This window comes from Oryctolagus cuniculus, chromosome 16 (genome assembly GCF_964237555.1).
Source record: "Oryctolagus cuniculus chromosome 16, mOryCun1.1, whole genome shotgun sequence".
NCBI classification, from domain to species: domain Eukaryota; kingdom Metazoa; phylum Chordata; class Mammalia; order Lagomorpha; family Leporidae; genus Oryctolagus; species Oryctolagus cuniculus.
This window is the reverse complement of record NC_091447.1, coordinates 8,645,540-8,789,718: the sequence shown is the minus strand read 5'-3', so window position 1 is coordinate 8,789,718 and position 144,179 is coordinate 8,645,540. Positions and strand designations below refer to the sequence as shown.

The window sequence follows — 144,179 nt, the reverse complement described above, 5'->3', positions numbered from 1 at the left end:
AAGTGCACCCTAGAGAGGGCTGAGCAAAGCACAGCGGACCCAGAAGGGAACACGCCCACCCACAACCACTGTTTCCTGGCACCCTCCGCAAGCAAAGGCTGACATACAACCGGTAAAGGGATGATATTTTATGCATCCAGATCACTTTCACAGAACAACATAAAGTGAGACTAGAGTTATCAATATGTGGATAACAGCCAACATAAGCTAGTGATAGCACAAAAGGTAGAGGGTGCTGTGGGGAGCAGCCCGGACTGGACTGAGTTACTGGAATTAAGACTTATTCTATGCATCTGCTCTCCCACAATATGGCGCTGGGAGAGAAGTAAACAGCTTCCGCACAGCTGCCTCCAGTTCAACCAATAAACTGTAGGACTTGCTCCTGATTGGAGAGCAGCGTACTCGGCGTGTGGGCAGCCGAGTTGGGATTGGCGGAGGAGGACTATAAAGGAGGAGAGAGACGGCATGCACGAGGAACATCTAAGGGGAACATCTAGCTGAAGGAACACCTGTGCAGCCCCCGAGAAGAGCCGGCCGGCAGTGTGCCGCTCCCCTGCGGAAGTGGGGAATGTGGCCAGGGGGAACTGCCCTTCCACGGAGGTGGAAGGGACAGTAGCCAACCCGGGAAGAACCAGCAGCAAACCCGGGGAGGGCCGAGCAGACGAAAGAACAGCGCAGGGTCCTGTGTCGTTCCTCCACGAAGAGGGGGAGTGACATAATGGTGCCGTGACTCGGATATGAAGCCTAGGCAGGGCTTAGTGTCGTTCCTCCACGAAGAGGGGGAGTGACATAATGGTGCCGTGACTCGGATAGGAAACCCAGGACGGATAGGAAACCTAGGACGGATAGGAAACTTAGGACGGATAGCAAACTTAGGAGGGAAGAAACGGGAAGAACTGGGAAAATACCGGAGAGAGAGACTAGCAAACAGCCTAGGGAAAAGCCGGACGAAAAAGGTGCCGGAAGAAGTTATTGAAAGCCTAGGCATAGACTCAGATACGGACTACGGGGGGAAGCTGGGAGAAATCTCTAAGGTCGAAAGCGAAAGTGAAAGCTAGAACAAACAGACTCGGATACGGACTGTGGGGAGAGGCCAGGAGAAATGAGGGAGGAATATTGTTGGAGGAAAGCTTGGGGAAACATACCGGGTAGAGAAAAATGTTAGGGAAATTGAAGCCGCGGGGGGCAGGCCGAGGCAGAAACGAAAGCCACTTTGGGGTTCTCAAGTTAGCCCGGGAATAGGGGGCGAAAAGTTGAAACCAGAAGCTGAAACGTAAGCCAGATTGGGATCCGTCTGATTAGCCCGGGGAGCAAAGGACGGGAAGCCAAACCATGGGGCGGAGACGTAAGCTGGGTTGAATTCGCCAGGCTAGCCCGGGGAACTTGGATTGAATGCTAGTGGTGGAGACGCAAGCTACGCTGCATGACTCGCGGAAGCCGCCGGTGCAGAGAGAGCACGGGGCGTGAATAGATAGGGAACGCGGGGCTGGCGCGAGGCCGTGGTTCAGACGCGAAAGGGCTAGTGAGAGACCGCGGAGTGTGCGCGCAAAGCCGAGCCGCGCAGAGCCGAGAAGCCGTGCAGATGAGAGAGGCGCGGGCTGAAGCGGCTCAGAGCCGGAAAGCCGCCGAGAAGCAGCCTTGGGGCGGGCGCCGGAAAGCCGCAGGGATAAGAGAAACAGAAGTTTAGAAGTAAAATGAGAGAAATAGGAATGCCCGGAGATAGAGAAATAGAGAAATAGAAAGGCCTCCCCTCAACATGGCAATGAGAAAGCTTGGATTTGGTCTGCCCGATTAGTGAGGCGATGAGCACCTGCGGCGGCTAGCAGCTTATGCGCCGCAGGTCACCGAAGACAGGCACGAATTAACATCAGAAAGGCCTCCCCACAATACAGCAATTAGGAGGCTTGGATTCGGTCTGCCTGATTAAGGCGGTAAGCACCAGCAAGCAGCTCGACCAGAGTATGAGCTGCAGGTCACCGAAGATAGGCACGAACCAACACTAATAAGTCTCCCCCACAATACAGCAATGAGAAAGCTTGGATTCGGTCTGCCTGATTAAGGCGGTAAGCGCCAGCAGGCGGCTCGACCAAAGTATGAGCCGCAGGTCACCGAACACAGGCACGCATCAGCGCCTAAAAACCTCCTCACAACATGGCGAAGAGAGGACCCGGATTCGGTTTGCCTGATTGATAGGACTTGTAAGAACCTGTGGCAACTCTAGCAAGTAGAGCAGAGTGTGTGCCGCAGGACACTGAAGACAGGCACGTATCAACGCCAAAAAATAAAAAGAAAGGGGGATCTGTGGGGAGCAGCCCGGACTGGACTGAGTTACTGGAATTAAGACTTATTCTATGCATCTGCTCTCCCACAATATGGCGCTGGGAGAGAAGTAAACAGCTTCCGCACAGCTGCCTCCAGTTCAACCAATTAACTGTAGGACTTGCTCCTGATTGGAGGAGAGCAGCGTACTCGGCGTGTGGGCAGCCGAGTTGGGATTGGCGGAGGAGGACTATAAAGGAGGAGAGAGACGGCATGCACGAGGAACATCTAAGGGGAACATCTAGCTGAAGGAACACCTGTGCAGCCCCCGAGAAGAGCCGGCCGGCGGTGTGCCGCTCCCCTGCGGAAGTGGGGAATGTGGCCAGGGGGAACTGCCCTTCCACGGAGGTGGAAGGGACAGTAGCCAACCCGGGAAGAACCAGCAGCAAACCCGGGGAGGGCCGAGCAGACGAAAGAACAGCGCAGGGTCCTGTGTCGTTCCTCCACGAAGAGGGGGAGCGACAGGGTGCGTAAAGACAGTTTACACGTGGTAAGATTATATTCCGGGCAGTGGTAATGCCGTTAGCTTTTACAGTAGCTTCTAATGAGTCGAGGATGCATATGGTAATTTGTAGGAAAACCACTTAAATAATCTTGAAATTCTGTGGCTGAAGAAATAGAAGAAAGTGAAGTAATGAAATAAACTTAACTACAGAAAAAGGTAACCATAAAGGACAGAAACAGATAAGAAAAAAGTGAGGATAAATTGAAAATAATCCTATGAAAGAGTTTTTCCCCCTCCATTGTGTAGACAAGAAAGGACTGCGTTGGGGCTGTTGCTGTGCCTGCAGTTTACTGGCATCCCATATGGGTACCGGTTCAAGTCCCTGCTGCTCCACTTCCGATCCAGCTCTCTGCTATGGCCTGGGAAAGCAGTAGAAGATGGCCCAAGTCCTTGGGCCCCTGCACCTGTCTGGGAGACCTGGAAGAAGCTCCTGGCTCCTGGCTCCTGGCTTCAGATCAGCACAGTGCTGGCCGTTGTGGCCATCTGGGGAGTGAACCAGCAGATGGAAGACCTCTCTCTCTCTCTGCCTCTCCTTCTCTCTCTGTATAACTCTTCCTTTCAAACAAATAAATATATCTTAAAAAAAAAAAAAAAGAAAGTACTGTGCAGGAGTTCTCGTACATAGCTTGTTTGAAATGGCTTGGAGTTCAATTTCAAGCTTCTGGAAATGCAGCCTGAGTCAGGTCATCCTACAAAGCACTGTGGACGCACTTGCATTGCCCCAAATTCCTAGGGGGAAACCTCCACCCCTAATGTGACTGCATTTGGAGACAGGATTTTTTGGATGTAATTAAGGTTAAGTGAAGTCATAGTGGTTTCTTTGTAATATATTATTTTCTCCTATTGCTTTAAAACTTAACATAAAACCTGATGTATCAGTCGTCTGTTTAACACTGGAAGATAAGAAATCACCTATAATTTTGTCACCTCAGCACATCTATCTGACTTTGAAAATTGATTTCTGGGAATTTTTTAGAGGCAAGTACAGCACAATCATATCACGCATCATCTTATTTATGATTTTTCCACATATCATAAAATTCACATATACAAATTTCCATTAAGTTGTCTGTCTGAAACTTGTTCATTCTTCCGTTGTTGAACATTATGTATTTCCTATTGGCTGAGTGAGTGTATGTGTATTTGTGATTGTAGTAATTAAATGTGATGTGTGTATAGGTTCTATTACTATTATTTCTTAGTGTAAATTTCCAGGAATAAAATCAATAAGAGACCAATATTATCATTAAAACAAATCTCATTTCATGATGGAGTATTCTATAACGCTTTCTACTGACAAGCCCTGGAGTTTTTACTGGTGAAACATTTTAATATTGTATTAATATTTTACTTAATTCTACATATACAAAATGTTTTATTTAATTAAGTTTATATAAAATATGTCATTCCCAAAGGTAATTAATATAGAAATCATTTAGATACTTTATATTCTTTGTTTGTACTAAGCCTTGGAAATCCAGCATATATTTCACACTTCCAATACATATTGATTTGTGCAAGCCACATTTTAAATATTCAAATAACCACAAGTAGGTCGTAGCTTCTCTATTGGATAATATAATCCTAGATGTAATCTACCTACCTTTTGAAATAATTACCTGTTTGCTCCATCACCTATTAAATCACATGCGGAGGACAAGCTGACACAACACGTCCTGTGATGTCTCATCCTCTTATTTTCTCCATTCCAACCAGGTGAACCAGCAGGTGCAATGTTGGCCTGCCTTTATCTGCTTTATTGGATCAGGTTTATTTCCTGACACGTATTTTCTTTCAGTTTTCAGGAAGGTTTAAATCTCATGGCATCTTACCAGCATGTCCATTCCTTCCAAGTCTATGGAATAGCTACAAGGAATGATGTCATGGAACAGCTAGGGAACATTTCCCTTTGGAGATCAGGTGTCTTGTGAATAGAATCTTCAGAAAGAACAAACTTGGCTTTATAAAGGAAATTAACTTTCAAACAGAATCAGATCATTCTCAGGCCCTCAGCAATGGACAGAAACCAGCTAGGATCTTCAGATCAATTCTGAGCCTCGCTACAATCCAGTGTGCATCTTCGTTTCTCAGCGCTAAGAAATTCAAACTATTAGGGGAAAACCAGTCTTTGAAGTTTAAGTCATTACCATTGATCTTTCAGACATTTATCTGCTATACAAACAGCTTTTCAACTCCATGGAAATTCCCTATCAAACGAACACATTACCTGGTAGGAGGGATTTTAAAACAAATGATCACTACCCTCTCTTCATATTTGTGTGCGATACTTCTATAGAAAATCTATGATTTATCTTCTGCAAGTTTAAATGCAGGTTCAGATGTAGTTCAGGCAAATCAAATTATGTAAACAAGTTACAAAATAATTGGATTTCCTCCTGTCCTCTCCATGATATACGCTTATCCAAACGAGACCAGCCCAAGGTTGAAGAGGGTAAACTAATCAAGTTAGAAAAAACTTTCTAGTTACATTCCAGATAAACTGTGGCCTGAATTCTGACTCCATCTATGATAACAATACAGCTGTATAGCAGAGTCAAACCGATGAAGATTTACTTGCATTTGTCTTGTCACAGAAACAGATGGAAGTTTCGAAGAGCAAGTAAAACAAGGTAGTGTAGCACAGAAATGGCTATAAAAACAACGCACCAAGTGTGAGAGTGCAAAATAGAGTCAGGATAAAGGATAGGAGAGTGATCCATTCACCCAGCGCCCTTGGCACTAAGAAAATTAGGCTACGCATTTGCCCTTTACTTTTTAACAGCTGATTAGAGAGGGAAACCTGCTCACTTTCAGAATTTAGGACTCTTAAGAAAGAAACCAAATTACTTAGAATAATTCCAAGATATTCAGTGGAAAGGCTAGAAAAGTTATGGTTTCCCCACTGTTCACAAATTGGGTAGTGTACAACATAAGGAATAACTGTATCACCTATGTAACATGCACAGTGGAAAAATATTTTGAGTTCTGAACACAGGTGTATATTTGTTAAAAGAATTTAAAAAGACAGTGATGAAAAATAATTTTAATACAGTAAAAATTCATAAGTCTGTTGACTGTAATTTGATTATATTCACCATCTCTGTCTTTACAGGCTTTTTTCCCAGCTTTATATTTTGCTTCTTATTTTTTGAGATAACATTTTTAATTCACATTATCATCAAAGGCCTAATGGTCCACTTAATAAAGACAAATAAAAACGTTCAGCAGGAAGTAGGCAAGGACCATAAGCAGTAATCAAATGAAAAGATGGTCAGCTTCACTCATAGAAAGTAAATCGCTGTAGAGCATATTACAGGCTCACAGTCCAAACCACCAACGGAAGTTTTATTTTTTTGGTGACCTGACCAGCTATTTTGGCATAGACATGTAAAATGTGATTGTGTGTGCAGGTAAAAAAAAAAAAAAAAACCTAGGTGAACTCAAGCAGACAGACTTCAGTTCTGGCTCAGCCACAAACAAAATCTTCTTCAGTGGAAAGGGGCTCGGAGTTTTCTGGTTCCAGCTTTGTCATCTGTAAAATAATGTGGGCTGATTTCTAAGGTTCCTTCCAGCTCATAATTTCTAAGCTTCTAAGAAACAAATCACGTGATTTACTGCAAAGTTGAGAGGCAATAACAAGAATAAATCACCTTTCACTATCACCGTCTGCAAAGTCATTTTGAAACAAAATGGGGAAAAGTGTCGTCTCAAGACTACAACAGAAACTGTCCCCGGAGCTCGCTGGGTAAAACGTGGATGCATTTCAGGCTCCTCTGTACCTGTGATGCACACAGAGTTGTACCCCCCTCAGTAACCAGGATGAATAGGTGTTACTGGCATCAACAGACAAATAGCCAGGAACTTTCATGTTGCATGTGGGGGTTTCCACCTCTTCAGCTTCAACTTTGGCTCATCAGGGTTTGGGACAGAACGTGAAATAGATTTTCTATGAAAAAAATCAGCTAGTATTTTCCAAGAACAAACCGTGTAAAGTACATTAGGGTAGGAAATATCAGTAAACACACGTGAGGCAAAAGAGAAACTCCAAGATCACATGTTTCTCTCACTTCTTTCGCTTGTCACGGGTAGGACAATTTAAAAATTACTCACTAGATTCCTCCTTTAGCTTAGCGCTATGTTTTTTTTTTTTAATTTTTATAAATAGTGATTATTTTGAAATATTACAGTTAGTGCTAAATGAAAAAATCCAATCGTTTCATTTGCATTTTTATTGACAAGGCTAAAACCTATGAAAGTAAATTGAGTAGCATTAGCCTGAGTCTCTTGAATTTTCAGTCCTACCAAATATACTTTGGGTTATTACACAAATATTATTATTATTGATACTGTGCTATTACACAGTAACTATTTGAGAACTCCTTGCTTAATTGGCTCAATATATGAAAGAGGAGCAACATTTTACCTTACATATGAGAGTACCTCAAAAAGTTTGTGGGAAACTGAATTAGATGTTTTTTTTGGGGGGGGGCAAAGGATTTCTGAAATCCATGCATAAGAGGGATCTTCAAAATGTTCATGGAAAGTGTATATTATGAAAAAAATGGCACCTGTATTTCAAAAAAACTTGCACCAAAATAAATTTTTTGATTCCATTTTGTCATTAGCATTTTGACATACCCTCATATAAAAATCAGTTGTTTTTTTTTTTTTTCCGCAGCTATGGAAGCTAGTGTTCCTAAAATTGAGGTAATTCACAGCTAAACACTCCAGAAAGAAACAAGCTGGGTGACACTCCCACTAGGAGATCCTCTGTTTCCTGCAGACATGGCAGAACACATATTCCCAATACCTAACATATTGCTGGCTGTTCCAACCCATTTCATGCTTCATGGACAACATTTTAGTTCCTAGAACCTGAAGACAGAGAAGTAGGAAGCATCTGGCTCTGGGTGAGATTAAAACACTCCCATTAGTCTAGATATTCACTCTAGCACACGGCTGGTTGATATTCCACTTCTCGGCCCAAAGCCACACTCCTTGTTTCCTGTATCCTAACCTTCTCTCCTTAAGCCTGATGTATGCCTTTGGTTGAACAGACAGCCTACTCCCTCAGCATTGGCCATCAGTTTGGCTTCCAGGATCTTGCCATGTTGTCTCACTGCACAACGTGCTGCCCAAAGCTATGCCTATGGAGTACCTACTGGAAGAGTAAGAAACTGGAATTTTCCCAGTAAATAGGGCAATTAACCATTTTTATATGCATCTGGTCATAGTTAGCCACCCACAAAAGAAATCTGAAAAAGCTCAGCCAAAGCATTCCAGGAGACTGGTTGACTACAACGTAGGGGTGGGGATTTGGATGAGAAAGGAAATAATGAATAGAAGAAAATGTAGACTGAAAAGTCTGATGTCACCAGACACAGAGTGTTTCTACCCTGAGAAGACTTAACAGTACCTTTCAAGATGGCCTTTGGCTTAAAAACATGGCCTCAATGGTGTCAAGTTACCCAACTGCTCTGAGCCTTGGTTTTCTGGTTTATAAAAATGGGAAGCAAAATACCTTTTTCATAGGCTGGATGGCATGTACTTAAAAGTCATATATGTAAAGCATAGAACTTAGCTAAATACATGTTAAGCTATTGTTCTGCACCTGCAAGATATAACCACCATTCTAAGAAAGTTAAACTCTCCCTCCCCTTTTTTCCTATACATTTCCTACTCTGTTGGTATATGATTTCTTAATTAAAATCAGATCAATTGCATATTATAAGCATGGACATCTTACTATTCACCTAATGTTGTTAAAGTGAGCTTTCATTTTCTTCTGATCAAAAACTATAGTAAATAATTTATATGGAGGGTTATGGTATAAACCCTTCATTTATTTTGTCAAAGATTTGTTTATTTATTTGAAAGGCAGAGTTACAAAGACAGAGATCAATCTTCCATCCACTGGTTCATTTCCTATTTTGCTACAATGGCCAGGGTTGGGCCAGGCTGAAGCCAGGAGCCTGGAACTCTGTCCTAGTCTCCCATGTGCAAGGCAGAGGCTTAAGTGCTTGGAGCATCTTCACACTGCTTTCCCAGGCACATCAGTAGGAACGGAAGTGGAGCAGCCAGGACCCAAGTGGGGCTCGTGTGGAATGCCAGCAATACAGGCATTACCTTGGTGCAGGCGGTCCCAACCTTCTATTTTTCACAATGACTCATGGTCTATATAAACAAGGAAGAAAGATGCAGGAGAGAGGCACTGCATGTGAATTGCTCTTGAGAGTAAGATCACAATTATTTACCCATGCTCAAAATTCACTGTCTGGTTTCCAGGGAGGAATAGGCACCTAAATCGAGAAACAGGATCTCAGTTCTGAGACACAGATAACACAGGACTGGTGCAGACAACTCTGAGTGCAAACTTACACCCCACGCACTTGAATTTAGGAAAATCATTTGGTTTTCCTGAGTTTCTGTTTCCTCTTTGTAAAAATGAAGGTGATGATTATTCCCATGAGGTTGACCAAGTATTGAAAGGAGACTGCCAGGTACACACTGGGCAAAATAGCTCTCCTTTCAAAATAAGCAATTTGTGAAAGTAAACTGTGAAAACCAAAACAGGTAAACCAAGATCCTCCGCATGATAGAAATGTATAGAGATTTCTGTCTGGATTGTCATCTATTCCGTACAAATCAGTAAGCTTTGCTGTTTTATGACTGGTTTCTTTGAACTTTGCTGGGACTTGATTTTATGGCCTGCTATCTACAGACAGCTTTGTTTGCTTGGTCGATCAGTTACTAGGAGAGGTTGATGCCTCCACACCATGGTGGTTTGTCAGTTATTTCAAGTGGTTTGTCAGTTACTTCAAGTGATTTTGTCAACACTTGCTTTGTATGTGTGGATGTCTTGTTTAGCATTCATATGTCTTCCTGGATAAATGATACCTATTCCTATGAAAAGAGCTACCTCACCTCTAATAACTCCAGTTTCCTTAAAGAGTATTTTTTCTTGATTTATATAATTTTACCCTGATTATAACCATTTGTTTTTCTCCTATATAATACATACTTAGTACCCCTTTTGTTGTCTTTTCACTTCCAATCCTTCTTTACCTGTAGGTTTTAGGAGTCTCCAGTAAACATCATAACATTTAAAAGTTTCTATTATTTAGGTATGTATTTGAAAGGCAGAGAGAGGAGAGGAAAGGAGAGAGATATGTTCTATCTTCTGATTCACTCCCCAAATGCCTACAACAGCCAGGGCTGGGCCAGGCAGAAGCCAGGAGCTTCATCTGAGTCTCCTTACGGGTGGCAGGAACATTGGTGGGAAGTGGGATCAGCGGCAGGGCAGGAACTTGACCCCAGGCCTTCTGATACAGAATGTGAGTGTTCCAAGCAGTGACTTTGCCAGCTGCACTACAACATCCTTCTCTAGGTTTCTAAAACTAGTATGACATCAAATATGAGCTTAACTCATTAGTTTATACTGTCATTATATTTATATGCATTTTTAGACTGTCCATTTCCCATTTTTTCTAGGTTTATTTTTTATTTCCTTTGGGGTTCTGTTGGATTAAGGATGCTTTTTCTTTAAATATATTGGAAACCATAAAGTCATTTTTAATGATTACTGTAAAATTTTCACAACATTTTTATTGAGATATAAGCACATCCCATAAAAATTAGCTGCTTAGGGATCAGCCCTGTGGCATAGCAGGTAAGGTCGCTGCCTGCAGTGCCAGCATCCCTTATGGGTACCGATTTGAGTCCTGGCTGCTCCACTTCCGATTCAGGTCTCTGCTATGGCCTGGGAAAGCAGTGGAAGATGGCCCAAGTCCTTGGGCCCCCACACCCAAACGGGAGACCCAGAGGAAGCTCCTGGCTCCTGGCTTCAGATCAGCGCAGCTCTGGGCATTGTGGCCATCTGGGGAGTGAACCAGTGGATGAAGACCTCTCTCTCTCTCTCTGCCTCTCCTTCTCTGTGTAACTCTTTCAAATAAGTAAATAAATTTTTTTAAAAATTAGCCGCGTAAAGTGTGCAATCCAATGACCTTTAGCATCACTGCAAAGTTGTGCAATCATCACAACTATCTAACTCTAGCATACTTCCATCACCCTCAAAAGAAGCTGTGTACTCATTAGCAGTCACACCCACAATTCTGGGTGTCTTTCATTTATTTATGTCTTTTTAAATTTCTTTCAACAAAATTGGGATTTTAAAATGTTTTATTGTATTTGAAAATCAGGGTGTGTTTGTGTGTAGGAGACAGAGAGAGAAAGAGAGGGAGGGAGGGAGGAAGGGGAGGGAGAGAGAGTCTTCTATCAACTGGCTCACTGCCCAAATGCCTGCAATGGCCAGGGCTGCACCAGGCTGAAGCTGGGAGTCAAGAATTTAATCCAGTTCTCCCACGTGGGTGGGAGGGACCCAAATACTTGAGCCTTTACCTACTGCCTCCTAGAGTTTGCATTAGCAGGAAGCTGGAATCAGGAGTGGAGCCAGTGCTCAAACCCAGGCACTCTGATATGGGATATGGGCATCCTTAGTGGCAGATTAACTACTGTGCCATATGCATACCTCTCAACAATATTTTCAGTTTATAAGTCTCACATTCCTTTTGTTAAATTTAATCATAGATCTTTTGTTCTTTTGCATTTTATTGGTAGTTGGATTATTTTTATTTTATTAACTTCCTTTTATAACTAGTATACATAAATTCAGCTGAGGGTTATATTTACCTTGCACCCTACAAACTTTCTGGACTGGATAACAATTTCCTTAGAGTCACTTTATTTCCTTTGTTAGGATGGTTTCTATACAAGGTCATGTTATCTGTGCAGAGGTGGCCTAAATTTCCCCTTTCCTATCTATGTGTATAAAGCTGCTTTTCTGTGCCTAAGTGCCTACAGTGAAACAGTACAGTGGTGGACAGAAGTGGAGGGCGTGGCCATCCTCATCTAATCTTAGGGAGAAAACTTTTTTTAATTTTTTTTTTCTTTTTAACTTTTATTTAATAAATATAAATTTCCAAAGTACAGCTTTTGGATTACAATGGCATCCCCCCCCTCATAACTTCCCTCCCACTCGCACCCCTCCCATCTCCAACTCCCTCTCCCATTCCATTCACATCAAGATTCATTTTCAATTATCTTTATATAAAGAAGATCAATTTAGCATAAATTAAGTAAAGATTTCATCAGTTTGCACCCACACCAAAACACAAAGTGTAAAATACTGTTTGAGCACTAGTTATGGCATTAATTCACATTGAACCACACATTAAGGACAGAGATCCTACATGGGGAGTAAGTGCACAGTGACTCCTATTGTTGACTTAACAAATTGACACTCTTGTTTATGGCATCAGTAATCACCCTAGGCTCTTGTCATGAGTTGCCAAGGCTATGGAAGCCTTTTGAGTTTGCCGACTCCGATCTTATTTAGACAAGGTCATAGTCAAAATGGAAGTTCTCTCCTCCCTTCAGAGAAAGGTATCTCTTTCTTTGATGACCTGTTCTTTCCACTGGGATCTCACTCACAGAGATCTTTCATTTAGGTGGTTTTGTTTTGTTTTTTTGTTTGTTTGTTTGTTTTTTTCCAGAGTGTCTTGGCTTTCCATACCTAAATTCTCTCAGGGGCTCTTCAGCCAGATCCAAATGCCTTAAGGGCTAATTTGGGAAAAAACTCTCTTTGGCCACTAAGTATTTTTTTAAAAAATGTTTAATTTATTTATTTGACAGGTAGAGTTACAGATGGTGAAAGAGAGAGACAGAGAGAAAGGTCTTCATTCCGTTGGTTCACCCCCCAAATGGCCGCTACGGCTGGAATACCGATCCGAAGCCAGGAGCCAGGTGCTTCTTCCTGGTCTCCCATGCAGGTGCAGGGGCACAAATATTTGGGCCATCCTCCACTGCCTTCCTGGGCCACAGCAGAGAGCTGGACTGGGAGAGGAGTAACCGGGACTAGAACCAGCGCCCATATGGGATGCCAGCACTGCAGGCAGAGGATTAACCTAGTGTGCCACAGCGTCGGCCCTGAGCACTAAGTATTAAGCGAGCTATGCTTTTTTAAGATTCGGGAAGTTCCCTTCTCTTTTTGGTGTCTTTTATGCTTGTATCTTGAAAGACTGTTTCATTTCTCAAATGCTTTTCTAGTAGCTATTGAAATAATCATGATTTTTAAAATATTACTTGTCTACTGATACATTCTATTGCATTTATCTTGGGGTATTAAAGCAAATATGAGTTCCTGGAATAAGTATTTCTTAGTTTTTACGTACAAATCCTTTTTTTTTTTTTTTTTTTTTTTTTGTATATGCTGCTAGATTTAGTTTGAAAGTATTTTGATCAGGATTTTGCATCTATATTTTAGGAGATACTGATTTGTCATTTTCTCCTCTCGAGATGTCTTGGTTTTATTTAGGGTAATATTGGTAGAAAATATGTCTTCTCCTCTTCTCCTATCTTTTGGAAGAGCTTGTGAGAGATTCACAGTAATACTTCTTCTAAAATTTGGTAAAAGTTACCTGTCAAGCCATTTAGGCCTGGGTTTTCCTTTGTGGACGAGTATTAAATTGCTACCTCAATCTCTTTACCTAGTAAGCACAGCCAGAATACCTCTTGCATTATAGTCAGCAGTCTGTGTCTTTCAAGACATGTGTCTATCTCATGTTTGTTTTGTCATTGGCTAGCAGACAATTTTCCCAAGAATTCTCTTATAATCCTTTTTAAAAAGATTTCTGAGGGGGTCATGAGACCCCTTTTTTCCTTTCTGATTTTAGTCACTGAACCTCTGAAATTGGGTCAGCTCTTAAAACCAGTGGGAAACATGGTAGTTGACTCATCCTCAAGGCATCTGAATCCAGGCCCAAAAGTATGTGTGGTCTCTTAGGCTGATATTAGGCAATTTTAAAGATAATGGAAGTAAACATGGCAGAATATTTTAACAAGGTTCTCTAATCACATGCCATCTGCTGATTTCATTTCATTTTTTACATTTTATTGAGAAGATAGTAGAGTTTCTAGACATAGCCTCTCTCTTCCTACTCTTCCTGCTTTCTTATTATTAACATGCATTAATGTAGCACGTTTGTTGCAACTGACGAATCAGTATTGATGCATTATTAAACCAAACTCCTTAGTTCACGGTACTACATATGTATAGTATAGTACTATAGATTTAGACTAATTCAAAACGTTGTGTTATCTACAAATATGACATCATACGAAACAGGCAAAATACTCTAACCATCTCCTGGGCTGCACATTTTCCTCTCCCTCCCTCAACTTCTGGAAAACACTGATCATTTTCTGTCTCTACAGTTTTGCCTTCCTTACAATGTCCATGTATTTGAAGTGATACACAATACATAGCCTTTTCAAACTGGCTTCTTTTACTTAGCAACATGCACCTGTGGCTCCTCTATGTCTTCCTATAAGATCTCTAAATACTAGTTGTCTTACTCCATTTTGTGCTGCTTTAGTGAAATAGTGCAGAGTGGGTGGCTTAGAAAGAGCAGAAATGTACTTCTTCATAGTCCCAGAGGCTGAGAAGCCCACAGCTGAGGGCAGCATCTGGCCCGAGTCATCCCATGGCAGAAGCTGGAAGGCCAAGAGAGGGCGAGAGAAAGGCCAGGAGGTACAACTCGACCTTGTCTGAGGATCCTGCTTCCCACACAGAAGCATGACTCCACCCAAGAGGCAGAGCCCTTGTGGCCTGATCACCTCTTAAAGGTGCTTCCTGTTAATGTTAGAAGCAAATTTCAACATGAGTTTCATTGGAGACAAGCATTCAAACCACGGCAACGTTCCATTATAGGAACACAAATTATTAATTTACCTATTGATTGACATTTCAGTTGCTTCGAATTCAGGGAAATTATGAACAGAGCTACTATAATTATTCACATGCAGGTAGTTTTTGAGTAGATGTAATTTTCAACTCATTTGAGTAAAAACCTAGGAAGGTGATTGCTGCATCACGTGGTAAGAAATTGCCAATCTGTCTTTCAAAGTGACCATGCCATTTAGCATGTGTGCTAGTAATGGGAGCTAGAGTCCCTGTGGCTCCACATCTTTCACAGAATTTGGTGCTACCAGGTTTGGGAATCTTAGCCATTCTAATAGGTGCACCATCTATCTTACCTTTTTTTAAAAATTTATTTGACAGACAGACAGTGAGAGAGACAGAGAGAAAGATCTTCCTTCCATTGGTTCACCCCCCAAATGGCCGCTACAGCCAAAGCTATGCTGAGCTGAAGCCAGGAGCCAGGTGCTTCCTTCTGTTCTCCCATGCAGGTGCAAGGGCCCAAGGACTTGGGCCATCCTTCACTGCCTTCCCGGGCCACAGCAGAGAGCTGGACTGGAAGAGGAGCAACCAGGACTAGAACCCAGCGCCCATATGGGATGCCGGTGCCATAGGCGGAGGATTAACCAAGTGAGCCACGGCATCTGCTCTGTATCTTACCATTTTAATCTGCAACTGCGTAATAACAGAATATTGAACATCTTTTCTTAAATTTATTTTGACATTGTATATCTCCTTTATTTTTAATTTTTATTTATTTTTTTAAATTTTTTGACAGGCAGAGTGGACAGTGAGAGAGACAGAGAGAAAGGTCTTCCTTTGCCATTGGTTCACCCTCCAATAGCCGCCGTGCCAGCGCGCTGCAGCCGGCACACCGCGCTGATCTGAAGGCAGGAGCCAGGTGCTTCTCCTGGTCTCCCATGGGGTGCAGGGCCCAAGTACTTGGGCCATCCTTCACTGCACTCCCTGGCCACAGCAGAGAGCTGGCATGGAAGAGGGGCAACCGGGACAGAATCCGGCGCCCCGACCGGGACTAGAACCTGGTGTGCCGGCGCCGCAAGGTGGAGGATTAGCCTAGTGAGCCGTGGCACCGGCCTGTATATCTTCTTTTGTGATATGTCTGCTTAAATCTTTTCCATATTTTTAAATTTAGTTAAATTCATTAGGGTTGATTTTAAGAGCTCTTCATATATATCTATGTATAAATAATATATAAAATATATACACATATACATATATGTATACATACATACACTATATATACATATATATGTATACATGCAATATATATACTTATATGTTTATATACATATATGTGTGTATGCATATATATATATATACATATATGTGTGTGTGTATATATATGATGCCTATAAAGGAGCCTGCACTGTGGCATAGTGGGGAAAGCTACCACCAGCATTCCGTAGGACATGCCTAAGCTGACTTGCCCTAAATGGTGGAGTTAGAAATGTGCCAGGGGATTCCAATACAATCCCATCAAGGTTGCATGTACCAATGCCATCTCACTAGTCCAAGTGATCAATTTCAGGTCACAACAGATCATAATCATAGGTCTAAGAGTCAAAGGGATCACATAAACAAGACTAGTGTCTGCTAATACTAATTGATAGAATAAAAAAGGGAGAGAATGATCCAACATGGGAAGAGGGATACACAGCAGACTCATAAAATGGCAGATGTCCTAAACAGCACTCTGGCCTCAGAATCAGCCCTTAAGGCATTCAGATATGGCTGAAGAGCCCATGAGAGTATTTTAGGCATGGAAAGCCAAGACACTCTGGAGGGGGGGGGAACCTAAATGAAAGATCTCTGTGAGTGAGATCCCAGTGGAAAGAACGGGTCATCAAAGAAGGTGGTACCTTTCTCTGAAGGGAGGAGAGAACTTCCACTTTGACTATGGCCTTGTCTAAATAAGATCAAAGTCAGCGAGCTCAGGGGGTTTCCATGGTTTTGGTAACTCATGACTAGAGCCTGGGGAGATTGCTGACACCTTAAACAAGAGTGTCAATTTGTTAAGTCAACAACAGGAGTCACTGTGCACTTACTCCTCATGTAGGATCTCTGCCCTTAATGTGTGGTTCAATGTGAATTAATGCTATGACTAGTGCTCAAACAGTATTTTGCACTTTGTGTTCTGTGTGGGGGCCAACTGATGAAATCTTTACTTAATATATACTAAATTGATCTTCTGTATATAAAGATAATTGAAAATGAATCTTGATGTGAATGGAATGGGAGAGGGAGTGGGAGATGGGAGGGTTGTGGGTGGGAGGGAAGTTATGGGGGGGAGAAGCCATTGTAATCCATAAACTGTACTTTGGAAATTTATATTTACTAAATAAATGTTAAAAAAAAGAGTTCTTCATATATATTTATAAATAATATATAAATATATATACACATATACATATATGTATATAAATGTACACTATATATACATATGTGTGTGTGTGTGTATATATATATATATATATATATAGGATGCCTATAAAGGAGCCTGCACTGTGGCATAGTGGGTAAAGCTGCCACCAGCATTCCATGTGCCAGTCTGTGTCCCAGTTGCTCCATTTCCAATCCAGTGCCCTGCTTATAGCCTAGGAAAAAGCAGTGGAAGCTGACCCAAGTGCTTGAGCCTCTGCTCCCCACATGAGAGACCTGGAAGAAACTCCTGCCTCCTGGGTTTAGCTTGGACCAGCCCAGCTGTTGTGGCCATCTAGGGAGTGGACCGATGGATCAAAGATCTCTTTCTCTCTCTGTGACTTACAAAAAATAAAAAAAAAATTGTTAATAATAAATACATTGCTCCATAATCTGTTCCAATGACAATTGGATCCCTTTGTCAGGATGGTCTATGAGGCCAGCTTTTGACGCTTACTGCTAAGTTAGGAGTGTTCATCCTGGCTTTCTCCCTGGTTTCCTCTGAAATAGGAAGGAGTTCCACCCATCTACCATGTCATCTGTTCCTGCTATGGAGCTGCCAGCATCTGTGTAACATTAACCACTAGTATCTCTATGGGGCTGGATCTTGCCCTAAGGACTGGCATTTCCCATGATTTTGCAAAGAGAGTTCCCCTAGGAAAAGGTCCACACCTCCTAGGAAGAAGCTCTGCACAGTTCTTGAGTTGGGTGCAAGGACAGTGGCAGCTTCTCTCCTCTAGTGGGTCCCAGGGATGGGCCAGCAGCCCCTGATCTTCTCTGCTAGCTTCTGTGTTGGAATCTCTGCCCTTACGATTGAGCTGAGGCAGGAATGACTGGGGCTTCGTATTCTCAGGCTGCCACGGCAGGGCAACGTTTCTGCCTTGTGAGTGATGAATGGCCGTGTTGATGAACAGGCCAGACCTGTTGGCCGTGTTTGGCTGGAATAAATTTCTATAACTCAGAAATTTAGGACTTCTGAGGACAGAACGGTGATATAATCTAGTGGCCTTTCTCATGGGATACCATTGCCCCATGTTAGGAGGGCAATGGATGGAGTCCTGTCTCCCCAGTTATACCATCCAGAGTAGAGCTCCCAACACATTGAACTGGAGGTGGGCTGGGGGCTCAAAAGCTACAGACTCTTGGCTTGAGACTGAGACCAACATTTCTTTCAACAGATGTTTCTCCACTTGGTGCATGCACTGGGGAAAATGTATTGATACTTTAAGTGATCACTTCACTGGTGTGTGTGTATGTGTGTGTGTGTGTGTCTTTTTTTTTTATATTTGAGGTTGAGTGCTAATGGATCCAGCATAAGAATATTTCAGTTATAAACTACTAAGCTTCAACCTAACTCAGTTTTTCCCTCCTACAGGTCTATAAACCTGCTTACTGAACTATACTTCCTGGTCAAATTCTAGACACTTACTCAAATCACTTTTACTGCTTACACCTTAATATGCCACTCTGGGTTTCATTATGTGAAATAATTCACAAGGTAACAGCTAAAGCTGTACTTTTGTATGTTTTTCATGCCTATCCCGTGTCTTCTCTAAGTATCGCTAAAATAGATAAAGCCAGAAATAAAGTCTTTGTCACCTAATGAAAACTATAACTGACCAAAAAAAAAGTGAAATGAAAGAGTGACTAATTGCTTTGTTTCACTTCCATCCTGTGGTTTCAATTTCAGGACAGAAGAGACCCTGGTTGGCAGCTTGAGGAGAGGAATAAAGGAGGAGAGTAGACAACGTGAGGAGGCAACTTGGGATGGGATCTTGGCACGAGTAAGAGCACTACTCTAAGGTGGAAAGAACTTCTACAGGATTTCCACGTGTGGATGACCCATTTTTGGTGCTCCCGAACTGATCCATCAGCACATTTATTAATCTATAAGAAGTGAGATAGGTGAAGGGGGAAATGGGCAGTTGAACATCCATCCATGGACATAAAATTTTTCAACTAATGCAACATAAGTTCAGGAGATCTATACAATGATGTCTATATTGTTACAATATCATACTGTCCATTAAAATTGTTTCAAGAGGATATATTTCATGTCAAGTGTTCTAACCACAATAAAAAAATTTTTTTATTAAAGTGAAAGGTTTGGGCAGGTATTTGGCATAGTGGTTAAGATGCCACTCAGGATGTCTGCATCCAATTTCAAGAGTCTGGTTCGAGTCCTGGCTCCACTTCCAATTCAAGCTTCCTGCTATGGTGTGCCCTGGGAGACAGTGGTGATAGCTCAAATATTTGGATCCCTGCCACCCTTATGGTAGACCAGGATTGGCTTTAGCCTGGCCCAGCCCTGGCTGTTGTAGGTATTTGGGCAGTAAACTAGTAGATAGGAGATCTGTTTGTCACTGTCTCTCTGCCTTTTTTTTTTTTTAAGATTTATTTATTTTGAAAGTGTTAGAGAGAAAGAGGAAGAGATAGGGATGGAAGAAGACAGGGAAGGGGAAGGTGAGGGAGATCTTCCATCCACTGGTTTACTCCCCAGGTGGCTGTAATGGCCAATGCCTGGCCAGGCTGAAACCCAGACCCGGGAGTTTCTTCCAGGTCTTCCAATGTGTGTGGCAGGGCCCAAGCATTTGGGCCATCTTTTGCTGTTTTAGGTCATCAGCAGAGAGCTGGATCAGAAGTGGAGCAGCTGGCACATGAAGTGATGCAGATATGGGATGCCGAGATCACAGGCAGTGGCTTTACCCACCATGCCACAACGCTGGCCCCATCTCTCCCTGCCTTTCAAGTAAATAAAATCAATTTTTTAAAAAGTGAAATGATGAATCAGAGTTTGGGGCCTGAGGAAATGTACTTGTAATCCTTGGTGATGAAAATGTTGGAGAGCTCATTTGAGAGACATTATTAAAAGAGCTATAGGACAACAGTGAAGATACGAGTCATCTGTGTGGTGCTCATTCATATGCAATATCACTTAGTGCAGTAAATGAGGCACCTCAGAAGTGGGAAGAGACAAAGCAGGAAGTGCCAGAGACTAGACCCCTGAGCCAAAGCAGCTCTGGGGAGCTGGCGATAACAACCCAAGGGAACCAGAGGAGAACTGATGGAGCGGAGATGATGGAGCTCCCAAATGCTCAAGCTCAGGAGCACTGGAGAACATGGAGGAGCTGCACAAAGCAAGTTCAAAGACTTTCCTCCCCTACCGCCCCTCCAGGGATAGCTTGAAGTTGAGTAAAGTTGATGATACTTGGAGTTAGTGCTTTTGTCCAAAAACCTCGTGCACCTCTTCTGGTTCCCCCTATGGCCTATTTCTGAAGAATCCACATCCCTGCAGACTACCAGGGAATTTACTGCTGCTCTTGCCCAACTCTCAGAGTTGGCTTGAGTCAGATGTCAAATGCGGGGCCTGGCTGCTCCTCATTTCCCACACGCTGGGCTCATCCTTCTACTTCCTGCAGAGCCAGGCAGTGCAACACACAAGTGCAGAAACTTAACCCTCTAGGGGGCAAATGTTGACTGAAGGGAGGTGGGAGCCTGAAGGGGCCAGGCAGATGCGTTGTCCTTTCTTTGTCCCTTTGGTGGCTTCTCTGATTTATGGCTTCTTTTTGGAATCTGCAATTAATTCCTGTATATAAGAATATACCCACTGGACGTCCTACCACGTCTTTTTTGTAACTGATGGAGAAGGGTGGGTGATGCTATAACCCTTTCTAACACTTTTCTACCCTCTCACTGCTCCAAGCCAGTGCTTATACAACAAAGGGTAAATACCATGTGTCTTGCCTCAGGCTTTGCCTTCTAAAGGTTCTAGGTTAAGAACATGAAGTTTTAGCAAATGAGGTATCATGATAAATGAGGATAGAATGTGCCTGTATATTGACTCTATTGAACAGTAATCCACTGAGGAAGATAGAAACACTGGACAGACATGGATCAGATGATGGCGTATGGATTACCACAGAGCATCAGCAGAGTAAGCAATGTGACATGGAAATATCATTGAGTACTTGGAGGAAAGACTGAAAAAGCTGTGACCTCAGGGACCCTGAGCTCCAGGGGTCTTCCAGAAGAAAGGGCTATCCTGGTTTCCAGTTACAATAATTACGTGACAAAAAAAAAAATCCAAAAGAATAACACACACAATTCACACACATGAGGTACCTTAAGGAAGGAAAATGCATAATATGAAGACTGCACACAGATCTAAAATATCCTTCCAGTAAAACAAAACTTATTTTCTTCAAAAAGATTTACTCACGTATTTAAGTATCTGTTTAAATATCTATCTATCCATCCATCTACTTATTTAAAGGCTGAGCAATAGAGAGGGATCTACCATTTACTGATTCCCTCCCCAGATGGCTGCTTAACAGTCAAGGCTGGGCCAAGCCAGAACCAGGAACTCCATCCAGGCCTCTCAAAATGGGTAGTAGAGTCCCAAGTACTCAGGCCATTATCCACTGCCTTCCCCGATGCATGATCAAGAAGTCAGATTGGAAACAGAGCAGCTGGGACTCAAACCAGCACTAGAATCTTGGATACCAGCATGGTAAACAGTGCTTAGCCCACTGCACCACACATATCTGGCACCTAAGCCTCTCCTTTCATTTCCCATGAACATTCTGAAATGTCCTCATACCAATGTCTTCAAGAAACTCCAATGCCTGGCAAGTTTGTTACTAGGCTTCTGATTGAATTCATTATTTTCCCAATCACAAACTCTTCCGTGTGCTTAGGATAGATAGGTAAAAACATATCTCTGAAACCCTGCTTGCTTTCTAACCAAAGGAAGCAGAAAATAAACAATGGACATGATAACTACGGAAATTGCCTCTGTTAAAGGTTGGGAGGAGACAGCGGAGGGATGGAGGTTTGCAATGGTAAACAAGATGGTCAGGATGGGCCTTGCTGGTGAAAGACTTGGGAAAATGGCGGAGCCGGCCACGTGGGATGGAAATTCTGGGAGAAAAGCACAGCTAACTCAGAGGCTGGGAGCAGAAGCAGCGTTTGGGGGAAGCAGCAAGGAGGCTAAAGAGGCCGGATGAGAACGGGTGATGAGGAAAGTGGGAAGGTGAGCCCTGGAGTGGGGCTGGATGCCATTAGCATTTGGAGTGAAGAAGAGCCATGGAATGACTTCTGCTTTATCAGCATGAATGTGAGTATGGCTCTCAAGAACCACTGCAGGAGCCACATGGACAGGAAGGGGACCCTGGCAGAGGGCAATGGTAGTGACCCAGTTAATGGACGGTGCTGGTCCGGTCCAGGTGTTGGCAGCCAGAGACTCACGTCTGAGCTTGTGGCCAGGCAAAGCAACAGGATGATCGGATCGACTGAAAGTAGGGTGATGGAGAAACTGAGTGAAGAAATGACTCCACGACTTGTGGCTTGAACAAGTGGGAAGATGGAGCTGTCCTCAGAGAAGGTGGGTAAGACCATGGCCGGAACCGATTTCAGAGTACAGAGAATTGGAACATTTGGGGCTGGGTATGAGCCTCGGACATTTCGGAAAAAATGGGGGGGGGGGTGTTACACCTGAATAGAACAGAGGACAGCGAACCTTTTCTATACGTGCCAGATAGTAAATACCTTAGGTTTTGTGTGCCAGATGGCCTCCGTCACAAACACTTTGTGAGGTATAGTCACAGACGATATGCAAAAGATTGGGCATGGCTGGTTGTGTTCCGATAAAGCCTTATTTACAGAAACAGAGTGGTTAAATTTGGCCCTGTGGGCTACATTTGCTAACCCCTGGTCTGGAGTTTGAGGTGGGGGGGGGGGGTCTGGGTTGAAGTGCATTTGAGAGGTATCAGTACATAAGTATTTCTAAAGACTTAGCGATTTGACATGAGAAGTAAGCATTCCCCATTTGATGCTTGTGTTTTTCTCTTGGCTATAACCAGTAATTGTACACGTCACAGATCGGAATGCCTGGGTTTGAATCCTGGCTCCATTTCTGCTTTCAGCTTCCTGCCAATGCAGGCCATGGGAGGCAGCAGGCAGTAACTCAAGTACTTGGGTTGCTGTAACCCACGTGGGCTCCTGGCTTCAATCTGGCACAGCCCCAGTCATTGTGGACATGTAGGGAATGAACCACTTCATGGAAGATCTCCATTTCTGGCTCTTTCTTGGTCCCTCAGCATTTCAAATACATTTAAAAATTAAAAAAAAAAAAAAAACTCTTCAAATCACATTCAAAATAAAAATGGGAAATGTCATAGATACCATGAAAGAAAATGAAATTTGCATCCAAAAGAGAGAAATTGTCACCCATGAGATAAATCATCCAAGGTAATTGTGAATTCATAGCCAGAGGTACTTTAGAAATAAACAAGTTAAAAATAAGTTTGAGGGCAAAGAATGACGTAGTACAAATGACAAAGGAGGATTCAGTTACAAAACGGATGAATCAACAGGATGTTTAATGATCTGATAATGTAGAATGGGTTCTTTCCTAATTCTTCTTAGTTTAGCAAAGAGACAGACACCACTGGGGGGCGGGGGGGGGGGTACAACAGAAAAGGCTTGTAGACAGGAAAATCATCAAACCTCAGTAACCAGTATTAAAATGACATAGAAACACAGGCCTTAGGAAAGCTGAGGTGCCTCTTCCTGGCTTGGGTTTCCAGCCACAACAGGGGAAGGGACCCTTTCAACAGAAGTCTGTTGTCTCAGAGCAGCCGGGGAGCCTGCGGTCTTCGAAGCAGAGTTTCTCAACCTTTTCTCTTCTTTTTGTTCTTCATTATTGTACACCCCACCCACACCCAAGCCCAAGAAGTAATTTTAGACCTTGTCTTCCTCATCCTAAGTTGCTCTGAAATGTTTATATCCTCATTTGGTGCACCTTGATATCTATGAGGACATGCATTGTGTGGAAGGCTATGGCCATTTCAGTACCTAAAATTTGGCTCCCTGTCACAGGCTCCCTGTCACAAGCAATACTTCCTCCCCGGGCATGACTGCTTTATGGAACTGACCATTTCAAATCCCATCTATATCCTGCAAGACCTTTTCTGAAGTCTTGGGTGCTGGGGGTGGGTGGTAGACAGAGGAGTATAGCTAGGAAAACAAAAGGTCGCTTTCTCTGGCTTTGGCTATACTTGCTTCTACCTCCCACCCCCACCGTGAGACACAGAAACATACGTGAGACGTCTGTGAAAAAGGTCATGGAAAATCTGTATTATGAAAAAAAGAAACTGCATAAGTTTAAAATTCTTTGCATCAAAATAATTTTTAATTCCTTTTTTTCCCACAAACTTAAAAAATCTCCTCACAGAAAAAAAAAGGTAAGAAAACAGAACCTAAGTATCCCAATTTTTATGAAAAAATCATAAAACTATTAGGTGAAAATGGATACCTAAAATGAAAATTTCAGAAGAAATAGTCTCATAAAAACTGATGGAATTAATGTCACATCTAAGGATCAGACTAAATGTTACTTTCCAAGTCCTAAAGCTTAATCGTCTACCAAAATCCTTTAGCAGACAAGATCAAGGGAAAAGAGATTATTCTCAATCTGTTTTGATGAGATAGTCTGACTGTCATAGCATTTCAATTTCCAGGTCTCAAGCCAATCTTGATGTGGGACTTGGAGATATAAAGACCATTGCAAGAAATTTCTGGAAAAACAAAGCCTTTGATCTCTCCATCTGACTTAACGATTATCTTGACTTGAGGAGGCATTCTGTCTGCGGAGAAGATAATGCGTTTGAAAGCGATAATATTAAGGCAACCTCTCAAGTTCCTCTTCATCACAGTCCTTCTCCCTCTGTCCACACTGTGTTGGTGGTGGCAGAGGTTGGGTGGGGAGCAGAGGTGGAGACAAGTGAGCAAAGGCGATGCCCCGGGGCTGAGGCTGGGACCATGACTCACAGGACCTGTGCAAATGCCCTGAGCGAATTCCGAGAAGGAGAGATGAGTAATGTTCTCATCGTGTTTCCATAAAAATAAGTCACTACTATCACTGTGGTAAATTCTGATTATTTGACTTCACTCCCCATCGATGTCCTGTGGCCGAGTGAAATGTGTGCATGTGTGTTTGCTGATATTTAGTGTCACTGGATGAGACAGCTTTATGTGGAAAAGTTCGTTTTTAGTGAAAATTAAAAATGCTCCAGCCTCAGAGATCTTTATCCCAAATTACTCAGGAATATCTCTGAGAGTCAGTTCCAAAGAATGACTTTCAGTCCAAAAGGACAGAGATTGTAAGATGATAACAATTGGCCAGCGCAGCGGCTCACTAGGCTAATCCTCCGCCTGCGGCGCCAGTACCCTGGGTTCTAGACCCGGTTGGGGCACCGGATTCTGTCCGGGTTGCTCCTCTTCCAGTCCAGCTCTCTGCTGTGGCCCGGGAGTGCAGTGGAGGATGGCCCAAGTGCTTGGGCTCCTGCACCAGCATGGGAGACCAGGAAGAGGCTCTTGGCTCCTGGCTTCAGATTGGTGCAGCACTGACCTTAGCGGTCACTTGGGGATTGAACCAATGGAAGGAAGATCTTTCTCTCTGTCTATAACTCTATATTTAATTTGACAAATTAAATTAAAATTAAAAAATTAAATTAAAATTTTAATTAAAATTAAAAAAAAAAAACAATTTCAGTGATCATAAGGAGGCTGGGGGAAGTTGGCAAGGATGGAAATTGAGGGAGATTTTCCTAAGCGGCTGGTTTCTTGCTATCTATCACCTGTACTTGTAGTTTGTGACTTTGGAACTCTGGTACAACTCTGCGTGCATCTGAATGTTGCTCCATGTTACTGAGGGAGTGAAGAGCTGATCCCAGTGGTCAGTCGCAGCTTTAATCTCAGCTCTGTGACTTCAAGGCCAATGCTTAGCCAGCTTTAAATTTCAGGGGAGGCAGATGTTGGATGCTACATTTCCATCAGTTTGTCTTACTCCTCCATTCAACTATTGTTCATCTGTCAACATATTTCTACTCCCTGTAAGCTAGAACCCAAGTAATTCCTTGCCTTTGACAAAGGAGCTGCTTCCCAACCTGGCCCCAGTCTAACTTTAATGGAGACTCTCCACTGAACCCTGCACCCTGCCCAGTGCCGACACATTCGAGTGTGTGTGGGATGCTGATAGCGCAGCCTGCTGGGAGCCAGTTATTAGTCTTGTCTGGGCAACTGGAAGGATTTCCCTGTAAGAGAAAGGTTTGTCATTTAGAGAAACGGTCCCAAATATCTCAGTTGTAAGGGTAGCCTGGTGTCAGTCTGTTCACAGCCTGCAGTTGCTGTGAGCATTAGAAAAAAGGAAGCGGAGAGTGGTAGCAGGTCTGAAGCGTGAGGGCACAAGGAGGCAAGGCACTGGTTCCACTGGGCCAAAGCATGAACCTCCTGGGGCTGATACATCAAGTATTGAAATAAATAAATGATGAAGAAATGAATGAGTGAACAAAGTCCAGGAAATATACTCATAAAATAGGTCCCATAAATGTGTCCTCCAGTGCTAGTGACTGTTTTTTATCTTCTTCCATAACATCCAGTAGTATTTTGCCATCTTATAAACAAATGTCATTGTAAACTAAAAACCTGTATCCATGTTTTAAACAACGAGTGGCTTTTCTGTTCTCTCTGAAGACACAAATACTTGGATTAGTTCCATATACAGTATTTTGGTACTGCCCCACAAAGTTAGCATGAAAGTTCCACTCAGCAGAAATAGCCAGTTTTTCTTGTTTTCGACAGGATTGACCTTTCATCTTTCTCACAGTCCATCAAGGTATTTACTTGGAGCATTGTCTACACGATGAAGATCAGAATGTTTCCAAACTGCAAAAACAAACAAACAAACAAACAAAAACATCAACACACACACACACACACACACAGGCCAACTTGACTGAAGCTAGAAAGTTCCTAACACACTTTTTTCCAGTGTTTAGAGAGAATTTTAAATTCCCGTTCAGTCTCCCTGCTCCTACCCATCAGCCTGTTTTTATCATGGTTAGGAAGGGGTCTTAGTTCAGTTATAGAACTAGAACATTACTATTCAACCTAACCACACAGTTATACTCAATCTGTCTTCCAGAATTCCAGAAGGTTCTGAGTACATGTCTAAACAACTTATTAAATACATAATAATGAAAACGATTGGCTGGCACCGTGGCTCATTAGGCTAATCCTCTGCCTGCGGCGCTGGTACCCCGGGTTCTAGTCCTGGTTGGGGCACCGGGTTCTGTCCAGGTTGCTTCTCTTCCAGGCCAGCTCTCTGCTGTCGCCTGGGAAGGTAGTGGAGGATGGCCCAAGTGCTTGGGCCCTGTACCCACATGGGAGACCAGGAGAAAGCATCTGGCTCCTGGCTTCGGATCGGTGCAGCACGCTGGCCGTGGCAGCCATTTGGGGGGGTGAACCAACGGAAGGAAGACCTTTCTCTCTGTCTCTCTCTCTGTCTAACTCTGCCTGTCAAAAAACCCAATTTTTATATTATTATGCAAGGTGTATAATTCAGTGAAGACAGCATTCATAAGTATCTACATACTAGCTACTATGGCATCTACATTTGCATTTGACTATATATCTTTCAATATCCACTTGTAAGAGAAAACGTGTGGTATTTGTCTTCCTGTGTCTGGCTTATTTCACTCAGCATACTGATTTCCAGTTCTACCCATTTGGTTTCAAACGTCAGGATTTCATTCCTTTTTTATGTCTGAGTAATATTCCCTTGTGTATATAGACCGCATTTTCTTTATCTGTTCATCCAGTGACACACACCTTGGTTGATTCTTTGTCTCTGTTATTGTAAGTAGTGCTGCAGTATGTTAGGGAGTACAGTTAACTCTTTCATATGATGACTTCATTTCCTGTGCATAAGATTTCAGAAATGGCACAGGAAGTGAATGAAAAAATGTTCAATATTGCCAGTCATCAGGGAAATGCAAATAAAAACCACAATGAGGTATCGTCTTGCTGCCAAGAAGACAAAAAAAAAAAATTGCAAATGCTGGCCAGGCTGTCAAAATGAGAAAAATTCTAATACATTTTTGTTGGAAATGCCAATCGATATAGTCATTATGGAAAACGACATGAAGGTTACTAAAAAAAAAAAAAATCAAAATACATTATTATTATGATTAAACTACTTACTGAACACAGACAATAGTTTATTGTATCTTGGATGATAAACATGGTAAATCCAGTTGTCTCAAAAATCATTGATATGTGTTCTTTTCACAAATAGAATATACTTTTCATTATAATTTGCAAGAGTCTGAGAATATAACATCAACAGTGTAACCCATTTCAAAGGAAAAAGTAGTTCATTATGAAACGTTTTTGCATCAAAAATTATTCTTAAATGGAATTTGCAGTGGCAATTGAATCATCTTAAAATGGTATGATGCATGGTTTTAAAACTGCCCAGTTTCCTATGGATGGCCATATAAGATGAAGTAATTACTTCTAATTACTAGGAGTGGACAATGCCAGTCAATGAGGATTTTAAGCGTAAATTATACTTATGATCATCATCAGTTTTATGTTTCTATATAGTATAATGGAAATAGGTACTATTATTTTTAAAAATCCCACATGGTTATGATTAAAATTAGGAGCTATGTTTGCTATGATATGAGAATGACTCAGCAGCCCTCACATAATAGCTACTTTATGTCACTGGCTTCACTGTTTCCAATAAATAGATATTTACAGTGTAACTAAAATGCACTTATCCCATTAAAGTAGGCAAATATTTCTGCAGTGGAATACTGTTATTTTTATAATCCTAGCAAAAGTCAAATAAAAGCAATAGTATCTACTTCAGGTCACCAAATACTAATGTTTGCATCCTGCTTTCAGGAAAGAAGGAATTGTATTACTTTTTTTTTTTTTTTTCGACAGGCAGAGTGGACAGTGAGAGAGAAAGACAGAGAGAAAGGTCTTTGCCGTTGGTTCACCCTCCAATGGCTTCTCCTGGTCTCCCATGGGGTGCAGGGCCCAAGTACTTGGGCCATCCTCCACTGCACTCCCTGGCCACAGCAGAGAGCTGGCCTGGAAGAGGGGCAACTGCGACAGAATCCAGTGTGCTGGCGCCACAAGGTGGAGGATTAGCCTATTGAGCCACGGCGCCAGCCGGAATTGTATTACTTTAACTACAAAACAAACACCTGCCCAAGTCCCTTCTGAACTGTTCACTTAGACACTACCCTGTACATAACCTTTTGGAAATTAAAACACCAGTCAGTCAAAGTCAAATGGAATCTAGTTCTCTGCCAAGGGACAGGGCTCAAGAGTCAAACATATTGAAAAAACACCAGATGGATATTAGCTCAAAACAGCACCATGTTCTTTTGGTTGGCCCCTTGTCTTTTGAAAAGAAGAGATTAATTCCGTAGCTGTTGAACTATAGGCATTCTCATGGCTTCAAAAATGCTCCATTTTTAATATTCTTAAATGATGTACATAAAATAATTATCTTCCAGAATGCATCGCACACCTCAGCAGGTTTGTATCAGCATGCAGAATGGTTTCCATTCAATGGAGGAGTGTTTATGAAGATCATACAGTCAGTTAATTCCCAGCTACATTTCTTAGTAGTGAATCAAGTGTACCCTGTGGTACCAACATTGTCCTTGAGTCCCTCTTCTCAGAAATCTACTTGTCCGTGGGCAACTTCTCCAAGGTTAAGGCAGGGAACACAGTAGCAGAAATGGATGTTGCCCTCAAGAGACCCAACAGGTCTTCCCCAGGACTGTTCTCGAATGAAAAGACCCTCTCTCCACTGTTGCCCAGTCCTAGCAGGACACAGCAGAGGACGCCTCTCTGGAAACAGGATGTGCAGACACTCCACGGATGCCTAAGTAGCTTTAACGTTTTGTCTCATCTTTGCTTCCACCTGTGGTGGAAAGTCTCAGAGCCTTCCTAAAATAACATTCCGTAGTCTTTAAAAACCTTGGCACTTTGCACATGGCTGATGCTAGTTTTCCCGAGGTTATTCAAACTACTGTCCTATAAACATTCACCAAAAGTCACCCATTTTTTTGGCTTCATTTATGTATGCACTTGTTTGCTTCTTCTCAGAGCTCGCTCCTGCTACCAGTGACGACTCAGGAAATAACCCTGCCTCTGAAGGATATAGCCTCAACTCCCAGCTCCTCCTGCCACCTCCTTCAGCGGCCCCTTGAGGCTTTTGAGACAGGAGGAGGATGAGAAGCCTGGATTAGACCAAGTCTCTGAATTGAGTCCCAAAGTGTTGGCTCAAACCACAAACCGTGCAGGTTGAGCCGGGGCTCAAGAAGCAGTTCTGCCAATGAGCACCGGAGAGCCTAAGGGTGATTTATTATTTTGATGCTTCAGTTAAGTGAGCCCCAGAACTGAAAGACAATCACCTAAAAAGGTGCAGGGTTGACAGCCAGGGTGCTAGGCTGACCTCACTGATACACCGGCGGCCATTTCTTCTGCCACACTCAAGACCAGGCTCTTGCCATTCGCCCTTACACACTGACACAGATTTCTACATGCAAAGAATTGCCCCGGGGAACACTGAAAATAAAGATTCCTGGGACCCCTCTCCAACTTGTTCACTTAATTACACCCTCAAATATTGGACCTAAGCATTGGGTTTTTATTTGGCCCCACACCCATTTCTCACTCACACTCATGTCTGAAATCCAGGCTTTGTCAGATAATTGAAACAACCTCTCAATTCCCATAATGGTTTTGTTCTTAAAAAATAATTTATTGGGGACTGTGCTGTGGTATAGCAGGTTAAACCACTGCATGTAATGCTGGCATCCCGTATGGGTGCAGTTTGAGTCCTGTGGATCCAGATAAAATTTTAACTCAGGGCTCTCTCCTAACCTTCCCAAAAATCTACACTGGATTCATGTTTCATGTTTCTTAAATATTGCTATCGAAGCTAGCAATTTTGTAGCCTCGCTCACTGTGTCCTTCTTGTTAAAACTCTTACCAAGCTTTCAAATTTAACCCAAATGCTGCCTCCTCCTTAAAGCTTAGACTGGTTCCCCTAGTCAAATACAGTTTCTCTGCTAGAATTTCTCAAGCTTTTTATATTTGTTTCATGACAGTGATTTTGGCTTGCTTTGTTTTTAATTTGTAAGGCAGAGAGAGTGCACACACAAGACAACACTCCCATCTGCTGCTTCCCTCCCCAAATGCTTGGAATGGCCAGGACTGAAGCTGGGACTGGAGAATGGAGTCCAGATCTCCCATGTGGCTGGCAGGAACCCACTGCCTCCCAGGGTATGCATAGCAGGAATTGCAGGCAAGAGTTGAGTTGGGTATCAAACTCAGGTACTCTCTGATACAGGGTGCAGGTGGCTCCATCACTGTGCTAACCAGCTGCCCCAGTGAGATCATATTTTGCCTCAGGCAATAGCTACATTTGTTATTCTCCCTCCAGATTGTAAAATCCTTGAGGTAAAAAAAAAGTCTTACCGTAGTTGCTATTCAATGTGCGCACCGGAAGTGTAGAACACTTGGTGCTCTCTGAACCTTTGATCTCAGTATAGCATCTTCATGTCCTGCTGGGATCAGGAACTAAGGAGTGGGGCTGGTGTTGTGGCTCAGTGAGTGATGCTACCACCTGTGATGCTGGCATCCTACGTGGGCAGTGGTTGGAGTCCTGGCCGCTCCACTTCCAATCCAGCTCCCTGGTGATGCACCTTGGAAAGCAGCTGAAGACGCAATACCCACGTGGGAGGCCCAGATGTAGTTTCAGGCTCCTGGCTTTGGCCTGGCCCAACACTGGCTATTGCAGTTATTTGGGGAGTGAGCCAGTTGATGGAAGATCTCTCTCCCCCTCCCTTTAACTCTGCCTTGCAAGTGAATAAATCAATCTTAAAAAAAAAAAAAAAACTAAAGAAGTGTTTGTTCTATATGTCAGGTAAGATATAGTGAGTGTGAAGTATTGAAGGATTTCCTCTTATTTCCACTGCATCAGCCATCACATAATCAGGTATGTTGTCAGAGATTATCAGAAAAAAAGTAGGAAGGCAGACAAACTTAAACATCAGAAGGGATACTCAATTATAGATTTCTGGTGAAACTTTTTCACATATGAGGGGACTTCAAAAAGTTCACATATTTTAATTCATTTCTTCCAGGAGTTTTTGCAAGTAAAATTACAATGCTTAAGAACCCTTGGTATAAAGATTTGGGAAAAGGTGAGGGGTAATGGGATTAAAGGGTTAATTTTTTTTCATGTATCTTTAGACACTGTTCACACATGCTTCTCTGTGCAGTTGCAGATGTTTATTCTTAAAGCAAAATCTACACTTTTTTTTCCTAATGAATTTAGATTAAACCCTGTTTGGTACAGATGTTGAGTGAAGGCACCTGAGGAGTACATTTTGCCAGGACTTGAACCGGTGACCATATGGGATACCAGCACCGCAGACCAGGGCTTTAACCTGTACTGTCACACCACTGGCCCCCAGTAGTACCTTTTCAGTGTGGAAGGAAGTAAAGTAGGCAGGACAGATTTGTGACCCAATATAGAAGAAAACTGACCAGAAATTACAGACAAGAAAGAAGAGACTTACGTGAAGAGCAGTAAGATATAAATCAGTTAGAGGAACCCATCTGCACAAACCAGCGTTTATGGATTTTTATTTTTCACTGTTATTTAAATATTACTCATAAGATTATTTCTGAGAATAACTGCGTTTTTGACCCTTACATTTTCCTTTTTGCCCTATAATCTTAATAAATCTGAAATACTAATCATGAGATGAAATTTGAAGAACTGAAAGCCTCAAGGGTTGTTTTATGAAAGAGATTAAGTGGAGAGACATTTGAAAAACAAGCAATGCATGGAGCAGGTGGTTAGCCTGGCTGTTAAGACACCAGTTAACATATCCATATCACACATTATAGTCCCTGGGCTTGATGCCCAGTCTACTTACAGGGGGAACCTAAGTAGCAACAAGCACTCCTAACACCCAGATCTTAGCCTCCAATAAAAGATAACCAGAAATAAAAAGCGAGTGATTCTTGGACAGGGTCAGGAACAATACCAGCTAAGCTTGGAACACCATGTCATGGCAAAAAGAAGTGTAAAGGGCTGGCGCTGTGGCACAGTGGGTTAATGCCCTGGCCTGAGGCATTGGCATCCCATATGGGCGCAAGTTCGAGACCCGGCTGCTCCACTTCTGATCCAGTTCTCTGCTATGGCCTGGGAAAGCAGTAGAAGATGGCCCAAGTCCTTGGGCCCCTGCACCCATGTGGGAGACCTGGAAGAAGCTCCTGGCTCCTGGCTTTGGATCAGTATAGCTCCAGTTGTTGTGGCCAATTGGGGAGTGAAGCATCAGATGGAAGACCTCTCCCCCCCCCCCCACCCTGCCTCTCCTCTCTCTGTAATTCTGACTTTCAAATAATAAATAAATCTTTAAAAACAAGTGTTGCGGGTGGGAGGGACGTTATGGGGGCGGGGGGAAGCCATTGTAATCCATAAGCTGTACTTTGGAAATTTATATTCATTAAATAAAAGTTAAAAAAATAAAAAATAAAAACAAGTGTAAGACAAAAAAAATGCACTGATGATGGATTGTCAAAGAGACACAAAGACTAATAGAAAGGATATCCAATGTCCAAAGCTAGAACAATCTGAACAAAACAAAGAAGTACTGGATTACAATCCAAAGGAGAGCAAAATACCCATCAGTCCACACGACTATGAATGGTTGAATAAATAAATGGAGAAGAGACAAAGTCCTCACGTAGAACAATTCCAAACGACAACTGTAGACAGTCCAGAGTACAGGAGGCAGAACAGAACTCCTCACACTGTACACGTGTGGGGGCATACCAACTCCTTCCAAGAGTAGAGCATAGGAGAGAAAATGGGCAGCATTGCCATGGAGAAAAGGGACAACATTGCCTCCGTCAGGTGACCAAGGGTGCCTCAAGCAGTGATAAGGCCTGCTGACAGCACACATTCTTTTGATATGAAAAGAAATAAACCTTCCATCCAAAAGCCCAGAACGCCATTCTGATCATGAAATAGATACCAGACCTGCACACTGGACTCAGTGTACCCCCACATCTATCAGGATTCTCTCTGTCCCCCTCCACCTGCCCCGCCCAATCTGGACCCTTTCGCAATTCTGCACACCAGAGACCCCACTGTAACACTGAACGAAAACCACCAGGGATAGTGGGAGAGAGAGACAGACGACTCACAGCCCTGGTTCTAAACACTGACAGGTCCTGGCTGCCCCAGCTCACAGGCATCTCCCCAGTGAGGCAGGGGAGTGGGGGGTACCTAAATTGCCTGATGCCGAGAATGGGAGCTGGAGCAGAGAGCATGAGTTTCCTTCTTGAGGTGCGTGGCTTTCACCCTGTGATTGACTGGGGAGGGGGAGGTCAAAGGGTCTCCTGTTTTCTGTTGGGTGCCACACTGAGCAGTTTTGGTAGGATCAATCTGTGAAAACCCCAGCCAGAGACCAAAACCAAGCAAGTGAATCGCAGGCTGGAAGGGAGCTTAGAGGGGAACCTTCTCCTTTCTTGGCTCTGGTTCAGAGAATGTGGCCCAAGGGAACTGGCTCAGCAAGTGTCCTAACTTTGGTTTATGTTGTTCTCTTGGAGGTGGGGAGGATACATTCATTTTCCATTCCTATTGCTGTCTCTAGACTCTTCTAGTGGCTGCCCTTATTTAAATTTTATTTAAGATATAGGAATTTAAGATATACAAATTTAAGATATACAAATTTTATTTAAGATGTACAAATTTAAGATCAAGGAACACGGTGATACTTCCCACTCTGCCCCACCTTCCTTCTACACCCCCTATTCCCATTCTTAAGGTTTTACAAAGATTGATTTTCAGTTTACTTTATACTCATAAGATTAACCCTACACTAAGTAAAGAATTCAACAAGGGACTGGCGCTGTGGCACAGTGGGTTAACGCCCTGGCCTGAAGCACCAGCATCCCATATGGGCACAAGTTCGAGACCCAGCTGCTCCTCTTCCAATCCAGCTCTCTGTTATGGCCTGGGAAAGCAGTAGAAGATGGCCCAAGTCCTTGAGCCCCTGCACCCATGTGGGAGACCTGGAAGAAGCTCCTAGCTTCTGGCTTCAGATCGGCACAGCTACGGCTGTTGTGGCCAATTGGAGAATGAACCATCAGATGGAAGACTTCTCTCTCTCTCTCTGCCTCTTCTCTGTGTGTAACTCTGACTCTCAAATAAATAAATAAATCTTTTTAAAAAAGTTCAAAAAGTGTGAAAATAAAACACTGTTCTTGAACAGTAGAGGCAAGAGCTGTAAACAGTCATGGAATCTCAAACTGTCAATTTCACTCCAATACATAAAGCTGCCTTTTGCCAGCTGCGAAGCCAGCAGCAGCAGCAGCAGGTTGAGCCCTTCCCGTGCTGCCTTCCTTCTGATTCGACAGAAAACACCTTCCTTTAAAGGATACCTCTGATTGGATTGCCCCCACCTGAAGAATCCTGGCTGCTCCTCCTCTCAGGGTCCTTAGATTTCGTTTCATTTTGCCATGTCAATCAGAGCCTGGGCGTCTTTGGAGGCCACTATGTTGCTTCACACACTGTGGAATGTCTAATTACTCCCTACTTATGACCTCCCAGAGACGTCTCAGACACAAGGACTGCAGAATCCCACACATCTTGCACCAAATGTGCTTTTGCTTGGTTGGGGGCTTCATTGCCATTCCACAAACTAACAAGTGAGGTTTTTCCAGAATCCCTTGCACATGTATAAATCATGTGGCTTTATAAATACATCATCTGGAATCATAAATGTTTCTCCAATCATTCCCTGTCCCCCTTCCTGTGCGCCCACTCTCTACCCTGACAGGGTTTCCGTTTTCCTCAAAAAGAAAATGTTTCTTGAATAACGGTGTCTGGCATTTGCTAGCTAGTAGAGCTAACCTGAATAAGGCACCCGTGTTGTCTGCCCCAGTGAGATTCCTGGTATGGTATGGAAAATACACATCAAAGAATCATGTATGATAAATGCCCTGGATGGTATGCTCTTGAAATTTCTTATCACACATCCCTGATTTCATTTCAAGCATTGAGGTTCAAAATTTGAATTTTCCAAGGACTATGAAGCCAGATAGTTAAACCAATTAACAGTGAGCCTGTGTGTGTGTTGCTTTTTCTTGATACTATAAAAGTGGATTCTGATAAGGATGAAAAACGGCTGCTGAATGACATGCTAAATATGGTAACCTACCTGCAATAAAATCGGGCAAAAATGGCTTGTACTACCTATTTTTATCAGCTGTTGTCTAAATGGAGTGGAATAGCAGGTGTTAAGGCTACACGATAGGTTGCATGAATCCAAATGCCTGGGATGGGATCTGCATGTTTTCGTCTTAAATTAGCCATGCCCATTTAGCATCAGCAAATTATGAAACAAATTCCAACTCACCATTTCTCCATCCCTGAAGTGTCCCAGTTTCCAAAGACCCCACGTTCTCTGGCTGATGGCTTCCTTCCGTCTGTGTGGAATCCTCAAGTTGCTTCTATCTGACCCAACTCTCTCACATCAGGGCCTGGAAGCTTCTCTGCTTTCAGACTCGGCTGATTGGATTGGTCACACCTGGATAACACAGTCACAGGTTTGGGGGATGAGGAGTTGGGTGATTTGGGTGAAAGAGGCCATTATTCACCCTACCAGGTCCACATTATATCTGGAGAGACTTCTCTTTTTTATTTTTTATTTTTTTGACAGGCAGAGTTAGACAGTGAGAGAGAGAGCAACATGGAGAAAGGTCTTCCTTCCTTCTGTTGGTTCACTCCCCAAATGGCCGCTACTGCCGGTGTGTTGCGGCCGGCACACTGCGCCGATCTGAAGCCAGGAGCCAGGTGCTTCCTCCTGGTCTCCCATGCGGGTGCAGGGCCCAAGCACTTGGGCCATCCTCCACTGCACTCCCGGGCCTCAGCAGAGAGCTGGCCTGGAAGAGGAGCAACCGGGACAGAATCCGGCGCCCCAACTGGGACTAGAACCGGGGGTGCTGGCACCGCAGGCGGAGGATTAGCCCAGTGAGCTGCGGTGCTGGCTGAGACTTCTCTTTTTTAAAGTTAAGTAATTAATTAATTTTTATTAGAAAGGCAGATCCAGAGAGAGAAATTCATCACTAGTTCATTTCCAAAATGCCTGCTACAGTTGGGACTGGGCTAGCCAAAGTCGGGATCCAGAAACTCCACCCAGGCCTCCCATGTGGGTGGCAGGGAGCCAAGTACTTCAGCCATCACCTGTCGCCTCTCAGGGTGTGCATCAGCAGAAAGTTTGATCAGAAGTGGAGGTGGGACTCAAATCCAGGCTTTTCAACATGGGATGCAGGCATTCCAAGTGGTAGCCTAACCCTCTGCACCACAACACCTGCCTCTGGAAAGCCTTTCTTAGCTTCCAGACATAAGCCACTATGTTGATCATAGTACACTCCTCTTACCCAGGTGAAAACAAGAGTGGAGACAAAACTTTCAGGAGATGCAGCAGAGAGACCAGTCACAGCTCATCAAATGGGGCCTTCAACTCAAAGGAAGCATTTGTGCCTGCCAGCATTCCACCTGGTTCTGATTCACTTCGATATAAATGCCAGCAGCTTAATAGTTGGTTCTTATTGGTGTTTCATATGCCTATCAGAACTTAGAATATTTGATCTAGTAAGTTATCAAATGTGTGCAGTGTGTTAGGTATTATTGAGACAATGGTTTGTGTTGGGAAGAGGCCAATCTAATTTGGACAATTGATCATCCTTGTATTTATGCAGTGCTACCATCAGCACAGAATCAAGCCTGAAGAATTTTACACCAAGTCCACAATCCTTAAATTTTTAACAAAATTTCTCTTTACATGGGTTCTATCAGCTTTTAAATGTCCAAGACTCATTTGCTTGTATTCTATTTATGATAAATGGTGGTAGATTGAAGCATAGGGAATCGAGAACTTGAGATGCTGACATTTTTCACGATAGGATCGAGTAGGATAAAGCAAGTGTACAAGAAATGAAGGCAGGTGCACAAAGACCTGCTTTGTTCTTTATTCTTTCTGACCAGAAGGAACTCGTGACACATGAAATGGAAGATGCCATAAATCAAAGCTATGGAGATGATGGCAAGGCAACAAAGTAATGCAACTGCACACAACACTCCTTGCTCTGCCGACTCCCAGCCCTCCCCACGTGACTTGCTGCTTTCATCACGCATGCCTGCTCAGAGAGAAACAGACCCAGTCCAGCTGGGCATTCGTGGAAAGACCATTATATCCTTAACGTGGACTTTCCTGCTCCGTGTTCAGGAGATCAGTGAAGGGTGCGTTGGCTAGTTTCTGTTGGAAGTGTTGTGCAGCCAGCACAAAGGGTATGTTACTATCCTTCCTGCAACCCTTAACCACAAAAGCAAATTAAATTTGTATCAAGAGGTATTAGAGCAAAGATGTGTTTTCTAAATGATGAAATGCTCTGAAATAATATGATCATGTTCCAAATGTGATTACACGGAGCCCGTAATCTGACATTTTGCCACATAAAGATCTCCACTGAGAAACATAAAAGGATAGGTAAATGAATTCCACTGCCATGCCAGTCCCATTTGGTTATACATCTCCCTGTGTCATGTAAAGTGCATTTGGAGAGAGAGATACATTACTCTTGTCTATTAAAGATACCAGAAATCCCCACCCCCAAACTTTGCTTCAAGCTCAGAAGACTTTTCTGGGGCTGACTATATATATATATATATATATATATATATATATATAGACAGGCAGAGTTAGACAGTGAGAGAGAGAGAGACAGAGAGAAAGTCTTCCTTCCGTTGGTTCACTCCCCAAATGGCCACCACGGCCGGCGTGCTGCGCCCATCCGAAGCCAGGAGCCAGATGCTTCCTCTTGGTCTCCCATGCGGGTGCAGGGCCCAAGGACCTGGGCCATCCTCCACTGCACTCCCGGGCCGCAGCAGAGAGCTGGACTGGAAGAGGGGCAACTGGGACAGAACTGGCGCCCCAACCGGGACTAGGACCCAGGGTACCAGTGCTGCAGGCAGAGGATTAGCCCAGTGAGCTGCAGCGCCAGCCCTGGGGCTGACTGTATTAACAGGCTGGTTCTAGTGGATTTTCACACATTCATGCAGGAATCTGGGCATGAGATCAGCTGTGATGGAACAGCAGCAACAACAGCGTATCAGACATTGGGCCACAGGTTAACAGGACATAGCTCATGTTACAACTCACCAGGGCAAAACTTGTCACTTCAGCATCTCAGCAGGCGTTCTCCTTGACTCTCTGTTTATGTCTGTGATACTTACATAAGCAGTGCAATAAACAGGAATGCGTCCTTCTCTGTCTCCCTTAGCCCAACCCTTCAGGTGGCAGACAGCTAACACTGGATAAGGCAGCACATTGGAAAGCAAAATAATTAAGATCTCAAGAGAAGAAAATCAATTGGGCAGAGCTGGGTAGAAGCTAGAGTATGAGAGAAAAAGATCATGGGCAGTTTATCTATTACAAACTTATCTATCACAAACCTTCCATGGAATGCTGATCCAGTTGGCCTCTCTATTGCTAACTCTGGGCGTGCATCTGTTTTAATGTTTCTGGCAGCCATTCAGCATCTACAGGTTGGTGTTATATCCCAAAACACTCATTTGTTCACAACCTGGAATAATAACTTTTTACTGTTAATTTTTTTTTCTATTTGTTTTTGTGACGTTTAGTCTTTTTCCTAGACTAGATATCTTGGACCGCTATTTTACTTTAAAGCCAAGCATTTACCAGACTGTCAATTTCTTCTAGATGTTGCTCATATTCTCTTAGGCTAGGCCCATGCTGGGTACTTAAAAATTTCTCTAAGGCACTTGAAATAGTGCCTAAACTGGGAAAGACTCATTTTTTTAAATAACACATTTAAAACCATGAAATAAAATTGTAAAAATTGTAAAAGAACTGGAACCATGCAGAGGTAGTTGGAAAGTAAAAGCAAAAACCATTAGTATCAATCGCACGGAAGGTGTTTGAAGATGCCAGTGTGCATGTATGTGAGGGCCCCTGTCTTAGGTAGAAAGTCCCCAAGAGCTGTTTCTTTGTTTTCAATGATCTACGCTCCTCTGAAGACTTTAAAAATGCTGATTGTTGGGGTCAGCACTGTGGCATAGCGGGTAAAGCCGCTGTCTGCAGTGTCAGCATTCCATATGGGCACCGGTTCGAGTCCCAACTGCTCCACTTCTGATCCTTCTCTCTGCTATAGCCTGGGAAAGCAGTAGAGGATGGCCCAAGTCCATGGACCCCTGCAGCCACATGGGAGACCTGTAAGAAGCTCCTGGCTCCTGGCTTCAGATTGGTGCAGTTCCAGCCGTTGCGGCCAGTTGGGGAGTGAGCCAACGGATGGAAGACCTCTCTCTCTCTCTCTCTCTGTCTCTCTGCCTCTCTGCCTCTCCTTCTCTCTCTGTGTAACTCTGCCTTTCAAACAAATAAATCTTTTAAAAAATGCCAATTTTTAAAATGAAGTCCCTTTGGGGGATCTATATTCTATGTTCATCTCAGTCCCTACTGTTTTCTTTTTTAAGATTTGTTTATTTATTTGAAAGTCAGAGTTACACACAGAGAGAGGAGAGGCGGGGGGCAGGGGGGAGGTCTTCCATTGGATGGCTCACTCTCCAATTGGCTGCAATGGCCAGAGCTGCGTTGATCTGAAGCCAGGACCCAAGAGATTCCTCTGGGTATCCCACATGGGCTCAGTGGCCCAAAGAGCTGAGCCATCCTCTACTGCTTTCCCAGGCCATAGCAGAGAGCTGGATCAGAGGAGGAGCAGCCGGGACTTGAACCAGCACCCATATGGGATGCCAGCTCTGCAGGAGGCAGCTTTACCATAGCTACATGGCTACACCATAGCCCCAGACCCAACCCTACTGTTTTATGACTTGCATCCCTCTACGGGCAGGCTTCCTGGCCAGGAAATCAGCAGGGTGGGGAAAACTCTGTCATTCCCTCCCTGGCCACCGTCCTCATTGGCACATCTTCCATTTTCCCTCTTCTGAAAAACTGACATCCACCCAGATGCCTTGGGTTTTGCTGAAAATTATTTATTTGTTTGTTATTTTTTGTTAATGAAGAGTGACAGAGAGAAAGGGAGAGACAGAGAAAAATCTTCATCCTCTAGTTCATTCCCTAAATGCCCGTAGCATCTGGGGTTTGGCCAGGCCAAAGGCAGGAGCCAGAAATTCTATCCAGGTCTCCCACGTTGGGGACAGGAACCCATGTACTTGGACCATCATCTCTGGCCTTCCAAAGCACATTGACAGAAAGTTGGGTGGTAAGCAGAGGAGCCAGGACTTGAACTGATACTCCAAAAGGGATGCAGCCATCATACGCTGTGACTGAAGCCACTATGCCACAACACTTGTCCTGAGATGACTTGACTTTTATTCAAAGAAGAGTGAACAAGTAAATTTGTCCCTTGAGAACAGAATGAGTGAAAACAGCATGTGTGGAAAACTATCTTCAAAATGCAAAGAAAATTTCCATTTCCATTTTGCAGTGTGAGCTGAGTGCACCTGAAGGCAGAGAGATGGCCACATTGCTTTCTTGACATTCCTTCCTCTTGACTGGTCGTATACAACTACTGCTGTTGTTGGCCATGTTCAGTATCAGATGCTATACTGAGTCCTGAAACAATCCGTAAGAAAGAAGATTTTCCCAAGAATAAAGCCAACAATTCTGCTCCCCCATAGCACATGGGCCCATTTCCACCCTGGAAAAAGCGTGCATAGTCCACCATGAAGATGAACACGTGTTACCTTGCAGAGGGAGGGGGAGGGGAAGAAAGCCTATGATGGAGACAATTGCTGACCAGGGAGCACTTCCCCCAGCCCATGAGGGGACAGAACCGGAAAAGAGAAGCTGAAAAAGGAGGTGGCTGAACGGATTTGCCATTCAATATCTGGTTTCATCTATTTTCCATACTCTGCTGCTCATCCAGTGATCTATTTTATTTCCTCTCCAAGAGTAATGAAAATGTCATGTCCAATAACACCAGACAAGAAACAGTGCTTTCACACTTTTCCGAGGCACGCTACTGCTGAGTCTTTCAAGACCACTCTAGCTGTACTCTGTTGGGGGGGAAGAAAGGCCGGTTCTCTAATTCTCCTCCCTTGATATAGAAAAACACCTTCAGCCCAAACTGTTCCTTGGTGACCAATAGAAGACAGCCAATAAGTTTCCTGCAATACCTGGCATTGCCTTCTTGTACCTCCTGTTATCAGCAAATAAGTTCATATCTTCTGGGATGCTGAGACATGTGGACTCCACTCAGTGTGATCACCACACTGCCACCATCCCACACCTACACACATCTCATAATCTGGGGATTATTCGCTTTCATCGGCATCCCTGCTGATAGTGACATTGACGCCAGGCTTGCATCCACAGCCTACATATGGAAAGATCTTCCCCATAAAGAGCCACTACCATAGAATTCTCTGATGCTTGAAATTAAAGGTTGGGTATCAAGGGAACACGAACCACTCAACTCAAGTCAACCTAACCTTCAATTCCTTTTGGTCTGGTCTTCTAACTCTTCTATTTCCTTATAACTGGTGACCTGTCTGCATTTGACCCTGAATTATGACTGAACTTCCACCCCACCAAATTGCTTTCCTTCCTCTGGTTTGCTGGGCAGTTAACACATTTGATGTCTGATAAAATTATGTCCCCTTCCTCTTCAGCATTGCCAACTTCTGCTTGTGCTTGAGACCTCATGATATGCTTCTACGATTGGATCAGACTTGTGGGCTTGGTTAAGTCTTCATTAAGCAATATTCAAGGCTATTATCAACGAATAATGAAATTTTGAATGACTATCATTTTTGGGAGCTGTTAGGCCTGGTGATACTGTAGTGACTAATTCCTCTACTCAGAGAGCTTGGAATACGGCAGGGGAGTCTACACACACAATCAAGGGTACAGCAAGACTGGCTAGTCATGAGCCAACTGGTGCAGCCCAGAGTTTTCATTCAATAACATTCACAGAAAACGCATCAGCAGAGTCTGAATCTATTAGAAAGGGTGTCACACCGTGGGTTGACCCTAAGAGGGAAAATGAAGAAAGGGCAGGATTTGGATAGGTAAAAGGAAGAATGAAACTGAACATTCCAGGCATCATGAATATTATAAGTAAAGGTAGAGAGGTGGGGATGGTGAGGTTGAGTTCTCAGAACCTCAAGATAAGCAAGTGTATCTCACACTGGGGCTGGAGCAGAGGGGAACCTGCAGAACAGCTACATGGGACGTCTGCCTCTTGGTAAGTTTCAGTCTGCAGAAAACAGAAGGTTACTGTAGGCTAGTGACCAGACACATTGCTTAGGGTAATAGAAACCTTTATGACAACCAAACCCCCTAATCTCAGTGGCTTGACATAACATACATTTATTCTCTGCTTATATAAAGTCCAAATGAAATGGTTCGGATTGGACACAGTGGAGCCAAGTTTAATTAAATAAATGACATCATAGCTCAGCTATAGCTTTCTGTCAGCATACATTTATTATAATCTCACTTGGCAAACATCTTCTAAGCACCTACAATATCTGGGGCACTGTTCTTAACTGATGCTGGAGATGCTGACTTAGGCAAAAGACACAGTCTATGCCTTTGAGGATCTCCTGCCTGGTGGGGAAGCCAGACGAGAAGAATGGAGTATTACTTCATCTGCTATGGAGCAGAAAGGCAAGAAGATTGTGGACCCAGAAAGCTCAAAGTAGAACCTTTTAATGGGCATTTACTTGACTGTCCGATAGGAGCAGTTGCTCAACTAAGTTCTTAGAAGAAGCATGACAAGAGCAGGCACTAGGGCTGTCAGTTAAGACCCCAGTTAACATGTCACATCTCACATCAGAGTCCTAGGCTGATACCCAGCTCCAGCTCAAGACTCCAGCTTCCTGCTAATGCTGCCTCTGGGAGGCAGACGTGATGGCTCAAGGAACTAATGTGATTTTGCCTTTCTACTTGGGGGACCTAGATTGCATTATCAGTGCCCAGGTTTGGCCTGGCCCAGCCCAGGCTATTGTGTGTATTTGGGGACTGAGCGAGCAGATGGAAGCTCTCTTTCTCTCTCTGTCTCTCTCTCTCTCTCTCCTATTTCTTTTTCTCAAATAATTTATAAATGAAAGAGGCTGTACTCCTTAATTCACAAACAAAAATAAACAGTGTAAGTCCCCCGAGTTCAGTGAAAAACCACCTGACTTTAGGTCAATTGATTCTTATCACACAGAGACACCTGCTCTTCATAAACAGCTGATTGTTTGCCTTTGCTGTTCAAGCTCAGGTGCTGACTTTTCTGTGTTTTCTTGTGGCATTATGAGAACCTGCATATCCTGCTTTGGGGACCCACTCCTGGATACAACTTCTTCAGTTATAACACCAGCATAAGAGAAATGGGGACAGGGAGAAACTAGGACCTTCTCTGCCCGAGACCAGGTATCTCTCAAATACTCACCTGTCTCTCAGACTCACCTGGCCTTTTGACTGGTCCTTGCACATTGGTTTAGAACATTTCTTCCACTTCTGGTTGGAAAGCATATACTTCTCTTATTCTGATTGAAATTATATTTCTCCTCGGGCCATTTCTCTTTGGCATATTTTGGCACTATCATACTATTTTTACAGATGTACAAGTAGAAATATGGGTTTAGGGTATAGGCTTTGGTGCCAGGCCAACCACGTCCATATCTTGCATAATTCTTTTGTAAGTTTTTTATTTGTTTATTTGCTTAAAAGGCAGAGAGGGAGAGATACAGAGATGGAGAAATCCCTTCTGTTGGTTCACTCCCCCACACACCTGCATCAGCTGACACTGGGCCATCCTGAGCTCAGTCAGCAGCCAGGAACTCCATCTGGGTCTCCCACGTGGGTGGCAGGGACCCAACTACTTAAACCATCATCTGCTACCTCCTAGGGTGTTTATTAGCAGGAAGCTGGAATCAGAAGCCGAGCCAAGACTTGGAAGTCAGACACTCTGATATGGGATGCTAATGTCTGGAGTGGTGTTTAACTTTTACACCAAATACCTGCCCTTTCATAATACTCCTGTTGGCCATGTGGGCAAGATAATGAACTTCTCTGCTTCCATTTTGTAAGGTAGCAATAAAAATAGGACTTACTTCCTTTGATGGAGGGAGCCCAAAACCTCTTTGTTCACTGTGTCTCAGTGATTCTTTTCACTGTGGCCCTAGGAGAAAACAAACACCTAATAGTTCTCTATTAAACACGCCCAAACAACTTAACTATGTATGTCCTAACAACGTACAATGGAAAATATAACACACATAAATTAAAAGAGAAAATGGCAGTTTGAGGTTATTCTTGAACACTATTGCTTACCAATGAGGTGTGTGTACCTGCTGGGCCTCGACACGTCTTCCAGCTTTCCAGTTATTGGGGCCACTCTGGTTTTCTTCTCATAGTGGCTATTCCATCCCAGTAACCACGACCAACAAAGCCCTGTAAAGGCAGAACAGAGTCACAGGGTATATTATGTGATCTAAGGTTGGAACTGTGAGGCAGCTTGAGCTAGAAGTTCCAGTGGCATCCAACAGAAGTTGAGCATCATAGTTCCAGTGGCGTCCAACAGAAGTTGAGCATCATGAGATTTTTCCCTTGACCTCTTCAGTTTTCCACAGAGCTCCCTGAGTTTGCTGTCACAAGCGCACAGTTTAGACTCACAGTTAATTTATACAAAGCACTTAGAATCAAGTTTACTGGGTACTGGCATTCAAAATGTCAGATACTGTGGGGAGCAACTGGGAGCAACCCGGACTGGACTAAGTTACTGGAATTAAGACTTATTCTATGCATCTGCTCTCCCACAATATGGTGCTGGGAGAGCAGAAAACAGCTTCTACGCAGCTGCCTCTTGCCAACTTGAGTGATGACCTCCAGGAGCTGATCCTGCTCCTGATTGGAGGAGAGCAGCGTACTCGGCGTGTGGGGAGCTGAGTTGGGATTGGCGGAGGAGGACTATAAAAGAGGAGAGAGACGGCATGCACCAGGAACATCTAAGGGGAACATCTATCTGAAGGAACACCTGTGCAGCCCCCAAGAGAGCCAGCCGGCGGTGTGCTGCTCCCCTGCAGAAGTGGGGAAAGTGGCCAGGGGGAACCGCCCTTCCACGGAGGTGGAAGGGTCAGTAGCCAACCCGGGAAGAACCAGCAGCAAACCCGGGGAGGGCCGAGCAGACGAAAGAACAGCGCAGGGTCCTGTGTCGTTCCTCCACGAAGAGGGGGAGCGACATAATGGTGCCGTGACTCGGATATGAAGCCTAGGCAGGGCTTAGTGTCGTTCCTCCATGAAGAGGGGGAGCGACAAGATACCAGGGGTCTTCAACAGTTCACAGAAAATGTGTTATTTAAAAACTATGCACGTCCACACAGCAGACTCATAGAATGACAATTGCTTTAAATAACACTCTGACCTCAGAATCAGCCCTTAAGGCTTCTTGGTCTGGCCGCAAAGCCCATGAGGCCATTTCAGGCATGGAAAGCCTAGACATTGTGGCAAAAAATGTTCTACATGAAGGATCTCTGTGAGTGAGACAAAAGCAGAAAAAAGTGGCCATCAAAGAAGTTTGTACTTTTCTCTAAAGGGAGGAGAGAGCTTCTAATTTGCTTATGGCTTTGTCCAAATACTGATGGAGTTTGTGGACTCAAAAGATTTCCATAGCCTAGGTAGCTCATGTCAAGAGCCTTGGGTGGTCACTGACATCATACATAAGAGTGTTAATTTTTAACAACAGGAGTCACTGTGCACTTACTCCCCACGCAGGACCTCTGTCCTCAATGAGTTGTATTATGAAAGTTAACTGTAAAACTTGTTCTCAAACAGCTTTGTGTGTGTGTATATGTGTGTGTGCAAATTGTTGAAATCTTTACTTAGTATGGAGTTGGTGTACAAAGTTACAAAGTTATGGAGTTGGTGTACAAAGTTAGTTGAAAATGAATCTTAATGGAGAATGGAACTGGCAACAGGAAAGGAAGGAGGAGGAAGCCTGGGAGTGTGGGTGGGGAAGTGGGTATGGTGGGAAGAATCACTATATTCCTAAAGTTGTACTTATGAAATTTGTATTCCTTAAATAATAAATTTAAAAAAAACTATGCATGGGTTTTAAAAAAATTTTGCACCAAAAAAGCCTTATCTTTTAATTCATTTTTCCATAACATTTTGTATTACCCTCATATTTGCTTGCTTTATCTCTGATACAGACAAAGACCCACAGAGATAATTTTTTACTTATTTCTAATTTTTTGGTATTTATATTTATTTATTTGAAAGGCAGAGTGACACAGAATGAGGGAGAGACAGAAAGACCTTCCACCTACTGATTAATTCCTCTTGTCTCCAATACTCAGGGCTTGGCCAGATCAAGGCCAGGGGCAAAGAACTCCACCCAGGTCTCCCACACAGGTGGCAGGAATCCAGGTACTTGGGCCATGGTCTGCTGCCTGCTGGATGCATTAGCAGGAAGCTGAATAAGAAGCAGAGGCTGGACTCAATCCCAGGCAAACCAAACAGCAGTTTAAGCTGCTGTGCCAAGTGCCCATCTGGAAGTTTTAGCACAAATATCTTCCTATTAGCAGACTGAGTTTCTAGAAGGTCAAACTTGTCACAAACTGATAGTAGGAAGTAGCAAAAATAGAATTTTCATTTCTGGATCCAAAGATTCTATCACCCCTTTGCAATATACCCTACTTTCTCCTTTTGGTTGAAGACTTAACTTGTTCTGATCTGCTTTAAATTTTTTTTTTCCTTTTTTTGATAGGCAGAGCTAGACAGTGAGAGAGACAGAGAGAAAGGTCTTCCTTCCGTTGGTTCAACGGAAATGGCCGCTATGGCCGGGGTGCTGTACCAATCCAAAGCCAGAAGCCAGGTGCTTCTTCCTGGTCTCCCATGTGGGTGCAGTGCCCAAGCCCTGCCTTCCCAGGCCACAGCAGAGAGCTGGACTGGAAGAGAAGCAACCAGGACAGAATCTGGCGCCCCAAGCAGGACTAGAACCCCGGGGTACCAGCGCCAAAGGCGGAGGATTAGCCTAGTGAGCCTGTTTTTACACATGAATGGTAAGATAGGCATTTTTCTATTAGCTGACACATCTGTGTTTAAGTGTCTCCATCAATGAAGTTTTCTATGTTATATCCATGAACATTTCAAGCTGAAAAGCATAGAAGATAATATATAATTGCTACCAAAACTTTATGGTTGTTTACATTTTGCTGTATTTGTTTTGAATAATACATATATATAAACCTCTGCTTGAACTTGTCAGCCGTCCCTTCTTGCCTTTCTCTCTCTCTCTCTCTCTCTCTCTCTCTCGGAGCTGGGGTCATGACTATACATGTTTGTTCTTTGATTCCACACATACACACTTGGTGTTGGCCAACCACGCAAACCCTGGGAGGCCAAGATGGATAATGTTTACGTTTTCTTCTCAGTATTGTGTGCCCAGTGCCTGAACCTGATAGACAGTCTACAGAGTTTCTGAACAATTACGCAACAATAGAACAGTTGGGGCCAACGCTGTGTGCAAGGGGTTAAAGCCCTGGTCTGAGGTGCCAGCATCCCATATGGGCACCAGTTCGAGTCCCGGCTGCTCCTCCAATACAGTTCTCTGCTATGGCCTGGGAAAACAGTAGAAGATGGCCCAAGTCCTTGGGTCCCTGCACCCACTTGGGAGACCCAGAAGAAGCTCCTGATTCCTGGCTTCGGATCGGTGCCGCTCTGGCCATTGCGGCCATCGGGGGAGTGAACCAGCAGATGGAAGACCTCTCTCTCTCACTACCTCTCTCTATAACTCTATCTTTCAAATAAATAAAATAAATCTTTAAAAAAATAATAGAACAGTTGTTCATAATTATAAAGGTACACATGTGTTGCCATACTATGTCTTCTCTGACAATTTATAGAATTTTTTTGCCACCTTAAGTTTATCAGATTCATCCTATTATCATGTAGAGATGGAGTTCACTCATCTTAAATGCTGCATAATTTGCCCTTGTATAAATAAGCAACATATTGTCTACCTGTCCCCCCAAGGACATCTAGATTTTGCTCTACTGATCCATGAAACACTGATGTGCTAATTACAATGATATTGAGATATTTCCTCATATTTGTTAGGCTGATAAACTTTCTTATTATGATCAGTGTTAAGTGAGGATACTCCAAAAAGTTCCTGAAAAATGAATATTATAAAAAGACTCTGCATGGATTTCAGTATTTTTGGCACCAAAATAAATTTGTTGTTTAACCCCATTTTCTACGTACTCTCTGTAGTGCTCTTGTACATTGCTGGTGGGAGCTTGGCAGTGATTAGGGAAGGGTAAGCGGCTCAGACCCTGTGATGGAACAGCATCACTCCCAGGTGTAGCTTGACAAGGACAAGAAACCCGAGCATGTGCAACCTCAACACTTTGGGCAACAGAAATGTTCAACTCCTTTATTTACACACAACAAAGTTACCTTACATCTTGGTCAAAAAAAAAAAAAAAAACTATTTTATTACAGTCATGGACTTTGTGAGTCAGTGATTCAGAAAGCAAACAATGGGGACAATTGTCGCTAGCCCAAGACTTCTGAAGGACTTGAAGGCTGGGCGTGGGAGGCCTCTGGAAGCATCTCCATGCCCACGTCTGAGAGTTGGTGCTAGCCCTGAGCAGGAATCTCAGCCGATGATGGGAAAAACTACAAGTGACCTGAGCTTCCCCCAGCTTGGTGACCTCAAGCCACTGTGGCAGCTCAGAGCCCCCACAATAGAGAATCCAAAGGGAGCCACATGGAAACCACTCCCGATTTTCGATCTGCTCTCAGAAATCACATGTCATTTTTTCCATCACAGGCACAGGTCAATCCTGATGAAAGGGAAGAAACTTTGACACATCTCTCAGGGGAGGAGAATCAAAAACACAGCATGGGAAACACTGCAGCCAGCTTTGGAAAGAGAAAGTAGCCATTGTAGGGGGGTTGGCGGGGTGGGCGGGGGCATGCAGAGAGGTCTCCCACATATTTCCTGTCTTCCTGTTCACTTCCTCTCTTTTCATCATTTCCATTATATTCTCTGAAACTGTATGAATTTGGATGTCTGTATAAATTCTACATTCTGTATGTATTTGATGCATATGAGACACATGTACTCGGCACACTTGGCTATATCTGTATTTACAACTGTCTCCTTAACTCATACAAAGTTTTACTAAAATGTGTCCATGCATAAAATACCATTTTCATTGGCCTTTGCCATCACACACCATTTTGCCAAACGTGTTTCCTTAAATGTCTTTGTTCTTGAATGATAAACAAGTCAAGCAAGCACATACTTGCACAGCTCCTGCAGGCCTTAACTTGTTCTGCTATACAGAGTTCTCTTTCATGTTGTGGCCCCCTTACTTTTCTGCCAGGTTCTTCTCTTGTTAGAAAAGCCTAGAAAAAATGATTGTTTGTTTCACCATGTTTTGCTACTCTTTGGTAGAAACCATTATCTCATGACTCATGCTTTCTACTTTCCTTGTGCATGATAAATACACTGCTTGCCTGCCTGAGTTACTCAGTATGTTCTGGATAATCTCACCATTTTCTTTCACAGGCTCTCTTACACAGAAATTGTATTTTGGCACACTGCCTTCGGAACTCAGTCGTTAGGTTCTCGATCTAAGATGTTGCACTAGAATCTTTAAGCGTCAGCTCAGGAAGCCCTGGTTTTTCTACAGTAAAGTTGCTTTTCATGAGGGGTTTTCCCAAGTGCTGGGCTCTATTTCAAGGGCCTTTGATAACCTTGGGGATTTTCCCACTTCCTGAGTGGCCCTGACATTCAGAGGTTAGAATTTTACATGAGCGGCCGGCGCCGTGGCTCAATAGTCTAATCCTCTGCCTGCGGTGCCGGTACCCCAGGTTCTAGTCCCGGTTGGGGCACGGGATTCTGTCCCAGTTGTTCCTCTTCCAGTCCAGCTCTCTGCTGTGGCCCGGGAGAGCAGTGGAGGATGGCCCAAGTGCTTGGGCCCTGCACCCCATGGGAGACCAGGAGGAAGCACCTGGCTCCTGGCTTCGAATTGGTACAGTGCTGCGTAGCAGCCAATAGGGGGGGTGAACCAACGGAAGGAAGACCTTTCTCTCTGTCTCCCTCTCTCTCACTGTCTAACTCTGCCTGTCAAAAAAATAAATAAAACATAAAAAAATGTTTGCAAGAATTTTACATGAAGTATGGAATTCAAAGTAGCCTGTCTTTGTGCCCCTACCTCCTCTAGGAACTTCAGGACTTGGTTTGATATTACATTTACAAAATATTTTTAGCCTAATTCATGGTCCCTCTCTTCTCACCTCTCCAATTTCCTGAACCTGTTCTGCCATATTTGCACACGGAAGTTCATCTCCATAATCCTATTTTATGCTTTTCTTAAGGATACACACACTGTCAAAATTTTTTTTGGGGTGGGGGATAGTAAGTACATAAGGAGGAAAGAAGAAAGGTAATGAGCGAAGGAAGGAAGGAAGTGGTAAAAGTGTTTAAATCAAAGATGAGTTGGGTGATCTCAGCCGAGTCAGTCGAGCGCCTCCTGCACAAACTCCCAGACGTCCCCAACCCTCCGTGCCCCTTCATGCCTCTCCACCCCTAGACAAGCAGGTTCTCATGTCTGGAAAGACCTTCCCCTTTCTTCTGATAAAAATCTTCCTCCAAGCGCAAATGTTATTTTCTCTGTGTCAAATCATGGTTCCTGTTTCGAGTATGAAGGTTTTCTCATGGCATACTGAGTTGCTATTTACATGTCTGTCTTGTCTGCCTCTCCCACTAAGTTTCTCAGAGACTGGGCCCAGGTTTTACTCATTTCTGTAACCCAAGCGCCAGACAAATATTTGTACAATGAATGACTGAACGCATGACCTCGAATAATTTACTTGGCTTCTCTGTGCTGTCTGCCTTGTGCAAGGGGACTGATCAGAGTCCCTAACTTAAAGGATGACCTTGAGAATTCAATGAAGAAAACCGGAGAGCAGGAGGCTTGTCACAGTTCATGTTCAGGCAATGTCAATTTCTTGTTGTTGGGTGTATTTTTGCTTTACATCACCAAAATCCTGTCGTCCAAACGGATGCCTTATTGTGTGAGTTTTTCATTCAAAGGCATTTGTCAGGAGATCTAAATAGCAATAGTAAGCACATAGATTTGTTCACCACCACGATGCGATGTCTTGCTGCAGCTTCTCTTTCTATAACAGAAAAGTCGGTTTGCCAAATGACGTCGTAAAGTGCCTACAGGGAAGAAAGATTCAGCATTGGTGCCATGGGCCCACGTCATAAATCCAAGCTCTGCTTGACTCTGGAGTATCTTTCATTTTCTCAGCCCCTGTTTGATCGACAAATGATCATACACAGTCCAGGACTTAAATTTTCTTACGTGACAAACAGGAATAGGCGATTTTTTTTTCTGACATAAGACAGAAGCAGATTTTAGCAATCAGATTTGAACAAAGAAAGTATAATAATGAATATTATGTTGTTTTTCTAAGAGGTGTGTGCAGATAAATATTAAATGACACATAACACAGTATTATCCATTCAGAATTGTTTATATTATCTTAGCAGTAAAGAGATACTAAAGCAAAGTTTTATGTTCTGTGACTATGTCCAATCCTATCTTTCTTTTTTGGTACAGTACTGTTCACCAAGTACACAGTACAAAGGTATTTTTTTAAAGTTTATTTGGGGGGGGGGATATGAGGAAATGTACTTTACTACCTATTTGTATAACTCCTAGCATCAGTTATCAGATTTCCCCAAATGAAAACCCATTGAAAACATGCTTCTGGCCGGCGCCATGGCTCACTAGGCTAATCCTCCACCTGCAGCACTGGCACCCCGGGTTCTAGTCCCGGTTGGGACGCCGGATTCTGTCCCGGTTGCCCCTCTTCCAGTACAGCTCTCTGCTGTGGCCCGGGAGTGCAGTGGAGGATGGCCCAAGTGCTTGGGCCCTGCACCCCATGGGAGACCAGGAGAAGCACCTGGCTCCTGCCTTTAGATCAGCGCGGTGCGCTGGCTGTAGCAGCCATTAGGGGGGTGAACTAACGGAAAGGAAGACCTTTCTCTCTGTCTCTCTCTCTCTCTCACTGTCTAACTCTGCCTGTAAAAAAAAAAAAAAAAAAAAAGAAAAGAAAAGAAAAGATGCTTCTGAGCAACTTCATCCAAGCAAGCAGGAGAAAAGATGCATGGGGTTGGAGAGGTTTGGCTTTCCAAGGCCATGCAACAAATTTGATCACTGAATTCTTAAGTTGCATCAAATATTTCACTTACATTAACAACTGTGATGGATTAACCAACTGTGGCTTATAATTACTGCAATAGCTCAGTAGTTTGGGGCCAAACCATTATATTCCAACACAGAAATTGCTTAACATGCCAGAGACAGAAGAACAATGGGCATGGGCCAAATGTTAAAGGGGTTGAAACAAAAATTTTAGGGTGAAATGTCCTAATTTGATGTCTTTGCAGAAACTCTTCATTAGGGAGATTACACTTTTTTTATAAAAAAGTCCTTTTTTTTGGAAAGACTGATTGATTTGTTTGAAAGTCAAAAAGAAAGAATAAAAGAGAGAGAGAGAGAGATCATCTATTTTTTCATTTCCCAAATGGCCTCAACGGCCAGGGCTGGGCCAGGCTGAAGCCAGAAGCCCAGAGTTCCATCTGGGTCTCCCACGTGGGTGGCAGGGGCCCAAGCACCTGGGCCATCCTCCACTGTTTTCTCAGACACATTAGATGGGAGCTGGATCGGAAGTGGAGCAGCCGGACTCAAACCGGATGCTCCGATACGGGATGCCAGCAGGTGGTATAGCAGGTGACAGCTTAGCTCTCCTCACCACAACGCCAGCCCCAGGAAGTTGTTTTTATTAGTGAGGATAGGTAAGTACAGTTGAAATTGTAAGAGGAGACTTCACAAAGCATACAGAAAGCGGAAGTAAAACATGTTTATTTTTGTGCAAAAAATGAAATTCAGGCGACATAATTATAATATGCATTTTCCATGAGCTTTTGGAAGACCCTCATATGAACAATATCTGAAACTCAACGACTTAACTATAAAGAAAAGGTTATTTCTTATTTTTTTCATTTATGCAACATCCGCTGGGGGCCTGGGAAACTCCAGAAACACAGTCCTCTGTGCGCCACAGGGTGTTTGGCGCTGTGGGTCCCACTACCTGCCCACAGGGCCTCCTCTGTTCTTGCTGTAGCAGGTGCATAGAACACAATAGCATCCACACATGCAGTCAACACCCTCAACCCAGAGATGACACCGGCAATTAGGCGCCTCCCTCCATAAACCCTTCCACCTGCAGCTCACTGGCTGTTTTCACTTGCATGGAAAGATGAGACAGCTACACATCACCGGGAAGAAGTATGTGTCATGGGATTCTGCAGAGACCCGAACACAGTGTTTTCCCCCTAATAGTCACTGCCTATTGAATTAATTCCTGGTTCAACTCGCCAGATCATTTAGCTTTCATACGAGCTTTCCATGTGTGGGCCAGTGGTCATAGGGGTGCCACTAGTGGAGTTTGGATATGTGTGGGCGCCTGAGAACATGGGTGACACAGACAAAGCAATAGTACCTTTCCAAGAGAGGTTGAGAGACGAAGGAAGAGGGTCCCGCCCTACAAGAAGCAGAGAGTTGGGAAGACGGTAGAGTTCAATAGCAGAGCCTCACTCTGGGGGAAGTGTAAGCAGTGTTTGGGTAATATGATGAGCATCGGATGAAAGAGTTGCTCTACTATCAGTTCTTAGAAGCATGGAGGTCCATTTCACTCTGCATTGGGGTGCTCCTTTACAAACAAAATCATGGCAATGCAAGAAACTCTCTCCCAAGAGCTGATTCTGAACAAAGCTTGTCACCCTGAAAGCTGCAGAATCCGCGACAGGAGTGATTAGCACCTTGCAATAAGTGCTGCTGTTCAGGGAGGTGGTCCTTGGAGCCAGGCAATGGTGTTAGAAGCTGGAGAGGACTGGGATCAATTTGGAAATGACAGCGCCCAGCAAAAGCAGAATCAGTAGCCCAGAAGATGGGGACAGTGATCCAAGAGTGTGACACAGAGTGGGATTGAAGCAGATGAGTGGAAAAAACACACGGTGACAACGGAGTGATTGAGCTCACCGGGCATATTTTTGGAAGTTTCTTGCTCAGATCTGTCTTAGCAGGCAGGGGTCCCCTTCCCAGACACTGCTGGGCATGACAGCTGCTCACGATTCACAGCAGGGCCCTCTTTAGAGAATCTCTTGCAACCAGAGGGGGTTCTCTTGCCCAGGAGATTGGCACCCCCTCCTGGAGACAACCTGAACTCAATAGCTGCCTGGCCTGGGGTATAAATCTGCACTTAATCAACCTGTAGGCCACAGGACATACAATTAGTATATGTCAGTAAACTTTCTTTATAAATGGCATACGAAGGGGCAGATGTTTAGCACAGCAGTTAAGACACCGCTCAGGGCACCTGCATACCATATCAGAGTACTGGTTTGAGTTCTGGCTACTCTGCTTCTGATCCAGCTTCCTCTTATTGTGCACCTCAGGAAGCAGCTGGCGATGGCTCAAGTATATGAGTGCCTGCCACCCGTGGGGGAGACCCCAGTAGAATGCCTACCTCCTGCTTTTGACCTGCACTGGCCCTGGGTATTGTGGACATTTGAGGAGAAAGCCAGCAGATAGAAGATCACAGTCTGTCCACACATTTATTTATATGAATTCATCATGATGCACTTGCCTCCAGGCAGGCCCAACCCTGGTCACTGCTCTCAGGCCCACCCCTCCTGTGGGGCTGGGCTGAAGCCACCTTATAATGGAGACCACTGTCCTTGCTTAGTTTCCATCTCCGGCATGATCCTCTTCTTTCCTGTGAACCTGAACAGTCTCTGTTTCCAGAGAGCTCAGCAGAAACAGTGAAACAGCATGAGAAGTTTCCATGGAGCACAGAGAGTAAGGCCATGAGCTTCTTCCAGGGGACAGCACGTGCGCTAAGATCCGTAGCACGAGCGGACGCTTCCCCTCCCCCAAGACCTGGCTCAGCTCAAGCAGCTGCGCTCTCCCCGCAGCAGCTGGTAGACCAGCTCCAGAGCCACCAGACTTCCTGGAATCCCTCCCCGCCACGCCATCACCCACAGTGACACGCTCTGAATTTCAGTGCTACTCATTGTGTCTGGATTTGGCGACTTTTCCTTCAATACTCTGACAACTTCAACGTCTCCATGACTTTTCTAAATAATTCATTCTTCTAAGAATAGGCATGTCGTGTGTCAGACAGAGGGCTAAAAATTAGGTTTCCAGAGATAAGCAAGACATGGCCCTAGCTTCCGGGAGTGCGGTAGAAAGATGATTTATGCAGGCGCCACCCAGCTCAAGACATGAAGCCGCTCAGCTGTCTCCATTGTTCTCTCTGTCCTCAGATGCAACCAGTACCGTGTTTGGTGTTTATCATCCATCCTTTGCTTCTGGTACACGTGCTATACATAAATATAATCAATCTACAGGTGGGTGCTTGAAATAGCACTCAAGACTCCACATCCCTGTGTGTGAGTCGTGGCTCTGCCTCTGATTCCAGCTTCCTTCTTAGGTAGACCCTGGAAGGCAGTGGTGATGGCTCAAGTACTTGGGTCCCTGTCACCCACATGAGAGATCTGGGTTGAGTTCCTGGCTCCCAGGCATTTGGGGAGCAAACAGAATATCTGCCACTCTCTCCCTCTATCAAATAAAATAACTTAAAAATTTAAATATATATGCTGATAATCAGTTTACTATATTCTTCTGCTCTTTGCTCACTTTAATATCACATTTGTAAAATTTACCCCTAATATGAAGCTTAAATGTGTTCACTTCCACTGCTGTCTAGTGTATATAGACATAGATTATAGATATAGATGTAGATAAAGATGTATATGCATAGTCAGATCCAACTGGTTTAGCTGACTTGTGGCAAAGTGATATAGTCCGTGGGGAAAAGAGAGTCATGTCCAGAAAAGATTTTCAATATAGGTGCTGGATTATTTGGATATCCATATGAAAGAATATGTCTATACAGGCAAAATACTCCATACTCTATACAATAATCAGTTGTGCGTGTATTATAGACCTAATGTGAAATACAAAACACCAAAATTTTCATGAGGGAACATAGGAGAAAATCTTCATGATCTTGAAATAGGACAGTACTTTAATAGAATACAGAAAGACTAAAGAAAAGGAAGAGAAATGATACATTTGGCTGTGCTAAAATGGATGATTTCTATTACTCAAAAGATACTATTCATAAGCTGAAAATGTATGCTACATATGGTTATAAAACTACCTTAATAGCTGCATTCTCAAGAAAATATATGAGGCAAATTAGAACAATTCCTAAAAATCAATAAACCAATACAATGGAAGATACACAAAAGACTTTTAAAAAGGCAATTCACAAAAAGAAACTTTGCAAATGATTTTTAAATATACAAAAAGGTGCTCAAGTAGATGTCAGGCAAATACAAATCAAAACTGAAAAAACAGTGTACTATACATTTTCCAATATGAGAGGTTTTTTTTTTTTTAAAAAAAAGATAGGCAAAGCCCAAAGTTGGCAAGATATGAACCAGATGGAAATCTCACCGCTTAGCAGAAATGACTGAAGTTATTAAAGTCACATATCCAATAATCTTGCAATTCGTTTCTTGGACTTGTACCTAACAGAAAGGCACATGTGTTCACCAAAAGACAAAGACAGTGTTCACGGCTACACTACTTACAATAGCTCCAAACTAGAAATACACAAATGCCTGTAAAAGTGGAAGGAATATAGAAATTACGGCATGCTGATAGATTACCTAATGTCCATAAGTGCAAGATTAACTATAGCAGTAACATGGGTGGATCTCACACACATGTTGAAGTGAAAGAACCAGGCAGGAAACAGCACTGGCCGTTTGATTCCACTTACATAAATATTAAGAATTCAGAATAATGATTATCCTTTGGGGTTATGGTTGAAAGCCGGGAAAGGAACTTCTGGTTGCAGATAATAGTGTATTTCCTCATCTGGTTACTAACTCCACACAGATGTTGTCATTTTGTGGGGGGAGAAAAGCTGTGCACATATGATTTATGCGCTTTCCTGTAAGGATGCTACATTTCATTAATGAGCTAACTTGAAAATATTGCTCAAGGATGAGTCAAGTGATTCTATAGGCTTATGCTCACACTTCACAGCTGAATATTTCTTATGGAAAATCGTGGGAAAATCTCAACTTTCAATGAGGAAATAGAACAATTCCTGCCAATAGCATTCTTTTTGGTCAAGGATATCACAGTAAAATTAAAATGCTGACTCACACGTGGGAATCTAATATAACTGGACGATAGCAGACTGAAGTTCAAGAGTATTGTTTGCTATCTGAGGGTCTCAGTGTTGGTTTTGGTTTACCATTTTCCCCGTGGAAACTGGTATGGGCACGTTCATGTGCTGGAACTTACTTGCCTGCTACTATGACTTACAATGATCAGATTCCTTTATAGAGCTCCTTCTACCAACACAGCTCTCCCAAGAGTCTTGCGATTCTGCACTGCTCTTAGAATTTATATACATAAGCTTTGTACCTTCCATTAATGTTATTGGCATACCCACTATCTGAAGCTACATATGGGAAGCTTATAAGTAAAACTCGTTCTACTTTAATCTAATAAAGATGCTTTGGGGAAATATTTTCTTCATGAAAAGGAGCCATCAGAGAGTGTATTAGTTACACCTGAGAAGGAGTGAGTCTTTTGAAACTGACTCAACCTTTTGATAGAGAGAAAGTATCACATCACGGAGGGTAGGTTATGGTGGGGGCACTCCCCCCACAGTCTAGGGAAGGATCTAGTCTGATTTTATTTCAGGCATACTGCCATTAAGTATAGGTGATTCTGAACTGGCAAGAGTGTTCTCTACAAATATGAAAAATTTTTCCACCATGTCATTATTCACCCTCAAGTAAAATCCACATTGGGGTTTTCCATATCTTCTTTACAAAGGAAATAAATTCCAGTATAAAATTTATAAAACATTTCAATGTTTTATCAAAAAGTTTCCAATATTGCAATAGCTCGTTTCTCCATCTTTTGGGTCAGAATGGTTAGTGGAAGCCACCAAATATGTTTGTTATTATTATAGGTTCAAATAACTGTAAATCTTTCATGAGTAATTCTGAAATTGTCATGAAACACTTCCCTGGCTGTTGTAGATTTGACACTTTTTATTAAAGATAAAGTAGGGTTTCTGCCATACTTCAGACAATGCAGAAAAGAACAAGTGATCTGTTTTGCATCTATTTATTGTAATATCCAAGGGCATTGTTTTCGTCTCTGCAATGATAGAGCACTAATGTAATACACAGTTCATTAACTTTAAAGGAACTGCCCAACCATGGGAATCAATTTACCCCTTTTATATTTAGGCACAACATTTGTGGAGTTTTGTAAGTCCAGGAGTTGGGTGTACAGCCTCCTCCGCACAGAGGTGAAAAGGAGAAAACCAAGGCGTCCTTCCACCCTGGGAGGCAGCTGCACCAAGAAGCCAGGGCAGTGGATTGAACAGGAGGTCATGGGAGGGGCAAAGGTCAAGTTCACTGGGGGCCAGGGGACAGTATCTGCCTCCAGGCAGTTTCTTTACTCAGGGTGTTCCCAGGGTAACTCAGAGTCTGCAAAATCTGCAAGAGGAGTCCCATGTGGCACTTAGGGCATCCTCCTGGTGGACAAGCACTCATCCTCCCCACCCTCCCAACAGTGACCTCATAGTGTGGCCCTGCAGCCTCCATCCATGAGGTCTGGAGCAGATTAATTCACAGGTGTTACGCACTTCAGTCACCACCTCCGTGACTCCCATGGGAGACTGCATTGTGCGATGGCTCATTTTAGGTGTCCACTCACCTAGATTAAGGAATACCACAAACCTGGAAGGACCCAGATTTGGTTGTGTCTGTGAGGCTGTGTCCATAGGAGATAAGCGTGGAAGTTTGAGTGAAGCAGGTGGGAAGGCCCAGCCTCCAAGTGAGCAGCACCATCAATTGGCTGGGGATCCAGAGAGACTGAACAGCAGAGGAGATTGGGCCTCTCGCTCGGACAGCTGGGACATGGGCAACAGCTGCCAGCCTTCGGACCCCAGACCTTAACAGTAGCAGCCCTCTAAAGGTGATCAGACTTCTGCCCTTCACCCAACAGTGACACCCTTGGCTTCTGAGCTCCTTGGACTTGGGCTGAACCATGCCACTGGCATCTCAGGGTCTCCAGCCTGCAGATGACCCATCCTTGGACTTCTCAAATGCCAAGATCACATGAGCCAATTCCTCAATTCATACACCTGTACACATATCCCACCCATTCTCTCTATACCCTAATGCACACTGTGACTCAAACATATTCCAAAGCCACAAGAGCTCTTCTTTCTTGCATTACAATTCAGGGCAACAGAGGGTATGGTATTATACTTTTCCTTAAACACCTTTCATCTAAGGTAACATCAAAGAGACCCTTTGATCTTAACCAAAGAGGAATTAAAGGAGCTGAACTTAGTTTAGGATATTGTACAGTCACAGTATTTTTCCTTATGAGAAATAATAGTTACTACTAAAGGGGGCAGAAGATAAAGAATCACTCATACATATTAAAATATGTAGATACATAATTTCCATTCAGTGATGACTTTTTGACCTACAAAATGCTCTACAGATAATATCTCATTTTTCTCTCTTTAGGAATTATCTAGCCTTATAGTTGAAAACTAAAGTGCAAGAGGTTATGTACTTTCCATACTGACAACGATAGCAAACAGCAGATCTGGAATTGGAACTGAGTTCTATTTGGCTCTAAAAACCACATGCTCTTCCTAAATCGTGACTGTATCACCCTCTAAGACAGGATTTCTCGTCCAGAGATCAGCATAGTGCTAGTAGCAGAGACAGCACAGGCTGTCTCTTACAATGCAGACTTCTGGGCTGGAAATTTGGCGTAGCATTTAAGCCACCACTTGGTATGGCCCCGTTCCATATCCATATCTGTATTGAGCACCTAGGTTCAAGTCCCAGCTCTGCCCTCCATTCCAGCTTTCTGCTAACACACACCTTGGAAGTAGCAGATGATGGCTCAAGGAACTGAATCCTGGCCACTTATGTGGGAGATGTAGAGGGAGTCCCAGGCTCCTGGCTTCAGCCTGGCTCAGCACTGGCTGTTTCACGCATTTGGGGAGTGAACCAGCAAATGAGAGACCTCTTTTTCTCCTCTCTCTCTTTCTCTCTCTCTCTCTGCCTTTCTAAATACATTTTAAAAACACATATTTGTGGTCATCATGCCAGACTGACTATAATTTTAGTAAGTAGCTCAACTGCTTCTTACCCCAAGCTAATATTTGAGATTATCATCCTAGGCTAAACACATTTCCTGTACAGCTGTTCAATGCAATTAAACTTTTAGCACTGTATTTATAAAGAAAATTATATACATTTTGGGGGCATCATGTGATAGCCCAATACAAGTATTCATTGTGTAATGTCTAATTAGGTGGACACATCTCTCTCTTCAAATGCTTATCACTTCTTTAAGGTGAAAACACTGAAAGTCTATCTTATGACTTTTTTCACTAGGTTAGAAAAATATCCAGTACCTTGTCTATAGTTGCTCTACTGTGCAATAGGACACCTACTCCTAGCTGCCATAACTTAGCAGCATTTTAATATGCTTCACCCATCCCTGCCTGCCCTTGCTACTCTCCCCAGCCTCTGGTAACCACCGTTCGACTCTGAACATCTGCGAGATCCACTTTTTTGGATTTCACATAGGAGTGACATCATTTGTCTCTTCTGCCTTTAACTGATTTCACTCAACACAATGACCTCCAGTTCTATCCATGTTGCTGTAAGTCACAAGACTTCGTCCATTTTTGTGGCTGAACAGTATTGTGTTGAGTATATGCACTGCATTTTCTTTATCCATTCATCAGTGGGTGGGTTCTTAGGTTGTTTTCATTTCTTGGGTATTGTGAACAGTGCTGCACTAAACACAAACAACATACTGATTTCATTTCCCTTGGTTACAAACCCAGTATTAGGATAGCTGAATCATAAAAATAGTATTTTCAGTTATTTGAGGAAACTTCACTACTTTAAGGCATTAATAGGTACTACTCTGGGGACAAAATCCATTAGGATCTGCCCAATCTTGTGTTTTATCAGCCTAGCACTGAGTACTATGGCACGGTCCTAAGGATTCTTGCTTTCCGCCCACATTATGAAGACAGGTACTAGAGTCCCTTGGCCATTTGGGCAGGCACTAAACTGAGTCACACTGGGTCTCGCAGTCACCGCAGTGCACACCAGGCCCACCCAGGGTTGGTGGTGATACATCCTGGGGTAAGAGCATCCCACTCAAGACATAGTTCCCTGCTTGATGCTGGGTTAGGTTTACAGGCTCAGTCTGTGATCAGCAGCCTAGAGGTAGGGGTATGCAGGTTCTTTCGCATGCTGGGTCTTAGCTCTGAGCTTCAGGGCCCAAGCTCACTTTCCTACTCTATTTCTCAGCAGCTGGAGTCTTGTCCCACTGTCTACCAGATGTTGGAGTAGTGAAAGTAGAGGTGGTCTCTCTTGGCCATCTGGTTAAGGACGATCTAACAATGCAGTCTTTAGGTGCTAACCTGGGAGGTCCTTTCTCTCTGTCTTGCCCACTCTCTGTGACTCTACCTCTCAAATAAATAAATAAATCTTTTTTAAAAAATAAAAATAAAATCAAAGTGGGCAACCTAAGGAACACAGAGCACCTTCTTGAATATGTTTCTGTTATATTTGGAATAGACTTGACTTCTTTTATAAGGATTTTATTTACTATTTGAGAAGTAGAGTTACAGACAGAGGGAGGAAGGGAGAGAGAGATCTTCCACCCACTGCTTCACTCCCCAAATGGCCACAATGGCTGGAGCTGGGCTGATCCAAAACCAGGAGCCAGGAACTTCCCCTGGGTCTGTCTTCCACGCAGGTGCAGCCCAAGCACTTGGGCCATCTTCCACTGCTTTCTCAGGCCATAAGCAGAGAGCTGGACTGGAAGAGGAGCAGCCAAGATTAGAATTGGCACTCATATGGGATGCCAGCACCGCAGATGGAGGCTTAGCCTGCTATGCCACAGGGCTGGTCCCTAGACTTGACTTTTAAAAGCATAATTTGGCATTAGGTTAACCCTGAACATATCAGTCATATTGGGCTTCATATATGAGAAGTCTTCTAAAACCCCATCAAAAATGAAATTAAAACAGTATTTTGGTACAAAACATTTATGAAATCCATACGAAATTTTTTGATACATATGAATTTTCCATGAGCTTTTTTTGTTAAAAACTCAGGATAGATTGTAAAAATCTTTATGCGTCAAAATGAATTTATCATTTCCTTCCATTTTCCCTGAACTTTTTGAAGCTCCTCATCTATCAAACAAATTTAAAATGCATCTTTGTATATGATTATCGGTAGAACCTGATATATTCCAGAAATGTGGAGCTGAGAGGCCTTGATGGTGAAAAATATTCTGAAATAAGTGATGGTGTGTCCAAATTACTATTGCCAACCAGGCATCATTGCTTTTACCAAATAGAATCTCGATTAGAAGAAAAAGAATTTAGGGGCAATAAATTGGACCTACTAATTTAAAAAACACAGAAAATTAATGAGGAAGCCCATTTATTCATAAAATATTTATCACATGGTTTTTATGTGCCTGCCACTGTGCTAAATGCTAAATCAGAAATTATTAACTTATGTAAGTCCTCAAGTAGTTCAGACACTGCTGTTGGGACTCTAAAGAAGTACTAGCACTAGTTCTTTGGTCATAAATTTTGTTATATTAATGAGAAAGTTTATAGACATGAAATAACAAAATAATTGCATTTAGCTCAATGATGCTAAATAAAAGAGCTTAAAGATAAAAAAAACTAAGAATCTTTAAAATTTTGGGTACTTTAGTGATTTAATATTTTACACACATCCTCTTTATTTATACTCACAAAACTTTGTGATGTATTTAAATCAGTATTTTTAATTAAAAAACTCTATTGTATATATTTCAAGTTTGCAAGATATTATGGGATGCAAACAGATAATAAAATGGTTACTATAGTGAAGTACATTGACATATCCATCATATCACATAGGTCTTTTTGCCTCAAGAGTGACTAAAATCTACTTATTTAACAAAAAAAATCCCAATACAGTAAATTTTATAACTGATATTTTATTTTTTTTATTATTTTTATTTTTCAATTTTTTTTTTTGACAGGCAGAGTGGACAGTGAGAGAGAGAGAGAATCAGAGAGAAAGGTCTTCCTTTTTCCGTTGGTTCACCCTCCAATGGCCGCCACGGCCAGCGCACCACGCTGATCCGATGGCAGGAGCCAGGTACTTATCCTGGTCTCCCATGGGGTGCAGGGCCCAAGCACTTGGGCCATCCTCCACTGCACTCCCTGGCCACAGCAGAGAGCTGGCCTCTCTCAGAAGATGAGAGTGCAATGATGGCTACTGGAGGCTGGGGAGGGGTGGGAGAGAGATATGAGGGGCGGTTGGTCAACAGATGCTAAGGAATTGTTGGCGTTCTATTACTATTATTATTATCTATTATTATTATTATTTAAGGAGATAGATGCAATTACCCCCATTTGAATTTACAGTATACACGTGTGTCAAAATATCACAGTATCCCATGAAGAGACATCATTTTTTGTGTCAATCTAAAAATACGTTTAAAAAGAAAAGAATGTGATGAGACTACCATAAGGAGTTAATAAAAATCTCTCCAATTAAAAAAAAAAAAGACACGGCACAGATTTTCACTGAGCTACTATGTGAGGCGAAAGGATCACTGTAGGATTCCGGCATCTGGGCACAGTGAGATAAAACAGGGCAGTCCCAAGTGTGTGGGCACTTCAAAGCACAGCTTGGAGCAACAAAGGGCAGCTGGAAAAATCTGGAAAACAATAGCAGCTGAGACAGCAGCGTGGCATGTGGTTGAGCAATGGGGTAATGAGAACTTGGCAAGCCCCTAACAGGTTCTGCAATTGAGTCTTCAAGGAAGGGGCTGACATGGGCACAGGTACAAAGGATGTTCCCGATCCCTTGTTTGTCTTTGGAGTGTCCCCGGAACATACGTGAAACAGTTACAGTCTTGCTGCCCTGCATTTTAGGAAACCAGCACAGAAATGTGTGGCGAAGTCATCGAGTTTCAGGTAATTTATGAAAGCCTGAAGGTGAGAAAACTGTGACCCAGAGAAATTAAATGTGTAGCCCATGTCACAGGGCTGCTTAGGGGCCACACATTCTAGAACCCAGGTCTCTACACTGCTCCTGCTATCGTAATGTTGGCCAGAGAATGAAAAGCTCTTGTGGAGTAAATGAAGAAATGAAAGTTATAGATTGACTGCATCCCTAATTTTCAACAAGCTAGAACAATGTCATGCTGCATCCTAAAACTGCCCTGGGGGCTGGTGTTGTGGTGCCATCCCAGAGGGAAACATGGGCTCAAGTCCCAGCTGCTCTGCTTCTGATCCAGCTTCCTGCTAATGTGCCTGAGAAGGCAGCAGCGGAGGGCCCCTGCCATCCATCTGGAAAACCCAAATGGAGTTCTAGGCTCCTGGCTTTGGCATGACCTTACCCTGGCCATTGTGGCCATTTGCGGAGTTAATCAGTAGATGTAAGAACTCTCCCTCTGTCTCTCAGTCTCTCTGCATTTCAAATAAATAAATAGACAACTCCTTAATAAATAAAGTTGCCCTGAGCAGAACTGAAGTGATTCCTATCTGACAGCAGGGTCATCTTTTAAGGCCATCACAGGCCTACAGTGGTATGTACACATCTTTCTCACCCAATGCCTAGTGGAATACATGATTCTGATATGGCTGTTTTCAAACAAGCACTTAAGAATTATTTGACATCTTCCAAAGAGCAAGATGAAAGCTAAATCATATTTTTCTACATATTTGTTACTTCTCTCGGGTCTTTGCTCAGGTGTCACTTCTGCCGTGAGGCCTTCCTTGAACACCAGCCTCAAAACTGCAAATCATACCCATGCTCTCCACACCTCAGACCCTTGCCCGTGCCTCTCTCTGACTTAGTTCTCTTCTCCAAGGCCATTATTTCACTCTAACAGATGATAATTTACTCTGTTACTGTGCCTGTGTTGCAGTGGGAGCCTGACGGAGGCTGGAATTTCTGTGGGCCCTCAACAGCTAAGGACTAACATGATGGGTGCTTGGCAGGATTTGTTGAATGGATAAATGAATATAAAAAAAATAAGCTTCAACAGTATGGAGATTCTGCAGAAAGCCGAAAATAGACCTACCACATGACCCAGCTATTCCACTCCTGACAGTTTACCAAAGGGAAATGAAATCAGCACAAGAAAGAGTCATCTGTACCCCCACGTTCATTGCAGCTCAATTCACAATAGCTAAGATATGGAATCAACCCAGATGTCCATCAACCAATGACTGGATAAAGAAATTGTTGTATATATACACTATAGAATACTACTCAGAGGCAAAAAATAATGAATGAAATCCCATCTTTTGTATCAAAATGGGTGCAACTAGAAGCCATTATACTTAGTGAAATAAGCCAGTCCCCAAAAGACAGGTACCATATGTTTTCCCTGATCTGTGGTAACTAATAGAGGATCTAAAATATAATGTATAGGAGTGAAATTGACCTTTTGAGATCTGATGATTGTTTACAGCCCTTGGCTCTACTGTTGAGGAACAGTGTTTTTTTTTTTTTTCTTACTATTTGTTGAACTCTTTCCTTAGTGTAGGGTTAATCTTATGAGTATAAAGTAAACTGAAAGTGGATCTTTGTAAAACTTAAGAGAGGAATTAGACGACAAGGAGGAGGAAGGGTGGGAGTGTGGGCAGGAGGGAGGGTAGGGTGGAAAGTATCACTATGTTCCTAAATCGTATATGTGAAATACATGAGATTTGTCCACCTTAAATAAAATTTTAAAAAAAGAGAGAAAAAATAAGTTTCTAAGGGTGAATTAAAGTTCTTGGCCTCATTGAGCCTGGATGTCTGGAATCTCAATAAGTTTCATATAATTGTCTTATTTTCCCCTTTTTTATGATATTTATTACAATGTAAGATATAGCCTTTGATAACAACAAACAAAACAAGGACTAACATAAAAAAGTAATTCAGTGTGGGTTTTAAAAGCAGTTAGCTTTTTATAATACCATTTGCTTGAAAATTGAGCTTTATATCATCCTCTCTTCACGGATGTTCAAGAGACTTTAATTCTCCTAAGAAGTTTTCATTAGATGTTTCTGTAGTCACCAAAAATTTCTCAAATTCTAAGTACATTTAAAAAACCTACTAATTTAGCATTTTCTTTGGCAAGATCTATTTTTCTCTTAAGGTCGTTAGAGGGGATACCGAACAACCTAGAACAATCCAGATACAGTTGCTCTGAGTGAATCTGTACAGAAATCCCACTTAAAACAATGACAACCATCTGGACACCTTGGAGAGATGCGGGGCTGCCTCTGTGCTGGTGGCCAACATGAGCTTGGTCCCTGGCAGGGGTCTCAGTTGCTCCTTCCCCACCCAGGTCCCCAGAGACAGTCTTACCATCCAGCTGGGTGCTCTCCAAAAGCTACCAAACAGCCCCTGTCAACCCTGCCAGACACTGAGTTAACCAACATACAGGAGACACAGGCTTGGGAGCCCAGGGCATGTTAGTGTCAGCAGCAGGAGGTCCTGGGCTTGGGTCAGGTTGGGATACGAGGCACTCCTCTTGTCTGGTCCCAGTGCTTTACTTCTGTATATGCTGATGGGGGCGCAGGAGTCCCCTGAAGGGCATTACCCACAGAGCCCATTATTGGGGCTCTTGGCTGAAGACAATGCAGGTCCATAGACACACACACACATACACACATACAACAGAGAGAGTACTTGGAAAATACAATTGAAAGATATGTCTATTTTGCTTTGGATTGGCCCAGCTCTGGCCATTGTGGCCATTAGGGGTGTAAACCAGCGGTTGAAGGATCTCTGTCTCTATCTCTTGCTCTGCCTTTCAAATAAATACATAAAAATCTTAAAATAAACAAAAAAAAAGCGTGACAGTGATCATTCCTGCCTAGTACTGATTTTGTTGAAGTAGTTCTACTGTTACCACTTAAACTGATGTTGATGTAAAAATACTTGTGAATATTTGTTTTGATTTATCAGTGTTCAGTGCATGAAAGGAAAATATAAGTACTCAGTCCGAGGGCTTCCTCAAGCATATTGATTATATTAGTAAATTCTGTACCATCCCTCCTTATGCTTTGTTCTCTAGATGTATGCACCTATGAAGTGTCATTAAACAAATTTATTAAGACATAAATGTATAAATCATCAATTTAAAATGTGATACTGAAATCAGAATAACATTTTACATTATAAAAAACTTACTGGAACACAAGGAAGAAGATGAAAATGTGTCTAAAGGTACACTGTGGGCCGGCACCATGGCTCACTTTGCTAATCCTCCGCCTGCGGCGCTATCACCCCGGGTTCTAGTCCTGGTTGGGGCACCGGATTCTGTCCTGGTTGCTCCTCTTCCAGGCCAGCTCTCTGCTGTGGCCAGGGAGTGCAGTGGAGGATGGCCCAAGTGCTTGGGCCCTGCACCTGCATGGGAGACCAGCAGAAGCACCTGGCTCCTGGCTTCGGATCCGCACGGCACACCAGCCGTAGTGGCCATTTTGGGGATGAACCAATGGAAAGAAGACCTTTTTCTCTTTCTCTCTGTCTCTCTCTCACTGTCTAACTCTGCCTGTCAAAAAAAAAAAAAATAGAATGCACAGTGTACCTTTTTATTTTTTTGACAGAGTGGACAGTGAGAGAGAGAGAGACAGAGAGAAAGGTTTTCCTTTGCCGTTGGTTCACCCTCCAATGGCCGCCGCGGCTGGCACGCTGCGGTCGGCGCACCGTGCTGATCAGAAGGCAGGAGCCAGGTGCTTCTCCTGGTCTCCCATGGGGTGCAGGGCCCAAGCACTTGGGCCATCCTCCACTGCACTCCCTGGCCACAGCAGAGAGCTGGACTGGAAGAGGAACAACTGGGACAGAATCCAGTGCCCCAGCCGGGACTAGAACCCGGGGTGCTGGCACCGCAGGCGGAGGATTAGCCTAGTGAGCCACGGCGCCGGTCACACTGTGCATTCTAATGGAAGACTTAGTGCCAGCAGAGATTCAATCTTCTCCAAAGGTATTAATTAAATGCTGTTTTGATTAGATTCACAGTGGGTTTTCTTTTTTAAATATTATTTATTTATTTGAAAGGCAAGGTGACAGAAATAGAGGAGGGAAAAGGGGAGAGAGCAAGAGAGGGAGAGAGAGAGAGAGGTCTTCCATCCACTGGTTCATTCCCCAGATGGCCACAACAGCCTAGCTGGGCCAGGCTGAAGGCAGGAGTCTGGAGCTTCTTCCATGTCTCTCCTATGGGTGCAGGGACCCAAGAACTTGGACCATCTTCCGTTGCTTTCCCAACTGAACTAGCAGGGAGCTGGATTGGGAGTGGAGCAGCCCGGACTCCAGCCAGCGCCCATATGGGATGCCAGTGTCACAGGTGGCAGCTTTACCTGCTATGCCACAGTGCCAGATCCCCACCCCTCTTTTTTAAACTAATAAAATCTATTTGTGATTCCGTCACTGATCTTTGGGGTATTATTTCTCAGTTGAAAATAGCAGACGAAATTGTCAAAGTGCCTTTTAAAGTTCGCTTTATGAACAATATGCTTAGGAGGCCTGTGGTGGAAATCGCAGATATACACATTCAAGACAATATGAGAAAGAAAAAAAAATGACCATAGGGGCCTTGTCTGACTGGGTATGTTTTACCTGTAGACAGCTACTGAGCTGTAGCCCAAATGAGCCCTCCCTCTCAGGCCGGGGCTCTGTATCTGGGCCACACAAGTGCACACAAATCTCCTACACGGTTTGTTGTGCCCCAGACACCGCCTGGATCAGGCTCATCCCACAGTCTTACCCAATGTCTGAATCCTGAAATTAGCACAGGTGAGCCTGCAAGAGCGTGGCCAGGTGCAGCGAATTATTTGATCTGTAATTTGCTCAATGGCAAATGTGAGCTGGCTTTAGGTGAGATGCTCAGAAGCGACCAAGAATCACCTTGGAGGGGTGGGGGGTGGGGTGGGTGCTGTGGTGTAGAGAAGCCACCACTTGAGCAGCCTGCACCCTCCATCCCGCAACCCCCAGAGCTCCAGTCCAATTCCCGGCTCCTCTGCTTCTGCTTTAGCTCCCTGCTGATGCACCTGGGAAGGAAGCAGAAGATGGCCCCGGTACTTGGGCTCCTGTCCCCCGATGTGGGAGACCTGAAAGGAGCTCCCAGCACCTGGTGGATGGAAGAGCACACTCTCTCTCCCTCCTCACCTTCCTCCCTTCCTCTCTGTCATTCTGCCTTTCAGATAAATACATAAATGAAAAGAATCATGGGGTGCTTGTGCCCGAGCTTTCCATGCCTGGTGGAGGATCCAGAAGTGGACTACTGCACAATGCCAGTGAAAAAAAAAATCCTATTCTAAGGATGGCAGAAAATAAAAGAAGTGCTTCTTTTAAGCGCATTTGGAACAGTTGAAGGTTAAAGCAAGGCAGATGTGGTGCAGCAGTTAAGCTGTCTTTTGGGATGCCTACATCAGATGTCAGAGCATCATTTGCACCCCAGCTCCTCTGCATCCACGCCAGCTTTCTGTGACTGTGTCCTGGGAGGCAGCAGATGATGGCCCAAGTGCTCGGGTTCCTGTCACCCATATGGGGGACCTGGAAGGAGGTCTGAGCTCCTGGCTTCAGTTTGCCCCAGCCCTGAGTGTGGTAGGCATTTACAGGGTGAAGCAGTGGATGAAAGATTCTCTCTCTCTCTCTCAATCTCTCTGTCTCCCTCCCTCTCGCTCTCTCACTCTCTCCATTGCTCAACATTTCAAGTAGATGAAAACAAATATAAAAAAAATTAAGATGTGGAAACAAAGCCCCTATACATACATGATGAAATATTTCAGGATTCTCGAAAAGGAGAAACAGTGAATCTATCTAAAATATCTTTTGGTGCATTTAGAGATCCTGAGGAAACAACAAGTGACTACAAAAGCTTTTCTTTTTAATGAGCAGTCAGACCCCATTTCAAAGCACACACGTTACTCCAGTAAAATTACTAAACTCAACAGAAACCAAAACTAAGCTTAAAGCTCTCTGAATAACGACACACTATTTCATTTACCCAAGACGTGCATTTTCAAATATTTGCATATCCTTCGCTTAGGAGAAGGAACAAAAGAGGGTAATGAGAGTAGTGCCAGGAGCTAGTGTTTCCCGTCTCCGTTGGGGTTGCAGAGAACAGCCAGAGGCTTTGCAGAGCTTGCATTCCCTAGCACAGTCTGTGGCTAAGAACTCACAGCAAGAGGAAAGAAGGGCAGACGATTTCTTTCTTTTTTTTTTTTTTTTGATTTTTTTTTCTTTTTTTTTTTTTTATCTTTTATTTAATGAATATAAATTTCCAAAGTACGACTCATGTGTTACAATGGCTTCCCCCCCATACCGTCCCTCCCACCCACAACCCTCCCCTTTCCCACTCCCTCTCCCCTTTCATTCACATCAAGATTCATTTTCGATTATCTTAATATACAGAAGATCAGCTTAGTATACCTTAAGTAAGTATTTCAACAGTTTGCTCCCACACAGAAACATAAAGTGAAAAATAATAGACGATTTCTTTAAGTTCTTGAGCTCTTCCCTTCCAGGTGGACACAGAGGAAAGCTGTGACAAAGGCTGGCTGCTGGACACTTACACCTGCTCAGCCCCTCAGCAGATGGAACTGGAGCCCCGCTTGTCTGCTTGTCTCTCTTGCATGTTGTGGGTGCAGGCCAATGGGAGAGGCTCGGGTAAGACCTCTGATGAGAGAGGCAGCTCCTGTTTCTCTGCTAGATGGAAGAAAATACCGGGGATACCTTTAGCACGGTGATTGCTCCTAATCTGCGTTTAGACATTGGCTTCCAAAGTCACTCCAAATACTGTGTCTCTTATTTTACATACAATAGGGGTATTTGGGTACTTTATTTATTATGCCTTAAAGTTTTGATTAACATGTAGTACTTGTACATTTTCATGGGGTATTATGCAATTTTCCATCATACATATGCAACTGGATATCTTAAACATTGATTAGCTGTGGTGGGCAAGTGGCTTAACGCTTAGCATGCCTGCATCCCATGTCACAGTGCTTGAGACGGGATCATGGCTTCACTCCGGATTCCAGCTTCCTGCTAATGCTGACCTTGGGAGGTAGTAGGTGATGGGGCAAGTTGTCGGATCTCTGCCAGCCACGTGGGAGACCTGGACTGAATTCCCAGTCCCCAGCTTTGACCTGGCCCAGCCCCAGTCCTTGCGAACATTTGGTGAATAAATCAAGGGTTGGGGGCACTCGCTCTTCCTCCCCCTCCCCTTCCCCCTCCCCCTCGCTCTCCCTCTCTCTCTCTTTCCATTCAGATAAACACCCGATTTTTAAAAATTAATATAGATTAATACTTTTACAACATAACGATTTCTCAGGAAATAACTGCAATCTTGTCACTGGTGCTCAGCACTGCTCAGAAAGTCTGGATGAAGCACTGCTCTACCAGAGACACCGCACACTGATAGCCCATGGAAACAGCAGGGAGCCTGCCCACAGCATGGGGTTGCAAATACAGCCACCTCTTCCATGTAACCCACAAATGAGTGTCTTAAGTATTAATTTCATTTCACAATTTCCTTTCTGACTTCTCTGGAAAGTAGCAGGAGGTTTAGCAACAGTAAGCCTGGGTTCACCCTGCAGGGCGGTGACCATGAGCTGATTGGTCACCCCTCAGCGACTGTCCTCACCCCCAGCACCGCCACCCTACAGTCCACTTCACCCTCAGGCCCCATTTAAATTTGAACTTGCAAAATGAAACCCTGTGACAATAGATTATAGCACAGGTCCCATCTTCATGGAACCTGTCTCTGAGTGAATACATACTAACTCATTCATTCATCAGCAAATATCTGTTGCTGACTGGATAAAGAAAATGTGGTATACTACAGTGGAATATTACACAGACATAAAAAATAATGAAATTCTGGTTTTTTGTTTTTTTTTTTTTTTGGCAACAAAATGGATGCAACTGGAAACCATTATGCTCAGTGAAGTAAGTCAGTCCCCAAAAGACAAATACCATATGTTTTCTCTGATCTGCTGTAGTTCACATAGAATACAAAAAAATGTATAGGAATGAAATGGACATCTTGTGATTTGATTGGTATTCTTAGCCCTTGCTTCTATTCCTGTGGCACTGTGGTCTTTCCACTTTTTACTTGTTGAATATTGCAATTAGCAGCACATTAAGCCTATGATTAGAGAGTGGACTGAAATTATGTTTTTGCAAAATTAACAAAAAAATAAGAAATGAAGGAAGGAGAGGGATTGAGGAAGGGTAATAGGTAGGGAGGGAAGTATGATTATCTTCTTAGAATTGTACCTATGAAATCTGTTCTCTTGGGGCTAGCGCTGTGGCATAGCGGGTAAAGCCGCCACCTTCAGTGCCGGCATCCCATACGGGCACTGGTTCGAGACCCGGCTGTTCCTCTTCTGATCCAGCTCTCTGCTGTGGCCTAGGAAAGCAGTGGAAGATGGCCTAAGGCCTTGGGCTCCTGCACCCGTGTGGGAGACCTGGAGGAAGTTCCTGGTTCCTAGCTTCAGATCAGCCTAGCTCCGGCTGTTGCAGCCAACTGGGATGGAAGATCTCTGTCTCTCTCTGCCTCTCCTTCTCTCTGTGTGTAACTCAGTCTTTCAAATAAATAAATAAATCTTAAAAAAAGAAATCTTTTCTCTTTATATTAATATTTTTTAAAAAATGCAATGGAGGAAACTTTAAAAACACCAGTATCTGTTCAATGAATAGTTTACTGTGCCTTTTATTCACTTGTGAATACATTCAGCCACACTTATTCCACAATCCACCAAATGAAGGAATCACATTGTAAACCTTAAAAGAAAAAACCTCGCCTGAGCGCTCACCGCAATCACAGTGCAAACCACCACAGCTATTTAACTCTTAGTCAGGAGCTCTCAATTTGTGGTCCTCTTCCATGTGTATTTATCTTGCCTTCCCACTGAAACTACAGCTTATCAAAGGTCAGGATGTTTGTCTTTTTATGTCTTTGGGGTCGCCCATGGTGTTCCATGCATGATTGTAATGCAATAAGCACACACTCGTTTTTTTGGAAACCTCACGTGCAGCAGAAACATCTCCACATCCTTCAACCATGACAGGGTGGCCATGTCTGCGACCATCCCTCTCGGCCCTCTCCTCCTGTATAGGAATAATCTATGGCTGAGTCACACAAAGCCATGCCAACTGCTTTGTTCTAGTTGTGACTTCTACTGGCTTCTTTCCCTGAAATCACAAGCCCGGATCCTTTGAAGCAGGCCCTGCTGGAGAAATGATAATGATCAGGTCGTGCTTACAGCAAGTCCGCAGAGCTGGAAAGTGGCTCAGGTTACTGGCACTTACATGTTCACACCAGGCCCTGCCAAACCACATGTGCCCCACTCCAAGGAGCTTCCTCTCCAACACAGGGCAGACTTGCTGGTTGCTCATGCAAGGAGATTAATCAAGGACCCTGAAGGCAAGTAATAAACTCGCTCTTCTTGGCATAGCCTATGGGTAAGACACGTCCAAATGGATGCCATGAAAATAGATAACTATCTGCAGTGAATGCACCCAGACTCTCTTCCTTGTCCAAGGAGGGTTGAAAATTCCCTGTCAGTTCAGGTGGCTTCAAGGTAGGGAACCTTTTTGCTGCCAAGGGCCATTTGATGTTTTTGACATCATTTGCAGCCCATCCAAAATGATAAACTTTCAAAATCAGCCAGTTATAGATTTGTTAAACTTTGAGTCCTGACTGCAGTTGCTTTGACAGGGCCAGGCCAAATGATTTTTGCAGGATTTATGCTGCCCATCCCTATGAGACTGTGGCCGTGGTCTCACAAACATAGTATGATGAGGGGGGCAGGCAGATGTAACAAACCTGACACCGCACCTGATAATTGGGTTCAGTTTGCCTCAAGTTGTGCAAGTGCTGGTCACTCTTGTTGGATGAAACTGTTATCTGAGGGCAGATAACAAGACTTAAATGGAATCAAATCCCCATAGGAGGAAAAAAAATCGTCATCTTAAAGAAGGCAAATTATTGCTGTTGATAATTTTAAAAAAAGTGAAAACTGCATTCATATGTAATTGAGAAGAGGATCATTTTAAAATCAAAATGGCATTTCCCCATAAATGAAAACAACACCTAACAAGATTATATGGGACTGAATAGATATATGAGAGCATTGTAGGTTTCTCAAGGGATGTTGATGCTGTTTGGATAGGGTTTAATTGCATCAGATCCTTGCAGGAAGTGATCATCAGTTCAGTAGGTTAGGTGCTAATAGGCTAAAGGAGGAAACATCTATATGGACCTGGTTCTTATCATGCCTTTCCCCCCACATCACCCACCCTTGGTAACCCTTTGATGGTCTTATTCAGATGACTTGTGATATGGAAAGCAACAGGAAGAGCCAAGACTCCCCATGCAATGAGTTTTCAGGCCTGCCAGTCGGCAATAGTTAACAGTAGGAACGTTTTCCCTTAATTTCTTACAAAAATCCTCCTACCCTGCAGTCTGTGAATTTATCCTATTGCTATGTCTCCAACATGCTTAGATTCTGAAATAACTACCTGTGTAAATCTTGTCTACAATTGTCATCATACAGTAGGTGCTCAAAAAGTATTTGTCAAAAAAACTAATGAACAAATAGGCAATTAATATTTTCAAATTATCAACGTGACCACACCAACACTTAAAAACATATCATATTCAGGCCGGCGCTGCGGCTCACTAGGCTAATCCTGCGCCTTGCGGCGCCGGCACACTGGGTTCTAGTCCCGGTCGGGGCGCTGGATTCTGTCCCAGTTGTTCCTCTTCCAGCCCAGCTCTCTGCTGTGGCCAGGGAGTGCAGTGGAGGATGGCCCAGGTGCTTGGGCCCTGCACCCCATGGGAGACCAGGGTAAGTACCTGGCTCCTGCCATCAGATCAGCGCGGTGCGCTGGCCGCAGCACGCCGACCGCGGCAGCCATTGGAGGGTGAACCAATGGCAAAAGGAAGACCTTTCTCTCTGTCTCTCTCTCTCACTGTCCACTCTGCCTGTCAAAATAAAAAATAAAAATAAAAAACATATCATATTCGTATTGCCCAAGATTGTTGAGCATAAGGCCATCTCTGATTCTACCTCTGAGTGCTGTCCCATTTCACTTGGGAGGCTCAGAGACGGGATACAGATTTGTTGTTCACAATTTTTTTGGTGGCAAGAAAAGCAGAAGTGGGATGTTTAGTTTCAGAGAGCACAGTAAACTACTGATGACCTCAGCTAAAAGACTACATATTCTAGACTCTGTTGGATGGGCCAAGCAGAAGTCACTGTGCATTTCTTCCAGGAATGTCCTTTGCAGTGGGATGAGTCAGCTGAGAGAGAAGCCCTTTTGCCCTTTCCACTTTTCTCCTCCTTTCTTCTACGGCTGTGATGGGAGGAACTCACAGAGGCTCTGTTAAGGGTGGAAGCTACACAGGAATGCGGGCAAAGACAGCAGTCTGGCCCACCGTCACCAACTACAGAGCCATTTGCAGCTTTATTGGAAAGCCATCTAACAGATTGCTATGCAATTAGTCCACTACATTTAGGATAACCAGATGATATATCAACTTGAATCATCTAAGCAGTCAAATTGCATTAATATTTAAAAAGAATTCATTTGGTTGGAAGGTATATTTCACATAAAAAGAAGATGTCTACCATGCATAAGCTATGGATGTTATGAAAATGACTCTTTTTCATGTACTATCAGATCACTGTATTGAAGAGATAATTTTTTTAATTTTTAAATTTTTTTTGACAGGCAGAGTGGACAGTGAGAGACAGAGAGACAGAGAGAAAGGTCTTCCTTTACCGTTGGTTCACCCTCCAATGGCCACTGCGGCCGGCGCACCGCGCTGATCCGATGGCAGGAGCCAGGTGCTTCTCCTGATCTCCCTTGCGGGTGCAGGGCCCAAGCACTTGGGCCATCCTCCACTGCCCTCCCAGGCCACAGCAGAGAGCTGGCCTGGAAGAGGGGCAACCAGGACAGAATCCGGCACCCCGACCAGGACTAGAACCCGGTGTGCTGGCACCACAGGTGGAGGATTAGCCTATTGAGCCGCAGCGCTGGCCTGAAGAGATAAATTTTAAAATCCTGTTTAGAGCTGGTTTTTGAAGAGAAATCTGTGTTCCTAGGTTTAGATAAGTGGCATCTTAAAACTACCTCCTGAGAGATTTTTCAACATTTTAATCACAAATTTACTTAATCTCTTGACTCTGAATTTTGAGACAGGGTCATTTTTTTTTTTTTTTTTTGGAGATAATGATTAATGATAAGTAGCCTTGGCAGCCAATGTCATGCCTACAATAATTTGATCAAAGGTAATTTTATTTTAAAGATTCTTATTTACTTGTTTGAGAAGTAGAGTTATAGACAGAGAGAGGGAGAAACAAAGAGAAACGTCTTCCATCCACTGGTTCTCTCCCCAAATAGCCACAATGGCTGGAGCTGAGCCAATCTGAAGCCAGGAGCCAGGAGCTTCTTCTGGGTCTCCCACACGGTTGCAAGGGCCCAAGGACTTGAGCCATTACCGCTGCCCGTCAGTATCTGTACAGGCAGGAGCTGGATTTGGGAATGCAGCTAGGGCTTGAGTCTAGGTATTCTTAATCTAGAATGTGGGCGTCCACAAGAGCATCTTAGCTGCTACCTCAACTCCCTGTCCCCTGCGCATATTTAAAAATAAAATAAAATAAAATAATACCAGGCCAGTGCTGTGCTATAGTAGGCTAAGCCTCCCTCCACCTGTGGCACCAGCATCCCATGAGTGCACTGTTTGAGTCCTGGCTGCTCCACTTCTGATTCGGCTCCCTGCTTATGGCCTGGGAAAGCAGTAGAAGATGGCCCAAGTCCTTGGGACCCTGCACCCACATGGGAGACCTGGAAGAAGCTCCTGGCTCCTGGCTTCGGATCAGCCCAGTTGCAGCCATTTGGAAAGTGAAGCAGTGGATGGAAGATCTCTCTGTCTCTCTCTCTCTCTCTCTCTCTCTCTGCCTCTGCTTCTGCTTCTCTGTAACTCTGCCTTTCAAGTAAATAAAGAAATCTTTTTTAAAAAGTCAATAAATGTTTAAAGTATGCATGGGTGGCTATCTGAAGCCTTTTAGAATATCATCATCATGACGATTTCATCCCACTTGAAAACATTAGCCTGGTAAGGAAGGGAGCAGTTATCTTTCGGGATTCTTTCCGTCTGATCTGTCCTGAGCTGGGGACTATCATGTGACTTCTGGGACACAGCTTTCTCAGGCTATCTCTAGACTTGGACATACGGCCTGAGTTTAAATAAGCTCTGGAGGTGCTCTGGGAACTTTCCTGACTATTCCAGGATCTGACTTCTTCCACCTGAGACCTTTGCCTCCTGTTACAGTGCCACCTTGAATGTGTCAAGGCTTGCTCCCAATTCTGTCCTGCCTTGGTATCCTAATTCTTTGTGTGGTTTTGGTGGTGTTTCATTTGGCCTCCCAGGGAACCATATAATAGCTGACAACTGAAAAAAAAGAAAGACTTCTTCTTGGCTACAGTATGTATTTTTGGTAACCTTGACATTTGAGTAATATTTATCTTATGGGTTTCAAGGTATTATATTTGTTCTTATGCTTTGAGAGAGTGGCCAAAAACTAATTGAGGCTTCATTTATCCTTATCTTATCCATTCTTTTTTTTTTTTAAAAAAAGATTTATTTATTTATTTGAAAGTCAAAGTTATATGGAGAGAGAAGGCAGAGAGAGAGAGAGAAAGGTCTTCAATCTACTGGTTCTCTCCCCAGCTGGCCACCACAGCAGAAGCTGAGCCAATCCAAAGCCAGGAGCTTCTTCTGGGTCTCCCACGTGGGTGCAGGGGCCCAAGGACTTGGGCTATCTTCTACTGCTTTCCCAGGCCATAGCAGAGAGCTGGATCGGAAGTGGAGCAGCCAGGACTTGAACAGGCACCCATATGGGATGCGTGCGTGGCAGGCAGCAGCTAGCTCTACCTGCTACGCCACAGTGCCGGCGGCGCTCATCATCCATTCTTTAGATCTAATATTTTCCATGGTCCTATCACATTCTCAAAAAATGATTGAGGTTTAAAATAGAAAGGATATGAGTAGATCGCATTTATATGATCAAGTTTGCTTTAAGTGGAAAAACAAAACTGAAGCTCTGATAGGAAAATATTTGTCATCACCATTTTCATCCTTCAGCTATTTTTTTTTTTTATGCTACCAGTCTCAACTACTTAGATTAGTTAAGGTTTATATCAGTAAGGCTGTTTAGGCTGACAATGATGAGAAAATGCAATTCAAAAACATAGTGTGAATGATAAGATAACTTATTATCTCACAAGGCAAGGAGTCCAGAAAGTAGGGTATTTCCAGAGCCGATGTGCTCAGCAGGCCAGTCTGTCTGTTAAGGACACAGGTGCTTTCCGTAACCCGATTCTACCACCATCCACTTGTTAGTTTTTGTCCTCAACACAACAGCTTCACAAAATGATAGTCCAGAGAGAATGTCCTTCTGCTAGCTCTCTTTTTTCATCATCTGACACAACCATGCCTTAGCAGATCACTAAGAAGGCGATAGGACTACCAGGTTTTGCTTAGGGGAGTCGAGACTTGTATCTCATGCCCTGACGTTTCCAATGAGTCCAGCCTTCTTTGAAGGTCAAGACCGTCTATTCCCTGCAATAGTCAGTTATTAAGAAAATCTAGGGAAGATGGCCCTTGGCTAACCACTGCTGTTCCAGGTACAAAGGGATTGACCTTTAGGGTTTATGACTCCACTTCCTCATCTTTAGCTTTCACCTAAGTAGCATGTCAAGGCTCAGTTAGAAAGTCTGTTTACAACTTGATTTGCTTTCCAACCACATAACATCTTAAACAGGACTTGTGAATTTCATTACATTTATTATTTGGAAAGGTTTTAACAGTCCTTACGTGTTAGGTTATTTATAGAGAATTCTATTAAAATGCACTAAAGTCTGCCTGATTCCTTAATATACTCCTTAAAATATTTACTAATAAATAATAATAAAAATAATAAATTCCTTAAAATATTTATCCTTTAAAGGATTTGAATCTTAAAATCAACCACCCCGTGTTGCCTGAGATACACTGTTTTAGCATTAAATACACATAATTCACTTGAAGAAAAACTGGCATCAATTATCACACAGGTTTGAGAGAGCCCATAAAAGGTATTCTAGTGTTATTGCTAAAGATGTAAAAGCAGGGGCAGGCATTGTGGCACAGTGGGTTAAGCCACCACTCAGGATGCCTGAAACTCATATGGGATTGCCTGAGTCAAATCCCAGTTACTCTGCTTCTGATCCAACTTCCTGCTAAGGCACCTGTAGAGGGAGCAGATGATGGCCCAAGAACTTTAGTCTCTGCCACACATGTGAGAGACCCAGATGGAGCTCCTTGCTCCTGGCTTCCACCTGGCCCAACCCCTACTATATTTGGGAAGTGAACCAGTTGATAGAAGACATATGCTCCCTCTCTCTTCCTTCCCCTCTCTCTGTTTCAGTCTGTCTTTCAAAATCAACAAATAGATAAAATCTTTCTAAAAAGAAAATGAGAGGCACCACATGTCATATGCAGACACAATCAGATTTTCAGCCATTAGAGGGCTTTGAAAACTGCCTGAGTTTCAAAGAGGAACTAATGATAAAACTTATATAACAAATTTGTTGTGAGATCAAATAGAGTTCCACTCCTGCTAATAGATAGGCATGTGGGTCTATATGTGTGCGTGAGTATGTGTGAATATATATTCACTCATGTAAATTCACAGACACATGTGTATATAGAAATATATACAGGCAGATAGGAAGACATACACACACACACACACTCATGTACTCTGTTTACAAATACATTCAAGCTCCTTACAATTTGTAAAATGTAAATGAATGAATAATAAATGTTAGTTACACTGTACACTCATGAATATTTATGTTCAAGTTAAATTATGATGGTACATATGATGAGCATCTTTGTGAGTGAGGCTGATGGAGAAAAGGTCAAGGCATGGCTAATATCTATTATGTTAACCACATTTTAAAAATATGTCACGATCTAAGACTTTGAAAATACTTAGTGTCTTTGCTGTTACACATTTGGCTTTGGGGAGAGTTATTCCACTATTCATTCCTATAAGTAAATTTGCCATCTGAATCCCATGACCCATCGAGGAAAGCTTTTGGTGGACTTGAGGTGTCTTGATTTTGCCCAGAGGGGATAGAGAGACAGACAGGTCTTTGAGACCCATATGAATGAACAGAAGCTTTGTTTGTTTTAGAATTTGGAATCCTTTATCTTTAATTGAGGTTTGCCATATAGATCTTCTAACATCACTGATTAAGAGACATATTTGGAAGCTCTTAATTCTTTAAGAACTATCAGAGGAAGAATCAATGGGAAAATACATTTTAAAAGTCATCAAGTATAATTTTTAATGAGTGTATCTCTTCAGTTGTGATTTTATGCTTAATTTCTGGCCTAAGTATTAGAGAGAGAACAAAGGAAGGGTATGGGCTGCTGAAAAATATTTGAAACTGAGGAAAAATTTTAAACAAATTTTTGCTTAAATAATGCATCCCTAAAAAGATGTAGCTATGCTTGTAAGAGTTGTTTCAAAGAAAGTTATCTAGAAACCAGATTTCACTTTTCCACAAAAAGTTGTTGTAAACTATGGTAAATTCCAAGTGTAGCCCAACAGACCATAGAAACAACATCATTCTTGCAATGGGAAAATTCATGCTGAGCTTTGAAACTTGAAGAACTGGTCGTCGGATGTATTCCAGCCACAGGTGGAGGGGCAGGAATCGCCCTCCTTTTCTAAGACGGTTATGCTGGGATAGTGTCAGAGCAGTGTCTCTTCCTGAAGTGGATGGGAAGAGAAATCATGTAGCTACCAGGGAGAGAGGCAGAGAGTCTTCTGGAATGCTTGTCCAGTTGCACTGTGGGCCACTTGTATGTCATGTTTCCATTGCTTTGACTGTCGGCCATGCTCTCAATTACCAAAAATGCATACTCTGGGAGGCAGCATATGGCGGCTCAAGAACCTGGGTCCTCGACACCCATGTGGGTGACTGGATTGAGTTCCTTGCTCACAACTTTAGCCTGGCCAAGCCCTGGCTATTGTGGTCATTTGGGGAGTGAACCAATGGTTGACAGTTCTCTCTCTCTCTCTCTCTCTCTCTCCTCTTTTCTTTAAAGGTATATTTATTCATTTATTTGAGAGGCAGAGTTACAGAAAGAGAGGGATGGACAGAAATAGAGGCCTTCCAAGTCTGCTGGTTCACTCTCCAGGTGGCCACAATGGCTGGAGATGGATTGATATGAAGCCAGGAGCCAGGAGCTTCTTCTGGGTCTCCCACATGGGTGCAGGGGCCCAGGCACTTGGGCCATTTTCCACTGCTTTCCCAGGCCATTAGCAGGAAGCAGAGCAGCCAGGACTCAAACTGATGCCCATATGTGATGACCACACTGCAAATAGAGGCTTAACCTACTATGCCACTGTGCCAGCCCCTCAACCAACTTTTTAAAAAATTAAAATGAGAGGGACATAGGCAGCTAATGGTCACATCCTCTTCGATACTGCTGAGTCTAGGCACCCTGGCTTTCCATCCTGCAGGCAGTGGGCAGACATTCAGAAACAGTCAGCGCAAGATCTTCCATTCACTGGTTTACTCCATTAATGCCTGCAACAACTGAGGATGGGCCAGACCAACTACAGGAGGCAGGAACTCAATCCAGGTTGGAAGCAAAAGAACCCAGGGATTTGAGCTTTGGGTGGGCCGATGACAATCAAATCATCTTGTTGCTTTCTCCTACAGTTCCCAAGAGGAGATGCCATGTGATTCACAGGGGAGCACAAAAGCAAAGGAGTTGTTCAAGGAGAGAGGGAAGAACTGATAAGGAACTGGGAAAACAGGCCCTCTGCTTCCCTCATCACCCTCACCGAACAGTAGGCTGGAATGGAAGTGCAGCACCTGGGACTCGAACTGGCACTCCGTTATGGGATGCTGACATCACAAGCGGCAGCTAAACCACTGTGCCAGAAAGCCAGCCCCAAGAGAAAATGTAAAGCCACCAGAAATGAATGAAAGATCTGGTGCAAAGTGCCAATGAGAAGCATTAAATCAATTTAACTATAGGACTAAGAGCAAAACAAGTATATATATAATGATTAAACAGAATACAAATATGCTAACACTAGTAGTGTAGACAGGACATAAGTAATGAAAGGACTAGAAGGGGAAATTTCTTCTTTTATAGCTGGAAATCAAAAAATATGAGCAAGTACAACACCTAACTATACAATTAAATAATGACCTAAGAAAATTAATCTAGTGAACCAAAATTGAATCGTGGGTTTTCCGATCATTACTTATAGTAGCATACTATATGAATAAATCAATAATTAAGCATGAAATAAAATTGTGGTTATGAATGTAACAATGAGAAAAAGAGACAAACCAAATTTTCAGAAAAAGATTCAAAATTAAGACATCATAGACTCTACAATAAATAATGAGAAAAAACTCAGAAAGCATAACATAGATAGAATATGTGAAGCAGATGTGGCATCGGACTGGTCCCTGGCTCTGCATGGACCTGGTCAGATATCTATGGATGCCTCTTACCCCAGCCAAGTGTTTGCTCAGATGTTACTGTTTGAAGCTTGTTCCTCACACACATAAAATTTGTCCCTACCCAACTTTGAATTTCCCTCGTGGAAGTATGATCTTTTGACCCACTGTGTGATTTTTCTGGTTGTTCATAGTGTTGGTTTGCCTTCAAAGAACAGAATGCAAGCTTTGTGGGAACAGAGATCTTTGTTTAGTGATGTTTACTGATCTTTGGTCCTTGTTCACTGATGTATCCCAAGCACCTGTAACACTGCCTAGTACAATAAATACTTGTTAAATATGATTAAAAAATAAAACAAAAATAAAAGGAAAAGTATAGTGAACCTAAAGCAATAGTGAGAAAGAGAATAATAAAGATAAGAACAAAAAGTGATGGAATTGAAACCAGAAAAACAATATGGAAAAATCAATGAAACAAAGAGTGATTTTTTGAAAGATTAAACAAAATTAAAAACTGGTAGTTAAGACTCAAGAAAAACAGGTGATACAAATGACCAATGACTTACATCAAAATGAGAGTAAATGAATACTACAAATAATTCTGCATATCTAAATTTGATGACTTAGAAGAAAGTTACCAATTACTCAAAAATACTAAACTATCATAAATCACCCAATATTAAATAGTTTGATCAGAACTAAAGCTATTAAAAGGATTTCTAATTTAAAAGCTCTTCAAAAACTTAATCACCAGGCCAAATAGTTTCCCTGGAAGATTCTACTTCTGTAGAAAATGCAACAGTGGCACACATTATCTTGCATAAAATACAAAAGCAGAGAAAATGATTCATGTTACAAAGTCTATATTACCCTGATACCAAACAAAATCAAAAAGAGTAACAAAACAGAACAAAACTACAGCTCAACCTCTCACACAAATAAGACGCAAAAATCTTAACAAAATATTAACAAACAGAATTCAGTCATACATAAGACAGATTCCACTCCAGGGCCATGTGGGTTTTAAGACTAGTTTAAAATGGAAAAAATTGGCTGGCGCCATGGCTCACTAGGCTAATCCTCCACCTAGCGGCGCCGGCACACAGGGTTCTAGTCCCGGTCGGGGCACTGGATTCTGTCCCGGTTGCCCCTCTTCCAGTCCAGCTCTCTGCTGTGGCCAGAGAGTGCAGTGGAGGATGGCCCAAGTACTTGGGCACTGCACCCCATGGGAGACAGGATAAGTACCTGGCTCCTGCCATCGGATCAGCGCGGTGTGCCGGCCGCAGCGCACTGGCCACGGCAGCCATTGGAGGGTGAACCAACGGCAAACGAAGACCTTTCTCTCTGTCTCTCTCTCTCACTGTCCACTCTGCCTGTCAAAAAATAAAAAAAAAGAAAGAAAGAAAAGAAGAATCCAATAGAACATGAAATTGAGATCTTAAAGAGAAATCAAAATGAAATGAAGAATTAAATAGAACAAATTAAAAATGCAGTGGAGAGCCTTAAAAACAGAATCAGTGAGGCAGAAGAGACAATATTGGACTTAGAAGACAAAGTGCAGGAAAGTATACAGTCAAACCAGACAAGAAGAGGAAATTAGAAAACTAAAAAACAATGTTGAGAATCTACAGGATACTATAAAAAAAATTTTTTTTTTCAGGTTCTAGGAGTTGCTGAAGGCCTGGAGAGAGAGAAAGGATTAGAAAGTCATTTTAGTGAAATACTAGCAGAAAACTTCCTGGGTTTGGAGAAAGGGACACCCAAATAAAGGAAGCACACAGAACGCCCAATAGACATGACCAGAAAAGACTCTCACCACAACACATTGTAATCAAACTTACCACAGTGAAACCTAAAGAAAAGATTCTAAATATGTACAAGAGAAAAATGCCAAATTACTTTCAGAGGATCTCCAGTTAGACTCACAGCAGACTTCTTATCAGAAACCCTATAGGCTAGTTGCCCCTCTTCCAGTCCAGCTCTCTGCTGTGGCCCAGGAGGGCAGTGGAGGATGGCCCAAATCCTTGGGCCCTGCACCCTCATGGGAGACCAGGAGAAGCATTTGGCTCCTGGCTTCAGATCAGCGCGGTGCACTGGCCACAGCACGCCAGCCCAGCGGCCATCAGAGGATGAACCAATGGTAAAGGAAGACCTTTCTCTCTGTCAGTCAAAAAAAAAAAAAGAAAAAGAAAGAAAAAAGAAAAGAAAAGAAAAGTCAAGACAAGACAAGACAAGACAAAAGAAACCCTACAGGCTAGGAAGGAATGGCAAGATATAGCACAAGTATTAAAAGAAAAAAACTGTCATCCCAGAATATTACACCCTGCAGAGCTCTCATTTGTGAATTAAGGTGAAATAAAGATCTTTCATAACAAACAGAAATTGAAAGAATTTGTCAACACCCGTCCAGCCCTGCAAAACATGCTTAAGGATGTGTTCCACATAGAAACACAGAAACATGGCCATGAATATGAAAGAAGATAAAGGAAGAAAATCTATCAGTAAAAGATCAAAGGAAGTTCAAAGTATAAATCAGGAATATCTTTGACAAAATGGCAGAGCAAAGTCATTACTTATCAATAGTCACACTGAATGTAAATGGCCTCAACTCCCCAGGTAAAAGGCACAGACTGGTTGAATGGATTAAAAAACAAAGCCCATCTATTTGCTGCCTACAAGAAACACATCTTACCAACAAAGATGCACACAGACCGAAAGTGAAAGGTTGGAAAAAGATATTCCATGCCACCAGAAACCAATAAAGAGATAGTGTAGCCATCTTAATATCAGAAAAAATAGACTTTAACACAAAAACTGTTAAAAGAGACAAAGAAGGGCCGGCACCTCGGCTCACTAGGCTAATCCTCCACCTGCGGTGCCAGCACTCTGGGTTCTAGTCCCGCTTAGGGCGCTGATTCTGTCCCGGTTGCTCCTCTTCCAGTCCAGCTCTCTGCTGTGACCAGGGAGTACAGTGGAGGATGGCCCAAGGGCTTGGGCCCCTGCAGCCACATGGAAGACCAGGAGGAAGCACCTGGCTCGGATCGGTGCAGTGCACCGGCCGTAGCAGCCATTTGGAGGGTGAACCAACGGAAAAAAGGAAGACCTTTCTGTCTGTCTCTCTCTCTCACTGTCTAACTCTGCCTGTCAAAAAAAAAAAAAAAGAGAGAGAGACAAAGAAGGGCACTATATAATGATTAAGGGATCAATTCAACAGGAAGATGTAACTATTATAAGCATATAGGCACCTAACTACAGGGAACGTGGCTATTTAAAAGAAATATTTAGAGATTTAAAGGGAGACTTAGTCTCCAATACAATAGTATTGAGGGACTTCAATACTCCACTCTCAGCAGTGGACAGATCAACCAGACAGAAAATCAACAAGGAAACAGCAGATTTAATCGACACTATAAACCAAATGTATCTAACAGATATCTACAGAACTTTTTATCCTAAAGTTGCAGAATACACATTCTTCTCAGCAGTGCATGGAACTTTTTCTAGGATTGACCACATACTAGGCCATAAAGCAAGTCTCACCAAATTCAAAAAATCAAAATCATACCATGCATCTTCTCAGACCACAATGGAATGAAGCTAGAAATCAGCAATCCAGGAATCTCTAGAGCATATGCAAATACATGGAGACTGAACAACATGTTCCTGAATGAACAGCGGGTCATAGAAGAAATCAAAAGAGAAATCAAAAACTTTCTGGAAGTAAATGAGGATAACAACACAACATATCAAAACTTACTGGATACAGCAAAGAAACAGTGTTAAGAGGAAAGTTTACAGCAATAGGTGCCTACATCAAGAAACAGGAAAGGCACCAAATAAATGAGCTATCAATGCATCTCAAGGATCTAGAAAAACAATAGCAATCCAAACCCAAAACTAGTAGGAGAAAAGAACTAATTAAAATCAGAGAAAAAATCAACAAAATTGAATAAAAAATACAGAAGATCAATAAAACGAAGAGCTGGATTTTTGAAAAAATAAACAAAATTGAAACACCATTGGCCCAACTAACCAAAAAAGGAGAGAGAAGACTCAGATCAATAAAATCAGAGATGAAAAGGGGAATGTAACAATAGATACCACAGAAATAAAAAGAGTCATTAGAAATTACTACAAAGAGTTGTATGCCAGAAAAATGGGAAATCTATCAGAAATGGATAGATTCCTGGACTCATACAACCTACCTAAATTGAGCCATTAAAACATAGAAAACCTGAACAGACCCATAACCAAGACAGAAATTGAATCAGTGAAAAAGGCCCTCCAACAAAGAAAAGCCCAGGAGCAGATGGATTCACTGATGAATTCTACCAGACATTTAAAGAAAAACTAACTCCAATTCTTCTCAAGCTATTCAAAACAAATGAAAGAGAGGGAATCCTCCCAAATTCTTTCTATGAAGCCTGCATCACCTTAATTCCTAAACCTAAAAAAGATGCAACAGAGAAAGTGAATTACAGACAAAATTTCACTGATGAACATAGATGCAAAAATCCTCAACAAAATTCTAGCCAATAGAATCCAACAACACATCAGAAAGATCATCTACCCAAACCAAGTGGAATTTATCCCTGATATGCAGGGATGATTCAATGTTCGCAAACCAATCAATGTGGTACACCACATTAACAAACTGCAGAAGAAAACTCATATAATTATCTCAATAGGTGCAGAGAAAGCATTTGATAAAATACAACATGAAAACTCTAAGCAAATTGGGTATAAAATGAACATGGTCAACACCATCAAGACAATTTATGACAAACCCATGTCATGTTGAATGGGGAAAAATTGGAAGCATTCCCACTGAGATCCAGTACCAGACAGGGATGGCCACTCTCATCATAATACTGGAAGTTTTAGCCAGAGCCATTAGGCAAGAAAAAGAAATCAAAGGGATTTAAATTAGGAAGGAAGAAGTCAAACTATCCCTCTTTGCAGACGATATGCTTCTTTGTTTAGGGGATCCAAAGAACTCCACTAAGAGACTATGGGAACTCATAGAAGAGTTTGATAAAGAAGCAGGATATAAAATCAATGCACAAAAATCAACAGCCTTTGTATACACAGACAATGCCATGGCTGAGAAAGAACTGCTAAGATCAATCCCATTCACAATAGCAACAACAACAAAAAAATCAGATACCTTGGAATAAACTTACCCAAGGATGTCAAAGATCTCTATGATGAGAATTACAAAATTTTAAAGAAAGAAATAGAAGAAGATACAAAAAATGGAAAAATCTTCCATGTTCATGGACTGGAAGAATCAATATCATCAAAGTGTCCATTCTTCCAAAAGCAATTCACAGATTCAATGTGATACAAATCAAAATACCAAAGACATTCTTCTCAGATCTGGAAAAAATGATGCTGAAATTCATATGGAGGCACAGGAGACCTCAAATAGCTAAAGCAATCTTATACAACAAAAACAAAGCTGGAGGCATCACAAATTTCAAATCATACTACAGGGAAGTTATAATCAAACCAGCATGGTACTGGTACAAAAGCAGAAGGATAGACCAATGGAACACAATAGAAACACCAGAAATCAATCCATACATCTGCAACCAACTTATATTTGGTCAAGGAGCTAAAACCATTTCCTGGAGCAAAGACAATCTATTCAACAAATGGTGCAGGGAAAACTGGATTTCCATATGCAAAAGAATGAAACAAGACCCCTACCTAGGGCTGGCACTGTGACATAGCAGGTAAAGCTGCCACCTGTAGTGCTAGCATTCCATATGGGCGCTGGTTCTAATCCCAGATGCTCCACTTCCCATCCAGCTCTCTGTTATGGCCTGAGAAAAAAGTAGAAGATGGCCCAAGTCCCTAGGCCCCTGCACCCACAAGGAAAGACCCAGAGGAAGCTCCTGGCTTCTGGCTTTGGATCGGTACAACTTTGGCCACTGTAGCCAACTGGGGAGTGAACCAGTGGATGGAAGACCTCTCTCTGCTTCTCTCTGTGTAACTCTGCCTTTCAAATTAATAAATAAATTTTTTTCTACAAAAGACCCCTACTTTACACCTTACACAAAACTCAACATGCATTAAAGATCTAAATCTACAACCGGACACCATCAAATTATTAGAGAACATCGTAGAAACTTTGCAAGATATTGGCACAGGCAAAGACTTCTTGGAAAAGACTCCAGAGGCACAGGTAGTGAAAGCCAAAATTAACAACTGGGATTACATCAAATTGAGAAGTTTCTGTACTGCAAAACAAACAGTCAGGAAAGTGAAGAGGCAACCGACAGAATTGGAGAAATTATTTGCAAATTATGCAACTGACGAAGGATTAATAACCAGAATCTACAAAGAGATCAAGAAACTCCACCACAACAAACCAAATAACCCACTTTTTTTGTTGTTTTTTGTTTTTTGTTTTTTGACAGGCAGAGTGGACAGTGAGAGAGAGAGAGAGAAAGGTCTTCCTTTTGCCATTGGTTCACCCTCCAATGGCCGCCGCCACCGGCGCGCTGCGGCCGGCGCACCGCGCTGATCCGATGGCAGGAGCCAGGAGCCAGGTGCTTTTCCTGGTCTCCCATGGGGTGCAGGGACCAAGCACTTGGGCCATCCTACACTGCACTCCCTGGCCACAGCAGAGAGCTGGCCTGGAAGAGGGGCAACCGGGACAGAATCCGGCACCCCGACCGGGACTAGAACCCGGTGTTTGGGCGCCGCAAGGCGGAGGATTAGCCTAGTGAGCCACGGCGCCAGCTAAACAACCCACTTAAGAGATGGGCCAAGGACTTAAACAGACATTTTTCAAAAGAGGAAATCCAAATGGCCAACAAACACATGAAAAGATGTTCAGGATCACTAGTCGTCAGGGAAATGCAAATCAAAACCACAATGAGGTTTCACCTAACCCCAGTTAGAATGGCTTTCATAAAGAAATCAACAAACAACAAATGCTGGTGAAGATGTGGGGACAAAGGCACACTAATCCACTCTTGGTGGGAATGCAAACTGGTAAAGCCACTATGGAAGACAGCTTGGAGATACCTCAGAAATCTGAATATAGCCCTACCATATGACCCAGCCATCCCACTTCTCAGAATTTACCCAAGGAAAATTAAATTGGCATATAAAAGAGCTATCTCTACCTCCATGTTTATTGCAGCTCAATTCACAATAGCTAAGACCTGGAATCAACCTAAATGCCCATCAACGGAATACTGGATAAAGAAATTATGGGATATGTACTCTATAGAATACTACACGTGTTTAAAAAAAATGAAATCAGGTCATTTGCAATAAAATGGAGGAATCTGGAACACATCATGCTGAGTGAAATAAGCCAGTCCCAAAGCAACAAATATCATATGTTCTCCCTGATCTGTGACAACTAACTGAGCACCTAAAAGGAAACCTATAGAAGTGAAACTGATACTATGAGACGCAATGACTTGATCAGCCCTTGTCCTGACTGTCAAGGAAAAGCTGACAATTTTATTCTTTTTAGTATTTTCTTTTTCTACTTGATACCATTGTTTGAACTCTTTACTTAATACAGAATTATTCTTAGCTGTTTAAATCCAATGGAAAATTGAGCCCTGTTAAAAATAAGTGTGAGAATAGGCCGGCGCCGCGGCTCACTAGGCTAATCCTCCGCCTTGTGGCACCGGCACACTGGGTTCTAGTCCCGGTCGGGGCGCCGGATTCTGTCCCGGTTGCCCCTCTTCCAGGCCAGCTCTCTGCTGTGGCCAGGGAGTGCAGTGTAGGATGGCCCAAGTGCTTGGTCCCTGCACCCCATGTGAGACAAGGAGAAGCACCTGGCTCCTGCCATCGGATCAGCGTGGTGCGCTGGCCGCAGCACGCCAGCTGCGGTGGCCATTGGAGGGTGAACCAACGGCAAAGGAAGACCTTTCTCTCTCTCTCTCTCTCACTGTCCACTCTGCCTGTCAAAAAATTTTTTAAAAAATTTTAAAAAAATAAGTGTGAGAATAAGAGAGGGAGGAAATGTACAGTTCAGCACACATTCCCTCGAACTTACCCCTAAGGGTAAAGCTAAAAATTTGCCTTAAGACTCCAAATCCCATTAAATTGGTAGGTTCCTTGAAAGCCACCTTGATCAGTGCTGGGCTCAGTTCCAGATGAGGACTCCAGCAGACACTGGGGAGTCGATGCACTCCTTTCTGAAGGAACCCGGGGGCCCCTGAGTTATCAATGTTGCCTGAGTGTGTGAAGGACAGAGCGGCAGGCCGGGGAGGTGCCTGGTGCCCCGGACAGCAGCTTCCCCCATGCCTGGCTGGGTCCTGCCCTTCCTCCTCCTGTCCAGGAAATGCTCAGCTGTGACTGACCGAGTTCACCTGCTGCTACTCCCTTTCGGCTGCTGCGGGAGCCTCTGGGATGGGCAGGGCTCCCTGGTGCTCCAGGTTCAAGCCCCCAGAAGTGGCCTGGGGCTCCCTTCTAGCTCTGGGGCTCCACAGTCCTGCAGGCTGCAAAGGAGGAGCCAGCAGCCACCCAGGTCTGCCCCTCACTCATGGCTCCTCCTGATCGTACCTGCAGAGGCCCCAAAAGCCACTCAGGAACCGTGAGGGTTTGAGAAGATGCAGGAGCCAGAGGCTTCCCCTTGGAGAAACTCCTCACGACCAAGCAAACCCGAGGGAGAGGAAGCACCTGCCCAGGTCTCCCCCAGGCCCAGGGGCACAGGCAGCAGAGGAGAAGGTGCTGCACCTCGTGGCTTTGCCCGTTCTGGGGTCATGGACAACACTGGACCACGGAGGGAGCTGGGGTACCACCTGACTACCTGGGATCCTCCAAATTTCATCTGACAAAAACTTGCTCTCAGGAAGAGGTCGGCTAAGTGACTCACTTCAGATGACCAGAGAAAAATCTGATTCCTCTATCCCTGGAAGTTGAAGAGCCTGGGGTGTATTCCCCCACTCTCCATCACACCTGGACAGAAAGAACCTCATGGGCAGCAGCTGTGGGCCCTGCTCCTGGCTCTACCCCAACGCAAGGGCCTGGCTTCAGATTTCCTGGGTGGTGAGGGCATCCTTCCCTGGGGAAGGCTCCTGTGGTTGGGATGCTCCTGGGAGGTAGTGGCCTTCTCCCAGAGCCCCGTCACTCTCCAGCAGGTGCCAGGTCCTCTGTCTCTTCCTCACCTCACACTCAGCAGGACTTGTTTTCTGCTTTTAGGATCAAAAATCTGGGCTGGGCATATTAGGTTAAGATGCTGCCCAAAACAGTCTTCAGAAACTCCTGGCAATGGTAGTTCCCATTGGACAGGGCCCCTAAGGTACCCCCAGAGAACTCTTTTCTCAGAGCAGCAGCGGCTAAGTGGCCATTAGTAAGCAGTGCCCTTGGAAACAACACCCATCAGGTGACCGGTGGCCACATCCGGGTGCAGCCTGCACTCAGAGGGAGGTTATGGTTAGGCCACAGCCCCTATCCCCCTGTAGCTGGCCCTGGGCAGGCAGGCCCTGAGCACCTGCTGATCCCCTGTCCCCGCCCAGGGCTTCCCAGTATGAATTCCCTGAACCCCTTCCCAGCTCACAGCCAGGCTCTGGGGACAATCTGGCCAGGTCAGCCCCTCCCTCCCAGTTTAGGAAGGTGACAGTGATAATCCTCCACAGCCTGTGTCGCATGGTGTCCTCTGAGGAGGCTCTCAGGCAGATAGGATCAAATTGATTAGATTTGTAAACTGCAGCCCAGGCATTCCCTATGGGTCCTGAGTGATCGCATGCCCCTGAGGACACCTGTGCACCCACCTGCCAATCGGATTATGTAACCACGCCCCATTGGAAGTAATGAAAGGCCTGGAGCTCAGTGGGCCCCTCCCTTGTCACCCCTGCCTGCAGGTACTTGGCCGTCCGGCTGCCTCTCAGCTTTGCTTTCCTGCCTGCATGCCGGCTCCACAGGGCTGCTGAGCTGCTCCAGGCCTGCTCTGGACCCCGCTGATGCTGCTGGACTTCGTTCTCCCCTAATGAAAGCCCTCACTCTCCTGTGCATTTCTTTCACTGAAGAAAACGTTTACAACTTACCATGTCGCCTGGTAAATATTGAGCCAATACTCAGAATTCTTATTAGAATAGATGGCAAAAAAAAAAAACCCAGGATTCCATATATTAAAAATTATTAATAAAGGTAGATGACATCAAGGCCAGGTCTGACACGCCCCTGATGGCCCTGGGATCCAGCTCAGCAGACAGCAGGGACCCAGTAGCTCTGCAGGCGGTCACCTGACTGTGTCATCTGGAGTCACACTGGAGGGTCCCACACCCACAGATACACGACACCCACGAGAGACACTGACCTCTGCCCTACCCTCCAAGTCAGGCTGAGAAAGTCCCCAGGACTTAGCATTTTTCATGGAACAACTCTCCTGGTGCCTTGGGAGGAGCCACACCTCAGGGGCGGGTACAGTGGCCCTAATACACAGGTAGCAGGGTCCTGGTCCCAGTGGGGCTAGAGGGGAGCAAGCAGTGCACACTGGGAATTTGGGGATATTTTGTGTGAGGAGGGGGCTCAGCTTAGGAGCCACAGGAAGTGACCTCACTATGCTGGTGATGACCTAGAGAAGTGGGTGCCCAGGCAACCACCCCCACATTCCGAGTTGAGTCTGAGCCAGCTCACCTGGATAGAGACTCATAGAAAGATGTTCCTCTGTTGTATCCCGCGATGTCGAAGCCCAGGCCCCGAGAAACCCTGCTGTGGGCGCCTCGCCCAGTGGTGGGGACGCTGGGCCAGCCCTCACCCCCGACGCTCCAGGCGCTTCAAACAGAAAAAGGCCAGGGTGAGTCTGAAAGCAAGGGCTGGTCTCTGTGGACCAAGACACCACTGGGAACCCACCAGAAGCCCATAGGCCCCTGGGTGTGGGGGGACATGGGGCCACTACACGCTGGGCAGGGGGAAGTTGGGGTTCAGAGGCGGAGGAGCCTGAGGCCCAGAGCTGCTGGCTGCAGAGGGATCCAGGGACTGCCTCTTACCTGCCATTCTCTGCTCTTGTCTCCCAGGTCCAGGACAGGTCAGCCTCGCCTCTGGCGCAGCACAGCGGGCTGGGGATCGCCAGCAGCCCGGACAACCGTCAGCCAACTAAAAGTGATGACCTGTGTGTGGTGGGGGAGTGGTCAAACTCACCCACAGCTCCGAAGCTCCTGTATCGGGCATTCCCCTGGGCGCACAAACCACCTGAGGTTCCCCTCAGGCACACACTGTTGGTCAAAGCCCAGATAGAGCCCAGGGGGTCCGCAAATGCCCATTTCACATCGGGGGCAGTGGGGCCCGACGACTTCGCCTGTGTCAGTCGTGACGCAAGGTCAGGGCCAGGCCTGGCACCTGACCTCACGGCTGGGGTGGAGCAGAGCCCCTATATTCAAACAACACCCCCTCTGGAGCAGTGCTGGCCCTCCAACGGTCAGCGCCGCCACAAGGATGTGCGGGGGACAGGCATGTCCCCAGGGGCCAAGCAGGGCTCAGGGGAGGCCCTGAGAGAAGAGGCTCTGGGGATGGAGGGTCTGGAGCCAGGACTGTACGCAGCAGCTGAAGCCGAGGACGCTGCAGGGGCACCAGACGCAGCACTGGCCCCGGCCTCAGCCCCAGCTCCGCAAGTCCCTTCTGCTGCAGCCCCAGTGCCACACCTGGCCTTCCCCGCCCCCGTCGTCCTGTATTTCTTTTTATTCCTCCCCATTGTGTTCCTTTTCTACACCTTATTGTCCCTGTACCTCAATAAATTTTAATTCCTTACCCAGTGTGTTATGTACCGTGCGAGCTCCCCAGGCCGTGCCCTCCCCACCCCACTCTCCCTGCACCATGGCTCCAATGCCCGGGACCTGCATCCTCTGCAGAGGACACGGGCACCTCCCCAGGAGCAGAGCCAACGTTCCCCGTTTGGACAAAGAGCACCACACGCTGGGAAGGCCAAGGGAAGCAAGGAACAGGGAGACACTGTCATGGCTGGGGCAGCGTCTCCTCATGGTCGGGTGACACAAGCGGATATTCTCACTGCAGCCTCAGTGCCCTCATCTGTGAAATGGGATGGCAGCCCTGCCACAGCCATCACCAGGACAGGGAATGCGATGCACTGCACCTCCCTGCACACACTGGGGACCCCCAGCTTCTGGGATGAGGGGTGTACAGAAAGGAGGAACAGGGTTCTTCCACTGAGGGCACAGCCTCATGTCCACACACAGAAGCTGTCACAGTCTCTGTCCCTGTGCTCAACAATGGGTCACTGGCAGAAGAAGCAGAGCAGGGATTTGCTCACGGCACAGGAGGCAGAGGGGGCCTTGTCCAGGACCCCATGTGACCCAGACTGCCTGGTGTGCAGGTGAGATGGGTGGGTCTTAGCTGGGAATATGGAGACACAGAGGATGTCCCCAACGACTTGCCATGGGACTCCAAATCCCATTAAGTTTGCAGGTACCAATTCCATCTTACTAGTTAAAGTGATCACTGTAAGTTCATACCTGATCATAAAGATAGGGATAAGCGTCAAAGGGATCACATAAACAAGTCCAGTGTCCACTAATAATAATAGATGGAATTAAAAAGGAGAGAAAAATCCAACATGGGAAGCAGGACACACAGCAGATTCATAGAACTGTAGATGTCCTAAACAGCACTCTGGCCTCAGAATCAGCCCTTAAGGCATTTGGATCTGGCTAAAAAGCCCATGAGAGCATTTCAGGCAGGAAAGCCAAGACACTGTGGCAAAAATGACCTACATGAAAGATCTCTGTGAGTGAGATCCCAGTGGAAAGAACAGGTCATCAAAGAAGGAGGTACCTTTCTCTGAAGGAAGGAGAGAACTTCCACTTTGCTTATGGTCTTGTCTAAATAATGTTGGAGTTTGTGGACTCAAGAAGATTCCATAGCCTTGGCAGCTCATGACAAGAGCCTCAGGTGATCACTGACGTCATAAATAAGAGTGTCAATTGTTAAGTCAACAACAGGAGTCACTGTGCACTTCCTCCCCATGTAGGATCTCTGTCCTTAATGAGTTGTACTATGAGAATTAATGGTAAAACTAGTCTTCAAACAGTACTTTACACTTCGTGTGTCTGTGTGGGTGCAAACTTTTGAAATCTTTACTTAATATAGAGTTGATTTGTATATAAAGATAGTTAAAATTAATCTTAATGAAGAATGGGATGGGAGAGGGAGTAGGAGGTGGGACGGTTTGGGGATGGGAGGGCGGGTATGGGGGTAAGAACTGCTGTAACCCAAAAGTTGTACCTATGAAATTTATATTTATTAAATAAATCTTTCTATAAGAAAAAAAGAGAAAATCACTACATTTTGAAATCAAAGCAGAGACATCCTGGGAATTGAGAGAAGACCCATGAGCTGGAGCAGCTCCCCAGGTCTGGAGAAAAATAAAAAACAAAACAACTGTGTCCTGTACAGATGACATGATTAGCAAAATAGAAAATCTCAAGGAATATAAAAAGCTCTTTTGGCCTGGTGTTGTGGCACAGTGTGTAAAGCTACAGACTGAGATGCTGGCATCCCATATGGGAGCTGGTTCAACACCCATTGCTCCACTTCCAATCCAGCTCCCTGCTAATGTGCCAAGGAAAGGAGAGGAAGACGGCCCAAGTACTTGGCCCCTGCACCTACAGGAGAGACCTGGAAGAAGCTCCAGGATCCTGGCTTCGGTCTGCCCCAGCCCTAGGCATTGGTTTCCTTGCAGCCATTTGGGGAGGGACCCAGTGGATGGAAGACCTCTTTGTCTCTCTCTCTCTCTCTCTCTCTCTCTCTCTGCTTCTCTCCCTCTCTTTCTGAAACTCTGCCTTTCAAAACATAAAATAAATCCTAAAAAAGAAGCTCTTAGAACTTAAAACATAAACTCAGCAAGGTTGCAAAATATTTAAGGTAGACAATATCAGCTACATTTCTACATACTAACAATAAACAACGGTAACCAATTTAAAATATAATTTCACTTATAAACATGAATATTAAATAAATGGTTCAGGGTAATTCTATCAAAACATATATAACTTCTGGGTTGAAAATGACAAATGCTAATGAAAAAATTAAGATACAACCAATTCAAATATATTCAATGTTATCTTCATAAAGTTGTAAAAGCATTTCAATAGAAGAGGCACAGATTTAAAAAAAAAAAAAAACATGATGCTGAAACAACTGAACATTCCTTGGTTAAGCAATTGGATGGACAAAAATAAACCTTGACCTAAACTTTATACCTTACACTATAAAAGTGAATTCAATACGTATAACAGACTTAAACATAAAATTATAAAACCTTTTGAAAAAACATAGATCTGTGAGATCTAGGGAACAACCTAGGTGTTCTTCAATGGGTGAATGGTTAAAAAAAACTGTGGAATATTACTCAACAATGTCAAAGAATAAGTTATTAATACAAACAACAACTAGTATAAGCATTCAGAAAGTTATGTGGAGTGAAAAAATGCTAGCAAGTTACATTTTATAGGATTCTGTTTATATAATATTCTTGAAATGACAAAATTATGGAAATAGAGAAAAGGTGATTGAGATGAATGGTGACTTCAAATGGTTACAAAAAGCAACATTTGCACAGATCCTGCAAAACATTATTTCAAGAGGGAGAATTTACCAGTGAGTTATTGTGGGATACTAGACAAGAGGTCGAGAGAGTTTGAGACTGGGAGCAGAAATGGGAACACATTCCTTGTATGTTCAAGTGATATTTCAGAGGGAGAGTGACAGGACTTGAAGATAAAAGTATATAGAAACTTGCTTTCCCTTTTAAAAACCAAAATTTCTATTTGAAATTTTTTTGGCTTTTTTTCTGTATGTATTCACCTTATCCCAATCAACAAAGATGAAAGAATTATTTGCTCACAAATCAAAATTTCAGGGCCAGTGCTATGACATAGAAGGCAGAGCTGTCGTCTGCAGTGCTGGCATCCCATATGGGCACTGGTTTGAATTTAGGCTACTCCACTTCTGATCCAGCTCTCTGCTATGGCCTAGGAAAGCAGTAGAAGATGGCCCAAGTCCTTGGGCCCCTGCACCTGCATGGGAGCTCCAGAAGAAGCTCCTGGCTTTGGATCAGCTCAGCTTCGGCTGTTGAAGCCATCTGGGCAGAGAACTAGTGGATGGAAGGCCTCTCTCTCTCTCTCTCCTCTCTCTCTCTCTCTGCTTCTGCCTCTCTGTAGCTCTGCCTTTCAAATAAATAAATAAATAACAGTGATTGTCACAATTTTTAAAATCTCATTTTTATTTTAAATCCTCATGAAAATATTCAGAACAGCCCTATTACAAAGCACTGACTTAGCCACGTGACAATTGTTGGATGGATCAAGAAATTTATCTTCATAAAAAATGTACTGAAACCATGACACAAACTCGAATTTCCTATAAATCTGAAGAGAAAACAAAGTCATTTTGTTCTTTGTTTTGATGGGATGCTTGACCGTGAAAATATATATATATTTTTTTGACAGGCAGAGTGGACAGTGAGAGAGAGAGAGACAGAGAGAAAGGTCTTCCTTTGCTGTTGGTTCACCCTCCAATGGCCGCCACGGCCCGCTTGCTGTGGTTGGCACATTGCGCTGATCCGATGGCAGGAGCCAGGAGCCAGGTGCTTCTCCTGGTCTGCCATGGGGTGCAGGGCCCAAGCACTTGAGCCATCCTCCACTGCATTCCCTGGCCACAGCAGAGAGCTGGCCTGGAAGAGGGGCAACTGGGACAAAATCCGGCACCCCGACCGGGACTAGAACCTGGTGTGCTGGTGCCGCAGGTGGAGGATTAGCCTATTGAGCCGCGGCGCCAGCTGACTGTAAAAATATTTTATGTATCCTATTTTTTTTTTTTTACCAATAAATAATACCCTTGGTCAAGGAAGGATTTTCTTTCTTTCTTGTTTTGTGTGTGTGTGTGTGTGTGTGTGTGTTAAAATATTCTCTGTATGATGTCTAAGAAATGATCAGTGTTGTTCTAATAAAATCTGAGATTAATACGCAGGCTTGAAACAGATACACTTAGCGTTGTTCTATGATTGTGATGTGAACTATAAATTTTGAAGTGGGTGGGCATTTGACGTGGCAGTGAAGCCATCCATTGGACTACCTGCATCCCACATTGAAGCACCTGCCTTCAGGTCCTGGCTGGGCTCCCGTTTCCAGCTTCCTGCTAATGCGCACCCTGGGACACAGTGCTGATAGTTCCTCCTCAGGCTCCTGCCACCCACATGGGGATCCGGCTTGAGTTCCAGGCTCCTGGCTTCTGCCTGGCCCAGCCATGATAGTTGTGGGCATTTAGGGTGTCCATTTGTCTGTATCTATACCTCTCAAATAAAATAACTATTTTGGAAAGGGCAAACTATTCATTACAAATGAGCAGCAGCAGCAGCAGCAAACTATTCTGTAATTTGCTCTCCAGAGTGCCTGCAGCCTTGCCAGGAACCACCAAGCATCATCACCAGTGGGGAGAACCAATTACAGATTTTCTCTTTTAAATGGTATCCTAAAAATATGTGAAAAGTGAATTACTCGCCAAGGTTCAGATCTTTCAAAAAAACCTCTCATGAGACATTACACTGTACTGAGCTTGTAGTGACTGACTTACCAAACCAATACTTTGAAAGAGACAATTGCTGTCCCCTAGGTGTGTTCACATATAGTGGACATGGGTGGAGTTTTGAATGGGAATGCCTCGGATTAGAGTGTACTCTTGCGCTGGTTGTCTAAAAATTAACCAAGAACACATTCTCCATATGAATCATTACAAGACGTGGAGGAATCTTCTTTTGGAAATGCCTCTTATTGTTGGGAATAAACAGCCTTTTGGGTTCAGACAGCATGGAGGCCAGTATTGACAAACCATTCTAAAAATACATCTAACATTGATCTCTGACCTTAACCCATTTCTGTTCTCTCTTCCCCTCAAGGCAAGAGAGTTCCACACAAGCCTCAAAACAGTAGACTTTAACTCCAAGGAATGAATGCATGGATCTGTGATGGAAACATGGGGTGATTTGGAAACAGGATACATTTGAGCTCTGAAAAAAAAAAACCCAAAGAACTGAATAGCCTCTTTTTATACAGCAGCAGTATGCATCAGGATCACAACACCACCGCTGCTAGAAGTCAGTCAATCACACGGAATTAGACGTGACGACTGAGCTTCGTGCCTGCACGAGGAAATTCGGAATCTGTGCTTCCTTCTAAAGGAATCCTTCAACCGACCCAATGGGATAAAAACCTTTTTGAGAAAGGTCAGCTTAGTATCATAGAGAAAGGATGGTAAATAATCTTTGAGTATGTCTGAATATGTCATTCTCCAAATCAGGCTATCACTTGCTTAATATAATTTGGGAAATAATATTTCATTATTGTGTCAAGAAGGGTACATTTACTAAAAATAACCATCATGTGTTGGCACTGGGTTTCTATTAGAAGGTGCTAACTTTCTGATGTCAACAGAAACTTTCAAAGTCATACTCAAAATATTTGGACACCCACATGAATGTTAACAAAACGAAAACAGGAAACCCTTAAATCATAGATGATGATGATAATGAAGATGACGATGGTGATTCAATTCTGAGCTTCATAATTTATCAGGAAATTCAAGAGTTTGAAGCAAGTTGAGAGGTTACCTGTAACAATGATTCAAAGATTGAAAAACGAGCTTTGAGAGTAAGAACAAAGGAAACATTTAGACAAAAGGAGACACCAAGATTAAGGACTTAATAAACTTCTAATTATGCGAGATAGTTGGGCAGCTGCTTTCTCTTGCTTTCTATCCAACTCTTCTATGACTCCACCATAGCTTTCTTACTGTCTACCTTTTCACAAAAGAAGGCAATTGCATTATTTTTAAATGGTAGGACCTTTCAAATACAAAAGTATCTGGCAAGGGGGCAGCGTTGTGGCATAGTGGGTAAAACAAAGTCTGCAAAGCCAGCATCCCATTCAGGTGCTGGTTTGAGTCCTGGTTGCTCCACTTCTGGTCCAGCTCCCTGCTACTGCATTGGGAAAGTAGAAGATGACCCAAGTACCTGGAACCCTGCACTTACGTGTGAAACTTGAAAGCTCCTGATTCCTCACTTTAGCCTGGCCCAGCCCCGGCCATTGGGTCATTTGGGGAGTGAATCATTGAAGGAAGATTTTCTTTCTTTCTTTCTTTCTTTCTTTCTTTCTTTCTTTCTTTCTTTCTTTCTTTCTTTCTTTCTTTCTCTCTCTCTCTCTCTCTCTTTCCTTCCTTCCTTCCTTCCTTCCTTCCTTCTTTCCTTCCTTCCTTCCTTCCTTCTTTCTTTCTCTCTCTTTCTTTCTTTCTCTCTCTCTCTTTCCTTCCTTCCTTCCTTCCTTCCTTCCTTCCTTCCTTCCTTCCTTCCTTCCTTCTTTCCTTCCTTCCTTCCTTCTTTCTTTCTCTTTCTCTTCCTTCCTTCCTTTCTTTCTTTCTTTCTTTCTTTCTTTCTTTCTTTCTTTCTTTCTTTCTCTCTCTCTCCTTCCTTCCTTCCTTCCTTCCTTCCTTCCTTCCTTCCTTCCTTCCTTCCTTCCTTCCTTCCTTCTTTCCTTCCTTCCTTCCTTCTTTCTTTCTCTTTCTCTCTCTCTCTTTCTTTCTTTCTTTCTTTCCTCTCTCTCTCTCTCAAATAAATAAATCTTTTAAAAACATCTGCTAAGTGCTATGAAATATACAAATGTCCTTGGGAGTCTCCTGATAATTTTATTCACTAGTTTTTACCTCTAAGTAGCTGTCTCCATAGAGCACTGGATTTTCATCCTTTACTCTAGAGTCCTGATAGAGACAGATACCAAGAAACTGTCCTCATTCATGGAATATTGGAAATGTCTTTGCTTTCTTACTTTATTAATATACTTCAATAGATGTAAATAATTATTGTACCTTCAATATCTCTTCAAATTAAAATTCATTAAAGCATGCAAGCATTTTCTGTTTCTGTTGCTGGACACAGCTCTAATATTTATTCCCAATGGCATGTACTTTAAAGAAAGAAAGAAAAGAAATTCGGTAATGCTCTCTGTGGCTTATCCTTTTGAATTTTATCTTCTGATTTGTGAAGGTTTCTGATACTATATCTCATCAGAACTATTCTTATAGAGGAAAACTTAAGTATTAAATCATGTTACACATTTATTTAGATAATACAAACATAAATGTCTTCTGTCTAAATTCTGGCATCAAATATCACCTTTTACTAATTATCTAGCATAGTTACTATCTAACTGACAACAAGCTTCTAAAATTTAAAAGTTTTTAAAATTTTATTTATTATTTATTTATTTTAAAGGCAGAGGGAGACAGATACAGAAAGAGAGTAACATACAGAGATTTACCATCTGCTGTTTCATTCTCCAAATGCCTGCATTAGCCAGGGTTGTTCCAGACAGAAGGCAGGCGCTAGGAGCCAGGATCTCAATCCCGGTGTCCTAGGTGAATGGCAGGGACCCGAGTCCTTGGGCCATCTTTGCTATCTGGGGTGTGCATTAGCAGGAAGCTGGAATTGGAAATTGATCGGCACTCTAATAGGGGATGTAGGCATTCCAAGGGGCATCTTAACCACACCTACGCCAAGTTTCTGAAATCTCACAGCATGTCTGAATATTAAATTCGTCACCATCCTCTTTCCTCTCACAAAGTGAAGTTCGGTGTCTCTTGTACTGGAAAACTTGTTCTGCCCAGAATTCCAGAGAATGAGATGTGAGTCAAACCTTAGCTACAAGTCTAAAGACCACATTGTGTAAAACACACACACACACACACACCCCACACATTCCAGATTTCTTGCCAAATTTCACTGCTATTAGATTCCCACAATAGTCTCGAAAATATCAGACAAACGGGCGTCAGTATGATTAATTCTGATGATTACTTATTTTTTTTTCCTGTGCCCAGTGACCTCTGGAAGCCCTGAGTTTGGTTAACTATACAAAGAGTCTCTTCAGTTAACTGAAATGTTTGTAAATAAATGATATCTTTTCTCCATTAACATGTCTTCATCTTGACCTATAAGAGTGGATTGTGTGGGCAATCTCAGATGACTAATTTGTCTTTCTTTAACCTACAGCAAGAGAGCAGAGAGTCAGAGAAACCCAGAAATATTTAAAACATACACATGTTCAGCCACCACCACAAAAAGCCAATTTATGCTGAATTTAAGCCAGGCTTTCCTATGAACTTCTAGTTTTTGTCATGAAATCTGAAGTCCAGTGAATTCTGATAATGAGTAACACTTGAATTTTTATTATGAATTAAAAGAGAATTTACTGTTTTTCCTGTGTTTTTCCCTGTGTTTTTGTTAGGCAGGAAGTTAGAAATTAGCCTATGAGTGTAAGAAGGGCCTAAGGAGACTGACATCCACAGCAGTCCAGCACCTACATCCAGCACCTGCATTTCAAAGTCCTGCCCAGACCCTGAGAACCTTCCAGGGGGCCCTGCCCCTTCTACCTGGCCTGATGAACACCCTTCCTCTAAGGTGAGCACCCTAGAGAGAAGCCCCTCGGCTGAAGCCAGCAAGGCATCCATCCCCTGTCTGACAGCCTCAGTAGTGAACTTTGACAGTAATTTTTCATATTTTCACCCAACAAACCCTTCCACCAGGGCTCCCCATCCTTTGTCCTGGGGGATAGGGGAGGGAGGTAAAGAGACTCCCTTAAAGGCTCGGAGTCCAAAGAAAGGCTGTGCGCTCAGCTCTCTGCCTCTCTGCTGAGCCACCTGCCTGGCCTGCCCAGGTGTATTCTCTCCATTCAACCATGGAACCTCGCTCTCTCCCAGTCCGAGTGACTGGGCGCTCTCTCTCTGTCCCCTCCATTTTGATGGATGCTCTATCCTCAAAAAAGCCTTATCACTTCGCTCTCTGTCACAGGCCTGAATTCTTTCTTGCATGAAGACAAGAGCCCCACGGTTTCCACGGCTCTTTTCTCCGGTGACAAAAATATATTTTATTGTTTCTAAATTGTACATTTCATTATTTTATTTATTTTCATCATTAGTGTTATTGTGAGGACCTCAGAATCCATGATTTGTAACATATCTAGGAGCCCTAATCTGTGAGGCAGTTTACATAAAGACTAACAAAGAATTTTGAAATACCTTGATGAGCTTTATACAAAAACCTCTTAGATTTGACCTCCTCACGAGAGAAGACCCCTCTCTGAGGAAGATCTCACAGCAAGTGGACCCATGTTGTCAAGTGTAAAATTTCCCTGAACTGGACCAAGCAGGAGAGAACAGAAACGTGAAGTAGAGGCCCTAACAATCCTGCATGTGTGACAAAGAAACCTACGTGGTGGAGGAGGAAAAAGGGCAAGACAACATGGATTTTCAATTTCCTCATTAAATCTAGATCGAACATTTACATACGTGTGTGTATTTGTATATGTGTGTATATTTAATTTAAAACAATTTTATAGATTTGTTGATCCATGACATCCTTTTTCTATCATTTTGAAATCAAATTTATGATCTTGACCTCTAGCATTCTAGCAAATGATCTTGCATTTTCACTATGCTCTTTTCCCTACTCAAATGGCTTCTGACTACTCAAATACCTTATTCTGCAAGTGATAAGTTCCAGGAAAAGAAAAACTCTCAAGATAGCATCCTCCTGGAACACACTCAGCTGATAGAAACAATACGTTTATTTTAGTGCCTTGTTTATGCTATCAAATTTCAGCCTCCCCACCAAAAGCCCCTGATGACTGCTGAGGTGTGCATGTGAGCACTCAAAGAGGCTTCCTAGGGGTGGGTGTTTGGCACTGCAGTTAAGATATCACTGGAGATGCCTGTATTCCATATTTGAGTGCCTTGTTCGAGTCCCAGCTGCTCCACTTCTGATCTAGCTTCCTGCTAATGCACACTCTGGGAGTCAGTGGTGATGGCTCAAGTACTTGAGCCCCTTCCACCATTGCAGGGAGGGACCCAGATGGACTTCCAAGCTCTAGCTTTGCCGTGGTTCTGCCCTGACTGCTGCAGACCTTTTAGGGAATGAAACTCCCCCCTCCCCGGGTTACTGGAGGTGAGGGCATCACTGGGTCAATTTGTTATCTCTTCCCTGGATTTTTCTGTTGTTCCATCCCAGCCAGAGTCTCATTAAGGATGCATGGAAGGTAAAGAGAAAACACCCGCATTCACATGGGAAGACATGGGAAGAGACGACACATTTCATTGATGACCCTCAAAAGAAGTCTTTCTTATTGAAAGCAGCAACCTGAGCAACTTTAGCACACCAAGGGCTCCAGCACCCAAGTGCCGTGGCAATTAGAGTAGGCTGGTGACCCTCAAGGCACCCAGCACATACTGGGTTGGCTTGGGAGCAGACTTGACCATCAGCCTGTGTTGGGCAATCCAGAAAACCATGCAGATTCTCTCTAGATAGCTGAGACATTGATCAGCAAGCAAGGACAGGCCAGCACCTGTCACCGTGTGTTGCTGATGCCCAGGGAAAAGGCAAAATGCAAAATCAAATTGCTCTATGACAGAATGAACCAACTTTTTAAATTTCAGAAAAACTTCTGTTTTGAACTCTCAAAACTAAAAACCTCTATGAAATAGGATGTGAAAACTTCCAAATGGTATTGCCACATAATGGTTTTTTTCCTCCAAATATAAAAAAGGATGTGAAAAAGCTTACCAAAACACGTCTTGGACATAGCATCACTATTCTTTGTAAAAGCAAAAATATCTATTCATTTCATTCACTAAATCACTAACCCTGATACAGTGTATGAGATGCTAATCATGGTTTTAATAGACAATTGGATGAACACACACACACACACACACACATATGATCCCAGAACAATTGCAGAAATTTTGAACCATAATTTTTCAAGGGTTTGCTTTTCTCTTTTGAGGTGGTGTGTACACTGACATAATCACACACCCCCAGACTCTGAGCATGCCTGATCCTTCCAACGAAATGGCCGTGACTCGTAGCACACTGTTTAACCTCGCCTACAAAACATCACAGGACAAAATTGGCACCTGTTAGTGGAGCAGACAGACGATGTCAATTGTTTTCTTTCTTCCAAATTCCCCACCCCCATTTTCTTTCCCCCATACTTTCTCATTCCCAATATCCACAGGCAGGATTACAAAAAGGCTGAGACACCACCGCATGGGTAGGTGCCCTGTTTCTGGCCAGTTATGTGAAATTGTCGAGCCTCAATTCCTTTACCCATAAAACAGGGATCAAGACACCTTCCAGGTAGATTTTTATGGGAGTTCAATGGGTTAAGTTCTGTCACGTGTTTAGAAGCATGGCTACTTTGTAGTGAGAACAGGAGCTTCGTGGGAATGTTTCTGTCATCCCTAAGACATAAGACAGTCCCTAGAACTCCTACGTACAAAACAAACGTTCGTGAGAAATGAGGAAATGCAGTCACATGCCAGACCTGAACAAGCCCTGTGTAGACACACATATGTGTGGAGCACAATCGTCTGGAGACTGCACTCTTCAGGGAATTAAGGAAGTCTCCCTGTGGCTTCTCATTCCCCAAACTGTGTTTCCCACGACTCTTCAGCACCTGCTTCTGTACTACTTACATCTGCACCATCCTGTACAGAGTGCAGGTGTGTGTTAGATACTTGAGCACTTATCTTTGTGCCTTCTGTCCAGGCTGACTGTGAGCTGAGGCTGTTGGAGTCCTTTTGTTCCTTTAGTACCCTATGTCAGGTAGTCACTCAATAAACACACATGTGGTGACTCTCTTTCCATTGACTTTGTGAATAAATACTCACATTATAATGATTCTATTGTACAACTTTCAGTACTTACTGTTTTCTTAGCAGAACTACTGTTAATTCCAGGGTTAGAGTAAGCGCAACTAGATTGTGGCACAGTATGCTAGCTGATGTACCTCCTATTTCCTACTGTAGGTTATGGGCTGGGGAATCCAGGCACGGAACAATCACACTGCTGGAAAACTATAAACTTAACTAACTTTATTCCATGAAATTCTGCGAGAATCTGTATGCCTTGAGTGGTACTGTATTTCCAATATCCTTTTGTAAAAAGTTTTACTGCTTTGATTGTTTGCAACGTAGAGGGAGGTGGGGCCTGAGCTGCGGTGTAGTTGGTAAAGCCTCTACCTGTGGAGCCAGCATCCAATATGGGTGCCAGTTCAAGACCCAGCGGCTCCCTTTCCAATCCAGCTCCCTGCTAATGTGCGTATGAAAGCAGCAGAAGATGATCCAAGTACTTGGGCTCCTGTACCCGCATGGAAGACCCAGAGGAAGCTCCTGGCTCTTGGCTTCAGGTTGGCCCAATTCCGACAGTTGCGGCCATTTGGGGGAGCAAACTAGCAGATAGAAGATCTCTTTGTTTCTCTCTCTCCCTCCCTCTCTCTCTCTCTCCCTAACTCTTTCAAATAAATAAATCTTCAAAAAAAGAAAGAAAAGAAAAGAAAAGAAAAGAAAAGAGAGAGAGAGAGAGAGAGAGAGAGAGATCTTCGATCCACTGGTTCACCCACCGAATGCTCACAACAGCCAGGGTTGGGTTAGGCTGAAGCCAGGAATCAGGAACTCCATGCAGGTCTCCCATATGAATGGCAGGAACCCAAGTAATAGAGCCAGCACCTGCTGCCTCCTAGGGTCTGCATTAGTAGGAAGCTGGATTGGAAGCAGAGGCAGAACTTGATTCCCGGCACCGTGATATGGAATGCAGGCATTCCAAGTGACATCTTAACCCCACCCCCACCCCCGGCACTGCACCTGCCCCTCCTGTATGGTTTTAAGCACAGCCTCTCAGTACTGCATCTCCAGCACTCCAACTGTATCAACTCAGTCCTCCCCAGCACTCGATGTGCTCTGCCTGACAAGACTCATGTGGTGAGAGTAGAAGACAAAGATCATGCAGTGTTTCACCTGAAACAAACCGAAAGACATCTATTGCTTTCAGCTTCAGTGTGCTGCTTGGTTTTCAACTCCTCTTTGATGAGGAGTCAGCAAACAGCTTATGATGAGAATTGCTCCAAGGGTCAGGCACTGCTGAGTGGAAACAGCCAGGTCAGCAGCCCGCCGGGAGCAGACTTGGAGCCTGGGCTTTAATGGGCCATCCCACCTCTCCCACAAGGCAAGCACAGGAGACAGCAACTTGGGAAGATGGCTCCCTAGCCGAGAAGATGTACGTGTAGGAAACTGAGTTAGCTGCTCTCCTTGCCTTGGTCCCCTCTACACACCACAGGCCCCATGAAGACTTCCCAAGACAATTATTTTCTCCCCAAAGCCAATCAAATGAAAGAGATTTTACAGTTCCTCATTCTAGTGAGCAAAAAGGCCTGGTATGGCTCAAGACTGAATCACACTTGCTATCCCTGGACTAAATTTGTCGAAGCATTAGTAGATGCTTAAGGAGAGAAAATGCACCAAATCATTTTCTTTGTGATTGTGTGTGTGTGTGTGTGTGTGAGAGAGAGAGAGAGAGAGAGAGAGAGAGAGAGAGAGAGAGAGAATGAATACAGGTCAAAGTCTAGAATATATACTTTCCTGATACTTCTCAGAATTGTAAGCCAAACGATCCTTAACTTGAGAATCAGAATCAGTTGGAGATTGATGGTCTTAAAAATACTCTAAAACTTTTGACAAGCTCCCTTCCCCTCAAAATAATCTTAGAATAATACACATAAACTTTCACTTCATTTCTTAAGTAGATACTCCAGCTTTCAAATGCTTCAGGATGTGTGAACAGAAGGATTGCTTCCCAAAACTGACAACTTTAGGACTTACCTTCTAGCCCTGCTTTGTCGGACATCACTAATGGGTCTCTTGGGAGTCTGATTGCTGCAAACATACATGTGCAAGTATACACACGCAGTCACATACAATACACACACACACACACACACACACACCTGTCATCAGAGAAAGAACCTAAGAATAATAGGTCAAAGCACTGCCTACAGCAGAGAGGGAGTGATTACACCCTCAGATAAACAGATCACAACATCATTATTTGATATATCTCATTAGGAACCACTGGGCATGTATACATTTGGAATATTCTCAACTTTGTTTCCATACAGAAGCTTTAATGAGCAGATCTGTCAGATATCTAACCAATGCCTAGGTATCTTGTAAGGTGTTTGCCATTTGGTAATACCAAGCCAACCTTATAGGATGTTCACCACCTGGCAATGCCACCTTGCCCAAAGGTGAACTCTCAAACGGAGCTGATTCTTGAAAAAAATTCTATCCCTGCCCTGGGATCACGCATGGGGATGGCTCTGCTCGGCCCTGCATCTTCTCAGAGCAGCACCTTCTCCTCTTCCCAAGGAACTCTCTGGAGCATCCAGTGATGTGTCCAGAAGAGCTCAGGTGTGGCTGTCACTCTTCAATACTTCCCAACATGTCTACGATGGTTTTTGTAAGATTCCCTCCCCATAGAAGAAGGCAAGAGAGGTACGACTTCTTCTTGGATAAATATGCCTAGGAAATTAAGCAAAATGCCCTCTCATATGTGAAATTTTGTAATACAAATTAGTACATTAAAAATCTGTTATATCAAGTTTTCTCAAAATTATTTCATGAGTTAAACTTTCATTTGACTGTTGTGCCAAAACCCATTAACATCCTGGGGACTGATATTTTGCATGCCATACCCTAAAGTTCATTCACACTTTTCTTGTTTGTCTCCACACCTAGACTCCACCCAACCAGCAGAGCAGCCCAATTCCCTTTACCCTCACCCTTATCTATAGATGTTTCTCCAGGAATCATCACTTCCTTCCCACTGCAGGGTCCATGTCAGATAGGACCTAATCCTTGATTTTCTCATAGGAATTTTCATTACTCATGTCAGATTTTTTTTTTCAGAAGTTTAGAATTAGGTTGGTGATTAAAGGCATCACATTAATGAAATGTGTTCTGCTTTATGGTCTTGTTGTCACAATATAATTCCTCTTAACAGATTATGGCAAAACACATGAGGCACTATAATGCAGTTGAGTTGCCAACTGAATCAATGCTGTTAGTTCTTCCTACCTATCACTTGATCTAAATTTGGATGAGTAAAAATGAGTAATTTTATCATAACGTTATTTTGCCAAACTTGTGACTGCATATTTGTGTCCTGTTCTGACACAGCTAGCCTTCAAAATGGCCCAGGTACTCTTTGTACTAAAGGACTACTGATTTCTCATTGTTTACATTGCTTTTCAATCCCTTAGGGACTATGTTCACCCATTATTTCATGAGCTCTACCAAAATTACTGGTATGCACATGAGATGTACAAGTTTTCTATCCCTGTCTCTAATTCCTGGGACTCTGGCACCAATCCCCTCTCTGTGAGGCAGTGTTCCACCATTTACTCTGTGGGCTTTGCAAAGTTGACCTCTTTGCCCTTGGTTTTCCAGCATGAAAACTGGCAATAACACTAATGGAATCCCTTATAGGACTACCAAGAGAACTAAAGGAGATGATAAATTCAAAGGGCTTGGCATACCGCCAGGTGCATGGCAAGTCCTCAATAAATGTTATCTGTTGTTAACATGGCAACAGTGATGTGAAAAATAAAACATTCACATACTTCCATGTCTACCTGTATTGAGACAAAGGAAGCTAATTTGTTTGTATGATGACCTGAGGAACTTGCCCATGATCTTGACATTAGTAAGCATGCTTTGACTGTAAATGACAGAGGGGGAAAAGGTCCTTAGCAGAAAATTTGATTCTCTTAACATTTGTTGTCTTTGATGAAATATCATCTTCTCACGCCTTCTCTGATTATTCTGTAGACAGCTACAACACCCGCTACTCTGCCTAAGGACATCTTAGCCCCTTATTGGTTTAATTTTTATTGCATTCATCACCTTCTTATACACTATATAATTTACTATTTATTCTAGGTAATGTCTGACTTCCCTTACTCAAATGTAAACTTCATTGCATAGGAATTTTCCCCATATTTTCAAAGCGACACCCCAGCTTTTAGAGCAATTTTGGTGTGCAGTAGACTCTTCATGAGTAATTGATGAATGAATGAACAGCAAATCCCAAAGTAGAACAGATACAGTTTAACTAACCACAACTAAAGAATATTATCCCGATTCAACTCCTTACAGCCCTTTCCTCTGCCAACCTCAGTATTGACTTTATCCTAAAGAAGAAAAAAAAATCTTCTGGTTACATGATGCAGCTCCTGGCTTCACATCCTGACATGACAATATCCAGAGGCAGAAAGCCAGAAAGCCTCCTTTTAAAAGCAAGAAAACACTCACAGGAACTCTCAACAGATTTCTCTTTGTACCTCACTAAATGAAGCTTGAGCACTTAAATCAGTGTTAAGGAAAAGGAAAATTCTTTAAATATTAAACAAATGAGGAATTCTCCCCAAAATGGGAAAATGGCTCATGTTCCTCAAAGAGCAAATTTTTGAGCCAATCGGATGTTCCATGAGCAAAGAAGAAAGATACGTCTGGATACACGACGAGAACAGCTTGAGAAATCCTCAGGTCTCTGCCCCTAAGCTCAGCTGCAGGAAGACTGAAGTTTTCACAACCACATGGAGTCATCTTGTCTTTAAATAAAAACAAAACTGGTAAAGCAGCCCCACATTCAGGTGGAGTTCACCCTCACTTGTGGGCTGATTCAGGGAAGCCATCATTGAGCAACTGAAGGCAAGCACAGTGACGTTGCAATCGCATCCTGCTCTCCAGATTCCAGCTCTGCTCACAAAGAGCGTAAGGGACAGTGACCTAAAGAAATCCATCTGTGTACTGATCTGCTCCAGGGACGTCCACTTAAATTTCCAAAAGTGTTTGATATGCCCTTGTAGCAAAGCTTAGCTGCTCTTTATTTAAAAGATAAACGGGCCGGCGCCGAGGCTCACTAGGCTAACCCTCCGCCTTGCGGCGCCGGCACACCGGGTTCTAGTCCCGGTCGGGGCGCCGGATTCTGTCCGAGTTGCTCCTCTTCCAGGCCAGCTCTCTGCTGTGGCCAGGGAGTGCAATGGAGGATGGCCCAAGTCCTTGGGCCCTGCACCCCACAGGAGACCAGGAGAAGTACCTGGCTCCTGCCGTCGGGTAAGCGCGGTGCGCTGGCCGCAGCGCAATGGCCGTGGCGGCCATTGGAGGGTGAACCAACGGCAAAGGAAGACCTTTCTCTCTGTCTCTCTCTCTCACTGTCCACTCTGCCTGTCAAAAATAAATAAATAAATAAATAAACAGTCTTCAAGTGGTCAAGATAAAATACAAAAATAAGTATTTTACAATATGTCTGAAGTCATGGGTTGGAACAGTTTACTGGTTTAGGTTTGGTTTGGTAAGCCTTTGCCTTCTCTCTCTTTTTTTTTGAAGTAGCATGGCAGAAATTAGAAGAATGAGGTTTATAAAATATCTTCTAGAGAACAAAAGAGCACAAATGGACCATTGTTCAACTACGCGATAAGACACTGGATTTGGATGTTAGACATCTGACTTTTGTATTTTTAAAAAGATTAACTTTGTTATAATGTTTTTTAAAGAAACCAACAGAAGGAAGACCTTTCTCTCTGTCTCTCTCTCTCTCTCGCTGTCTATAACTTTACCTGTCAAATAAATAAAAAAATAAAAAATATAAAATTTTTTTATATTTTTAGAGTACTGTGTGACAACTCAATATGTGTATATACATTATGTCCAGTTTTGAAAAATAAAGCTTAGTTGTGAGACTTGCAGTATTCCAGTCATGATTATGTACTCTTTTTCACCTCCATCTGCTGTTTCACTTCATATATTTTACCTCATATTGGCATCTACAAAAGAAGAAAGGGAGGTGCCTAAAAGTTAATACTTCTCATTCAACCCTCTTATTGGCTAGGATGAAACTGATGAATTGCTGTGAATTTACTGTCTTCTAAGGGAATTAAGAATTGAGTCCTATCAACCTCTTGGGGTTGATATTCAGGGCTCTCCCAGATAAGCGTGATCTTTATATGCACCTGGCCAGAGTCCATGGGTAATAGGTATTGCACAGGAACACAAATGCTAATATTTTATTTATAATACAATATCAGTTATTCTTCATGCATTTAACTGTCAGATTACAGTCAGACCTTCCCTGAAGACTTCATTAGGGACTCTGAGAAAGTACAAGGAAAATACATGTTACAAAAAAATGAAATTTTTGCATTAAACTTATCTTTTAACTCCATGTCCAAGAACTTTTTGAAGCCCTTTTATTTACAAGTGCTTCAGCCTTCCTCCCCGTTCCCCTGAATGGCCTGATTCTCCTACCCATTGCCTTAACCCATTGCACCTGTCACCTTTTCCACACATTACATAACTTGCAAATGTATTGTATTTCTTTTTCTAATTAAAGGTGAACTTAGATAGAAAGATATAAAGGTAACACAAAATTTAGCAAATCAAGTAACTAAGCAGAAAAAAAATAAACTTCAACAAACACGTAGTTGGCCACATTTTTTTTTTCAACTTACAGAGAATCACGTTCATTCATGTTTTAGGTTTGTGATTCATGTGATAGGCCCAGCAAACAAATCAGACAGTAACAAATTTCTGCAGCCTATGCTATGCATCCTGAGGATTTCCTGCTAGAATCATAGAGCACTTCTAACCTTTGACCTACATACCAAGGAAAAGAAGATGAAGGCCTTTGTCAAACTCTGCAGGAGGTCAAGATCAGAGGACCCCCTGGACAATGAACAGGGGCAAGGCATGCTTTCACAGTCAGGCTGGGACTCCACTTCCCAGAATTCAGCCCTCTGGCCCATGGTCAAGTCGAAAGCTGTCAGACAACAGTTTCTCCAACAACAATGCTAGTTCCATTCAAGTTTATACTCAATGTGTGATCAACAAAAGGTAGAAAAACATGAGCAGTCTCCCCAAGGTGTCAGAGGAATGGCTGAACACAGCAGGGTGTCACAGTCAGGGCCTGAGCTGGGAGCAGAGTTGGTGAGATGGTATTTCTCACAAAGGAAAGTGATCACAGTGAGGAACGAACAAATTATGAGAATCCTAACTAGGAACACAACTTTCTTTTGCAAGAAACTCTGAGGGTATATTAGTGCTGTGTAACTTAAGTAAAACCTGTTGAGCAGGTTGAATGAGGGGCTGTCCTTAATACCTCCAGGTATAGTTCCAGGGTTAGGGTGTCAGGTTCATCAAGATTTGAGAGTACATAGTACATTCACACTTACCCTTTCAGCTCTACATTTCTTTACATGAGATAGAATTATCTAGATCCCTTTGGTTTGGACTCATTTAAATAAGAAATCACCTAATTTGTATCCTTCCCTTCAAATATTCACTGACACACAAAATGGCTGTAAGTTTTATCTGAGCAAACACTGCTCTTTTTTCTACAACAAAACATCTTCATGTTCAACTTTACAGAAAACTCTATAACAAAGAAGAAAAAAGGCAGAAAGAGGAAGCAGTTGAAATCAACTGTGCGTTCCACATGATATGTAAGCAGTTTTTTACTTTTACTCTAAAGTGTTTTTTTTTTAATGTCATTTCATTTTGTCCTTGAATGCAAAAGGGTCCAGATGTGTGGAGAACCAGTGGCCAAGCAAATTTACCATTACCTAGGCAAATTATATCCAGTCACCTAAAATGTGCTAGACTTGTTCAAGGACAATCAGTTGCATAGGAAGGGTTTTTCCTAGCTCACCGCATTGGGTTTATAGAGCACTGGTACCTCCTAAACCACAGATTTATGATAATATTTGAAACATACGCATATTTAATCTCACCCTCCCCAAGCGTTCTTCCCTTAAAGTCATCAGTAACAGTAAGTACAGAGGTGAGTTCAGAAATACACATTGTCAAGGAAAATGAACAAAAAAGACATCATCTGAGAAGAGTTATAACATAGTCTCTGAATATAAACTCCTTGTGTGTATAAAATATGAGTGTTTGATATTGCAACCAGAGCAGACAGTGAGATCTGTACCACTGAAGCTTTTCAAGACCTGGTGAGGTGACCACTCAGCAGGTGTACACACAGAGTCGAGTGTATTTTATGGCCATATATCCAGAATGAACAGCCTGCAAAGTCTCTCTCTCATGGGAGGCCAGAAAGTCATGACCGTTCAAGTCACTCATCAGCAGTCATTATTAATTATCACCTCAGTGTGAATGGGCAATTTTTGCCCCCAAACAAATCCCTGAAATAAAACAGCAGAATTTGGGCAACTAAAGATGCACCATGTGTCGTTATTTCTTTGATGTTCGTTTCAGTTCCCCTAAAGCAGCTTCTGTTTCTAAATTTCCTCTACAACTGTTTGCTCAGAGTCAGTTGGTGACTCATCTCCTCGTTCTTCTTGAAGGAAAAAAAAAAGTGGTCTGTTGTGGGACTTTGTCTCAGAGTTTATTCTCTCTTTTCTTTCTAAATGATGTTTGTTTATTTGAGAGTCAAGGAGACACAGAGACACAGAGAAAAGTTCCCATCTGCTAGTTCACTCTCCAAATGCCCACAAGAGAGAAGGATAGGGCCAGGCTAAAGCCAGGACTTACAGCTCAATCTGGGTCACTCATTTGGGTGGCAGGGATGTGCACCTGCTTGGGCCACCTCTGTGCATTAGCAGGAAGCTGGAGTCAGGAGCTGAAATCATGAAGCAAACACAAGTCTGGTGTGGGACCTGGCCACCATAACTGATATCTTCGCTGCTACATCAAATCCTTCTTATCTCCATTGCCTATGTGTCTTTTTATTTTAAATATATTGAGTTTTCCATTCATAAAAAAAAAAACTTTCATTTTTAGTTATCCAAGGTCTATTGTTTTCCAAAGCTCATTCCCATAACCCCTGACTTTTGACATGATTTGTTTACCAGTTTCTATACTGTTTGTCCTGGGATCCTTTTATGATATTGGATTTCAAAGACTCATTGAATATTAGAACTATGAGGGGGAACTCAGCCTAAATATTACATTGTAACACACAAAGAACCCAATACTTGAAAAAGTGAATGACTTAGTTAAGCCAGTATCAAGCAAATGAAAAACAGAACCACAAACACCCTTGCCTCTATTCTCATGTTCTTTCTGGAACACCAAACCACCCTCCAAAATATTTTACTATCAGAACTTTCCAGAAATAAACACTTGAATAAAATACCCCCTTGATCTGTAATCTATAACTGTGTATGATTACCCACCATTGAATTCTTACTAATGTGAACAAAATGTTGGGTATTTGCTGTGTAAATCATTGAGATGAGGTTCAACAGCTTGGATGAATGGATGATCTATAATAAAATATTATTTGGAGCACAATAAAATGAATACCTAATATTTAAAGACAATCACTAAAGCAATGCTATAAGGTAATGCCCAATCAATTGTCCTAAACAAACAATAGTGGCTTCTGTGGATTAAAGGAGAAAGCAAGCTCACAGAATAGTGATCACAATGGATTTCAACAAACAGTAGGTTTTTAAGCTTACACAGGATTTTTTAAAATATTTTATTGTTAAATATAACACAGATATGAAATGTAAAAAGTGAAAAAAGTCTTAAATCATATATTCACAAACCAATCATCCTACCTGCCTCAGAATCTCAGAATTCAACATCATGCTCACTCACTCATTTGCTCATTGTGCCCCAAGAGATTTCTCTCTTCAATGTAACAGCAATCATATCCTTGCCTGTTTTATACTTTGGCTACTTCAGCATACAAATTTTATAAAAGGAAACTGGTGGTCAGTATTCTTCTGTTTCTTCTTTCATTTGCTGGTTCAGTCCCCAAAATGACTACAACAGTCAGGGCTGGACCAGGTTGAAGCCAGAAGCCAGGAAATCTATCCAGGTTTCCCACATGGGTGGCTGGGACATAAGCACTTGGGCCATCTTCTGCTGTATTCCCAGGCATATTAGTAGGAAGCTGAATCTTAATAGTAGCCAGGACTTGAACAGGTGGTGTCAGAGTATCTACCCCTCACGTAGGTATTTAAGTGCTGGTCATCTTTTACATATGTATTTAACCTTATGAGATAATGTCAATTTTTACAGTGTCTGTGAAATTATTCATTACTACCTGTTGTGTATGTGTATCTATGTATCTATTCCCTAATCAATATTCAGTACTACTGGGTTTTTAAATTAAAACAGTTCTGTGCAAGTGATGTGTTAAGAACTAAAGTCAATTCATGGAGTGGGGATACAGAATGCTCAATATATAACTGTTTAGAAGAATTTCTAAAAAAAGATTTAGAAAAAGGATAGATATGGAAGGAGTGGTGATAATTTAAAGATGGTTTTCTATTTTCACACTAATATTCTTGGGGCAGTAGTGACTACCATATAGGAGAAAGGAAAGGTGAAATGACATGCAAGTTTGTAGAAAAACTATAACTTTGGTTTCAGATATTTGAGAGGACAAGGAAACAGCTAAGTTCAAATAAGTATATGGATCTGGATTTTTGGAGAAGGATATTAAATATATTAATTTGGAGCTTTTTTACACAAATAAAAATTAACTAGCTTTGGAAAAAAGAGAATGACATAATTTTTTAAATTACTTTAAATACATATACCCTAAGAAGTCATTATTTTTGCCAAAATATTCATTATGTATAAAAAAAATCTTGGGCTTCTGGTTGGTGCGTGACATAAGCTTGCCATAGGAGTACCCATTCAAGTCCCAACCACTCTGCTTCTGACCAACTCCTTGCTAATCTGCCTGGGAAGGCAGCAGAAGATGATCCAAATACCTGGATCCCTGCCATCAGCAGCAGAGACCTAGAAGGAGCTCCAAGCTCCCGGCTTTGGCCAGGCCAGCCCTACCTGTCATGGCCATTTGGACAGGGAACCAACAGATGGAAGACCTTTCTCTCTCTGTCTCTTCCTTTCTCTCTGTCACTCTGCCCTTCAAATAAATAAAGCTAAATCTTAAAAAACATCTTCTTGGGATCCTGCAATAAGTCCTATTAATTCCCATCTCCAAAAGCTTCTATGACTTGCATTATCTAAAGAATAAATTCCAAGCTTCTTACTGTGGCACTTAGCTCTCCAAAACCTAGCCATCTGCCCTTTCCTTCCTCACTGGCCTTCCCTCCTAAGATCCTCCAGGTGGGTCAAACTGCCTTCCACACAGGTGGAGAAGATAAAGGCATCCACTGGGGTTTCTCACCATTTCCCATCACGACAAAACACAAGAGTAGTTACAATGCTAGTCATGGAAGTTTCTTGGTTTTTACCTGGATAGTTATAAGCTATTAGCAGTAACTCATATGCACATGTATATCAGACACATCCAAACTTCCTCTATGTGAATACACAGGCTTTAGGTAATAAGGATTGTTCCTGATGCAGACTGAACATCGGGACCAGTGGCTACAATGGCACCGCTGCCTGGCTCTGTGAACTGACATCACGTCCCAGCTCCATGGCAAAGAGAGTCCTCTACTTTATTATCAGCCAATACTCGGTTAATTCACGAGTCCAACACAGGCTGATCAGACACATGAGACAATGAGAAGCTCTTCTGTGAGCTGGGAAGGGTTATGTGCTGTCTTCCTGCAAGACCATATGACTCTTCCATCTGTGCAGATGCTAGAAAGGAATCTTTGATTTCTTGTAGACACACTGCAAACCCTTTTGAACCATCATTCCCACATGATGGTTTTGCACCTTTATTACTTGCCCTTCTTTGAGTGACAGATTTAATTCTAAGGAGATCACACTCTGCTCCATAATTAATTGCCAGTTTGAGAGTTAAGTGACCACTTGTCTTTCTTCTGCTAATTTTTCTTAAAATGTTAGTCATTCAGCACCAATGTGTGATCTGTTGAAACTGGTAGTTAAAATACTGCTGGGGTATAATTTATTTATTTTCTAAAATAAGTAATAAACTCACAAAGTTCCTTGCTCTTTCATCTGGAATATTCTCATAGCCACATGCTTGGATAGCCAATAGAGTCTAAAATTCCACTTACTAGATGTTTCCGGATGTTTTCCCTAAAACCTGGTGACTCCACCCTACAGGTGCTCAGGCTAAAACTTTAGGGCTGTCCTGACTCTTGCTTTTCCTTAAGACTCCACATCCAGAGGGCTTGTCAAGAAACACTCTAACATTTATTCAAACTTGACCACTTCAAAATGGGGCCAATTTTTTTGGCTCTTAACTTATTTCCCTGCATCCTGGCCTCCCCAACAGTCTGTTCTACAGCCAGCAGCCACAGTGAAACTTGCCACACCATACAACATGAAGAAGGTCATTATTATGTCATGCATTGTTCCTTGCAATGTTCCCCACCTCCATTTCACTCAACAGAGTCAAGGCATGAACCTGACCTTTGCATTCTAGCCCTTGGTTCCTTTTCCTATCATTACCCCTTACTTCTCTTTCCTTCTCTGCTCCAACTCATGGGCCTTCTGACCCTTCACTGAACCCCCATGGAGGATTTCCCATAGATATTGTCACTAACTGGTCCCCCTCCCTGGAATGTTCTTCCTCCAAGTAAACAGATGGCTTTGAAAATTTCCATAAGAATATGCAAGGACAAATGTTCATTAACCATAAGGTTTCTGTATTGTTATTATTTTAATAATAGATATTAAATATTTGTTGGCATTATTTCTTATTTCTTTTGAGTGAATTTGATTGACACATACCCAAACATTGGAATCTTGCTAAGATAGCACAAGAAATACACAGCTTTAGTTATATCACTTGGTGACATTGCAACCTTTAATACACTTATATTTTAGGTATGTGCCGTTACTCCCAGGGAGATGACAGTTACCATTTGTTTAGGCCCTGGATTTAAAGCATGTTATCTGATTTAATTCTCACTCCAACCTTTTGAGGTAGCAAGTAGCTCCCCCCAGTTTAACAAATAAGGAACCTGAGCCTGGTAAAACAGAATGACAGCCTTAAGTTCACAGTAACTCAATGTGTTGGTATTCCAACCAAAGTTCCAAAGTCATCCACAGTCCTCCTTATACCAGACATCAGAACTAGAAAACCATCGCTGTGAATGTGTATTGACTTATCTGGTTTGTAATGCTCTTGGTTATATTTGAACTATTTTGGATGCCAAGGTAACTCAAAGACAAGAAAACAATTCCATGCTCTGAATTAAGTCGCCACCCTGCTTCTATGAGGCAGTCAAGCAAGCCTGAAAAATTCTTGGGATACAGTACAATGTGGAAAAAGAAAACATTAAAGTAAATGAAATGCTCAATAGGAGGAAAGGAAAAAAAGTGAATCATGTTTGAGGGGACCCAGAAGACTTAAGAGTAAGGAGTTCTGGAATGTTATAGAAAATCAAAACCCAAAAGGACCAGCAACTTTTAACAAATGAGCTCCAATGACCTAGGGCCACTTGACGGCAAATCCACGCATATGGACCATGCAAAAGCACATCAATCCCTGCTGATATGCTCCCGCTTACCAAGCACACAAATGGTCACATAGCCGTTGAACGTGGGAGCCTTTTCCATTCTCCCCCTTTGCCTGCTATGTGAGAAGGCACATAGTTTTAGAGCCAAATGGAAGATAACATGTACAGAAATGGTTATGCCATCTGTGCTTTGCTATTCCTGGTCCGGAGAAGTCACTTGCAAATTGAGAAGACACCAACAGATAGAGCTGTTAATGGTTACTCTAAATTGGTGTGTGTTGACCGAAGAATGGAAATGCTCAGCCTCCTTCGGATGAGGGAATGAGCTGTAAGTCTATTATTACCTCTTGGTGGAAAATAGTGCTGACCAACCACCCAGTAACAAAGACATCGATTCCATCTATCCATTCCATCTATAGAAGGCTTCTTCAGAAACTCTCAACTCAAAAATCTTCGTAATTGACACAGGGACCCGCAGGCCATAAAACAACTGGAACACAATGGTTATAATGAAAGAATGACCAAGTATCACAATGGAAGAGTGCATCTCAGGAGTCTGTACACTATAAATACAACATCACACCTCATCCTTGGGAAACCTAGGAAAAGTAGCCTTGTCTGTTCAACAAATACATGTAAAACTTCCTTAGATAAAAATGCTTTTTTTTCTAAATTTATTTATTTACTTGAGAGACAGAGTTACAGAGAGAGGGAGAGACAGAGAGAGAGTAGTCTTCCATCTACTGGTTCACTCCCCAAATGGCTGCAATGGCCAGAGCTCAGCCAATCCGAAGCCAGGAACCAGGGGCTTCTTCTGGGTCTGCCACGCAAGTGCAGGGGCCCAAGCACTTGGGCTATCTTCTAGTGCTTTCCCAGGCCAATTGTAGGGAACTGGATCAGAAGCGGAGCAGCCAGGACTCAAACTAGCACCCTTATGGGATGCCAGTGCCACAGGTATACCTTACTACACCATAGCGCCAGCTCCAAGAAAATGCTTCTGATAACAAAAAATTCTAGTGATTGAAGAACATTAAAAGATAATTTAAATTATGTTTGTTTTTCATCCACACAGAAAGAAAATATCCACAATGCCAGAAGCAAGAAATGACCAAAAGAGAAAAAGTGGCTAAGACTTCTGACATCCTGGTGGAAAAAAAAAAAATAGTCTCTCTGAACTATGAAAACCCTAAATAGGTTCCGTTTGTAAAGAATGCCAAAGTCTATCTTGGAACCCAGGAGCAATCACTGACAAAGATGTTGTCTTAGTGTAGATTCCACAAGCGTGTGTTGAGGTCTTTCATTCACTTCCTTCCTTTATTCAACAAATATTTAAGAACGACCTACTCCTCACTAAGCACTATTCTAAGCACAACAATGAACAAGACAGAAAAAGCCCCTTGCCCAAGGGGATTTCATTGTACTGGGGAGAAGGGGACTGATAACTGAGTATGATTTTATATAATTACAAAAGCTTTGAAGTAAGCAAAACAGGAAAATACTGCAATTGACTAAAAGGAGAAAGGAGCTGGGTGTTAGTTCCAGGTGGGTTAGGTCTGTTGTTCTAACGAATAGCCCCATGTTCTGAAGAGTGCAAATAACTACTACTGATTCTTCTTCCCAGAATCCCGCCATCATGGTTCAGCGTGGAGCCCATCCCCCCCCCACTCCCAACCACTCCCTACCCCCCAGAACACAGGGTGGGAAAGGCTTCCTTACCGAATGTCATCAATTACAGTGGCATGAGCAAGTATCAATAGCAAATTATATTTAATCTGTTAAAGACATCTGCCATGCAGTGTCCATCATACACCTTCACGTTTCATTAACCAAAGCAAGTTGCCTATCATAGCATTGCATTGTTTTTACAGTAAAATTTTTGTTAAATAATACTAATAGATTTTTGCCTCTCCCCTGCTTCCTTATTTTCCCTGAAAACCCTATGCACAATGCAAGATTTAATTTGCTCACAAGCCACAAACCTCTCGTTTTGACTTTCTGCCCTTTGAGTATTCATTTCAGTAGAGACTATCTATTCAGCTTGAAAAGGTACCTTGGTTCTCTGTGAGTGTGACGTAATCACTGATTTGGCAACTGTGCACCACTATCAAATTCTCACAATTCATTGATTTGTTAAAATATAAGTGGATCAACAAAGCCATCAATCCCGAAAACAAATGTGCCTTGGGGTCTAAACCACATATCAACATGTATTTCTTGAGAACCTATCCCATGATGAGATCAGTGAGGTAACCTAGGCTCTGCTTGCAAAGATTTTACACTTGAATTTGAACCACAGTCATAGAACAATAAAGGACACCATGGTATCTTAGGACACTTTTGAATGGCTCAATGTCTGAACCCTATTCTATTAGGTGAGAAACAGATTTGGGGCATCTCAGTAGGAAGTGAGATCAGATCTTTCTCTCATTAGTCCCTGGAAGCTAAGACTTGGGAGTGTGGCCAGAGAGTCACTGGAGACTCCCACTGCGACTTTTAACAGTGAACAACTGGTAGAAAGGTGAGGGCAAGGGAAGGGGAGATTGATAATTCACTAATGGCAATGGCACAGTTTCCAAGTACAACAGTGCCCAGCCATGGTGTCTTAACCCAACTGTTCCTGCAGAATCTCACCTGTGCTTCCTGCTGTCTAGTTTCATGCCTTTTATTTTATAAAGTTTTATTGATAGATTGATGGACAATTGGTATTTGAAAGACAGACACAAGCCTTTTCTATTTCCCTTGATTCTTCAGAAGACATGAAAGAAAGGGATGACTCTATGTGGGTACCCACACTTGAGTGCCACCCCCAATCTTCATCATCTATCTTGTGTGGTTTCTGTGGGTATCTACTTACTTTCAGCAACAGATTGAGATGTGAAGGGACTGGCACTGTGGTATAGCAGGTTAAACCACCACTTATGACACAGGTTCTAGCCCTGACCTCTCTGCTTCCAATACGGCTTCCTGCTGATGTGCCTGGGAAGGCAGCAAAGGATGGCTCCCCTGTCACCATGTTGGAGATCTGGATGGAATTCCTGGCTTCAGCCTAGTGCAGTTGTGGCTGTTGCAGCCATTCTGGAAATCAATCAGCTGATGGAAGATCTCTTTTCTTCTTTCTGTCTCTCTGACTATTTATTTCTTTGAAAGGCAGAGTACAGAGGGGCAGAGGCAGAGGTACTCCCCAAATGGTTGCAATGGTCAGAGCTGGGCCAGATCAAAGTCAGAAGCCAAGAGATTCCTCAGAGTCTCCCACATGGGTGCAGGGGCCCAGGAACTTGGGCCATCTTCCATTGCTTTCCCAGGTGCATTAACAGGGAGCTGGATCCGAAGTGGAGTAGCCAGGACTCGAACTGGTACCCATATGTGATGCTGGAGCTGAAGATGGCAACTTTACCTGCTATGGCACAGCACTGGCCCCAATAAATCTCTTTTAAAAAATCAAGATATAGGGCTGGCACCGCGGCTCACTAGGCTAATCCTCCACCTAGCGGCACCGGCATACCGGGTTCTAGTCCCGGTCGGGGCACCGGATTCTGTCCCGGTTGCCCCTCTTCCAGGCCAGCTCTCTGCTGGGGCCCGGGAAGGCAGTGGAGGATGGCCCAAGTCCTTGGGCCCTGCACCCCATGGGAGACCAGGAGAAGCACCTGGCTCCTGCCTTTGGATCAGCGCGGTGTGATGGCCGCAGCGCGCCAGCCATGGTGGCCATTGGAGGGTGAACCAACGGCAAAAGGAAGACCTTTCTCTCTGTCTCTCTCTCTCACTATCCACTCTGCCTGTCAAAAAAAAATCAAGATGTATAGTCAATGGAAAAAAAGACTTTTGGTGTATTTTCAAAGGAGTCAGCTGACTTCCTCAGCTTTCATATGCTCGAAGGCTCTCAGTGGAAGGTCACAGAAACAGAAGCAAGCCCTCTGGAGGAGGCTGGGATTTCACTGTCTCCTTCCTTGCAGAATTGACTGTGTCCTTTGTCAATGGCAGCCCTTGAGCTTAAGAAGCAAAGGAGCTGACATACCATAGGAATTTACTGAATGTGTGAGGATGAGTGGGAAGAAGGGAGGTAGAAAAGAAAGAAATCGGCAGCACGGAGGACACAGAGAGCAGGGTCTCTCACAGCGTCATTATCTCTTCTTGGACAGCCTCGGACCCATCCCAAGTAGCTGCAAGCTTTCTGAATCATGAAGCAGGAATTCTGTGGCTCCTGGATGACAAGATGCTGCACAGATAGAGGTCAACCCACGACCATGTAATCGCCACCCACTCCCTATATCCTGTCCTCTCTCGAGCCAGAAGTTCCATGTCCATGGCAGGGTGGACTCAGTGAAAGCCACTACTTTCTGACCAGTATGAAGATCACATCATTGGTATGAATCTGTTACTAAGCAGCAGCAATGTTTGTGCCTTTTATAAACAGAGACTTTGATGTGAGCGCAACTTGCTGAGTTAGGCTCAAGGATGAAAATGGGGCCATTGGGAAGTTCCCCACCTCCTCAAAACCCCCGCGGTGGATGGAGAGTCAGGCTGTATCATGAAGAAAGAAAAGGGGAAGGAAGGAGGCAATTTGTTAGCTTACACAAGGATCCCAAAGAGAAAATAAAAATAAATTTTAATCTTGGCTAAGGGCTGCTAGAGCTGAAAGCCGTCAGTGAAACCCAGAGGTCAACGTGTAGATCTCAAGCACTGATTTCCACACCTCCCGGGACTCCAAAATTAGGTCAGAGATTTCCTCCACGCAGTCTTCAGTGCACACTTAGGCCATTGGGGAAGACGAAGGGAAGCAGCAGTTCGAAAAACAATTCCAAGAATAGGTACAGGTTCCGTGGACAACGCAGACACTTGTTTCCACAGAACTGAACAAAGAAGAGCAACAAAATCAGGCATTTGCAAAAACGGGCTTTGTTGATGTACAGTCTCACTCAGAATCAATGACTGTGGAAGTTGACAGTGCACAGTGCCATTTCCTGCTTTGTCATCATGACTTATTCAAACAGGACACAAAGCTGCTGAGGCCACAGGTGATTTCAAGTTACTGTGTACTTCTCCTCTTTGGATAATCAAAGTGGACTCCCTCCCCGACAAGTAAACTGGGCCTTGAAATCATTTGCAATATTGAGAATCTATGAAGTTATTTTTCATTCCAGAGGTGATGAATGCATGCCTCCTTTTGGAAGTACTCATCATGTGTGTTTCATTTTAAACAACCTTTTTAAGGTAACATTTTTTTTTAAAGATTTATTTATTTATTTGAGAGGTAGAGTTATAGACAGAGGGAGGTAGAGACAGAGAGAAAGCGGTCTTCCATCACTGGTTCACTCCCCAAATGGTCGCAATGGCTGGAGCTTAGCTGATCCGAAGCCAAGAGGCAGAAGCTTCTTCCAGGTCTCCCACGTGGGTGCAGGGGGCCCAAGCACTTGGGCCATCTTCCACTGCTTTGCTTTCCCAGGCCATAGCAGAGAGCTGGATCAGAAGTGGAGCAGCTGGGACTCAAACTGGTGTCCATTTGGGATGCCAGCACCACAGGCAGAAGCTTAGCCTACTACGTCACAGCACCCCAAGGGGTAACACATTTTCTAGACATTGCAATTGATCAAGTCTGTCACCCAGCCAGAGAGGGAAAACATAATCAATGACTTTACACAGACAAACTTCAGACCATCCAAGGCTTTCAAGGAATCAGAATGTTGACTTCTCTCACGGAAGACAGAGCTCACTATAAAAAGTAGATTATTCACACATTTATTTCAAATGATCCACAAAATCTAGGAGAAATTAATAACACTATTAACAAAGTGCTCAGAAGCTAGCATATCTGTGAATTAAAAAAAAGTTTTCAGAAAGAGCTTCCCTCTTTCTCCCAATGTCTACCTCCTTTTTCTATCAATCTACACTTCTGACAATCACATGTCCACCTGCAATGGAGAGTTGCATACACAGCAACGTATGGCAATGTGTACACACACTCAGGCACAATCATATAACTGCAGTATTCTCCTACAGACACACACAAAGGAATGCAGCAAACGGACGAAACATAATCCTTCTCCTCTTTCCTCTGATTTTAACTGCCCGGCTTCCTGCATTCCACATGAAAGCTATCTAATATGAGTGAACACACTCAGAACGTGACCCTACTCTCAGAGCACAGGCCTTAAAAAAATGACCCGATGCATCTAATCAGTTCAGTGGTAATTGAATAAAATGTACTTTTAAAAACTGGGTGGCCATTCTCCCTTATATGTGGAAGCTAGCATTCAATAAATAAATGAGCAAACAAACAAGAAGAAAAAAGAAATGTCTGAGTATCAGTTTTGCCTCAAATATAGTTTTCTAAACCTTGTTTTTATACCTTTGTCTAACCAGTGGTTAAGAATGTTATTCTATTATAGTTTTAATGATTTGTGATTACTTTAAAGTTTACTGTATTTGAGTGAAATGGTCATTTTTCCATTCAATTATTATTTATAGCTGTTGTCTATATCCCCACCAAACTAGGGTCATTTTGTTTTTTACTTCTTAAACTTCTTATTAGGCAAAATAGTAAGCCTTTTTACTGTAATGTAGATTTAAAATGTTATCTCAAAAACTACAAAAGAAAGAGAGAAGGAAGGAAGGTAGGAGGAGTTTAGGGGGAGGGAGGGAGGAAGGAAGGAAATATCACTATGTTCTTAGAATTATATCTGCAAATCACACTGAATCTGCTTTAAAAAACCTAATTACAATTTCAAAATGTTTAAAAAAAACTGGGTGGATCTCTGTGTTGAAGTTCATTATCATTTTTCCAGTCCCACTGTTCATGGTCTTCAAATTAATTTGCTTTGAGAAGCCCTTGAGAGATTCAGACACAATCAATCTCATAAAGCTTTAGGGCTTCTATATCACTGGTTGCTGGGTTTTGATTTTGCTGGGCTGATGCACAATAAAGAATTGACTTCAGCTTCCTTCTCAGGGGTCCCTTTGTTTGGATCTGGGCTCTGCTGCTACCTGTTTCTGTTAAACCACCTTTCTAGTTCAGTAATGAGGTGTGTGTGTGTGTGTGTGTGTGTGTGGCACTCTTTTCTTAACAATCCATTTTACTTTATGGAACTTACTCTATTTTCTGTGCCAAAAAAAAATCTACTTGACATTGAGCCAATGTCTCATTCCAAGTAGAGGAAAGGATATCAAGAATTTCCATAGCAATCTGAGGATGGAACTGAATCCGGCAGGAAACCTCTTTAGAACGCAGAGCAGCCTTGCAAAAACAGTGGTTTAAAATATTCAGGAAGTGTGTCACAGCACAGTGAAAGAAATGGACATACGAATACCTCTGTAATGTAAACTCTCTAACCTTAAAATAAACAATTAAATGTTAGCCTTTGTCCTACAAAAATAAACTCCCAAACAACTGTCATTTTTAATCAAATCCTTTGTTATGGTTGGCTTTAAGTTTTTTTTTGTTGTCATCCTTATCTTGTGATCAACACCATGGAAGAATACAAACCCAGTTGTTTATGTAGGTAGGGAAATAATTTCTTTTACATTATTGCTGTTAAATTTAGTTTGTGGGGGCATTGTACAAACATCACCAATTATTTCTTTACCAGTGAGAGTAGAGGGAATGACCAAAATTTATTTTCATGCCGGATGGAAGAAAGAGACAGATTCCTTAGTTTTAGAGAAAGGAATTAGACTTTTAAAAACAGGGACTTCTAATGGTACTTTATGATAGATGATTTTGTAAATGTCACTCTTCCTGGAGTGCAATGGAAAGGAGTGGATCTTGCAATTTCAGGAAACAGAAGCATTGGAATAAACCAGGGATTCCTCACCTGCTGGATAAATGCTGAGGTGTCATAAAAGTTGGCTTGGAAATTTGGATTTCACCTACTCAACTAAGTATTTCTTTCACTTTTTTTAAGATTTATTTATTTTATTAGAAAGTCACAATTACACAGAGAGAGGAGAGGCAGAGAGAGAGAGAGAGAGGGGTCTTCCATCTGCTGGTTCACTCCCACAAATGACTGCAACTGCCAGAGCTGTGCCGATCTGAAGCCAGGAGCCAGGAGCTTCTTCCGGGTCTCCCACATGGGTGTAGGGGCCCAAGGACTTGGACCATCTTCTACTGCTTCCCCAGGCCATAGCAGAGAACTGGATCAGAAATGGAGCATCCGGGTCTCGAACCAGTGCCCATATGGAATGCCTGCACCGCAGGTGGTGGCTTTACCTGCTACACCACAGTGCCGGCCCCGACTAAGTATTTATTTCTAGAAGATCTCCACATCACCTGAATGATTATTTTCCCCCTTTAACAACAGGGTTGTGGTAACCAATATTTCTAAAGCATATGGATTTGCCTTAAAAAAATTGTTGAAACTAATTCTACAAATCCATGACAAATCCTCAACTTTTTAATTAAATCCATGTGTTAGTTTCAAGTAGAATCATTGGGTGTCTTTTGATACCAAATGCAATAAAATAAAAATGGGATATACATCTTAGAAGAGGAAGGCATTATACATTTTTATCTCAAATATTCTGGCCTTAATTTTACGATGAACTTTGAAGAAGGACCTCCGTGCTTTCTGTGTATAGCATGAACTTGAGGGGGTGCCGTGGGCCCACTGCCTGCTATTGATTTCCTGACATCATTGTACTAAGCTTTCCCCAAACTTTCTGGGCCAGAAACATTTTTGCATAGACACAGCCCACATGTGGCACAACATTCCTCACCACCACCACCACACACACACGCAATCACACACACACAGAGAGGACCCAGCCTAAGCACAGTACCAGTGTACAGCATAGGTCACAGGTATGCCTCCCAGAAGTGCTCTTGGAAATCCGATACTCCGTGCACTGGCCTTGGGGTCCTATGACCATCATCTTTCAAGATGCTTTCTCCGATTCCATTACAACCCCCAAATCACTAATCTCACACACGAGACAAAACATGACAAGAATCTCTTAAAACACGATCTGTTAAAAACCTACTTGAATTTGCAAAAGTGTCTTTCTACATACTAGGTAGGAAAAAAAATTTAAAGCAGGTGGTTTTCTTAGCGTGGGTTAACAGACCCCAAGACGAGAGAGTTCAAATGCATGTGGTTTATTTGGGACACGATCCTGGGAAGCACAGCGGAAAGATAAGGAAGTAAAACAAGGAAGAAAGGCAACACAACGCAGCACCTGTATTGCTAATGTGTAGATCCCTGCCGCGGTCCCACTGAGGTAGCCTAAGAAGCTGTGGGAGCCTTCCCCAGAGCGCTCCGCACAATGGCAAGAGGGGCTCAGTCCTCTCGCATCCCCCTGCTTTGCGTTTCCCACATTCCTGTGGTCAGAAACACTCTCAGGTGGAGAGATTCTGGAAGATTCACTTGCTCTGTACACTCGAGTGCCTGGGACTCTCATAAATGCTAACGATCCAAATGTCTGGTGTTGGCTAGAACAACAGGATCTCTAGGGGAGCTGGGCGCAGCAGACAAGTCTTACCGCAACAAGACTCCAGCCAGGGGGCCGGCTTTTTCCTGGTCACTGGAGACAGCCACATTTGGCCCCTAATAGTGAACAGGCTTCCTCCTGCCCCAGATACCCCAGCGTGTGTGCGAAAGGAGTCCCTTCACCGAGGGTCATACACACAGGCAACAAAGTGGCAGGAGACACGATATAGAACGAGAACTGTCCAATTTTTCCTGCACCGTTGACTTAGATATGAATATGTACACAAAGTTGAGATTCGTGTAGCGTGGAGTCGTGGCATTAACTTCCAAATGTCTTCTCCTTGAAAGCATTAGAAAAATCGGTTAGACTGAGGAAAGTCTCTCTTTGAAGTCCTCTCTGGGGTTGGTTCTAATTTTTCCTCGTCCAAACCACTGCATTCAATACATTTAAGTCCCTCCGTGGGACTCCATCAGAATGACTGCTGCCTGGAGCAAGGCTGTGACCATAACTCCAGGAAATCCAGAGAAATCTCATAGTCTCTATCTGTTATACCCCAAAATTTGTAAGATCTTGCTCAACACTATTCATAAAGAGATTTCCTTTGATCACTTTTTTTTTTCAAAGTGTTTGTTGCTGGTTTTACCTAACGAGTGTAAATTCTTTGATCAGGTAGCCTTTTAAATCCCAATTCTATTTTCCTGAAATACTCCAAGATTATTAGTGAGAAGAATTATTTCATATTTTGGATTGCATTGGGAAAAGTTATTTTTTTCTACATGTTACCTCCTTGGGCAGAAGTCTTCAAATCCTGGAATATTTCCCCTGAACCACTAACCTAATCAACTGAATAGTGTCTGATGTGTTGGTTGCTTGGGATTCTAGTGTTTAACAAGTTCACAGTCGGGCTAGCATTAAAGGAAACTTGTGGACGATATGGTGCTGCTTTGTGGACAAACAAGGACTTGAACTTTGCCAAAAAAACAAATACCTAAGAATAGGGCTCAGGAAAAAAACAAACAAACAAAACCAGCATTCAGTGTGGGTGGGGGCACAGGTCTTGAAGTTCAAGTTTATGCCTTAATAGCAATTGACTCAAGTCTAGTTGGCAACTTCTCCTAACCATTATGGCTCATGTAAGAAGTGGGATGGTGTTACCTATGTCACAAAGTGGGTGGTAGCTTTAAATTAGATCCTAAGCATCCCCCATTAGGGCATATCACAGGCTTTCGGGAAATATTAACTCCCTTTCTTCTTTCTCCAAAGTTGCCTGAGAAGCCAAGTTACAGCCCACAGCTGCAACACCCCACAGCTCTGCACCTGACCTCCGATGCCGGCTCTGGATGCCCCACTGGAAGCTGGGTGTTGACAAATAGAATGATCCAGATCCTGGAGAGCCATCATAACTGTATGCAAAGATAAACTATCACATTATGTAGAAAAGATCAGAATGTCTTATGAGGAGCATGGATATGTGGGCTAGGAGCTCTGCTTCACCTTGGACAGTAGAAGCTGCTTTGATGGAAGAGACAGGAGAACACACAGATCTGGGAAAATTCTCCCCTGGGAAATTTGTCACTGCTTTTAATGCTACATTAGAAAGACAACCTGAAGGCTTGGGGGAGAACCAGTATGGATGGTACCCAGTGGTCCCCTGATCATTTGCCTAGGACAATGGGTTCAGTTCCAACACCCTCTGCATAAAGTGTTCCCTGAGAACCAGCAAAAATCATTCATTCTATGGGGCCGGCACTGCGGCATAGCGGGTAAAGCTGCTGCCTGCAGTGCTGGTGTCCCATATAGGCTCCAGTTCAAATCCTGGTGGCTCCACTTCTAACACAGCTCTCTGCTATGGCCTGGGAAAGCAGTGGAAGATAGCCCAAGTGCTTGGGCCCCAGCACCTGTGTGGGAGACCTGGAAGACGCTCCTGGCTCCTGCCTTCTTTAGCTTGGCTCTGCTCCAGCCATTGCGGCCATCTGGGGAGTGAATCAGCAGATGGACCTCTCTTTCTCTCTCTCTCTGATTCTGCCTCTCTGTAATTCTGGCTTTCAAATAAATAAATAAATCTTAAAAAAAAAAAAAAGAAAGAAAGAAAATCATTCACTATTTTTTATAGCACAGATATGCAGATAGGTTATCTTTCCTTTTCATGATTACTTGATCAGAATATTTTTTCTTTTTTATTTATTTTTTTCTTTTATTTAAGAAATACAAATTTCGAAAGTACAACTTTTGGATTTTTTTTATAGCGGTTCTTCCCCCCTTAACCACCCTCCCACCCACAAACCATCCTGCCTACTACTCCCTCTCCCATCCCATTCTTTGTTCATTTTTAATTATCTTTATATACAAAAGATCAACTTAGTATATATTAAGTAAAGATTTCAACAGTTTGCACCCACGCAGACAAACAAAGTATAAAGTACTGTTTGAATACTAGTTTTACTGTTAATTCGCATAATACAACACATTAAGGACAGAGATCCTACATGGGGAGTAAGTGCACAGTGACTCCCATTATTGATTTAACAATTAACACCTTTATTTATGATGTCAGTAAATTACCGGAGCTTTTGTCATGAGCTGCCAAGGCTATGGAAGCCTCTTGAGTTCACAAACTCTGACCTTATTTAGACAAGGCCATAGTCAAAGTAGAAGTTCTCTCCTCCCTTTAGAGAAAGGTACCTCCTTCTTTGATAGCCTGTTCTTTCTGCTGGGATCTCACTCACAGAGATCTTTCATTTAGGTCATTTTTTGGCCAGTGTCTTGGCTTTCCTTACAATCAAAATATTTTTTTATCAAAGGAGCTAACACACTGATTTTTACGTGGAGGCAATTGTAGAAATGTAATAAGTCTCCTTCATTTTCTTTAACCCAATCAAGTCCAGAGGTACAGTAGCCTATGTTAGAACCTGGTTTCGTCTCTAATCAAATGAGTTTCACCTCCCAAAATAACTCTGTAGGTGCTGGGTATGAGCATGACTTCATTCCATATAGACAAAATTCTGAGTTTAATGACCTGCAATGCTATCCACTGATGAGGTGAATTTCAAAGTAGTGATTCCATATTCTGGGTGATTTTAAATCTTGAAACTAGAAGATAAAGATATGAACCCCTTAAGAAAATTAATGATCTCCCAGAAATAGTTGAGAAAGAACTCTGTTACCAACATTAAAATAGGAAACAGTAGTAGCAGGTGGACATTTAGTTGTCATTATAAATGAGTAGGACTAGCGTGAGCTTAAAGTTTTGTAGTCATAATGTTCCGTTTGCCTGGGACCAGTCCATTATTAAATATGGGGGTCCTTTGCAAAGCTCATAGAAAGAGAATTAAAAGCTAAATTTACTTTGATGCAAAAAAAATGAGATCCATGAACTTTTTAAAAATAATATGCACTTTCCATGAACTTTTGGAAGATTCTCCATATGGTGTTCTTGCTCGCACTGCCCTGAGCGGGCATGGACCATCCCATGCCAGCAGGAAGAGCATTGTGTGCCTGCCTAGCTATGGGCGTTCTTTCTTTCTCTCCTTCTATCCTGCCTGGTCTCTCCTTATTAAGCTACCAGAAATCAATCATGGGTCCCTACCCTAATGGCCTAATCCAATCTAATCATTTCCTAAGGGCCCTGCTGCTAAACACCACAACTGGATTAAATGTCTACCCTCTTAGTGCCATTAATGTGAGATTTTAGGATTTAAACTCCTGTACGAGTTCAGGGGCCAGGTATGACTTTCTAAGTCACTTTGCCTCCACTGTGTATTTTCCCATTCTCTTTTTTTGCCGAGGTTTCAGCTATCAGCTCTCATATTAAGTCAATATTTCTAAGATCATTCTAATGTATCATGAAATGGGATATTTCCACAGAAATTTTGAAACAAGGACAATTATGTTGTGCTATGGAAAGTATACACTTTCTGCTAATCTAAGGGGCGGTTTGGTCAAACTAAAAAGGATTTGGGATTCATTTCATGCCAACACCTCATTTTATGTACTGGAGCTTAGATTTCAATGTAACTTTTCCCACTATTTTCCCAAAGCCCCGACATCACTTGTAAAAGATGAACCAACATTTGGTAATATATCCCCATACTTTTTGTTTCCCAGGGGATATGGAAATGGTAGAAGAGTAAACGTGGATACATTAAGGAATCTGGATTAGGGGTGAGTGTTTGGCACAGCAGGTAGCCATAACTTGGAATGCCTGCCTGGCATCAGATTCAAGTCCCAGCTCTGCTTCCAACTTCCTGCTAATATGCACCCTGAGAGGCAGCAGGTGATGGCTCAACTAGTTGGGTCCTTGTCACTTATATGAGAGAGCACGACTGAGTGTCTGGCTCCTGCCTTAAGCCTGGCTGAGTCCTGGCTGTTATAAACATTCGGGGAGGGAACCAGCAGATGGGCGATCTCTCTTTGTCCCTTACCTTTCAAATACATAAAACAAATAAATTAAAAAAAAAAAAACCCTGTGTTAATGCCTACTCCACTAGGAGTAAACCAGAACTAATCCAGTACACTAAGAATAAACAATTCTCCTCTTGCTAACCTTTAGTTGGTTCCTCATGTGTTCTACAGATCCCATGTGTTGTATCTTTAAAATCTCATCCTATCTTGAAAACTACTTATCAAGGTATGAATTATTATCTTCCTTTCACAAATAAAGAAGTGGAGAGGCACACAATTTATGTCTTTCCCCACTTCTCACAAGTGTTTGCATGCCATGCCCTAACTGTCACAGTGGATTGAATTTTTACCTATGATGTGCCCTTGAGTTAACCTTCTTTTTTCTCTAATAATATTTGGTAGGAGGAACTTGCAGCAGATTGAAGTAGGCAACTGCACAAGCTGCAGCCTTCATTTAAAACTAATACTCTTACTTTAGACAACAGGAAAACCACAGGGAGACCACTGCCTAGAGTGTGCAACCCATGACAGCCTTATAACATTAGTACCATCAATCTGGTATGAAAACTTAAAGGAAGATTGCAGAATAATTTTTAATGCAAAAATAGCATGTAACCAACTAAAACAACAGCTTGATCCCAATCAGCACTTGACAAAAAATAGAGCTGACGAGCAGACAGATTCCTTCAAGGGACATCAGGACACAGTTCTGCAGAGGAATTTTCTGGGTAGGAATTTTACAATATTATTTTTGGCGCCAGCATTGTGGCATAATGAGTGGGTTAAGGTGCAACTTGCGATGCCTGTGTACTGTATGGGCCTGCCAGTTCAAGTTCCAGCTGCTTCTCATCCAGTTTCTTGATAATGTACTTGGGAAGGCAGCAGATGATGGCCCAAGTACTTGGGCCCCCTGCCACCTATGTGGGAGACTGGAAGGAGTTCTGGCTCTTGGCTTGAGCCTGGCCCAGACCTGGCTATGGCAGTCATTTGAGGAATGAACCTATGGATGGGATCTCTCTCTCTCTCTTTCTCCCTTTGTTATTCTTTCAGATAAATAAATATTTAAAAATTATCACTGTCTTGCTGATCATTAGGCATTTATTGGCTCTTTCACACAAATACATCCCTTCAAGTTCATTCTTGATTATTAAGGTGCATTGTAGAACAAGGAGTAGGAATCCACAGTTTAAACTTCAAGCAACTTACTTAAATTTCTGACTGCATTTGATGTTATTTCCTTATAAAGTTGGGACAACAGAGGGGGGCATGTTTTTCCTGTGAAAATAACTTTCACACTAAGAATGCTCATTGGGACACAGTAAGATGGTAGAATAGGGAGGGAGCTTACCATTCTAGTCTAGGAGAAAATAATTTTTTAAGATTTATTTATTTGAAAGTCAGAGTTACACAGAAAAAGGAGAGGCAGAGAGAGAGAGAAAGAGAGAGAGAGAGAGAGGTCTTCCATCCGATGGTTCACTCCCCAGATGGCCGCAACGGCTGGAGCTGTGCCGATCCAAAACCAGGAGCCAGGAGCTTCTTTCAGGTCTCCCACATGGGTGCAGGGGCCCAAGGACTTGGGCCATTTTATACTGCTTTCCCAGGGCATAGCAGAGAGCTGGACAGGAAGTGGAGCAGCCGGGTCTCAAACCGGCGCCCAAATGGGATGCCGGCACTTCAGTCCAGGGTGTTAACCCACAGCACCATAGCATCAGCCTCTAGGGGAAAATAATTTTTTTTATAAAAGTGGAGAGAGTGCAATCTCAGGGAAGAGTTAGGGAGAGAACTGCAGAAGAAGCTCCACAAAAATTGGAAGGACAATGTAGATGCACACAACTCAGGACCCCAGCAGCTGAGAGCCTCAGCACTAGCTTTGGAGAGTGGGGTTAGACCAGACTGCAACAGAACCAAGCCACTGCCAATAAAGCTGATGGGAGACAATGGCGTGAGTCTGGCCTAGGGGGACAGTATACCTGCCAACTTAGAGGGATAAAAAGAGAGCACACTTCTCTCTCCTGGACCACCCAGCACCAGCATCCTGTAACCAGCGGAGTGGTGCCATTTTGGACATACGTAACAGCTGCACCAGCTTGTGTCCATGTGCCCAGCAACCAGGGGAGAGGAGACCCCTTAGTCTGGCTGGGAGAATTGAGAGGGCTGGGTGCTCATGACTGTGGAGCCTTGTGAGCTGGGACTGAAAAACTGGCTTCGTGGGAGGGCACAGGGTATGGCTGGGTCTTCGCACAGTCACTGTGGGCAGCTCCACATGCTCAAGGCTCCCTGATTCCCTGGTGAGGGCCATTGTTGTGGGATCCATGCTCATACCAAGAACTGCACAGATTCTTTGTGTGGTCCTTCTGTTAACAATGATGAATATTATTCCCACTGGGGCTAGCACCCAATTATTGGTCTCCTTAGAGGACAGGAGGTGAGTATGAGACTATGCCAACAGAGTTAATCAAACCTGCTCTCTGATTAAAAAAAAAAAAAAAGAGGAGATTAACCATGCCCAACTTGGTAGTCACCTTGGACACTTCCCTCACCCTGGAGCGCTGAACAGAGCTCCCTGGCCACTCCCAGCACACACCTCTGGGTATTCACTGAAAGAGCAGACACACAAATTCAAAAAAATCAAAAGCATACTATGCATCTTCTGAACACAATGGAATGAAAGTGGAAATCAACAACTGAAGAATCTCTAGAACATATGCAAACATATGGAGACTGAACAACATGCTCCTGAATGTACAGTGGGTCATGGAAGAAATCAAAAGAGAAATAAAACATTTCTGGAAATGAATGAAGATGACAATAGAACATATCAAAACTTATGGGGTACAGCAAAAGCAGTGTCAATATTCTTAGAATAGTTAATTGTATGTGTATAATGTTAATTGAAAATAGATCTTGGTAAAAAAAAAATAAGAATGGGAATAGAAAAGGGAGGAGGAAGAAGGGTGGGAGTGTGGGTGGGAAGGCAGGTACAGTGGGAAGAATCACTATGTTCCTGAAGTATTTATGAAATGCATGAAGTTTGTACTACCTTAAATAAAAGGTTTCTGGGGGAAAAAAGAAAATAACATTTATATACTCTTCATTTATGTGTTATATATAAACTACTTAGCGCAATCTTGAATGCTGTAAGATCTCAATACGTTTTAAGTGGTGGAACTAGTCATATGAGTAGCTGTAGGAGTTATAGTAACAGTTATGAAAGCTATTTTCTCTTGAGCACTGATCAACTTGGAGACTGGTATTCTACTGCCCTGCATTTATGTTAGAACCTGAGTCCATCGCTCCTTCTACAATTCTACAACAGTTTGGGTGGAGCCAGAAGAAACAGTCTGGCTTCTGTCATCCAAATTTTCCCATTGTTGCTACAACCTGTAGGCCCTCTGGACAGAACCATCTCGGCAAAAATAGGACACAAAATAAAATTTCAACTAGTGAGTTACCACATCAAGAGAGAGACACACAAGATAGGAAAAATCAAACAACATATTAGAGGAATTCATATTTCTTTGGAGAATGAATATTAAGTGTCTACCTTACTCTTTTCTCCAAAATAATTTCCAGGTGGTCTAAGTAGCGTCAAGTGTCAAAATAAAAATCATGCAGAAACCAGAAGGAAAATGCAGCTGAAAACGTATCTGAGGTTGTGATTGGGAAGATCTTCCTAAGCCTGGTTTTAAAAGGCTGAAAGAAGGGTGTGGAGCAAGATGGTTACTGAGTAGGACACTGTAGTGAGCACCTCCCCATAGGGACACCAAGTTGAACACCCAGACACACACCAAGTCACCTTCAGAAGAGCTAGGGGAGCCAGGTGAACGACCATGGTGCCGGGAGTTAGCATAATAGGAAGAAAAGTTGCGCTGAAGAAAGCAGGGCCCTCCCCAGTCCGGCTCCAAGGAGCACAGTATATAGAAAGTTGCCTTCCATAGCCCTGACTGTTAATGAACAACTTAATACATTATCCCTCTTAGTAGTTTTTTTGTCTGTTCTACTTAATATGACTGGTTTAATTCTGTAATTAATACACAGTTATTCTTAAGTGTTGAAATTTAACTGAAATGTGATCCCTGTTAAACATAAGAGTGGGGATAAGAGAGGGAAGAGATGTACAATTTGGGACATGCTCAAGCTGACTTGCCCCAAATGGTAGAGTTAGAAACATACCAGGGGACTCCAATTTAATCCCATCAAGGTGGCATGTACCAATGCCATCTCACCAGTCCAAGTGATCAATTTCAGTTCACAATTGATCAAAATGAAAGGACTAAGAGTCAAAGGAAGCACATAAACAAGTCTAGTACCTGCTAACACTAACTGATAGGATAATTAAAGGGGAGAGTGATCCAACATGGGAAGCGAGATACTCAGCAGACTCATAGAATGGTGGATGTCCTAAACAGCACTCTGGCCTCAGAATCAGCCCTAAAGGCATTCCGATCTGGCTGAAAAGCCCATGAGAGTATTTCAGGCATGGAAAGCCAAGACACTCTGGCCAAAAAAAAAAAAAACCTAAATGAAAGATCTCTGTGAGTGAGATAACAGTGGAAAGAACAGGTCTTCAAAGAAGGAGGTACCTTTCTCTGAAGGGAGGAGAGAACCTCCACTTTGACTATGACCTTGTCTAAACAAGATAAGAGTTGGTGAACTCAAAAGGCTTCCATAGCCTTGAAAACTCATGACTGGTGCATAGGGAGATTACTGATGCCATAAACAGGAGTGTCAATTGGTAAAGTCAACAACAGGAGTCACTGTGCACTTACTCCTCATGTAGGATCTCTGTCCTTAATGTGCTGTACATTGAGACTTAATGCTATAGTGAGTACTCAAACAGTATATTTCGCTTTGTGTTTCTATGGGGGTGCAAACTGTTGAAATCTTTACTTAATGGATACTAAACTGATCTTCTGTAAAAAAAAAAAAAAAAAAAAAAAAAAAAAAAGAAGAAGAAGAAGAAATTATCAATTCCCAACTTGACTCTCACTGGGATTAAACATGACAATAGGTCTGATCTGATTTCATCATCATTTAAAAAATCATCTATTATTTTTCACTTTATGTTTTTGTGGGAGCAAACTTGAAATCTTTACTTAATGTATGCTAAACTGATCTTCTGTATATAAAGAGAATCGAAAATGAATCCTCATGTGAATGGAAGGGGAGAGGGAGTGGGAAAGGGGAGGGATGCGGGTGGGAGAGATGATATGGGGGGGGAAGCCATTGTAATCCATAAGCCGTACTTTGGAAATTTATATTCATTAAATAAAAGTTAAAAAAAAAAAAGAAAGTTGCCTTCCACTTGGGGGAAAGCACAGGGAACTGCACCCCAGTGCTAGGTACATTCAGAGTCAGACAGGGGCCCCCACACCCTGCCACTAGATCCATACCAGCAGAGCAAGTATTTGTGCCCTCCAGACAATCTCCATCGCGCCTCCCCAGATGTCAGCAGGAAGAGGAGCAAGGGCCCAGGCACTGCAGAGTAGGGTGGAAGAAGGAATTTAGGCCCTTTCCCTGAGACCCAGGATCTGCTGAAGCACAAAAGTCTTTATGCCAGGCCAGTGCTTAACAGAGAGAGCATCTAGATTTGCCAGCATCAGGCATAGCCTTGTGCTCCAGTGGGTAGGAGGGACTCATTTCATTGAGTATCGCCATTAGCCTGAGCAGGCCTGGTATGCACCCACGATGGCCCAGTGCCTATGAGACACAAGTATGACCCAGCCTAATGCCAGTCTGGCTGGCCATGGGGATGCCTTTATCACCTCCCCCTAACCTTTGCCAAACAGCAAGGAGTCACAGGATTGTGTCTTAGTACTCTGTGCCGGGCTGGTAAAGCCCAACACTATGCAGAGCCTAAAGGGCCCCATCCCTAAGGCAGTGCTAGAGAATGGAGTCTGTAGACTTGCTCCAATATCAGGCAGAGACCTGTCCCTGGGTAGGGGGTGCTTATTTCAGCAAGTGTCACTGCCAGCCTCAAATGGGCCTCCATTCTCCCCCAATGTTGTGTGGGGCCTAAAGACCCAGCAGCGGGGCTGCTTCTGTCATCCCTCCTGCAACACTGGGCAGACAATGAGGAACTCTGCACATTCTAGGACTTTGCACAAGGCTAGTAAAACCTAACAGGGAGCAAACCCTGATGGTCTGTGTCCCTATGACAGTTCGCACAGACGCTGCACCTGCTTCAGTGCCATGTGGAATTCTGTGGCCCCACTTCTGGGGACGGACTGCCCCTTTAAAGGCACTTCCCCCATGCATTGTGAATGACAACACAGCAGCTAGAGAGCTGCACAAATCTAAGACTGAGGAGTGTTCTAGGACTGAAACGGTGCAAAAACATCAACATGGAATCTGTAGCAAACCGCATCTTAGGGTGCTATCTAATGCTGAAATAGCATTAAGTGTCCACAGAGGAAAATCAACAGACTGACTAGAATTTCTAGAAAAGCCACGAAGTCAGATTTCTGTAACTAATTATCCAGCGTGCAGCTAATATGGAACACTGACAAACATTATAACCTCACCTACTGAGCAAAGTAAGGTGCCAGAAATGAACCATCTAGGAGCTGAACTTCTCAAATGCATGGGTGAAGATTTCAAACTAGCTGGTTCTAGGAAGTTCAGCAAACTTCAAGAGCACACTGGTAGATGATTTCATACTCTAACAGAGAGTTGTTAAAAAGATGGAAGAAGCTTTAAAAAAAAATCAAACAGACATGGTTTAAATGAAAAGTGAATTAAACAAAATTAAAAACACAATAGCAGACTAGAATGAACAGAAGAAAGAACCATGAACTTGAAGATCGGCTATTTGAAAATACACAGTTGAAGGAGAAAAACGAAAAAGCAATCAAGAGGAATGAAGAAAGTGCATGGTAACTTTGAGACGCCATGAAATATCTAAGTTACTGGGGAACAAGGGGAACTTGAGGATCCCAAAGGGATAGAGAGCATATTCAAAGAGATGATAACAGAAAATTTGCAAAACATGGAGAAAGATACAACTCTTAGGATCAGGATGGTCAAAGGTCACAGTCAGATTCAACCCAACCCAGCCTACATAAGACATATTATAACGAAGCTTTCCAAGTTAAAGAGAAGTAGGATTCTCAAAGCTGAAAAGAAGCAAATAACACACAAAATGGTTCCAACAGAGCAGGCTGCAGATTTCTCAGCAGACACCTTACAGGTTGGGGGAAGGGGATAAGACTTTCACAGTACCGAGGGGAAAAAAATGAACAGCCAAGAATACTATACTCAGCAAAACTGACCTCAGATGTGAGAGAGATAAAGCTATTCCCAAACAAAACCCAAGAGAATTTATCATCACCAGATCTCTCTTACAAGAAATGCAAAAGGGTGTTATTCAAACTGAAAGAAAGAGGTGAGAATGAGTAAGGAGAAAATACCAAGAGGTGGAATCCTCATTGACAAGGTAACTACACAGATAAATTCAAAATGCTGTAATATAGACATGATACCAAAACCACTCACATCTCTTAGGTGAAGATGTAAAAATGCAACAAATGTGGCTGGCACTGTAGTATAGTGAATTAAATCCCATCTGTGATGCGGGCAATCCATATGGGTGTGGGTTCATGTCCCAGCTGCTCTACTTCCAAACCAGCTCCTTGTTAATGTGCCTGGGAAAGCAGCAGCAGGCAGCCTAAGGACTTGGGTCCCTGCACCCATGTGGAAAAACTGGATGGCTTCAGCCTGGCCTAGCCCTGGCCATTGTGGCCATTTAGGGAGTAAATCAGTGGATGTAAGATCTCTCTTTCTCTCTCCCTCTGTCTCTGTAACTCGCCTTTCAAATAAATAATAAATCTTTTTAAAACAATTTAAAATAATAATAACTACATTAAAACTTTCATAATGTCAGAATTTCAAAATGTGGGGAAATGTGGGGTGCAAGCATAGTTATTTTTCAGTATGTATTATATTTGTTCTTTTCCTATATTATAATCAATGTCAAGTTGCTATCATTTGAAAATAGCATGTTTACAACCAAAATGTTTTTTTTAAGCCTCGTGGCAACCACAAAGCAAAAACGTATCATAGACTAACCAAAAATAAAACACAAAGAACCAAAGTACACTACTAGAGTAAAATCACATAACCACAAATGAAGATTATAACAGAGGGAAAGAAAGGAAATATATAGAACTACAGAATAAGTGTCAAAATGACAGGAGTAAAACCACACCTAGCAATAATTTCTTTAAATGTAAACAGATTAAATTTTCATTAAAAGACATGAGGGATATTTTTAAAAAGAAGAGAAAATAGCAAGAACCAACTATGCACTGCTTACAGGAAGCTCTTTGCCTCTAAGGATGCACATACACTGAAAGACAAAGGTGGAATAAGATATTCTATGCAAGTGGAATAGAAACAAATGCAGGATTAACAACATTTCTATCAAACTTTACAATAGATTTTACTCAAAAGCATTGAAAGAAGGCAAAAATAATGATAAAGACTTAGATCCAACAGGAAGAAACAACAACTATAAATATGCAAGCAACCAATTTTGGAGCAGTCAAATACATAAAGCAAATATTAATAGACCTAAATGGAAAGATAGACTCCAATACAATAAATACATCCAACTTTCAGAGATGAGGGGATCATCCAGACAGCAAATCAACAAACAACAGCAGAGTTAAATTGTACCCTAGATTAACGGAACATGACAGACAAGCTGCAGAACTGTCCATCAAGAGCTGCAGAATCCACACACTTCTCAACAATGGAACATTCTCCAGGATGGATCTTATGGTAGACCACAGGTCTCAACAGGTTCTATTTCATTGAAAGAAATTATGAATGAGCCGGCGCCGCGGCTCACTAGGCTAATCCTCCACCTTGCAGCGCCAGCACACCGCGTTCTAGTCCCGGTCGGGGCACCAGATTCTGTCCCGGTTGCCCCCCTTCCAGGCCAGCTCTCTGCTGTGGCCAGGGAGTGCAGTGGAGGATGGCCCAAGTCCTTGGGCCCTGCACCCCATGGGAGACCAGGAGAAGCACCTGGCTCCTGCCATCCGATCAGCGCGGTGCGCCAGCCGCGGCGGCCATTGGAGGGTGAACCAACGGCAAAGGAAGACCTTTCTCTCTGTCTCTCTCTCTCATTGTCCACTCTGCCTGTCAAAAAAAAAAAATTAAAAATTTTAAAAAAGAAATTATGAATGAATAATTGACCAAAAAAACGGTATATGGGTGGAATGTTCACTTCTCCATTCAATTATTGTTTATAGCCATTGTGTATATTCCCACTAAATTATAATATTTTTGTTTTTATTTGTTATCCAGTGAAGTATTATGCCTTTATAATTTAATGTAAATTTGAAAT

General features: G+C 43.0%; 2 long non-coding RNA genes across 8 annotated transcripts; one reads left to right on the top strand and one right to left on the bottom strand.

Moving 5' to 3' along the window:
- Window positions 1-38,688: 38,688 nt before the first annotated feature.
- On the bottom strand, window positions 38,689-96,824 carry LOC103352215 (uncharacterized). 7 transcript variants are annotated; one of them, XR_011383054.1, is made up of 7 exons: window positions 96,525-96,822; window positions 94,727-94,846; window positions 94,374-94,511; window positions 45,295-45,397; window positions 45,058-45,125; window positions 39,430-39,560; window positions 38,689-39,287 (listed from the first exon to the last, which is right to left on the bottom strand). It is a non-coding gene; the product is annotated as an uncharacterized lncRNA (long non-coding RNA). The 7 variants fall into 7 exon arrangements; XR_011383055.1 differs by lacking the exon at window positions 39,430-39,560 and having other exon boundaries at window positions 96,525-96,824; XR_011383053.1 differs by having other exon boundaries at window positions 38,689-39,560.
- Window positions 95,672-100,778, top strand: LOC127487316 (uncharacterized). Its single transcript, XR_007914080.2, has 2 exons — window positions 95,672-96,066; window positions 100,645-100,778. It is a non-coding gene; the product is annotated as an uncharacterized lncRNA (long non-coding RNA).
- Window positions 100,779-144,179: the final 43,401 nt, after the last annotated feature.